Consider the following 144,179-nt stretch of genomic DNA (forward strand, 5'->3'; position numbering starts at 1 on the left):
CCCTTAATTATATTATCCTTAACCTAAATCAGCTATCCTTAGTGTCATCTTTCCTCAAAATTATGAAATTCGTATGCCATTTGATCATATCAAAGGAAATTTTCAAAGTATAAATTCCAACTTTATCCCTTACTCTAGAAACTGGCAAGAAGAAGGGGCAAATATGAAAATCACTTAGGGATAAGTTTCTGTGTGAAGGAGACAATTTCCTTTTCTTCTAAAAATTGGATTTTATGGAATATTCACTTGCTGACATTGTTCAACTGTGGCTTAGGTTTAGGAGAATATGATATGGATTCTCCTTCATCTTCTGATTTAGATGGCATGCTAAATTATGATTAATAATTAGTCAAATTTGCCATTTGGATGTATTCTAAGAGCTGCTGATGGAATTATTTATATATCATTTTATCCTGATTATAGTAGACAATTTGGAAAATATGGTTTAATTTTTTTTACTTAGCATTCCATATTAAATAGAACAAATGTTTAAAAGTTTTCAGATTTGAAAATTCACACACACACACACACACACACACATACACACACACACACACATAATTTAAGTAAAATCAACAAGCACTCTCTAGTCATGTTTTACTGGAATAATTGGACATAAGGTGATGTGTTAAAAAAAAATATCTACTCAATTTAATCTTGAAAGTGCTTCTCAAAATCATTTGTTTAAATAAAATTCTGTTACACTTAAATGTATTTAATTGGTCTTAATGTAGTTCATCATTTATTGAAAATTCCCTGAGCCAAATTGTTCTTACTCTTCCTGTCCCTTGCAATTCTTTTTGTCACAGAATTGAGGGAAACAATTAGCAATCTATAGAGTCATAAACAATGATAACTCAGGGAACAATATTTTACATTCTACTCAGGTGCTCTTTCCCCCAAGTTCCATTAGAATGATGACTTGTACACTTATTCAGTGCTTGGCATCAGAGTTCATTTCAGTATTCTCTCAAATGGTGGTTTGTGTCATTTCCACTTTCTGAAGTTCAGTTTGTTTGTGTCCACAATGCATTCCTGGAGACCACTCCATAAAGGGGTCTATGGAGACACAGGCTACTTCCTCCTCAAGACCAGGGTTATTACTGAAGGTCTTGACCATAAATAAAGTACACAAAAACAAACTGAAGCTATTTCTAGTTAACTTGCCATAAAAATGAAGATTCAACAATGAGATATGTCCATAATTTTAAACAGTAAAAGTTATAATCTATACCTAATAAAATGGATATGGAACTTCCAATTACATTGAGCATAGATTGGACAAATATACTTAGAGCACATAAAAGGAATCAAATTCATAATTACCTAACCATAAATGAATTTAATAGATTCAATCACCTTTACTTTTAATGCATTTTTTAGAATTTTCAATGGTAGAGTAATTTGTTTCTATTGTTCCAGAGCTTTCAAAAAAGTAACCCACGGAATCCCCAATGTGTCTCCTCCTTTTCTTCTTTATAAATTTCCACATATGGTCATTAAAAATCACTTCATGGCATCCACACATCAGAACTAATGGTCTCCAAAGTGTAGGGAGAGGGAGCCTAGAAACCAATCCCAATAATCAAACACAATTCATTTTTTAAAAAGTGAATACAATATGACTAAAGTGAGTTGATTCTATTAATGCCAAGTTGATTTAACATTATAAAACTGATCAGTGTAATTCTCTGTATTAACAGAATATTAATAGTAGAATGTGTACATAAATGTGGTTTATTCATGCATAGAATAATACACTGTATTAAAAATGATTCTAACTGAATGTAATATAATGTCAAAAGTCAATCTCAAAAACTAATGAACACATTTTTTAAAAAATTTAAGTCCCAAAAGAATATGTACACTGTGACTATCTTTATAAAGTTCAATAAAATACAAAACAATAATTGCTTTAGAACAAAAAAATTATAGTAAAATGAAAAACAAGAGAAAAAATCACTTCATGGAATAGAAAGGAGAGTTTAATGGATGACTTTATGGATGGTTATAAGAAAGATGACAGAGACAATGGAGGGGGACATGCCATGAACACATCTTCTCCTTTTAATCTCTCCCAGTACCTCAGTTGACTCAAAGTTGCTCTTATGGCTGTTCTGAGTCAGACCAATGTGTTGATGCAAAAGTCATATCTCCTTCTAATCCATCAACACTACAAATAAGGCTTTCTTTGTTCTGCACAAGATTTGGGTGAATGAAAGCATAAGAAGCAGATTTGATAGCTATTACAATGGTAGATTCTACATCATTTTAATAAGGATAGGTCATGGTAGATGCTATGGTTTGGATGTTGTTTGTCCCTCAGTTTCAAGTATTGGAGGCTAGGTCCTCAGGGTGGTGACAAGAACGGTAGACCATTAAGAGATAGCCTAGTAGGACGTCCTTAAGTCACTAGAGGCAAGCCCTTATAAGGAATTAAAAGACCCCACCCTCTCTGGTTTCCTATTTCAAAATGTGATCTCTTCATCCAGCAAACACTCCCACCATTGACATCCACAAGAGTTGATGCAGCCAAGAGGGTACTTCTGTAGAGCTCCCTTTGCAATACTCAGGACTTTTAGCCTCCAAAATTATGAGTTAAAGAATCCTCTCTTCTTTATAAAGTTAGCCTACCTCAGCTGTTTAATTTCAGTAATAGAAAATGAATTAATATGGTAGATTTAAAAGTCTTTGAATATTTTGCTTCTTCCATTGAGAGGCTCCTTCCCTTTGCCTTGAATCTCAGCCATCTTAATGAATTATTTGATCAGTGAGACTTAAGATTAGGTCATAAGAAATCCTTCAATTTCATCCTGGTCCTTGTAGAATACTCCCACTTGTTACTTAGCTTCCATGCTGTGAAAGAAACCCAAGAAACACTGTGGAGAGGTCTACAGGGAGAGAAACTAAGGCCTCACCTGACAACCCAGCAAAGTTCCCATCCAACAGCTAGTACTCTCTGGCCAGATGTGATTGAACCAACTTGAGTCACACTGGTGAACACAATGTGGAGAAGAGAATAGATAGACCTTACTCAAATTGCAGATTTATGAGCAATTAATAAAAGATTTAAAATGATAATTGTCTATAGTTCTTATGAGGTATAAGAGGTATGAGGTATCCCCCAAAAGCTCCTGTTAATGAATATTCTGAGGTAAATAAATAGATATGGAAACTGTAACCTAGTTGGTTCATCCTACTTTGGATGGACTAAATGAGTGGTAACTGTAGGCAGGTGGGGCATGGTTGAAGGAGGTGGGTCACTGGGAGGCATGCCGTGAAAGGGTGCATCTTGCCTATGAACCCTTCATCCTTCTCTTCTCTCCTCTCCCTCCCTCCCTCCATCTCTCTCTTTTCTGACCCCACCATAACCTCAGCAGATTTCCTCTGTTGGGTCCTTCCCTCGTGAAGTGCTGTCTCACCTTGGGTCCCAAGCAATGAAGTCAGCCATCTATGGACTGAGACCCCTGAAACTATGAGCCCCAAATAAACTTTCTCTCTTCTAAGTTGTTCTTGTCAGGTATTTTGGTCACAGTGATGCAAAAGCTGATAGAAAACAATAGTTTAAAAGATTTGAAGTAAAATTACATAAAATAGACTATTCTTCACCTATTTAGGATATTTCTATATGATGTGAATAGTATGAAAAACTATGGATATATAAAGGATATTGCTAGAGATTTGGTGAAAATTATAATTTGGGGTTAGTCTTATTTACTTAGTTAGCCATGATTTAATATCAACCTCTATAAAAAATATGAAATCCAATTAAATTTAAAGTGAACTGCAAATTTATTTGAGAATATACATGTCAGATAGTAGAAGCTTTAAGGTAAGAAATATTAGATTCATTATTAAACAATTTAACTGGATAGAATACTATGATTACCTTCAATAGATATGAATTGTGTAAATAATGTATAAGATCAACATTGGTCTCCAATTCATCAGAAAGTAAATTATGTTAAAGTGCATGAAAAAACAACATTCAAAACTACCTTGACTTTCTCCTTATTTCCAACAGGTTTAAGGAAGCTTGCAGATTTTGTACATCAATTTCCCGTAAAAGTTATTCTAATGAGAATGTGCAATCTAAAAAAAAAAAAAATTAGTTCAAAAAAGAATATATAATATATATATATATTTGTCAGGAATATACCTATGTATAAATTTCATCTAAATACACTTGGTCATACAATGTAGCCATAATGAAAACTGTAAACCTACTTTTTTTTTCCAAAAAATAGGCAAAACTCCCAAATAATGTCACTTAAACCAATAATTTTAGAGAGAAACCATTATTAGAATAAATAGTTGCTTCTTCAATTTATTTACAAATGTTTTAAGTAGTTGGGTAACACATATTTCACCCTTACTTATGGGTCCTACTGGCAAATATTTTTCAATAAATGACTTATATCAATCCATTCAGTATGGAAGATTTGCATTTGGCACTCCATCTGCTTTGTTAAGGAGGATGATGACAACTATGTTTTATAAAGGCTTCAGTAAATAGACTTTAAAGTTGAAATTGGAATTATTGAACTTCTTTTCATGTGTCAAGAATTTTTAAGGACATAACTCACAGCATCTTTCTAGTGAACCAAAAGTCAATGTATTTTTACAGTACTCAACTTTTCATGGAATGGTTTTCACCTTTTTCACAATAGGTCAAAACAGAAAAAATATTGGAATCCCTTTCATCTACCATCCCATTAACTATAAATATTCTTTGTATGTACACTGTCTGTCACATCTTAAGAATGAAAGTAGAGATGAAGGAAGGGAACCTGGGAGAGAAGGAATAGGGGAAGGGCTCTTTTAGAAATCACTGTTGCTTCATATTAAGAATCAACCTGAGACATTTCTGCTAGTTTCTATGATTTACAGTTGCTGTGCAAAACAGGATGCAAATATACATTTGTGCCTATAGGGTAATATGTCATAGATTTGGAGGAATGTAATTTCAATACGGTGATTCTGGTTTAAAATATGAAGCACCTCTCTTCTCTCACTGCAGCTATTGCAATCTAGGACTACCTCACAGATCTCATAGCATCACTTTTATTAGGGCCACACGTAACAGTCAGGCCAAAAATCTCAATCTTACAAAGTCCTGCAGCTGAAGAGACAACAGAAAAAGGAATCTCCTTTGCCATTCTGTTATGATGACTAACACATCACTGGGAAGAGTTTAGCTTTAACTTACAAAACTTCAAAAATTTAGGTTATATGGCACTCAGTCTGTTCTCTGTATTATGTATTATCAGAACAGCTGATATTAGAAGAAGTTATAGTAAGGATCATAATAACTACTACTAAGTGACCATAGGTTCAGATACTTGTTAAAATCTTTATGTGCATTATTATTGTGCTGAATTTACTATAAAAGCCCACTGTGATAGTATTGTTATTCCTATTTTGCAAATAAGGAAATAGAGGTTAATGTTTTCATAAGGAATGGATCTAGGATTTCAACTCTAGAAAATCAGTCTCCTAAATCCCTTCTTTCCACAACCCTCACCCTTATATGGAGAGCAACTGCCTTCACTGAAAAGCTATGGGTAGCCATCACCATAAAAGTAGTTGGTGTATAATATCATGAGTTCCCAAATTTATTTCAAAAGACCTACCATCTAAATTTTCCTATGGAAATCCAACTTCTATAACTCCCTTCTTTATCCAAGTCAACTTGATGAGTTTTATAATTGATATAAGATCATTAAAGATACCCCAATTTGAGAACTTTAAGAGAGCTCCAAGATTCTGGAGCTCAGATCTTGGAACAGGATTCATTCCACACTTACTGAATATCAAGCACATGGTTTGATATTGAAGATGTATCAATCACGACACGTAAATAACCTTGATCTTGACTATCCCACAGTGATATCTCTATTTGCTGTTGTTCAAGGAAACAAAATGCAATAATGTTATTGGAATGAGAAGAATGTATTGAAGGGAACAAATGACACCAATCATTTGGAGACTTCAAATTGTTAGGTCTGAAAATTGTTGAATTGCTAACTATTTATTAAGCACTAAATTATCTTGGGTCAGACAAAACTACAGATCTCTCCTGGGACCCCTTAGGCTCCCTCTTTTGAACTAAATGTCAAAATATGATTCTGTTATGCATTCCCAAACAGAAATTGAAGCTCACTGATGCACTTTAAATTCCATCAAAGGATTAAAAAGGAGAAGAAATGTAAGAGAAGCTTAGGATATGGTTGGGCACCCTTAGAAACAGTTAATACATTTTTAATTCTGCTTCCAAATACTCTAGATATTGAAGAACAAGGAGAAATTAAGGTGAGGCATAGTGAAGCATTCTTTGCCAGGAGAAGTAGTTCAGTCTGTGACCTATGACATTACTTATCTAATATTTTTTTGATACCTTTCTCTGTTGTACTTCCACATAACTGTAAATGCATCATTCTGTTTATTCCTCCTGCTCTGTGCCTCCATTCACATGCTTCCTTCAAGTTAGGGAAATCGACTATCTCTAGAGTAAAAATATTACTGACAACTACAAAGTGAAGACAGCTCTAATGGGAAATACCTTGGCACTATCGCAGGCGCTGCCAGCACGGCTGTTTCTGGCTATCAGTTAGGAACCAGCAGATGTTAAATTGACATATGTTAGGAAATAGCTTTCTGAGACTCATGTTTCAAAACGTATAAAAGAAAAACAGATGACATTACTTTTTTGGGCTTAAACCAGATAACTAGAAAATCACACCAGATGTGCTAAGATGTTTCTCTTTAAAGCCGTGTTCTGTTTCCTGAGAGAGAATATATAAAAGCAGAAGTCAGAGATGTGCTCCTCAAAGTACACATTGGTCTTCTCTACATAAATTTTAAATTTCTATAGTGACTGATATATTTGGACCAAAACCTATGGAGCAAAAACAGTGGATTCAATATTTTTATAATTATTAGAGATTTTATAAACTGATACTAAGTTCCCCATAAGAATTGGTTAGTGGAAGATCTAAATAGAATACCCTGGGGAAACACATCATAGTGAAGCCAGAAAATGGAGAACAATTGAATTAATTAACTCAAAAATTGAAAAGTTAGTATCACTTGTCTGACAAGTCTATCATAAATGATTTCATTTTCACATAGGTAAGATATTAACACATACCAAAAAATGTTATATATACACCATATTTAGGAAGTTGGCATTGTCACTATACAAATTACAAATTGACAAGGATATTGGTTGCTTTGTCAGCTAGTGTTCATTCTTCTCCTTCAGATGACAGCAACTGTAATATGTGACAGCAAGGAACTATACCTTTTCCACACACCATGCAGCAGTTCTCTGTGACTGGATTGGTCTCCAAAGGAGAGCATATGACAGATTCTAGGCCATGCTTACAATTAATGCAGTGTTGGGTACATGACCCATATTCCTTCACTTTGGGTAGGATCATTGAGAAAAACAAGGTTTATTATCCTGTTGGAGTTAAATGCTGTTGGGATATAATCACTGAACCCTCAGCAAACATTTTGTCACCACAAAGGATGGATATATTCAAGAATTAAATCAGCCCAGAAGAAAAAAAGAGGGATAAGGTAGAGAAAAGGATAGAGAGAAACAGAGGCAAAGAGACAAAGACAGAAACCAAGTTTGGATGACAATTTTTAGCCTGTAGATCTGATCTATTTGTGAACTTCTAAATTAGTTAAGCTCTAATTCTTTTCTTTGTTTAAGCACGGTTTCAGCTGAGTTTCATTGGATTGCAATCAATAGTACATGATGATTACATGAGAAATCACTTTAAGGAAGATTCCATTGGAGAAGTAGCCCTGGGCAGGATCTTAAAAGAAGCTAGAGAGGAATAAGCACAGATGGAGAGAGAGGCATCACTGATGATCTGTCTGCATGAGTAGGGTACCGGGATCTATGTGAAAGGGTGGCCACAGTCACCGAAGTTCAGGAGGCATAAAAGACTCCACATGGGGTCTCAGGTCTCAGCCACTGCATCTAGACTGCAGTCAGTCCTGATGACCACAGAGTATTCCGTGGGATGGGAGGTACTTTCAGGGAGAATGGATGTGCTTTTGTGGAGACATGCATTCAGTCTGGAGTCTGCACAAATAGACTCTGTGCATAAAGGAAATGGAGACCAAAGAGAAGCACTAACCTTCAAAGATAAGAACCCCAGACCCACAGTCTGAAACTCCAGGTCCATACAGTATGAGAACTTCATATCTTTCCTATTGATATCATGCTTGCTCAAGGAGAACTGCAGAAGACTAGATTGCCTAGCAAAGGCTACCATTGAGCATAGTGCTTTCTAACATTTTCATGCTCAGCATGAAAGACCTGTTGTCAGAACACATATGCAGAGAAAAAAAATCAAAAGTTCATACATAAGTGCTTACCTTTTATATTATTTTATTTATTATTATTATTTCCCTTTATTATTTTAGTTACCATTATTTACTTTTATGTTTGAGTTAATGACCCACTTTCTAGCCAGCAGTTTGAAAATCACTGACCTGACAGTGTATTGGGAAGCACTAGCAGGCACAACTGTAAGTGACACACTAGTGTAACAACCATTGCAGGTGACCATGGTAACACTTGCTCCCATTGAAAAACCATAGCATTGCTTTACTGTTTATTTTTCCTTTTTTTTTCCATAGGTCAAGTAGTCATATGTTCTGCATTTCAAAAATACAAAAGGGCACACAATGAAAACTCTTATTTCAATTCCTGCTTCTTGGTCATGCTATTTCCTTCTTCATGGGCAAATCAAAGTTACTTGTTTCTTCTATTTTCTTCCAAATATAGTTTATGCCAATACAAGTACACACACACACACATACACACACACACACACACACACACACACACACACACACACACATTCTTTATTCCCTTCTCTTACAAAAATAGCATTACTATAACACTGTTCTGATGCAGCAGTTCTTGTTATTCCTAAGCGTATCTTAGGGATTATTCCACCAATACAAATAAAGAAAACACCTTCATTCTGTTTATGATTGCACAGTATTCCACTGTACATAGTGCCATTATTTATTTAAAGAGACATCTGCTGGCAAAACATTTGAGTTGTTTATGTTTATGAACATCCCCTGAGATGTTTAAGAAAACACTTAATGTGTCTATTAGTACAGCCTTTTTAAATATTAATTTTACCTTAACTAGGAGTTACAACTTTCTCACCAAGAATGATTAGGTTCAGGACCACAACTGTTTCATTGTATTTTCATTTATTAACCTTACCCCCTTCCTAAATTCCACACTGGCCTTTGCCAATTAGATCAATGCTTTTGAGCTCTTCTACAATTGCTTTAGAATGTGACTAATTATAAGATTTTCTAACAATGGGTTCAGGATCACTGTTCAACTTTGCCATACCTAGAATCTTCTGATGTCCTCTCATTCTCTGGAGATCTGCAAGTCACAGTCCTCTGTGCTGGCCCTACCACTTTACATGGTTCTTCCCTGCTCAGTAATTCCGGTTTTCAAGAAAATATGTCAGTCATAAGTTCTGAAGTATTTTCCTTTTTGTAATAAGTCAGGCTTTTTTTATGACCCAGAACTTTTAAAAAAGAGATCATTGACTAAGAAGAAAAAAGGGAAAAGTATGATTAAATGATATTCATTTTCATTAAACCTTTCATTTGGGCACTAGGTACCCAACTTCCCAAATGTTATAGCTTGGTACGAAGTGTCCCCTGAAAGCTCATATGTAAGACAATGCAAGAATTTTAGAGGTGACATGATTTCATAAAAAGAGGCACAGCCTAATCAGTGAGTTAATCTACTGATATGGATTAACTGGGTGGTAGCTATAGGCAAGTAGGGTATGACTGGAGGTAAGGTATGACTGAGGAAGTATGTCACTTGAAGCATGTCTTTAGAGTTTATATTTTGTCCTTGGTGAACAGAGCTCTCTCTCTCTAGCTGCTTCCTGGCTATCATGGATTGAGCAGCTTTCCTCCACCACACCCTTCTACCATGATGTTCTGCCATACTTTAGGCCTACAGCTATGGAGTTAGCCAACCATGGACTGAATCTATGAAGTCATGAGCCTAAAATAAACTTTTCCTCTTCTAAGTTGTTGTCAGATCTTTGGTCACAGTGATAATAATGATATTTTAAAAATGACTAAAACACTGAGGCATACACATACACCAAAATAAATTTTTTTAAATAAACAACTAGTATATCCTTTACAGGTAACTGATCTTCAAAAGGCCATAACTTTGGGCCACCAGCCAGAAGGTTCATGACTCATTCTTTCAGCCTTAAAATTAAATACACTTTCTCCCAAATCTCTCTTGTTACATTGTCCATCTTGACTCCAATGACAATGTTGGCCACCAGCAGCCTTGCCCCAATTGGGTCCATGACTGGTATTGGTCACACAGTGTTCCATAATTAGACATCTCCTTTCTTAGCTCCTCTGATCATTGGGTTCAGCAAGTCCTTGGTTTATATTTCAGGACACAACAAAGACCTTGGTCTATTGTGCCATGTTTTGCAAAAGAAAGAATAGCTTATATAAGAGAGCTACTGACTTTGAGTTCTTCTCCATATTCCCTCAGCTCTGTGGTTTATCATTATGATGTTGCAACTAAAGACTGTACATGGGAATTAAACAAATATTTTTCTATTTTAGCTTACTATTCATGAAGCAATGTGAGCTAAGAGCTCAAAATATGCTTTCTCCATTTTTCTCATTCATTCTTAGCTAATTTTTCCCATCAATGTTGCTGATAGCAATGTGAGAAAATCCCCTTACTTACTTTTAAAGCTTTATTTGCTTGTTTATTTGTGGATTGTTTTGGCTAAAGTGTGAATTTGCATCACTTCTAATGGTAGAGTTACTTTTCAAGATTTCACCTATTACTTACTTGAGACTATAAAGGGTTCAGGAGCAGAGCTGAAATTAATAAATATTGTACCAATGCTTAGATCTGCCAGGCAAACTACCATATATAACTCTTATGTGATACCTAGTAGGTCAACCCCCAGACCTCAAATGACAGCTATATGACGTTTTCCAAATGCCCTTAGTGCCAAGGAAAAGTCTCAGTGTGTTAGATATATAGCCATTGAGTCCCTTTTGTACTCAGGATGTCTTCACATTAATAAAGCAAACCAACAGCAAGTATTTCAACATTCACTGACCATACTTTGAAGTTTGAAAGGGGAAATTATTTTAAAAAAATAATTCTAGTGGCATTCAAAATGGCCTGGAACTATAGAATTTGGGGAAACTTTTTTAAGTTATAAATATACCTCATTTATCTTTATGACATTTATAGGATATTTTATTAGATATCATTTCATTTTTGTTAATTCTCAGCTCTATCAAATGGTAATGCAGTAAAAGTTGCAAGACCATATTTATTGTCAGAGACATGCAACCTTTTTTGATGACAGTGTTTTCTAAAAGCTAAACTGAACTCTTGATGAGAGACTTTCATTCTGACAATACTATGAACTGATATATTGTTACATTTCTAGTCCCTCTTTATTTGTAATATCCAATCAAGAAAAAACAAATCATGACATTAAATCTTGAAGGCAATAATAAGCCAGGGTTTTTTCATAAATTCCATGATTAGATGGCTGATTGTATATGAGTAGACTCCATCATGAACAGAAGGAATCAGAGATGAGTAACAGCTCTAATTTTGTTTCAGCCGCAGAGGTTCTCCTTTTCCAGGAATAATTGGTACCAGAAGAACTATTTGCAAAGAATCTACACTTGAAACTGTGGTGCAGGCAAGTTTTTGTGTGCATCAGAATCTGTTTCATTTCTTTTCCTGAACATAGAACAAAACAGCATTTCACAACTCTCCTTGTACTTAGGTTGGGGGCCAGGTGATTCATTCAGGCCATCAGTATGTAAGAGGAATGGAAAGGGCCTCTGCCACAGCCATATGTTGACACAGCAGAACCTCAAGTAGAGTCTGTCTGGATCCCCAAGTTGATCACCAGATAGCAGCAGAATTCTTCTTGCACTGGAGTTTGTTATGAACAGGAAATGAACTTTGTTGTGTTAAGTCATAGACGCTTTAGGATTAGTTTGTAGTTTGTAGATTAGTTTGTAGTCAGGATTAGTTTGTAGCAGCAGAATAGCCTAACCTTTCTGAACACAGTCCAAAAGCAAATTTTCAGTAAAAGGAGTGGAAAAAATTATTTGATTAGGACTTTATCTTAAAAATAAAACAAATTGTAAAAGTGTTTTCTCTTTTATTTAATAAGATGTAAGTTATAATGTTATTACAATTGTATTTATGCTTACAACAGAAAAATGAATCAAATGTTAGAGGTTGTGGCTCAGTGGTAGAGTGCTTACCTAATATGCATGAGGCACTGGGTTCAATCCCCTGCACCACATAAAAATAAACAAATAAAATAAGTTATTGTGTTCATCTATAGCGAAAATTTAAAAAAAAAATGTTAGGCTTTTGGAATGGCACATTTTTTATTTTTTAAATTTCTTTTATTTCTTATGATTTTTTTAAATTTATTATGATATTTTATTTTTGGTATTGGGGATTGAACCCAGAGGCATTTTGCCACTGAGTGACATCCCCACACCCCCATCCCTTTTTATTTTTTATTTTGAGTCAGGGTCTTGTTAAGTTGCTTAGGGCCTCATTAAGCTATGAGGCTGGCCTCAAACTTGTGATATTCCTGCCTCACCCTCACAAGTTTCTGGGATTACAGGTGTCTGCCACCATGCCTAACTTGTTTATTTTATTTTATTTTATTTTTATTAGGGACTTTAATAAGCCTAATAGCCTTCACAAGGTTACTCCAAAGAGAGTATGTCTCTTAATCAATCTTTTCGAATTACTAAATTAAAATATAATACACATTCATTTAGGATTTCTCTTTGGTAAAATTATGAAATGTAACCATTAGCCATTCAGAGAACATCTTTCAAAGTTAAAACAGATCATGCAGAAAATTCTTTTGGAAGTCTTAGATAAATTAATGTATAAGAAAATCATATTTTATATACTTCTTGGAAAGAATAGATACTATTATTTTTATCAAACTTCAGGGGTTTCAAAAAAAAAAATCCCAATTCTGGATTTTTGTGAAAAACAAATTGGAATATATTCCAGGCAGTTCAGATGAAATCAGTGAAAAACAACTTCTTGTTTAGCTAAAAATAAGTCCAGAAAGGAGGCTCTGACAGGTTAGATGCCATCCCAAGATTGACAGGGAATAAATTGTTCTCATCAAGATGCTTTAATACAGAAAGAGATAGAGACTAAAATCAAAGGGATGGAAACATTTTGAAAATTTTAAAACACAAAAGTTATCATATGTAACTGATAGCATTGTCATAGAGCAATATTATAAATCTAAGTATCTAAAATAATAGAGTATATTGCATATAAAGTAAAAAAAAAATATCCTTGGTTTACCAAGAGGTTTTTTTTTTTTACGTTGTAGATGGACCCAATGCCTTTATTTATTTTTATTTTATTTTATTTTATTTTATAGTTGTAGATGGACAGCATGACTTTATTTTGTTTGCTTATTTTTATGTGGTGCTAAGGATCAAACCCAGGGCCTCACATGTGCTAGGCAAGCACTCTACCACTGAGCTACACACAACCCCAGCCCTACCAAGAGATTTTGATGGGATCTTTTGGAAACTAAAACTTCAACAAATATTCCTTAAGAACCAGAAAAATTCTACAATTTTTATTACTTAATTTCCCCAAAAGTAAAATTGTTCTTTTAACACTTGTATATTCTTAAATAAATTCTCTGATGACCATGAAGATTTGATCCCTCCTTAGGTATATGTAAATTTTTTCTTGTGCACTTCTCATACTAGAAACAAACAAACAAACAAACAAACAAGGGTCCCAAAGCTTTTTAGCATCAAGATAATGCTTTATAAGATATCAGAATATTTTAATTTCTTGACTGAGAGCCAGAAATGGTTAACCACCAAAATATAAATAAAATGTTTCCCCAGTCCAAATATTGGGAAAGGTCTTCTCTTTTCCAATTCAGATACATTAATGATTTTTACCAGGGATTTATTGCATGGATTTCATGCAAATGTTGACTTAGATAATTTGACCCATTAAACCCAATGTTGATATCAGAATAAAATTTGGGAAGTTTATATATCTTGCAAACATGATATAGATATTAATAGGAGAGTTATTAATATAATTAATTTTTATAATTAATTTTTGTTTAATTTATTGATGTGTGTTATATTCATATATATAACTCAGAAACCTTAGGAGGTGTGCAAAACATAAATTATATCCACTATATACATTCCTCAGCTGCCCAGGGCCCACTCTGCTCTATGTAATGATGCTTCTTAAATTCTTATGAGTCATTTTAGTGTTACTCTATATGCATATGAGTTGATGCAAATATAGACCAGTGATGGTTTTCAGTTCTCAGTTTACTTGTCTCTTCTGCAGCTGTGAATGTGGATCTCTATGCTCTGCATGTGAAAAGTCCCTTGGTGCTTCCTGGTTTTTCCTCCCTCTCTACCACTCGTCTTCCTTCTCTCTTGTAAGAGGTCTTCCCTTGTGTCCCTTACAAGCAGATTATTCCATTTCCACATGTTCTGTTCTTCCGAAGTAATCTATTCTCATTCAGCAAAAATAAAGGTATTGCCATCAAAGTAATTTGTGGGCTAAGTCTTGGCAGAATAAGGAGGAGTTAGTTAGAAAAGAAAGAAAGTAAAGGATTTCTAGACGGGTAACAGTTATATAAAGACACGAATAGATGAAAGAGGGGAAAAGATGTTTTGGTTTAGCTTTTTTGCTGCTGTGACCAAAAGACCTGACAAGAAAAATACAGAGTTTATTTTGGGGCTCATGGCTTCAGAGGTCTCATTCCATAGATGCCAACTGCATTCCTCAGGGTCCCAGGTAATACAGAACATCATGGCAGAAAAGTGTGGCACAGAAAGTCACTCAATACATGGCACCAGGAGACAGAGAAAGAGATTTTCCTCACCACAGACAAAATACATAACCCAAAGGTAAGCAAGCCCTCAATGACTCAGCTCCACCAGCCACATCCTACCTGCCTACAGTTAAACCCCATCAGTGGATTAATGTACTGAGTAGGTTAATGATCTCAAAATCCAATCTATTCACCTTCAATATTTCTTGCATTTTCTCAGACATGACCTTTTGGGTGATACCTCATATCTACCATAACACAAGACTTTACAAACTAAGTCACTAGCTCATCTAACTTAACAATATTTGTAGCATTAAATGAAAGAATGAGTAATAGCCAAGAAAAAAGTAATTATTCTGCTAAATCAGCCATGAAAATTATAGAAACTGAATGAAATGAAATGAAAACTACAAGGACTAAGTCTATGAGCAATGCGAAATGTGAATGAGAGTAAAAATGATCCTTGCTCTACTTACTAGTAAAATGGTTCTTGATCTACTGGAATCGCCAACATGATACTCTGCTTAGGTCACCTCTGTGTGGGAAGGTTGTCACAGAGCTTTACAGACTGACAATTTGTGGACCTGTCTCCCATGCTCTACCACACTTCACAACAGTACTTGAATGGACACTTTCAAATGGGTGGAAGATCTTCATTTCCATGTTTACTGTTTCTTAAACCTCTCAACCCTAAGGACATATCAAATACCAGTTGCTTTCTAATGTAACCCCTTACTGACAGGTTGAGTAGTATGAAAGGCATTAGCTTTTTTTGGATACAACGTTTATGGTAAACATTTTAGTAGTTTTAGACTTATCTTCTCAGATGAAAGAATAGTTTCACAAATTTGTAAATTCATGTTCAAAAACTGGAATGAAAAATAAGGCATGTTTAGCCTATTTTAGCTAAAGAACATCCCTTCCTCTATGAGGAGAGTGTTTTGACGGGGTCACAAGATTTTTACCCTTAACAGAAAATGTTCTGTTGTTTAACCTTCACATTCTTCTAAATTGATTGTTTTGTGCTCGTGAGACTCCTCTAGCTGTATCTACAATGGACTAAGAACCTGGGGAACAGCTTCTACATGAAGAACCAGAATGGTGGCCCTTGCTCTGTCACTTCATTTCTCTGTAGCCCATTGTCCTCATCTGTTTGTGCTAGCCACAGAACTTGTAAGAGAATCATACAAAATAAAACTGATTTTAAGGCATAGAATGCCATCAAACAGTTGCAGGGATCTGCTCAACTTGCATGTATCTTCTATTTGATGCTATACTGTGGGAACATGGCAGACCAACAGTGATGGAGCCTTTCACTCTCCTTCGTTCCCTGATTGGTGTGATGATGAGCAGTAGCCAGGGCCTCCAGTGTTCTGCCCAAAGGTGAGAACATTCATTGACTGTCCTGAGACCCTAACTGAGATCTCTTTTGTGGCAATCAGGAAGTAGATGATAGGAGTTTTGCCCATAGTTTTAAATCTAAGTCTCTGGGGGTTGGGGGGGGGGCAGTTGGGGGGAAGCCCTACATTTTAAAAAAAAGGTATATCTAACCCTTTTTAGTCGTTCCCCAAGGCAAAACGGTGACCTCAATAAGAAATGCAATTATGGCTTCATTGCAGGAGATTTACAGATATTACTCACGTACCTTCACTAGAGACATGTAGCTCTTTCGGAAAAGGGCATAGTGACCCTGTCATCCATTGCTGGAGAGCAATGGTCATGACCTAATGATCCCACGTTCCCATGAGAAAAAAAAATCATTGGTTAGAAATGCCAGAGGTCTCCAGGTCATTTGGAAATTTTCAGGAATGTCTTCTCATCACAAGAAGTAGTACAATATGGTATGATTGAAAAAGAACTGAGCCCCAGTAAGAAGAGAATCATAGTCTGGCTATTACTTTGCGCTGCGTGACCTTGACAAGTTCAAACCTCTGCTGTACTGTTCCCTCACCAGCAATGCTCATCTGTATGGTCTCTAAGATCCCTTATAAATCCAATACACTGACTTTCTAATTACAGCTGTCTTTAAGTACATGAATCTGGATGTAACTTATTAGAGAAGAGAATAAAATAGAGTTTGAATCTCTCAGTCTGTTTCAGTAACTTTTTAAAAACTAAACTTTTTAATCAGAGGGAAAATCTTTAGTGGAGCTAATAAAGGCCTGGCAATGACTTTCTTTTTTTCATGCAAATGTGGAAGGACGCTATCTGCATGTAGGCTAATTTTGTCCATCACTGAACCAGAACAGATGCAATGAACTGTACCTGAATGTCTACCTCAGTGCAAAGAGCATTGATGAGAGTTGAGATGAGAGGAGATAGGGTCTCTATATCAAATAAATGATCTGTTTGCATCTAAAGCCACAATGTTTATTCAAATTCCATTTTTTGAAGGGTTAGTTTAAAAGTAATGCAGCAATTTGGGGATTTCTAGTAAGGAGAACGAAAGGAATGAGCCAAGAATTCTAAGTTCAGTTCAGAAATGAAATATCTGAGCAACCCCATGTTAATAAATACAGGCTTAATGTACAACTTCCCTGACAGCTCTATGTCTCTTGGTTTATTCATAAATTTTAAAAAGCAATTGAATGCAGCATCAGGATTTGTTCTTGCATTTGTTAAGGTGATGGAATAAGGATTTAAGTACAGGGGCATCATCTCACAGAAAGTTTGAATTTATTTATTTTTAAGTCTTAATTTTCTCTATATGAAGGCAATCAGTAAATTTAGATAAACACAAAAATAAAAATAAGAAAATAAATCTATAAACCCAGAAATCTGCTCATATTTCATGTTTTCTTTTTTTATATTCTTTTTTATGTATTTATGGGGATGCTCATTTTTTTTAAACAAAAATGGAACCATAGCACACATACTATTTTTTATCCTGCTTTTCTCACCAACGCTGTATATTGAACATTCTCACACATCCCTGAATTTTCAAGTCTAAACAGTCAGTTTCAAAGTGCCACTCTTAGGAGACCTAGGGCTTTCTCTGAGATGCCTGAGGGGTTTCTAGGATTTGGAATGTGGTTGAGGAAACTGAGTTCTATCCCTCCACCTCTACTTAATCAACAGGACCTTTAAAAATTATACCTTACATATTTAAAGAGTTCTTCTGACTGCTAAAAAAAATAACAACCATTGCTCTATATCATGTTTAACATTTATTATTTTTAGCCCCTAAATATGTATCACTTTCCAATGAATAGATCTCTTTTGGTATAGCAGGTAAGACTCAGGCTTCCTGGGTTTAAATCCCAACCCTATAATGGAACAACTGTGTGACAATGGTAGTTTTAGGATATACTCGTACCCTCATGAAGCAGTGGAGTCCATTTTACTCCCCTGAGATATTAGCCAGCTTTATTGATTTGTTTCTAATGAAGAGACTGCTTCAGAGGTAACTTGGCAAGACTCACAAGTAGGTCAGAGCTTGTAACTGAAGCAAGGATCTTGGCAAGGTACTACTTCTCTTTGTCTCACTTTTCTTATGTATGAGATGAGAAAAATAATAACATCAGCTTCATAGGGCCTTTTATGATTTCAGAGTTAATATTCACAAGAGCCTTATCATAGGCTGCTTATAAGTACCATATAATTATCAACTACTATTATTAAGTTGCTTATCCCTTTTTAGATATTTCTGCCTGTGTATGGTAAACATTGACATATGGTTAAATCTCTGCAGGCAATATCATTACTTTCTTAAAAATTTGTAGGCATAGAATTGCTGGATAGAGGTATAATGATTCATTTAGAAAAAAGTTATTGTTAAACTCAGTTCTCACTTTGTAGTGAGAAATTCTGTTCTATGTAATTGTAAAAGACACATAACATCATTGAGTCTTACTTACAGGGTGAATATTCATATTATCTCTAAGTCAGTTTTCATATTTTTATAAAAAAATAAAAGTAAAGAACAATAAACCAAAATATACTTGAGTTAGCAAGAACTTTTATAAACCTCTATGTCTTTCACTATAAGAGTAAGAAGACAGAATTGTTGATTAACCTACATAAATTTTTCCCATAATTATGGGAATGGATATGAGTACAACATGAAAGGAGGTTGTAATAATACATATACATACATATTATATAAATCAAGAGCTCAAATTAATTAGAATGCCTTCAATTGCAATGACAGATAAGTCAACCAAGAATAACTTGCAAAAAAAAATTATTGACTTACATATCTATTCATGTTAGCTTCAGGAAAGGCTAGATCCAATACTTATCTTACATCCATCTATGCTAATTTCAGTTTCAAGCTGTCTTCAGGTCAAGGCTCCTGAAATTTCCAGGACTACTAGTTTTATGATGTTATAGAGTTCTTACTTGTAACTGCATCCTCTGACTCTGAGGATTACAGAAAAGGAATCTATTAAAAGACAACTTTGTAGGTTACAGAATTGTTTATAAAGGCTGTGGAATCTTGCCTACAGCCAAACTTCGAACAAGAATGTTCCAAAGAAACTATAAACAGAACTGCTGCAGCCACCACCATCAACACAACTTTGTTTGCACTGCTGCCAAGAGCTCAAATGCTACTTCTACCAAGGCCACTGGAGGGCCAGGAACTCAACCATTCAAAGGACTGTTCAAAGGACTGCCAGCCCCCAAAGCTGCACATCTCAGTCACTACCCTCACCAAATAATGCCCCCAGAGCTTCCTTCCTTGACTTGTCAGCTTCCTAGACAAATGTAACATGACTGAGTAATGGTGAAGTTATCTATCTCACATGTGCCTTCTTCTGCCAAAGAGCCTGAGAAAGCAGATTTTCTGTGTTCTACCTTGGTGAGGCAGATCTTGCAGAAGGAAATTCTCTAAATGTTAAGAATTTTTCTCAAAGGCATTGGGCCAGAAAACATGATGAATGTCTGCAAGAATAGCTCCAGGGACAAGAGCGTCTTTCTACGTGTTATATCCAAATTCCTGAATCTAACTGTCATGATGCTGGCTGAGATCAGGAATTGTGGCTTGAGTAGGCAGTCTCAAATGAACCATGAGAACTGATAAGGAGAAATGGATACTAAGAAGCAAAATCATCCAGTGTTCACCACAGACTGTATTCTGGTCCTTATAGGGCTACACCAAACCTCTCAAACAGTTATCACTGCCCGCTCCTCCCTGGTGACAACTGATCTACAAGTCATAACTAATGCAGGCTACAAACCACAGGCCATGTTACAACCCAGCCCACACCAAGAACCTGATGAGCCAGGAACCACAGCATTATGCAAAGCTACCTATTCTATCTTCTTGATTTGGGGAACAAAAGACACAGAGGTGGGAAGACAGAAGTGAGTTCCTTTGGAGAAATAATTTTGGGAGCAAAGGAGAATTGAGGAGAAAGAAAGAAAAGGAGTTTGTTTCTTATAGGCAGAGCAACTTTTCCTTTTATACGTAGTGAAATTCTATCCCATCTACTCTCTGGTTCTACCCTAGATTTACCCATTGTGTATCCTAATAGTTTGGATAATTTAAAAATGTTTAATTTCAGAAAAAGTTGTCATATGTTATTTTATAATATTAGTTTGTTTTTCCTTTGAAAATCTGTAGTTTTAATTTTTCCTTTAATCTGAAAGTTGTTTGATAAAGTGTAATTACTTAAGATGTATATATTGAAGGGCTTTAAAATTGTTATTATTTATAGATTTAGAACCTTATGCTGTAAAAGTGCTATTTGTATTATTTCTAATATTTGGACTTTATTGAGATTTGTTTGTGGGTGCATATGTGTGTGTCAGTGTATGTATGTATCCTAAGGTATGGTCAATTTTCATGAATATTCCATGAATATCAAAAGACAAGATATAGTCCATATTAGATATGGACTTAGATATCTCTAAGCTCTGCTTTACTGGTTGCAATTTGAGTCCTTCTATATACTTACTATATTTTGTTCATTTGATCTGTATTGGACTGAGAGGAAAGTAAAGGATTTTATTTTTAATATGTTTCCAGTTATTTCTTTTTGCATTTCCTATTGTTTTTATATTTCATAATTAAAATCAGGTCAAGACAAACATTGAGGGATAAAACTGAGGGAGACAAAAATCACAAAAAAGGCTGTAGGAGCTGTAAGTAGAGAATTAGAAAAGATCACCCCTGTTTTGCTTAAAAATAGAGAGGAAAGATAAAGCTACATCAGGGATGAAGTTCTACTTAAAAACTTCAGATCTTTTGTTGCATTGATAAACCAAGTTACTCCTCCACCCAGGGCTCCTCAGGTTATTGCCTAGGCACTAATGGCATAAATGCAGAACCAATATCCCCATTATTCAAACCGAGAATGGTTTTTTGCTCCAGTCTTGGTTCCTTTCCAGTCAGGATATTCATCAGTATGAACCAACAACAAAGTAGAGGGAGGTCTTTCTTTCTAAAATCCTTCTAGCAAACATCTATTACATACTGTGAGCTTTTAAAAAATGGTGTAAAGGGCCATGTGAGAAATGAAACTAACTTGGCAAACAGTCAAAATAAAAAATTGCCATGAGTTGATGACATTTCATAATTTTAAACTTGGCCTAATAGAAAAATAATTGAGATTTATCAGTACCTCTATATGAAAGATTAAGAAAGGAAAAAAATGTATAGACATCAGTGTCTGAACAGTTCTGAGCTGCTAATACAATTCCTCTGGTACTGTTAATATTATATTTGGATCTTTCACTTAGATATGGATTTGGTCTTCACAAAATGGTTCTAGAACATTATTCACTCTAGAAAGAAATATTTCCTTGCCTGATACTGATCAATACTGTAGAGTTATTAGGATAAATATGCATCAAATATTAAAAATCAATTAAATCACAGAAAACATGATGTATAGTTCAAAAGGATTGCATGACATGTTGGCTCAGAATAAATTTCTGCTTTTGTTACTTTATGAATAAGTCTTTTATAGTTAATTTGACTTGACAACTCAACATTTTTGCACATGTCTATTACCTTTCATAATATAAATAGAAATTTCTTTCAATTTTTTTCTCCACATGGCAACAAATTGAAAATGTTGTGTTTGTCAGAATCTAGATGTGGCATATATTGAACAGTACATATACAGGTGGCCCTCAAGAACTTAAAAACGGGGGAAATAGCTTTATTACACGTCTATTCTTAAATGAGCACAATTGCCAAATTCTCCTGCATATAAGACACTTTCCTAAGGCTTCAGAACCATAATGTAAATGTGTTATTTTCATGTACCTATCAGATCAGCCAAGAAACACAGAAAAGGAAAGTCATAGAAGATAGTTTGGTATTCTTAGCACACACAAAGGAAAGATGTAGAGGATAATGTTGGCAGTATCCATCTCAGCAGGTTTTGGATGAGAAGGAATCGTAGAATCATATGGATTCTATGATATTTTGAGTACTCTGGTCCCTATGGCAAGACTATGTTCATAGTGATATGGACATATCAACTTGAGAATAACAAACATTCATCTAACTCCCCTTAAAATTTTTATGTTCATATATGTTTTAATCAGATGCACCTTGATTACAGGCAGAGAACAAGATCTTCATTCTTGATTATGGGTCTTCAACTTTCCGTGATAATTATTTTTCATTTTAAGTTAATAAATTCAGATTCCAGTATCTCCTACTGTCTTCCGGGCAGTTGAAGTTTAATCAGTGTCACAGAATTCACACAAAAGGACAATTATTAGTGGCCTATCCCTAAGCCAATTTGCAAATATCAGTCTATCTATGGACTTCCATACTGGGATTAGAGACCATGGTATCATGGCCACGATATTAGAAATAACAAAATTTCTGTGAACTAAATGAGAATTCACAGTTTACTAAAAATGAAAGAATCAAGGAACAGCTGCCATATGAGACATTATCTCTTTTGATAGGAGACATTCCTCTCTGTGTGTTCTCAATTTTATGGTTCGCAAATGGTATGTGTGTATGAGAGAGAAAGAGAAAGAGAAAAAGAACGAGAGAGAGAGAGAGAGAGAGAGAGACTGACTATGGATTTTTTTGATGGCACACCTAGAAATCCAAATTAATATTAGTTCAAACATGTCACTACGGTAGCTGATATGATTGACATTGATAATGCACGTAGGAAAGAAGGAACAGTAACAGCCATTTATTATAATTATTGAGTGCTATGTACTGTACATAATTATATTGCTATTCTTGGATACAATAGGCAATGCAGTAGTTTTATTTACAACAAGATCACCATAAACACAAAAGTAACACATTGTGCTCTGACTTCACAACTGCAATGCTATCAGGTAATACGAATTTTCGGCTTCATTATAATTTTAAGGTCATATATGTGGAATAAAGTTCACCAGAATATCATTGTGTGGCATTTAACTGTACTTAATCATGTGGTTTTCAAAATTTTTCCCCATTTTATTAAGTTGTTGAATGTATAAGTGTATTATTTTATAGTGATTTTTTTATTACCCTTTTCATTTCTGCACAATCTGAAAGTGATGTTTCTTCTCAAATTCCTGATATTGGGTAATTACAGTCCCCTCTATTTTTCTTTGTCAGTCTTGCTAAAAGTTCATCAGTTTTAATTTCCTGGTTCTGGGGATTAAACCCAGGGCCTCACACATGGTATACCTCACACTGAGCTATACCCTCTACCCAAAGTTCATCAATTTTATTAATCTTTTCAAAATAGTTTTTATTTTAATTGATTTCATTATTCTTATGCATTTCACCTCATCATTTTCTGGTTTTAAATTTGCTATTTTCTCATGCTTGCCTTCAATTATTTTGTTTTTGTCTCTGTGTTAGAAACTTAATTTTTTTCTCAAAACTTTTCCTATGTAAGTATTTATTACTATAAATTTCTCACTAAGCACTACTTTAGCTATGACCCATAGATTTTGATACATTGTATTTTCATTTTTATTTAGTTCAATATTTTCTGCTCCTCTTGAGAATTATTTTTTGACAGATTATTTAGAAGTTTCTTCTAATTTCAACTGGTAGAAGATTTTCCTGATATTTTTCTTGTACTGATTTTGAGTTTAATTCCATTAAAGGCAGAGAATATATTTTACAGAATTTCAATTTCTTAACATTTGTTGAAGTTATTGTATGACCAGTCTCTCCTGGTAAATGTGCTCTTCAAAACAATGAATATTTTGCTGTTATTGGGTGGAATATGTCATAAATGTCAACCAGATTCAGTTTGTTGATAGGATTCAGATTTTCTCTGTCAATTTTCTGACAATGAGGTCTGTTCTACTGAGAGGGAAGTTTGGAAGTCCCCTCTCCTATCTTTAGTAACAGAACTTCAAAATCATAGCTGGGCGTTCTGATGCTTTGTTAGAGGTCATGTTCCTTAGCGTCTTTAAAGCTGAGTAAGATTTTGTGATTAAGTTCTGGCAATGAGATGTGAGCTGAAAGGATGCATGTCATTTCCTAGTCATGCCAAAAAAGATTAAAACCATTTAACTCTTACCCTTTCCTGCTCATGCTGGAGAATGAGAAAAGTCACAGCAGAAACATCTTCATCTCCCAGATGAAAACCATGTTGAAGATGGCAGAATAGGCCAGCTCTGCCCACCTCTGAACCATTATGTGACAGAGAAAATGTTTATCTAGTTTTAAGCCACTCAATTTTGAGGAGTTTTGTCTGTTATTTAATTTATACACTACCAGATATCAAAATTAGAAGTATATTAGATTTACCTATTTGATAATGAATTGAAAAAAAATCAAAACTTTCAGTGAAAAAAAGGAAGTTGCTGAATGATTTATATGGAATGCTACCATGTATTTAAGTCTGATAATGTGAAAAATAAAATTACATGTTGTTGATGTATAAACAATAGAGTTATAAAAAATAAATGACAGAGAGGCTGGGGTTGTAGCTCAGTGGAAGCAAATATTACAAATTTTATATTTTAACAAAACTGGTGGTAAACATGTATAATCATGATAAATTTCTTCAAATCTTTATAAACACTTGAAATATTTGAATTTAAAAATTAAAAATAAAAGTCATGATAGTGGAAGTGATATTTGCCTTGAAGGATATATAGGATTTATGCAGTCATGCTTTGTGAAACTTTATTAATTTCCCACTACTGCTTTAAAAAAAAAATCACAATTTACACTGGGTGTGGTGACACACACCTGTAATCCCAGTGGCTTGGGAAGTTGAGACAGGAGGTTCATGGGTTCAGAACCAGCCTTAGCAACCATGAGGTGCTAAGCAACTCAGTGAGAACTCTATCTCTAAATTAAATACAAAATAGGGCTGGGGATATGGCTCATTGATTGAGTGTCCCTGAGTTCAATCCCCACCACTCCCCTCCCCAAAAAAATTATCACAACTTAATAGTTCAAAACAATATAAAATTATTATTTATAATTTCAGCGTCCAGAAATCCAAAATAGATGTCACTGAGCTAAAATCAAGATGTCAGCAGGGCTGTGGTCCTTCCTATAGATTCTAGGAAAGAATCTACTCCAGCTCATGGTTCCCTTAGATCTTCAAATCTAGCCGTGGCTGTTATATCTTTATTATGATGTCATATGTCTGGTTTTGAGTCATCTGTTTCTTTCTTTCCATTCAAGTGTTGTATGATTATACTGAGACCACCTTGATAATCCAGGATAGCCTCTTTTCCTTCACTCAGCTGATTAGTGACTTAAATTTCATCTGCAACCTTAATTCTCTCTTGTTTTGTAGTAAAATATGTTACAGGTTTTGGGGATCAGGATATAAACATCTTTGGAGAGTCATTATTCTGCCTACCACAGGACCCACTGGCTCTTGGTTTACAAGCAATAGAAATTGTCTCTAGATTTGGTTTTTATTAGAGGAAAAAAAATTACAGAAAACCTAAGTAGTTTTATATTCAAAAAGAATGTGAGATCTGGGTATCTAAAAGTAGGCGATAATTGGCAATCTCTTAATAAGCACTACTATCTTGATGAATCAGCTCCAACAACTTTTTGTTATTATGCTACTGAAAATTCAACCAGGGAAAGATAAAATATGACTGACTTTTCTTGAGTAACGCAGTCACTTCTTAACCAGAGGTAGGATAAGCACCTTAGAAGAACTCACCAATGAGATAAGGTGCTTTTTTGTAATGGGATAAGGTTCTTTCTCAATGAAAATTCAAAGTATCATATCATAAGAAAAGAACATATGTAATAGGCAGGCAAAGCCAAAGATTTTCACTGTACTAGAAAATCACAATTTGTCTGATAAGAACAGTGTCACTTAGCTTGTACTGGAATCCTCATAAATTGTTGTTTTAGTCAGTTTTGCATTGCCAAGAACAAAATACCTGGCGAAAACAACTTAAAGGAAGTAAAGTTTATTTGAAGCTCACAGTTTCGGTGTTCAGTCTATAGTGGACCAAGTCCATTGCTCTGGTGAGGCTGAGCATCATGGTTGAAGGGCCCAGCAGAAGGTGAGGGTCTGGGGAAGTTGCTCAACTCTTGCTGTGGTCAAGAAGCTGAGAAAGGGGAAAAGGTCAACGGGGAAAATGAACCCTTTGAGGACATGCCCCCAGTGACACACTTCCTGGAGCCATATCCCGCCTCCCCACAGTTAGCACCCAGTCAGTCCATTCAAACTAAGATGGACTGATTAGGTCACAGCTCTCACAGTCCAATCACTTCACCTTGGAACATTAGTACAGGAGTTTTAGGGGAACATATCATATCCAAATCATAACAATTGTATAATTTGTGAACAAGCTTAGTTTTGCTGGCATGAACATGTAAATAACCTTCACAGGATAACCACAGGAAAGTAGGCATTGCTGTGTAGAGCTCTCCCTGAATGCCCAAGGGAAAGATTTTGCCCAAAGTCACAAGGAAATGGACAAACATCAAATGTTTCAGGATAGAGGAAAAATACAGTTGGAATGGTTGTTCAGTAAACTCAGGTAAATGGCTTTATTAACAAATGGACAAAGAAGGAGTCATATTCTCTAGTAACTAAGAATAAATCTTGCCCAGCTATCTCCGCTTTCTCTTATATTAGATACTGAACTTCTGGTTAGTGACAGACTAGTCTGCTTTCCTAGAGATCAATAATTTCTTCGATCTTTGGAAAAGGAAGTAAGATTTAAGACTTTCTGTGATGACATGTCTGTGTCAGCCCTCCACACAATCAGCATAAGCTCACATAATAACCACAGAAACAAGCACACGCACAAGTCTCACTCTACTCTCTTCATTTTTGTCTGTCAGACCCCATCATTTTTTCTCATTGTTCTTTCTTATCCACTAGGCATTTCCCAAATTATTCAATGAAGGAATTATACATTCATCCTAGCCACATTCTTAATTAGTATGTTCCACATAAAATTGCTAGGTGATATTCAAAGAAAGTAACCCAAAAAAATCACACGTTCGAAGGGTGATCTTTGGTCTTCACAAACACAAATGACTAAAGTAAGTCTTTTGAAGGTCATAAATATTTACAACTTACATATGCACCAGACAGATAAAAAGAATTCCTGGTCAGAACTACTCCTCAGCAGGAATCCTGGAAGCAATGTGAAACCCAAGCTGTGAATCTGAAAAGGAATGTAAAGTATTAAAATGTACTATCAATGTACCATCACCATTGCCTAGAAATATTTTCCCCTTGCTTCTGAAACATCATCCATTTTTATCTGGATTATAACAGCTCCTCTTCTGTCTCCCTTGCTTTGCTGGCCAGTGGAATAGATGAGTCATTTCACCATCTGGGCTAAAGGAAAGGGAGATGTATGGCTGAATAAAGCTGAATATTATCTGCATAATGACGGCCCTGTAGTCCAAAATATCTCTCTTTTTCAGTGTCCTCATCTACACTTAGTCTCTCTCCAAAACAAAATTAGGGGGTGTTCTACAAAAGCAATTTCTGGCTACTTATTCCCAAGTCTAAGTCAACATTTTCAAACTTTTGGCAATAGCAACTCCTGGTGATACTGACTTTTCAAAGGTTTGGTAATGTCTAAAAAGGTTGGATTAAAATAATTTAGCAAAATATATATCACCATATGTTTTTTTAAGTGCCATTCAAAATCCTAAATAAAACCAATCCCTGAAGACAACTCAATACTTGAAAAAGTAAAACTTGTTGGTAGAATTAGTGTTGCTCAAATGCTGTAAGTTTTCAAAATATTTGTGCCTATACATACACACGTAAATTCTGATAAATTTTAGGAAATCATGAAGTTAGACATTTATCTAAAATATATAAAAATATATACTGTATGTAGAATAAATATAAGCTTCTAGGAATATGAGACCTCTATTTAAAATGTTACAGTATAGATAATTCTTGCTTGGCCAAGATTAGAGTTGTTTTATAAAGAATTAATGAAAAGCTGGGAATTGTGACACATGCCTGTAATCCCAGTGGTTCAGGAGGCTGAGGCAGGAGATGGCAAGTTCAAAGCCAGGCTCAGTAAAAGTGAGGTGCCAAGCAACTAAGTGAAATCCTGTCTCTAAATAAAATACAAAATAGGGATGGGGATGTGGCTCAGTGGTTGAGTGCCCCTTTGTTCAATCTTCAGTACCAAAAAAAAATGAGAGCTGTGATTCATTCTTTTATATTGTTGTTCTTTGTGTGTATGTGTGTGTGTGTATGTGTGTGTGTGTGTATGTGTGTGTGTGTATATGTGTGTGTGTATGTATATATATATATATATATATATATATATATATATATATATATATATGCTACATACATATCTAATGCTCTATTTTCAATTTTTAAAGTATCCTTAAGTTATTTGAAGAAATAAGCCTACTAATAAAATAATAGCCTTAGTGTTACATGCTAAGAGTGACATTGACAAGCATTGTTAAGGAAGGTAACAAAGGCTACAATGAGTCTAGCATCAAGTTATGATATAATAAGAAATAAATATTTTTGGTTTTTATGTCCACTTCATATCACAGAGTTCCTAAAACCCTTATACTTTTCTAAGCAATAGGGCTGTTTTACTATTTGGTCTTTTACCATGATTCCTGACCTAAAGCTCTTAAATCCCTTAGAACCTCATGAGTGACAGGAGCATCTTTTGTTCTAATGAGGTATTTTCTGATGAGCTCCTGCATAGCTTTAGTATAGGGGCTAATAACCAGAAATAACAAACTATGATTAGTAGTTTGGAACTTTCAGCCTCACCCCATTCTCCACTAAGAGGAGAGGTGCTATATATTGAGTTAAGGATTGATCATTTCTATGTGATGAAGCCTCCATAACAATCCCTAAAGTACAAAGTTAAAAAGCTTCTAATTCATAAAAACATCCATATGCTGGGAAAGTGGTGAATGTCAACTTTACAGGAATTCAACCTCTTGCATTCAGGAATCTACTGAACCTTTCACATGTACCTCTCTCTCTGGCTGTTCATCTGTATCCTTTATCATATCTCTCATAATAAACCAGTTTCCCTGAGTTCTGTGAGCAATCATAGAAAATTCTCAAACCTAAAAAAAAAAAAGAAAAAAAGAGAGAGGTTTGTGAGAACCCTTATATGCAACCAAGCAGGACAGAAATGTGGGTAATGTGGGGACTTACTAATTGTGATTGACATTTAAAGTTGGAAGTACTCTTGTAGGGCTGTGAGATCTGACACTAACTCCAAGTAGATAGTATCAGACTTGAACTGCATGGTAAGAAACCCCGCTTGTGTTGGAGAATTCATCAATGTAGGAAAAACCCATACACATTTTGTTGGAAGTATTGTGTGTAGTGAAAGAAATAATTTGTTTTCCAATTCAATTTCCTATGCAAGTTATATAAAGTTTAGTTGAGAGAACTGATAATGTTCAGTACCAAAAACATAAGTACACATAGCGCCTCCGAATTTTAGAGATGAAAGGGATCTTATAAAGTAGACCAAATATTTCATTTTGTAAAGAGAGTAATATGGTAACTTCTGAAGTATGGAATTAGTGGAAGAATCATATTGCAACTGAAAAGTCAGATCTGTGTTCTTTTTCCAATATCATTCTACATTTCCATGGCAGCTGACTCTTAATTTTGGAAATGAAATCATCATCATCATTAATCAGTGATCATTGTCACTAATTACTGAATGCTCACTATGTTCTGGTTACTGATCTAACCACTAATTATTTCATTATTCTTCACAGTAACTCTTGAGTAGGGGATGTTATGAACCTTGTTTTCCAGGTATAGAAAACAAGAATCAGGTCACCCAGTTAGTAAGAAACAAATATGGGATCCAGACAAAACATTTAACTACTGTGCTTTAGTCTGAATAATGAGAGCCATCAGATATGGAACTCATGGGTGGATGTTGTAAGAAGGAAGATTGCATCTTATCTGAGGAGTAAATTTCTGACATTCCATTTTTAACAATTCACAGAGTTGAAGTGAGACCTTATTTCAATGAGCTTCACAAATATTGCTAAATATTGAATGGATCTTGGGAAAGAATCTGCACACTGAGTAAGAAGATAAACATCAATATCAACTCTTCCTTCTGATTCTTCAGATTTTTAATCTTTTGGATAATCAGTAGACAAAGTCTTGTGTATCTCACAGTCTATTTGTCTCTACATTTTTTCAATTACTACAATTAGAGTATATATTTTAAAAGTACTAAACATTCACATTTTAAAAAGTCATGTTAAATGTTTGTTCTTACATTGGCTAGGTGTTTTGCTGGTACACCTGCTATTTCTTTTGGTTACCTGGAATCTGAACTTATTTTATTTTATTTTGAGGAATTTCCTATCTTACAAATCTTAGGCAGAGGCCGAGCTGCCCATTATAGTAGCAGAAAATGTCAGCTACCTAATTCCTACTCTTTACTGGCACATGACTTAGGCTCTGGTAATCAGATACCCCTTCCAGGGACTCTGGCTCAGGCCCTGGTGAGATAAAGAAACATGGTCAGGGAAGGATTTACTTTGACAGCAGCAGCAGCCAACTCTGAGTGGTCAAGTTGCCAAGAGCACCACCCTATATTGGAGCAGTTTGTGTCAGCTGGTGCTCAGTGAAATGACGGCAGTGTCCTTGCTAGCCTGGTTATGTGGCATGCCTCAGGCTAGGATTTCAATAGCCAGCCTCCCCTTGCACCTGCTAGTTTCCCAAGTCTGCTTTTCTAGTCTTCTGGGAGCTACCTACTATCTTTTTAATTCTTTTCTTTTCTTCTTTAATCAGCCAGTTTTGGTTAATTACAATCCTAACCATTGATAAGGAAACAGGATTAGTTACTTACAGTTTGACGTCATCCTCTTACAAGTATGAGATTCATTAGAAGTTAAATGAATCTCTGTTTACAATGCTCGGTTCTAGCAGTCTTGAAGAAGTACCTGGGCATGTAACCTAGGGAATGTCTGCTAAGTTTGAATAATCTATTTGTCAGAGAGTGTTCAAAACAGCATGTTATTGCCTCTTCTTCCTGGACCTATAGTAAAATAGTATTTTAAATGTAAAAGTATAAGTCCTCAATGACAAAGGCAAGGGAATATATCAGCATCTGAGAGATTTCAGCAAATTTTTAAAGAACAGTTCTGAGGAGTGTAACTAATGATAGAAAAAACTAAAAATTCAAGGATTCTCAGGAAGAGTTACAGCTAAAGTGAAAAACTAGTGAATTTAAACTTATCCTATACATATGTAGGATTTTAGAATGGTAGGTATTAGTACAAAAGACAAAAAAGATACAAAAGTACAAAAGACAAAAGATAAAGAACTGAAAACAGAAGATATCTTTGTATTAGAATAGGACAATATATACATTGAATCATATAATTTTAAATTTTCAAATAGCAAATTAAAACAAGTAAAAAGGTGAAGTTTAATATATTTTATCTAACATATTAACATTTTAATCAATATAAAATTTGTTAGTGAGCTTTTTATATAGTGTGTGTTTGTATGTGTGTGCGCATGCGTGCGTGCACTAATCTTTAAAATTTGGGTTGGATTTCATATTCCCGTGCATCTTGAAATGTGCCACATTTTAAGTGCTTAGTAGTCACACATGGCTGCTAGCTACTATATTGGCCAACAGAACTCTATATGATATTCTGTGCAGAAAAAAAATTTAAAAACTCAGGTGTCTGTTCTCCCTTATAGAAAAGTTAAAAATGTTTTGTTTATATATATGTGTATATATATATATGTAATCTTAATGGCCCTGCAACAAAATTACGAATTTCCAACATTCACTGTTTCCCCAGAAGAGTTAGCTGTCCTTAAATTGAAACTGTTAATCAACAAACTCAGTCACAGAACTCCCAATTAGTTATTTTCAAATTAGAACACAAGCCCTAAGTATTGCAAATATAGCAGAGAAATATTTCAATAAGAAGGAGAACTATTAAAGTTGAAAATACTGTGACACTGAAGAAAATAGAGTTCAAAGAACAGAAGGGAACTTTAAACAACAACAACAAAACCCTTATTTGGTATCTTTGGAGGTATTCAAACAATATTCTGTCCATAAAATGAGTATAAAATGAAAAGGAAGAAATCATAGAGATTAAAAGTATGATGGTTGAAAAAAAATAATTCAATAGAAGGAAATAAAGTTCAAACACTCTCCTGGAAATTTAGACAAAAAAAAAAAAAAGAAAGAAAGAAAGGGTGATAGAAAAATATTGAATAATATCTAGAGAATAAAGAAAAAGAGAAGGGAGAATCAATGTAATGATATAGAAAAATTTCCCTGGGAACAAAATTCTAAGTCTTTATAAAGAAAGATTTACCCAATGCCTAGCACACAAATAAAACTGACACATGAAGAAGAAATTGTTGTAAAGTTTTCAAGCACAAACTAGAGAAAGTGCTAAAAGTCTGGGGGGAAGAGAGTAGTGTTACCTGCTCTATCATTTAGAATCTGTTGTAGAGATTCACTGTAGCAAATTTAAGCATCAAAGAGATTTCTATCTGTTATCCAATGGCTCTCACTACTGGTGGGTAGGCTGACAAAATAGGCTCTAATTTGAGCTTCCAATAATTACCTGCATATCACACTGCAAAACTGGGCCACAGAAAGAACATTTGCCCTCACCCTGATCAGGAAAATACCACCTAGATCTGCTTGACATTTCAGGGAAACCATCGCTGCAGTTCCCAGCTTCCCAGCACCATACCATGTCCAGCATAAACTACACAAAAAAAATGGATAACCCATTCCCTAGCTCCACACTGCCACAGAACTCAAGACCACACAATGAAATCTCTGTCACAAAGAGAATTGTTACCAATGAGAATGGGTAATTTTGACTTACAACATCCCTTTTCCCTTCTAAATTTCATGTGAGTGTATCAATTAGCAGAACCTAACCTGGTAGCTCCAGTAACAAAGGTATCTAGGAATCAGAGTTCTTAGCTTTCTAGTACCTCCAGCATAGGAAATTGTGTTAGAAAGTTATGAAGGCCAAAGAAGCCAATCCATAGTCCCTATTTTAAAATGATCTTTCTATTCTTAAACTTTTACACAACAGTTTCCACGTAATGGCTTAAACTCTACAAAAGGAGAGAAAGTCTTTGCAGTTACTGCTCCCATGTCTCAACACAGAATTGATGTAGTGAAGTTGTGGCCTTTCAAAGACTAGCTTGCATTAGAATCACCTGGGGAGCAGGTGAGTTCATTAAACAGGTAACTGGGCCCTACTTTGTTTCTGATTTAAATGGAATGAAACACAGCCCCAAATTTGTATTTATAACAATTCCTAGGTTGTGCAGATGCTATTTGTTCATGGCAACAGTTTCAAAACCACAGCTTAAATCTATAGAATAATTATGTTACTAGCTGTAATTGGTATTTATAACCTCTTTTTCTGACAATTTCACCTTCCTGTCTGTCACTCAAACAGCATTCAGCTTTTAGCTCTTTGGTGGGGATTATCAAAAAAACTGGGAACATTGAGTTGTAGATGGCTGCACCTCTCCAACATAGGGTCATTGAATTACAGCAGAAAGCAGAACCTCTCTCCAAAACTCCCTCTCTCCCACCAGTAGGTGAATATTATCTATTCATGAAATATACTTCTATTGGGTTAAACCATAACAGTTTAGACCTCATCTGTTATATGAATTGATGTTGCTTAATGAAAACAAGAGTTCTTATAATAAAATATTGAAAATATGTGGCACCGGCTTAAGAGTTGCTTAGTGGATAGTGAAGCTAAGTGCTAAAATGATAGAAATACATGCTATGCAGTCTCACAGCATTTGGTTAAAAAATAGCTATCACTGTGGCAATTTGGGAAGCGCAGGTATAGTGCCTGTTGAGTTTATAATTCAAAGGAAAAAGATTTTATAATAGAATATTACAGTTCCTGACTGGTTAGCAAAGTATAAGATGAAAGAGAGAAATACAGGCAAGAAATGGCTGTCTGAAAATAGAAATGAAAAAAAGTTCAGAAATTTGGAGCTGCAAATGACTAGGAATATGGACTTACACTAGACCCTAAATTCTTGAGATAAAACACTGAGAAAGGTTTTGATCAACAAAGGCCAATTAAGATTAATCTTTTCCTTAAACATTTTTTAAAAGTTAAAAAACAAACAAACAAAAAAGACTAAACTTTATGGAAAAAAAAAATTCAGTTTAAGAACCTGGCTTTCCTATTCAAGCCCAAAGGCCTAAAGGTAGTCACCATTAAATTGAAACACAGAGGATGAAGGTGAGGAAGGAAAGATTCAAACCAGATTTGAAATTAAATCTGGGAAAGAACTCTGAATATGGATAATTATTCAGAAAACTTCCTGGAAGGAAAATATTTTCAGAAGTTTATTAAAATTTGAATTTGGATTTATTAAAAGATTTGCAAAGGAACCATGAGTCTAGACTAAAAATGTGTTTCCTGTTAAAAGCTTTAAAAACAATTATCTGGTAGACTTTTGGTTACAACTGCTACTGATTGACTTCTTTCAGACTATCCTTCCCACCAAAGGCAATGACAAAAACCAGGAAAATATATAAAACAAATATTTGAAGGCACTGAAAAGATAGCCATGCAGGTAAAACTTGAGAGCCTATGATCCTTGAGAAGGGAAACACACGAGGTGAGCTTCCAAATCATCCAGAGTTTACCAAATTGTGGTGTCAAGGAAGAGTTTGAGCAGAAAGAGGCATACAGAAAGCACCTTATTACACAGAGGAGACAAGCCAGAGAACAAAAGTGCCAAAATAGCTGAATTCATGGAGAAAAATTCCCAAGAGGAGAGAACTACAAAGAAAGAAACTCAAAACCTTTATAGAAATTCCCCTCAAATTGTTGACGGACTCCAAAATGATTCATATGAAGAGTAAAATTTTCAGAAATTCAGCAGAAAACAAAAGAAATTGGAATAAAGCAAATCAAAATGCTACAAAGTTTGCAATTCTTAGAGAAATTCAGTCATTTTTCTTTGAAAAAACACTCCCCAGATTGCAGAAAACTTTTGATTAATTTTCAGAGTTCTGGAAAAGTTGATTTTGACAATTTCGCTAGCATTCTCGTGACTTTTATGGAAAACATATGCACACTTTCAGATGTCCTTATTGCCTCCATTTTTGCTGACATCAACACAGGTCCTCTGTCCATAGCCATTGCATTTTATGTGCATCAGAACTAGCTGGAAGGCTTGTTAAAAATACAGCTGTGCCCTACACTTAAAGTTTCTGATTCAGGTCAAAATATTTGCATTTTTAAAAAGTTCCCAGGTAATACTGATGCTGTTGGTTTGAGAATTACTCTTTAAGAATTACTGCATTCTGTTTGCTTTGGTAACACAAATACCAAAATTGGATCAATACAGAGATTAGCATAGCCCTTGCACAAAGATAACATGCAAGTTTGTGAAGCATTCCAAGAAGGAAATTGAAGAAGACCTTAGAAGATGGAAAAACCTCCCATGTTCTTTGCTGGGCAGAATTAATATTGTCAAAATGGGCATATTATCAAAAGCATTAAGCAGATTCAATGTGATCTCCATCAAATACACATCAAAATGACATTCTTCATAGAATTAGAAAAAAACAACCCTGAAATACATTGGAAGAATTAAAGACCAAAAATAGCCAAACAATCTTGACCAAGAAAAATAATGCCAAGACATCAAAATACCTGATATCTCAAATTATACTACAAAACTACAGTCGAAAAAAAAAAAAAAAAACCACAAAAAAAAACCTGTGGTATTACAAGTGGAATAGAATACAAGATACAGAGACAAATCCACACAGATACAATCATCTGATACTTAACAAAGGTGCCAGAAATATATGTGGGAGAATAGATAACCTTTTAAACAAATAGATACTAGGAAAACTGGATATAGATAAGAAGAAGAATGAAACTAGATCTCTATCACTCACCCTGAACAAAAGTCAAATCAAAGTAAATCAAAGACTTAGGAATTAGGCCAGAAACTTTGAAACTGCTAGCAAAACTGCTAGGATTAACATTCTATCACACTGGCACAGGTACCAACTTCTTTAATAAGACCCTTAAAACTCTAGAAATAAAACTAAGAATTTGTAAGTGGGATGGCATCTAATTAAAAAGCCTCTGCACAGAAAAGAAAATGATTAAGAGCATGAAGAGAGTGTGTACAGAATGGGAGAAAATCTTTGCCAGTTACTCCTCTGATAGGGTATTAAAAATCTAGAAAACATAAAATCCAAAAAGTTTAACACCAAAAAACAAATCAAGAAATGGACAAAAGAACAAAATAAATATTTCTCAAAAGAAGAAATACAAATAGCCAACAAATATATGAAAAAAAATGTTCAAGGAAATGCAAACCAAAAACTACATTGAGATTTCATCTCACTCAAATCAGAAGATAATTATAAAAAATACCAATAATAATAAATGTTGGTGAGGATATGGGGAAAAGGTGTACTCATACATTGTTTGTGGGACTATGAATTGGTGCAACCATTCTGGAAAACAGTAGGAAATTCTTTTTAAAAAATAAAATAAATAAGCTAGAATAGGAACCAATATGTGATCCAGCTATCTCTGTCCTCCATGTAATCAGTGGCATTTATTAAAAAGAACTAAAATCAGCATATATAAGTGATACAGTCACATCAATTTTTATAGTAGTGCAACTGCAATAGCCAACTTATGGAACCAGTCCAGGTGCTCATCAATAGATACATGGATTTTTAAAATGTGGTGTATATACACAATGGAGTATTAACCATAAATAATGAAATTATGGCATTTGTTGATAAATGAATTGAACTAGATAACATCCTGCTAAGTGAACTAAGCCAAACTCAGAAAATCAATGGTTGAATGTTTTCTCTTAACCTATGCAGAAGCTAGAACAAAGTAAGAGGAAGAAAGGAAGGGGGTCAGATATTATTAGAGGAAAGACAAGTGAAGTAGGAGATTGACGGGGAGGGAGGAGGGACAGGAAAGGGAGGAAATGAGGAATAAATTAGACAAAATATGCTATGTGCATGAATAACCATACCAGTGAATTCTACCTTCATGTATATCTCTAAAGTGCCAATTATAAATAAATAAATAAAAGAAAGAAAGAAAGACCAGTAGAGAGAGGGGGAATAGAGAGAGGAAGGCAATGCAGGAAAGAAGAGGCACCCCAGACTGAAAAGAAGCAAATTAAATTCCATGCATGTGTGATTATGTCAAAATAAGTCCAACTATTATGTATAACTATAATTCACTAATAAAAGGATTTTAAAAAAACACCCCCAAAATTGCATTATATACCATGTGGTTAGTTCAACTCTTTGGCTTAGGGAGTGCTTCCCAACTCTAGAATCAATAATACATTGTATCTATATATGCATACACTAAAACAGTTACATAAGCTAATATGTATTTAGTACTTCATTCTATGCATCATATACTTTATGTTGATTAGGTTATTTAATCTATACAACCCATTTAATCTACATAACCCATACATAGGTATTATTAGTTTCTCATAAAGAGGAATTCAAGGCTAAAGAGGTAAGTAGGTTGCCCAGAGGCAGGAATTAGTATGAGAATATCTCTTTGTTTCTAGAGTTCATTTCTCAGAGTAACATAGATCACTATGATACTTTGGGTGACTGTACTTGCAACATGCATGCAAGATTAAAAACAATGAGTCACACAGTGAGCAAGTGATTGCTATTTTGGTTCTATTTTTCTTTCCTTTGATGGTTATGATAAAAAATGTTTTTGTGCTGTCTTTAATATTTATCTAATGCTTGATAATCTATCTTTTCAACAAAGGATGTGTTTTTTAGTCTCAGAGCCTTTAGTGGGCAATAGTTTCTAACCAGATGCCCCCTCCCACAACAGGATCTAGCTAAATTGCTGAAGACTGGCCTGAAATTTGCTATCCTCCTGCCTCAGCCTGCGAAGTCACTGCGATTATAAGCATGTGCCACGGCTTCTGGCTCTAACTAAAACATTATTTCATGGGTGCCTTTACAGTTACTTTCAATTTAGGATAAGTGATACTAAGTTGCTAATTTACAGCACTTTCATCAAGTTTTCTTCTTAAAGATAATGAAGAAAAATACATTAATTCAAAGAAAATAATGCTGAGTCATATGCACAAATATGATATGAAAAAGATTGAAATTTGAAAAACACTACCCCCAAAAGCAGGTTAGTACTTTCTATAAGACTAAAGGAAACTGGAAGAATGTAATTAAAATATGAATTCTCTTTCAAGGAGGGAGGGACTTGGATAGAGTACAATTCTTAACAGCAGCATGTGTAAAGGTAAGAGTAATATCAAATTGGAAATGGTTTCTTGGTGAGATATACACCATGAAGGATGGCTGGGAATTAGATTTGGTTTCCCAAAGTGTCTAGCAAATCCTCATAGCCTGTTTCTACGATAAATTTCGGATAATTTGTTTTCATCAATAGCGGGGGCGGGGGGGGGGGACTCAGTTCAACTGGCGGATTTTACAGTTACCAAAGGACAGCCAAAGAAATAGGGGCTCTTAATTCGTGGGGGAGGGGACACGATAAATATATCCTGGGCACTAGGCTATGGGGATGGGGCGGGGTGGTGGAGTGGCCTGGGGACTTGAGAGAGGAAAGCAGGACTGTAATCGGAGAAGCGGACATGTTTCGGGATGAAAGAGGAGGAGATGTGCGGAACGAAAAAACAATTTTGCATTGCTGACATAATTAAACTGTTACCCGCGTTTAAATTAAGCAAGATGTCCGGGGACTACAGCTGTTGTATTAATTCTGTTTGCATGTGATGGGAGCTGTTACTTCCCGGCTTGACAACCCGTTAGCCTCAAGACTTAAACTGCAAGGCTTCGGTCAGGCCAAGGCTATACAGAGGAAAGGCAGGCCTTCCTTATTCCCTGGCCCCGGCTCCAGCAGAATCAGAAACGTCTGACTGCGGGGTAGGAGGGTAGACCGAAATCACTACACAGTGCGTACCATCAGGCTAGACAAATACGCCCTTCCTCCTGTGATTTTTTTTTTTTTTTCCATTTTTCCCCACTGATTCGTGAATCGCAAATGATTGCATTTTATGCTAGGAAATCCTAACCTTGTTAGGTTTCCAGTCGAATTGAGACCGATTTTAAGGCCTCCATCTTGGTAGCTGCTGTTAGAATTTCTGAAAAAGTCTAACTGCGCCAGTCCTTCCCTTGATTCTCCCCACCCGCATCCCTCTCCCTGAGACCCCGCCCTTTTCTCCCAGCCCAAACCACAAAAGGCTGTGCCGTCTCGGCCCCAACACGCTGCCCCGCCCCCTCCCCCAAACGTCGCAGTGCTGCAGGGAGAGGGGGTGGGCCCGGACGGGGGTGGGGTGGGGTGTGGAGTCAGGCTTCGTCTTTCCGCTCTTCGCCCAATGGGTACAGTTCCTCCGAGAGATGGGGGAGTGGGGCGTGGAGACAGTCCAAGTATTTTTCCCTTTTTCTGCCACGTCCCAACCATTGACGTGAGCCCACTCCTCAGGTTCCCATTGGGTGTGTGTATTTTTCCCGCAGAGGGACGTTGAGCCTATTGGTCAGCGCGGTTCCGGGGGCGGGGCTTGCCTGCTCTCCTCCTCCGCCGCCTCGGACGCGGCGAAAGGGGCGGGACTCGCCGCCACCGCCTCTGCTTCCGCCGCCGCCGCCGCCGCCGCCGCCAGCCGCTGCGCGTTCGGCGGGGGAGGAGTCGGAGGCGGAGAAGAAGGCGGTGGTGGCGGGTGGAGGATCGAGCGCTGTTCTCGCTCCGGAGCCGCTGCACATTTCGGTGAGGGGATTTTTTTTTTTTTTTTAATCTGGCTTGTTCTGATGTCGGGAGTGTGGGGGTCGGGGCGAGGAAATTGCTGCCTTCAGCTCCTCGATTTCTTCTTCTCTTCTGGAGAAGGAGCGGGGCCTGTCCCTGGCCCGCTGCGCCGGCCATGGTGGGTGGGGTTGATGGCTGTGAGAGGCCTCCTTCGCCTCCTGGGCCCTGTCCAGCCCGGACCTGCGGCTGCGCTCCTATCTGGGGCCGCCGTGTCTGCTGCCTCCCCCGAAGGATGGCATCGATCGGTGTCGGGGGTCTCCGCCCGCTGCCTTTTCCTGCCACCTCTTCTGCTGTCCTTGGTGCCTCGGCCAAGGACCCTGCTGCCGCTCTCCCCACACTCGCAACTGCCCTAGAGTGTGCCTCCCACCAACAACTCACACCCGCCTTCTCTGCCCATTTCCAGTCACCCCGCATAGAGCTGATCTGTGTTGCGCCACAGGCCTGCAGCCCCCCTTCTCGGAGAAACCTCCCGTTGCGGCCGCTCTGTTGGGTATATTTGCATTTTTCTTGATTGTCACGGAGGCCTGGGCCCGCAGACAACCTGTTCAAACCCTAGAGATCGTTCTCTCGATATTAGCACCATTCCATCAATGCTTCTCCCCGTTAGGATGTCAGATCAGAGCATGCCTCTGGCAGATGCACCTCCAATTTTGGCCTCCCTAAGATTACTGCTGGTAAATCATTTTGCGCACATTCAAAATGGTGAGTTTAAAGCCATACAACAAGTTGAAGGAAAGGAGAGGAGGTAAACGGTTTCTTTTTTTTTTGCAGGAAGGTAGAATAATCGGGATTTCACTCCTCGAGTATTAAAAAATAATTTACCATCCGCATAGATAGTGCTTTCAGTCTGCTGGTTCTGTGAAGTGTACGTGTTTTTTTTTTTTTTTTTTTTTTAAAGGTTAAAATACTTTGTTGTTTTTATCATGAAATATTTGGTCACATTTCTTTTAAAATGGCAGTCACCTTTGCTGAAGACTACAGATCTTTTGGAGACCATGTAAATAAACCTGGAAATAACAGAAATAAACGTTTAAACTATTTTTTCAATTTTGTAATTGTCTTCTGGATTCATGTCATTTGTATATGAAATAACTAATTTTTTTATTTAATTAATAAATACAGACATGCATGTTTGATGTAAAATTTAAATAAACGAGTATTAGGTAAAATGTGAATATTTCTTTTTATTTTTCCAGCCCTACTGCAGTATCTGGAGTTAACAATTTAGTGTTCACCTTTCAAAGTCTTTTTACAAATGTCCTTTTAAACACACATAAAAATGCAAACTTTATTTGGGGGGTGGGCATATACTGAGCACTTTGGTATATCATTTGCTTTTTCACTTAATTGTACATCTTGCACATCATTTCCTTGGTATATGTAGGTTTCCCAAATACTTTTTAAAGGCTATATGGTATTTCACAGTTTGAATGGCCTACAATTTAACCATTCCCTTATTGAAAGAGGTTTAAATTAGTTGCAGTTCTTTTTTGCCCACACAAATCATGCTTTATAATAAAGAGAGCTTTCTAATGTATTAACTGATGTCTAATTATCAAGTCCTTCATTTAAACAATTTAAACACTGGGAGAATGTAAGATTTAAAAAGTGCAATTCCCATTTCTCTTTCTAGTTTTACCTGCATCTTAAGAATCATCCACTGTTGGTCTGGAGTTGTAACTCAATGGTAGAGCACTTGCCTAGCATGTTTGAGGAACTGGGTTTGATCCTCAGCACCACATAAAAATAAATAAATAAAGGAATCGTGTCCATCTACAACTAATATATATATATATATATATATATATATATATATATATATATATTTTTTTTTTTTTTTTTTTTTTTAAGAATCATTCACTGTTAACAATTCAGTAAACCTTATGTATTATTATTTTTTCCTGAGGATGGATTTCTAGAATAGAATGAAAGGGTATGCATACTTAAAATTTTGATAACTGTTTCTCCCTCAGTATTCTTTGTGAAAATGTTATTGATTATTTCTTAGGTATTTCTTCTTCTATAAGAATTTTGTACTCAATTTGTTATTTAATTTTTAAAACTCTTAGTTAAATGAGATTATATTGAAATTTTAGGTTAATATAAAGGGAGCTAATATAGTATTTAAACACATACACATATTGAAATGTGGTCTTGTCATTTTAGTCACATCTTGCTTTATAGTTTCAGGGAAAGTTTAATATTCCCCCCCCCCTTCATCTCCCATGTTTATGACATTCTTTCTCAGTATTCCTAGGTGCTTTATGGTTTGATTGCTATGGGAAATGAAAACTTACAGTAACATGCCCTCACCTCCCCCCAAAGTAAAGCTTTTGAATTTTGTTTATCATGTATCTAATCATTATTGTATTGATACTTATTTAAAAATATTCATAGTATTGTGGTTTCCTTTTTAGTTTTTATAATATTTTTCTCATTGCTTTGGCACTGTATCTAATGTTGAACAATAGCTCTAAGAGCTAAAAACTATTGTTTTTGTCTTTAAGGGAAATGCTTCTGATGTTTTTGCATTGAATATGAATGTTTGCTGAAGCTTTCTGATTAATAGCCAAAATTAAGTTTAAAAATTTCCTTCTATTCTTGGCTTTCCAAGATATTATCATTGTTTTAATTTTTTTTGACATTTTTTAAAACTATAAGTGTGTATTAAATTTCCTTAGATTTTATTTGACATATTTTAAAGTGGTTTATATGGGCATTACCCATATTCCCTGGTTAATAGTTTAAAAATCAACTTTATTGAGGATACCTTATACACAATAATCTGTACTTATTTAAAATTTAGTTAATTTTGTTCTGAGAAATGTGAATACCTGTTACCACCATCACAATTAAGAGTCAAATATTTGCATACTGCAAAGAACATTTTCATCTCCCAAAAAGTTCCCTCCTGGGCTTTTGCAATTAATCATGCTTTTACCCTCAGCCCTAGGAAACTACTCATCTTTATCTCACTATATAGTAGTTTCATTTTTTTCCCTAGAATTTCATATAAATGAATTTATGTGATATATACTCTATTGCATCTGTTTTATTTTATTTTTTTTCCAGCATGATGTTTTTAAGGATCATCCTTTTTGTGTATTTAACTGGTTCATTTCTTTATTCCTAAATAGTCCTTGATATTGTTTTACCTCAGTTTGTGGCCATTTCACCTATTTATGAACATTGGGATTGTCTCCAGTTTGGGCTGTTATTAATAAAGCTGCATTTATTCATTCTGAGTTCTTGTGTGAATATATATTTTTATTTTTCTTGGTAAATACTAAGAAATGAAATTTGTGGAATTGTATGGTAAGTTAATATTTAATTAGTTAAAAAAACTGCCAAACTGTTTTTCAAAGTGGTTGTCCCATTTTACATGTCCATCAACAATGTATGACAGTTCCAGTTGCTTCACATCCCCATCAACACTTGGTTATTTCTGTCTTTTAAATTTCAGCCCTTCTAGTGGGTATGTAACAGTATCATGTACTACAGATATTATCTCCTTGATCTGGTGCCTGTAATTTTGCCAAGTGCTACATTGTCATAGTGGTTTTACTTTATAGTAAATCTTAAAGTCAGGAAAAGTGAAGACTTCTTGAGCTTTTTTCTTTCTAAAAATCATTTTGGTTAGTTTAGTTCTTTTAGTTTTCCATAAAACTTTTTGAGGCATCTTCTAAGGGGATTTTAATTTGGATTATATTTAATGCATAGATTGTTTAGGAACAATTGAGGCTTCCAATTCATGAACATAGTTTGTTTCCATTCATTTAGATAATTTTTAAATTTCTTTCATAAACATTTTATAGTTTCAACATTCAGGTACTGTTGTTCATTGTGTTAAATTGTATCTAAGTATTTCATACTTTGGTTGCTATTATAGATGATAAATTTCAGTTTCCATTTATTCATTGATGATGCATATAAATACAGTTGGTTTTTCCATGTTGACCTTGAATTCTGAAAACTTGCTGAGTTCATTTATTCTACTTTGTATTTTGGGAGGGGGGTGGATATCTAGTTAACTTTTTTTGGTAGATGCTTTGAAAAAAATTTTAGACATGTTATTTGCAAATATTTGTGGAACAGTGTTATCCTTTTTTAATTTGTATATTATCCCCCTGTCCTTTTTGTCCTTATTGCACTGGTAGAACTTCTAGTAAGGTGTTGAATAGGAGTGGTGAGAGTGGATAATTTTTGTCTTGCTCCTGATTTTAAGAGGAAATCTTTCAGTCTTTCATTAAGTATGATAGAGAGGTGCTACAGATTGAATATTTGTGTCCCCCTCAAACTTTGTATTTTAAAACATAATCCCCAGTGTGAGTATTTGGGAGGGGTGGGATCTTGTGGGAGGGGGTGTAATTGGATTATGAAGGTTAATGAATGAATTAGTGTTCCCTGCTTTTTTGGAGACTGGGTCTGTATGTTACTCTGACTCATCTTCAACTTGTGATCCTCCTGCCTCATCTTCCCAGTATCTGGGAAGATTAGCTAGCTTCTTTTTAAAAGAAGATCACGAAAGCTTCCCTTGTCTAGCCACCATTGCACCATGTGAAGACACAGTGAAAAGACTGCAGTCTATGAATCAGCAATCAACCCCTCACCAGATTGAATCTGATGGCAACTTGATATTAGACTTTCCAGCCTCCAAAACTGAACAATACATTTCTGCCATATATAAACCACCTAGTCTATCCTAGTTATTTTTATAGCAGCTTTGAATGGTGTAAAGGAAATGGCCTTTTATCATTTTGAGAACAGTCACATTCTGTTCTTAGATTGCTGAGATTTTCTGTCATGGGTAGATGTTGGTTTGTTCAAATGATTTTACTATATTTACTGAGATAATATGACTTTTTAAAATCTGTTAATATGACAACTTACATTATTTTCAAATGTTCATTTAACCTTGCATTTGTACCTTATACTTGGTGATGCTATTTTCATTTTCAGAAATTGGTGGTTTGTATTTGCTAATATTTTGTTGAGATGATTTTTTTTTTTCCTTCTTACTTTTCTGCTTCAGCGTCTATGAAGGATACCTTTTCATGTGATTATTTGTATCAGGGTAATACTAGCCTCATAAACTGGGGAAGTGTTTCTTCCTCTTACATTTCCTGAAAAAAATTTTTGTAGGATTAGTATTATTTGTTTTATAAAAGTTAACTACAGTTGCAAGATAACTTTCTGGGCCTAGAGTTTTCTTTGTTAGAAGTTTTAAGGGGCAAAATCAATTAATAGGTATAGGGTTATTCGAGTTATCCATTACTTCTTAAAAGCTTTTAGTCTTTGAGAGTCATTTCACCATTCTGAGCTTTTGAAGTTTTTGTCTTTTGAGAAATTTATTTCAAGTCATGCATGATGGTGTATGCCTGTAATCCCAGCAGCTTGAGAGGCTCTTGAGTTCAAAGCCAGCCTCAGCAATTTAGGCCCTAAGCAATTCAGTCAGACCCTGTCTGTAAATAAAAATATAAAAAAGGGATGGGGATGTGGCCAGCATGTAAGACAAGCAATCTACCACTGTGCTACAACCCCAACACCTATGTTAATATCTTAAGATATGCCCTTAGGTTATTGATTTGTCACCTGTTCCTTCTAAGTAATGCATTAGATGCTCATACAAATTTACTGTGTTGATATTTACTAAGTTCTTAATATGACTTCCACTTTGATCTGTGAAGCTTTTGAAGTTTGTTTTTCTTACTAATTTCTATGTTTGTTCTTGTTGTAGACTGACAACATACTTTATATGATTTCTTTTAAATGTTTTGATGTTTGTTTTATATCCAGAATTTGGTCAGCCTTAATCACTTTTCTATGTACACTTTAAAATAATATATATTTTGCTATTTTGGTTGGAGTATATTCTCTTAGGTATTAGGTCAAGTTGATTGATGGTGTTTGTTAGGACTAATACTTCCTACTGAGTTTTTGTTTACTTGTTTTTTGACCATTGATATCAGAATTGAAGTCTCCAAGTAAATGAAGGATTTGTCTTTTTCTCCTTTTTGTTCTGTCAGTTCTTGCTTTATGTATTTTGAGCTTTTGGTTTTGGAATATATAAATTGGGATTTTTCTGTCTTCTAGGTGAATTGATAAACTTTTGTTCTATAATGCCCTCCTTTTAATCTCTGATAATATTTCTCATCCTGAATATACTTTATCTAATATCAATATAGTCTCTCTCTCTCTTCTGGTTAGTGTTTGCATGATATATCTTATATATCTTTCCCTTTCCTTTCTTCTTCTTCTTTTTTTTTTTTTTTTTTTGGTACCGGGTATTGAACTCAGGGACCCTCTACCACTGAGCCACATCCATCTATGACTTTTTATTTTAAATTGGGTTTGCTTTGGATAACCTATTTTTTCAAGTCATTCTAACTCTAACCCTTAATTAAGATTCAATGTACATTTGATGTAATTATTGTTTTTCTATTTATCTGCTTTCTTTTTTTAAAATGGTAGTCTCACTGTGTTTTCCAGGCTTAGCTCAAGTGATTCTCCTACCCCAGCCTCTGAGTAGCTGGGACTCCAGACATGTCCCACTATTCCCAGCTTAAAACTTTTTTTTTCCCCAATGCTGGGGATCAACATGCTAGGCAAGTCCTGTACTACTGAGCTACTTACTGCAGCCCTCTGATCCTGTTTTTTTTTTTTTTTTTCTTTTAAGTTTATTTTATCTTTACTAGTGCCTTACCTTTTATACTATTTTGCTTTTTAAAAATGTACTTTTCTCTATGATTTACGTTATAGATCTTAAATCATAGACTATGTTCAAGCAATATTATGCTACTGTTTGTTTAGTGTAAGCTCTGTCATAGTATCTTTCCAGTTTGTCCTCACTGTCTTTTGTGCCACTTTGTTCAATTTTTGACTTTTACATATACTATATACCCATAGTATCTTTATATAGTTGTCATCCTTCAGGATGAATTCTAGGACTTCCTCTTGGATACCAGTATCCATGGATGTTCAAGTTCCTCATGTTACATAAAATGGCATAGCATTTATATATAACCTATGAGCGTCCTCTTGTGTATTTTAATCATCTTTAAACTGTATTCGTGCTATGTAAATATTTGCACTGTATTTAGGAAATAATGACAAGGAAAAGTCTTCTCATGTCAAGTACAGATGCAAGGGTTTTTGTTTGTTTCCTCCAAATATTTTTGATCTGAGGTTGGTTGAATCCATGGATGTGGGACCCATGGCAATAGGACAGCTGTATGGTAGTTTTTTAGGTGTGCACCATCCAAGGATGGTAGTCACCAGCCAGTGTAGCTACTTAAATTTGAATTTAAAGTTGGTAATATAAATTTAATTTAAATTCATTCCTTCTGTTTTACTAGCCAGTTTTCTTTTTTATTGATTTTTTTAAAAATAAATGATAGCAGAATGCATTACAATTCTTATTACACATATACAGCACAACTTTTCATATCTCTGGTTGTATATAAAGTATGTTGACACCAATTTCTGTCTTCATAACATGTACTTTGGATAATGATGTCCATCACATTCTGCCATCCTTGCTACTCCCCTGCCTTCTCCTTTTTCCTCCCACCCTTCCACCCCATCTAGAATTCATCTATTCCTCCCATGCTCCCCGTCCCTACCCCACTATGAGACTACCCAGTTTTCAAGTACATGTTGCTTCTACTTAAAGAACTTCCTCAAACCAGTTCTTTTTTCTTGCAATTCAGATCTTCTGGTAACAAAGTGTCTCAGGTTGCTGCAGCAATATTTGTTTTACCTTTTGAAAGATGTTTTATTAGAAATAACATTTTTTAACTCTCAGAAATATTTATTTCTTTATTTATATATTATCTTTTATTGATTTTATTTTTTTAAAATACACAACAGCAGTGGAATGCATTACAATTCTTATTTATTTATTTGTTTGTTTGTTTTTGCATTGCAATTCTTAATACACCTTAGAAGTAACATTCTTTGTTCACAGTGTTTTTCTTACATCCAGAATGCCATTTTATGACTTTTAGCTTGCATAGTTTCTGACAAGAAGTTCCCTGTAATTCTTCTTTGTTACTTTTTTCCTGACCATTTATATCAAAGATGTTTTATCTTTGGGATTTTTATAGTTGGTTCACTGTGATGTTTCTTGTTGTGTGTGTGTTATGTTTATCCTGTTTTAGGGAAAGGAGTTTCTTGGATTTATGATTTTTAAAATCATATATGGAAATTTCTGAGCACTGCCCCCCCCCCAACTTTCTTTATCCCAGGACTTGAACCCAGGAGTGCTGGACCTGCCCAATTGAGCCAATCATCATGTCCTTTTTGTCCTTGTTTCCTTCTGTTTCAGGTTACTTGACAGTATTACTACCTCAAATCTATAATCATAATAAACATGATTTTGTTATTTATATGACATTTTCTTATTGTTGGCTGGGGATAGCACTCTAGCTTTCTATATTCTAGTAAGATGTGGCAGCCCTACAAATGGTATATTTTGAATATATTTCTATAAATATTTATGGTGATATTTAATAATGACTTTGTATCTTGACGTTATAGCTGGCTGTCTTCATTTATTCCTGCAGCTATAACAAAATACCAGAGACTGGGTGATTTCTAAAGAAAATCAATTTTATTCTTATCAAAGAAAATCAAATTTATTCTGAATCCTAGAAACCCAAATCAAGGTGCTGGTAGATACAGTATCCAGTGAGAACTTTCATCTGCTTCTATGGTGGTACCTTTTGGGTTCATACAGGGCAGAAAGTGGGAGAACAAAAGGGGTCTACCTGCTTCCCTTCAGCATGTTTCACCCACTAATGACTTCTCAGAAGACCTCACTTCACATCACTTCACATTAATTTTATTCATCAGTTTTGGAAGGGGGCCCTGGTGTTCAAACCATAGCACTAGCTATATGCCAAATTCTTTTGTGTGTTTCACATTTTCTATTTATGTTTCTTTTTGACTTTTTAAAATTGACGTTTTTAGGGCTGGGGTTATAGCTCAGTGGTAGAGAGCTTGCCTAGCTCGGGTAAGGCCCTGGGTTTGATCCTCAGCACCACATAAAAAATAAATAAAGTTATAAAAAATATATGTTTAAAAAATTGACTTTTTAAATATTCTCTCCTAATAATTTTTGTGTGTGCCCCTCCCCTTTCCTTCTACTACTCCTCCAACCAGAACAGTGGATACTACTAAGTAGAAGTGATGATTGGGCATTTAGAAAATATAGAATAATATTTACATTTTACCATTTGATATAACTATGTAGCTTTTTAAAAATATTTTTTTAGTTGTAAATGTACACAATACCTTTGTTTTATTTTTACTTTTTTTTTTTGTGGTGCCGAGGATTGAACCCAGTGTCTTACTCATGCCAGGCAATGCACTACCACTGAGCCACAACTCCAGCCCCATAATTTTGTAGCTTTTTGATTGACATATTTTATAAGGCTTGGGACATTCTAATTTTTAGTTCTTCCTCTTCATTAAAGTTAAATTTTGTTGAGTGCTTTTTCTATTTCTACAGAGATATGGCAGTGTAATTCTTCACATGTAATGAGTTCATTTTGAAGTAGACTCAATTTGTACCTTTTAAAAACATCACGATATTTGATTTGCAGGTATCTTGTTCATACTTTTTTGGATTTTTATTGGTGGAGTCATCCTGTGATTTTTCAATTTTGTAACGTCATTTTACAAAGATTTTATTGTGCTCATGAAGTGAGTTATGTTAGTTACTGATATGAGTTTTTATATTCCCCAGAGAAGTTTGTATAGCATTGGGCTTACTTCTTCCTTAACTGGTTTATAGAAATTTCTAGTAAGACCTGGGCCTAGTTTTCAACTTTTGGAAGATTTTACCTTTTTTTATTTTTATTTTTATTTTTATTTTGAGACAGGATCTGCAGAATCTGTCTTAATTTGCTGAATCTTGCCTCAAACTTGTGATCCACCTGATCCAGTCTCCTAAGTCTGTAACATTACAGGTGTGTGCCACTATGCCTGGCTTTGAATTTCTTTCTTTCTTTCTTTCTTTCTTTTTTTTAAAAATATTTTTCCAGTTGCCAGTGGGCCTTTATTTATTTATTTATATGTGGTGCTGAGAATTGAATCCAGTTCCTCATGCATTCCAGGCAAGCACTCTACCACTGAACTACCCCATGGCTTTGAATTTCTTTAATGATGAAGAATCATAATTCGTTTATATTTATTTTTCAATCAACTTTGGCAATTTAGTTTTCTTGGACATTGTGCATTTCATTCAAATTTTCACGTATTGTTTATGTTTTTGTCTTTCAACTTCTTCCTCTGGAATTCTGTTCATATAATCATTCCTATATTAATTATTTGGACTTCCTCCTCATCTTCCTACCCACTCTTTAGAAAGCTTTGTCTTTTCCATAGCTTCTTTTAAGGTCTTCTTTGTTGGTGAATGCACTCTTTTTCTCCTGTGGTTTTCATTGCACATGACTAAGAGAATCTTTTATTTATCTTCTTGAGATTCTTTGAGCTTTGTGAATCTAAGAATTCACTTTTATTGCTGACTATTGATATTCATCTTTCTTCTTTGACTATTAATCTTTTGACTATTGATATTCATCTGTTCTCTCTTCTCTGTGTTGGAATGCTGCTTAGAATTATTTTCCACATTTTTTATTTTATCCTCCATGGCTCTTTTATATTTCTATTTTATTCATTCTCTGTATTACATCCTTGGCATTTTCTTAATATCCCTCTTCTATTATGCTGATTATTTTTTCACTTAGGTCTGATCTCTTCTTTTACTCATGTATTGTGTTTTAGTTTTAATTGCATATTTTATTGTTAGAAGTTCTAATGGTTCTGTTTCTAATTTTCCTAGTCATCTTTAAAAGTTTCTTTTTCTTTTCTTTCTTTCTTTCTTTTTTTGGTACTAGGAATTTCCCTCGGGGCCACTCAACCACTGAGCCACATCCCCAGCCCTATTGTGTATTTTATTTAGAGTTGGGTCTCACTGAGTTGCTTATTGCCTCACTAAGTTGCTGAGGCTGGATTTGAACTCAACAATCCTTGTGTCTCAGCCTCTCAAGCCGCTGGTATTACAGGTGTGCACCAACCTGCCCAGCTAATAGTTTCTTCTTTTTTTTAGTCTTCCTTTTAATGTCTTTTTTGTTTTTTACATATTAATTTTAATACCTGATAATCTTAATATCTAAAGTTGTTGTAGACATTTTCCTGTTGTATCTTGTTTTGTCAACTCTTGCCAGCTTTCAGTTCAAACAGAATTCTCATCTGTTTCACATACTTTTCATAATTCTCATGTACTTTTAATTGTAAGCTCACATCCTTTAAATATTTATATAAAATTCACCCTGGGTTGAGACAGTGTACACAATATTCTTTGCTTGTGGTTTATAAGCAACTTATGCAGGTAGTATGGTTTGCAGCCACAGATCTAGGTGCGGTACAGTGTGTGGCTTTGAATTGTTAGGCAAGCAGTACTCTTCTTCCCTACCATCTGCCCCAAACCCAAAGCTAAGACATTTTCATGTGCTTTGATTTGGGAGGTATTTGTTGTTGTTTGTTTTGCTTTTGCTTTTGGCTACTTTACTGTTGAAAATGGAAATTGAGAAATTGAAACCTCATGAGATGTTGTACTCTATTTATTAGGAGTATGACCAGATGTCCTGGTATGCTCAGGATAATTCTACTTCATGCCTTTGATTTTTGCATAATTATTAATTGCATCTCCCTGAACTCTTAAAACTTACTTTTGACAACCTAACTTTAAAGTGGCTATAAAAGCTTGATACTAATAACGACATTATTGGTCCATTCATCAAGTGACATAATGATTCTTATTCTACCTTATTCTTTTTGAACGTGATCTTGGCTCTCATTTAACTTTTAGAATCATCTTGTCAATTTCTACCAAAAATAAATAAATAAATAAAAGCATGCTGGGATCTTATTAAAATTACATTAAACATGTTGATTACTTTGGGAGAATTGGCATTCATAAAATTGAGTTTTTAAGGCAATGAGCATCATATTTCTCTCCATTTAGTATGTCTTTTTAAATTTCTCTCAGTAGTTTTCTGTATCTTTTATTGGGTTTACTTGGGGATTTGATTTTTTTAATTACTATTGTAAAGTATATACTTTTAAAATGAAATTTGTAATAAATTTAGTTGTGTAGCTATGTGTTAGAATATGTTAATGCATTTTTATATTTGTATCTGTCAATCAGCTAAAACATTTATCATTGTGGAAGTTCGTATGTAATCAGTCTCTTCCAATTTTATTGTATACAATTATTGTTATCTATGAATTAGATTTCTTTTTTCCTTTCCAATCCTTAAAATTGTGTTCCTTTTTTCTTTTAATTTTATTGCACTGATAAGAAACCTCAACTATTAGATTTTTGAATACATTAATTTAGCAGAGATGGCATAGAGGTCTCAACTGAAATTATGCAAGCTAGAAGACAGTGGAATTATTTTTTTTAAATTTCAGAATGAAAAAAGAAGAAAAGAAAATATAAATCTAGATTTCTATTCCTTTGGGAAATATCCTTTAAAACTAAAAGTAGTAGTTTTAGACAAGCAGAAGCAGAGAGGGAAGTTGTAATCAGCAGACCTATAATATCTCAAATATTAAAGGATATTATTTGGGCTGAAGATACATTGGAAGGTCGAGACATGGAAATGGAACAAGAAGTGGATATCTTCAGGAAGGAATATTAAAAATTATTTGTGTTTGAAAAATACATGGTAATTTTTGGTGCTTATTCCCATTGAACTACATAAAACTGACAACACAAGACATTGGGGAGTAAATGGAGTTCAACTGTTGTGAGGTTTAAGAAGTAGTTTGGAATAGACAGTAGGAAAATAGCTCATACTTTCATGTAAGAACAAGCAGAAATGGACTTGCCCTAATATAAACCAAAACTGAACTACTGTAATATTAAGGTGATTTGGTTGCAATATAATTGCCTGCCAAATGAAAAGGAAGATAAGTTATCCAAAACTTCTAGGAAATAGCACTCAGCATGTAGTAAGAATGCATTTTGTAATTTCTAGGGAAGATTTAATGAATACCAAAGAAGGTAATAAAGAAGGAATTAAAAGAACAGATAAAATGATTGAGAATTAAAACAAAGTGGTACACTTCGGTTAAACTACATTGTTAAGTATGTAAATGGATTAAACATTGTTATAAGTAATGGATTTTAAGTGTAAAAGCACAAATAAGATGGAAATAAAAAGATGAAATAAGTATTCTTGGCAAATACTAAAAGCTGATATGGATATAATAACATCAAAATAAGTTTGAGGAAAGAAGTATTGTGGTAGATTAGGAGGAAAATAATAATTTGTACATAATAAATGGGTACATTCATCCAGAGATGATGATCCTAAATGTGTGTTCACCTAATATCACAGCTTCCAAATATAAAAGGCAGAAGTTAATACAGCTTCAAGGATAGATAGCTTTATATTTATAGTGGAACATTTTAAGTATATACCTAAAGTAACTGAAAACATTTAGATAAAGATATTGGTAAGGGAATAAAAAAGTTGACAGAATTAATCAACTTGACCTTATTAATATTTATACAACATCATATCTAACAATTGAAGGCTACATTATTTTTAAGTGCACATGGGATGTTTGCCAAAATATTCTGAGCAGTAAAGAACTCATTTTCAAAGGATTGAAATTATATAGTTCCTGGTTTATGATCACTCTAGAGTTAAATTACAATTCAGTAAAAAAATAACTAGAATGGTTCCAAATATTTGTAAATTAAGACGCTTCTCCACTGGTTCATGAATTAATAAATCAGTTACCATGGAAATTAGAAAACATCTTAATTTGATAATAAAAATATTACCTATCAAAATTTATGGAATATAGCTAAAGCAATACTTAGAGGTGAATTTACAACTCTTTGCATTAATTAACGAAGATGAAAGGTTGGAAGTGAATAGTCTAAGCCCTTAACTCAAAAGGGCAACAAATCAAACCCCAATAAAGTAAAGCCAGCATGGTGGTGCACACCTGTAATCCCAGCAGCTCAGGAGGCTGAGTAAGGAGGATCACAAGTTGAAAGCCAGCCTCAGCAAAAAGTGAGGTAGTAAGCAACTAGTGAGACCCTGTCTCTAAATAAAATACAAAATAGGTCCGGGGATGTGGCTAAGTGGTCCAGTGCCCTGAGTTCAATTCCCAGAAAAAATAGAAATAAGTAGTATAAAAATAAAAATCAGTGAAGCAAAATTTTTAGTCTGTTGAGAAGATTTTTGTAAAATGAAAACGTGTAATGAACTGATGAAGAAAGAAAAAAGGGGGATAAAATATAAATTATCAAGACCAGTTATGAAAAAAATATTATTACAGATCCTGTTAATATTAAATTGTTAGTAAAACAAAAAATTATACAAATACTTTTTGACCACTTCAGGGTCGTCATTCCTAAAAACCATAATTTATCCAAAATGACCTGTGAAACAATAGAAAATCTGAGTTATTAATGCTCCAGTCCTGAGCATTAAAGTCAGTAAACATTCTGTCAAAAACAAACAACAACTGGGGATGTAGCTCAGTTGGTAGAATGCTTGCCTCCCATGCACAAAGGCTCTGGGTTTGATCCCCAGCACCACAAAACAAACAAAAAATTGAACCCATGAAACCTTTTCCAAAAAGAAAACCCAGACCCAGATGCTTCACTGGCAAATTTATTTAAATAAATTTTATTTATTTAAGTAAGATATATACCAGATTTACACAGACTCTTCCGGAGAATTAGAGGGAAAAAAAGAGGAAACATTTCTTGAATTTTTTTTTATGATTTTAGCATAATCTTGATACAAAATCTGACCTCAGCTTGATAAGAAGACAATTATAGGCCAATATTTTCCAAAAAAATAATGTAGGTATACATAAAAAGGATAATATATTATGACGGACATGGATTTGTTGGTATAGATCCTGTCTATAAGGTAGACAGGAATACAAAATTGGTTTAATATTTTTAAATCAAAGTAAACCATCACTTTAACAGAATAATGAAGGAAATCCATAGGGTCATCTCTATAAATAAAATCATTTGACAAAATTCAACATGTGCTTGTTAAACACCATCTTCAAACTAGCAATAGAAGGAAACATCCTTAATTTGGTAAAGTGTATCAATAACAACAAAAAAACTATAATATCATGCTGAATGAGAAACTGTTGATTCATATACAGTATCTCCTGTATTCAACATTGCATTGGAATTCTAACCAGTTTCCTTAGGCAAACAAAATAGATACAAAAACTAGAAAGGAAAAAGTAAAACCCAATGCATTTGCCAGCAAACAAAAAAGTGATTGTAGCAGGGGTATTAGATTGGAATTTGTGTACTAGTAATCAAAGAGTGTGAAGTAAACATTTTAAAGTACCTGTATAATAGCATTAAAATATATAGGAAAACTAAGACTTTATCTAGTAAAACTTGATGAGACTTATGTACTAAAAAATATAAAAACATGGTATTTTAAAATGCTTAAAAAATATTCCATTTCTTTATAATCAGAGCCTTAGTATTGTTACAAATGTCAAACCCCCACTTGATCTATAGATACAATGCATTCAGCAATTAAAATTCTATAATTTGGTCAAGTGAATTTTGAAATTTATGTGAAAAGCTATCTTAGGTATCAAGAATTGCTATGAAGTTATAGTAGGACAGTTTTGTATTAGAATAAACAGTCGAAAGATCAGTGGAAGAAAATGAGCATCTAGAAATAGAACTTCACATATAATTTCTGTCTTTATAACAAAAGCTCTACTGAGGTTAATAGAGAAAGCAATTATTTTTAATAAGTTGTGACTAGGTCAACTCAATACCCATGGGGTCAGGGGAACCTTGACCATTGACAAATCTATGTTCAAAGGTTAATTTGAGTTGGATCACAGATCTAAATTTAAAAGGTGAAAATATTAGGCTTCTAGAAGAAAACCTAGGAGAAAATCTTCACAACCTTGGGATGAGCAAATAAAATAAAATATATAAGGTAGACAAGATAAAGTTATGAATTTCTATTCTTCAAGACATCATTAAGAAGGGAGAAAGGCAAGCCACAGACTCCAAGAATGTATTCACAACAAATAAAACTGGTCTAGGACTTGGACTGAAAAATGATAAATAACAAAGAAATCTAAAAGAAAAAGGTGGACAACCCAATATTTTAAAATATGCAACAAGATGAGCAGGTCTTAACAAAAGGAGACATCCAAAAGGGAAATTTCACTTTGGGGCAATACTGCAAAATAAATACAAAATAAAGTACAAAAATAAAAACAAAATTTAAATTCTGAATTTACAGAGTACCAATATCAAATTTACCTAGCTATGAAAAAATTGATCCTTGGATATTGATGGTGGGAATATAAATTGCTTTAGCCACTTTAGAAAACTGGCAGTATCTGTTAAAGCAAAACATTATTTTTACACTGTCTAATTCCAGGTCATATGTGCCTTAAAACAATGAAACACATGTTCAAGGGTGTTTGTAACAACCTGAATGAATCCCCAAAATGTATTGAGTGAAAGTAGATAGGCACAAAAGAGTTCATACAATATTATTCCACTCATGAAATTTAAGACAAGAGAAACTAATCTGGGCTATTGAAACTCAGGAAATTGGTTTTCTCTTAGTTGGGAGAAAGTAAGGACTGGGAAGGGGTAAAAGAGAAACTTCCAAACTAATGGTAATGCTCTACATCTTGATCTAGCTTGTAATTGTTCATATTTATATACCTATAAGGAAGTTTGTTAGGCTGTGCATTTAAGTTTTGTTCTTTTTAGACATAGATAATTCTTCAGATTACTGCAGAGAAAAGGAAAATACAAGTTATTATTATAAAAATTTCCAAATTTGTCATAAAGTGAAATTTATTACACTTCGGTATGCACAATAATGTTTGAGTTTCTTATTTTCCTATATATCCCCTTATTTCTGTTCTTTTCCTGTACCATTAACATAGAAATTATTCTCTGCTGCTGCTTTATTCTGATGTGCTTTCTGACTTGTGCATTTGAAAGGAGGGTAGAATGAGTTTTTGCCTGGCATGTTGGACACTGGATTTGATCTCTAGCACCACAAAAACAAAACAAAACTTATGTACCCCATTTTAATGAGCAATCTTCCTAACTAAATGACAGGTGAAGTTGAGGAGAATTTTATTTTATTTTTCTCCGTAGTACTGGAGATTTAATCACTAAACTATATTTCTAGCCATTTTTATTTTGAGACAGAATCCTGCTAAGTTGCCTATCTGGCATTGAACTTGTGATCCTACTACCTCAACCTCCCAAATCACTGGGATTACAGGAGTATGCCACCGTGCCCAGTTCATTTTGGTTTTTAATGGGCTGATTTTATTCTTTCATGGCAATTTGTCATGGCAGTCACCCTTTATCTCGGCTCCCTTAACCAGTTATAGTCCTAGGATCAGCTGAACAATTTTTCATTTGTGTATGTGTATCAGTTATCATATGTGCTTGTGAGTAGAAGATGTGAAAACTCTATAGATAGGTTGAAAAGAGTATGCAAGTGTAAAAAACTTTGTTATTCAAAACACATATCTACTAATTTCTTGAAATATTTGCCTTAGCAGCTAAAAATAAAGATGAACTAATGTTAGTAAACTACATGGTACTTAATTCCAGCATATACGAAACAGCTTCCTAACAATATTTGTCATCATTTGTCATCAACTCATTTTGTCATAAAGTTCATATTTCTGAATTTTTACCTCCAGTGTGCTAAAAAGTGTAAATTATCAAAATTTTGTGTGTCTAAGGAATTACTTTACTAAAAGGAACTGCAGGCTAAATAAATTATAGAAGTTTATTTTAGGAAAAACTTTAAGAACATTTTAGAGGTGTATGTATAAAGTTAAATACAGGAGTATGTAAAATAAATATTCTAATGGGATTCAAAAGAGTAGTCAGGACTTTCCCTTTAAGTAAGAGTCATATTTCTCAAACACCCTTTCTTTTTCTAGAAAAGACACTTTAAAAGTGACTTATTTCTCTGGGCACCATTGCGCATGCCTGTAATCCCAGCAATTTGGGAGGCTGAGGCAGGAGGAGTTTAAAACCAGTCTCAGCAGATTAGCGAGGAATTTAGCAACTCAGTGAGATCCTGTCTCTAAATAAAATATAAAAAGGGGCTGGGGATATGGCTCAGTGGTTAAGCACTCTGGGTTCAATCCCTGGTACCAAAATAAATAAATAAATTTTGAGTTATTTCTTAGCTCCCCATAGATGGCTCACAAGCTACCAGTTAAAACTTCTGGAAGTTCGACTGATTCTCATTTACTCCCCCAACCCCTCTCTGCCTAAAACTTTATTTAGATCAGTTGTTGAAGTAAGTGCTTCTGATCCAGTATGTATTTAATGAGTGCAGGTTCTTGAGCAGCAGTTCCAACATTGCCAACAGAAGACAAGTATAAATCATTTTGATATTGCCAACTTCCAACACTTTTCACGTTGATAATAAGTAGATCTTCTAAAGTGAGAAAATACACTCTCATGAGATGATATTAGAAAACTTTTTTCTAGTAATAGATGGAAAAGTTGGGCTGGGAAAATAAGAAAATCCAGGGGGCTGGAGCTATGGCTCAGGGGTGGAGCGCTTGCCCAGTATTTGGGAGGCACTGGGTTTGATTCTCAGTACAGCATATAAATAAATAAAGGTCCACTGACAACTAAACAATATTAAAAAAAAAAAGAAAGTAAGAAAATCCAATATTTAAGCACATGTTTTTATTTTATTTGTGTTTGTTATCCATTGTAGGATAACAATATCCTTCAGTAAACATAGTAGTTCAGACATTTATCACACAGTTTCTATGGGGCAGAAAATCAGGAGCAGCCTCGCTGGGTGGTTTTGGCACAAGGTCTCATGAAGATGTACTCAAAATGTAAGCTGAAACTGCAGGTATCTGAAGGCTTGACTAAAACTAAAGGATCTGCTTCCAAACTGGCAGAAGACCACAGTGCTTTGTGGCTATTGGCAAAAACTCTTTGATATTTCAACATGTGGATCTTTGCATGAGACTATTTGAGTGTTCTCATGATATGGCCCCTGGCTTCTCCCAGAGATTAAGCTGAGAGACAGCAAGGAGGAAGCTATCATGCCCTTTATGCCTATTCCTGTATATCACAGTCTTATTTACCAGATTGTCACCGAAAGAAAGAAATCGTGAGAGAATCCCCTAATACTAAGAGCAGCTATGAACTTACTCAGGTATCATTGTTGGAGTTTGAATCCAGTATGCTCAAACACATATCATATTTCATTATATTATCACATTTTCATCAGAGAAAAAAACACAAAATTGTCTGGTTCATTCATTCAGCTACTGTTTTAACGTATACTACGTTAGACAATGTAATAGACTAGTACATTCAAATAAAATAAGGCCCTTTTCTGAAAGTTTACTGGTTTATTATATGGAGTTAAGAGTGGGGAGTATTCTATTCCTGTACTTCTCTTTATGTTCCTTCAAATGTTGTCTATATGGCCTGTTTATGGAGCTGTTGGCATAACATATCCTAATTAAAATGCTAAAAATGATGACTTCTAGGTTAGTAACTGGAAGATCTAGAATTGTTTCCTTAATTCACTCCTTTAATTCTTAGCAACACATTTATATATTTTTTTTTAAAGTAAGAAGTACATTAAAAACCCAAACCATTTGAAATGAATAAATGTCATATGTAGAGAAGAGTCATATGTTATTTATTAGGTGAATAATACCTAGAACAAGAGACTAATTCAGTAGAGACTAATTCTGTAGAAATATCTACAGAAAACTAAGAGTAAATGTTCCTATTTTACTTTATATACAGACTTGGAACAGATAAACTAATCATTTTAATCCTGATCCATAACTATGATCTTTATTTTGTTCATTTCCCTTTTCTCCCTTTTCTGTTTTTTTTCTTTAATACTTCAGAGATAGAAGCTAGAACACTATTATAACACATGATTACAGTGGCCTCAGATAAAATAGAGATAACTGATATCTATATAGATAGTCTAGTCTATGTATTATTCACGAAACAAGAACCATTATTGAAAATAATCAAGAAGAAGAACATTAAAAGAAACAAAAAATATCACTATTACTAATGGAAGACTAGAAAAGTATATGAAATATCCCAGTCCAAAGAGTAAAATTATGAAAATTTTAGAGACAAAGAATTAATCCATGTGGGCCAAATACAGAGATAATAGGAAGAAAGAAAGGCAAAACCTTGTCTGTGTGACACTGATAAGACGTGTTGAAACTGAAAAGGCGCAGCCTTTACTATATAGGAGAAATTTTTAAATGGCCTGCTCCTAAATAAATCCTTATGAAATTGCAGATACTAATTATTAAAACAAGATTTTAAATATTCCACAGAAAAAAATTTAGTTTACCTCTAGAAAAAGAAGAAGTAAATTTGCCAAAGGCTTTCTTAATAGTAACAAGGAATACTAGAAAACAGTGTGTTTCATAGTCTAGAAAAAATGATTTGATCTTGAACTACACTTAATTATGAGAGAAAGAGAAAAAATATTTTCAGACATGTAAGGACTCAAGAGTTTAGCTCCTCCCTATACTTCCCCCAAAAATTTTTAGATGATTTTCTAGGAAAGAAAAATAAAAGAAAAATATGGAAATCAAAGCAGGAGACTAAACTCAGTAGTGCAATCAAAATTACCACAAAAGTAGTTGGTAATAGGCCTTGATAACAAATAGATCAGGATGTTGGAGGGTTAAGAAACAGTATTTTCCATGATTCCTATACTCTTTCCAATTCCTTCCTCTTATTCTCTTAACAGCTTTCCATTCAGGCTTTTGAACATAATATTCTGTCAAAGGTGCCCTTAGCAAGATCTGTGGTATCTTCTGTGCTGATGGTCAAATATAGGTACTCACTGTACTTTACCTTTTGGCCCAGTGCATTGGTTATTCTTCCTGAAACGCTTTCTTCTCTTGACATATACTCCTGATTTTTTCTTTTCTCTTGCTGGCCTCTCTGTTGTTTTTTCTGGTACTTTTCCCCCTGACTTCTTAAAGTTGAATTGTTGCAAGACTCAGTCCTTACACTTCTTTATTTCTCTATGTATGCTTAATTACCTCGTCTGAGCTCATGCCTTTTTAAGTATTATCTATGCACTAACAACTACCAGATTATACTAACAGCTCAGATTTCTTTAGTCAACTCTGACTCCTGTATAATGTTTCCACTTGAATACCTAATAGCTAAAACTTAATACCCAAAATTAAAGGCAAGATATTTTCTCCAAACCTACTGCTTTAACAATTTTCCCCTCTCTTTTTTCCAGTTGCTCAGATGGTAAATCTAATAGTCATCTTTGACTCCTTTCCTTCCTTCATATCCTTTATGAGTAAATATTGTTAGCTCTGTTTTCATAAAATATCCAAAACCTATTTTTCACCACCTCTGTTTTTTACCCTGATCTGAACCACTATGATCTCTTGCCAGTATTATGTTGTGAGCTTTGTAGTCAGGCTCCCTGCATTTGGCCTTGTTCTTCTTTAGGCTATTAAACATATTCAGCAAAGTAGGTGGAGGGGTCCTACTAAGCCAAAAGTCAGATAATGTCTCTTCTCTACTCAGAGTTGTCAGTGGTTTTCCATCTTGAAATAAAATCTGCATTTCTTGCATTATCCTATAAAAGCCTGTGTAATATGTTCTCCTTCATTCCTCTCTCCTTGTCTCTATTATTTTCTAACTTTATTAATTTCTTGCTCATTCTCTCTGATACTGATTATTACTTGATTATTTCTGGAAGCTTTCACTTCACAAGTTCTCTGTATTAAGTCTAGAATCCTCTTTCCCTAGATTTACACATTTCCCTTCTTTACTCCAGATGTTTGTATCAGGGATCCCTTTTCAGTGAAGTTGTTCACCCTCAACAACTGGTTATTCTCTGCCTTTTTTTTTTTTTTTGCCCATAATATGTATTATTTAATTATTTTGTTTAGTGTCCATGCCTCATATGGTAATCTTAGAAAAGAAGAACTATTAATCCAATATGTAGTCCTTGTATCTGCAGCTCTGAAAATAGTGTTTGAAACATGGTAGAATAAGCCCTTATTCTAAGGAAAAGATTTTGGGTAAAATATTTGTCATATATACTGATATCCATAGTCAGTCTTTTAAGATTGCCATGTACTCCACTGTGATCTGTGAATATTCAAGTTATTTAAGGATTATTTTTCTTATTAAAACAATGTTAATTAGCACCTAGTTTTTGTCAGTATGCTAAGATTGTTTTTTATTTAAGATTGTATTTTATTCTCTATCTATTGCTTATGATCTGACTTGGTCCAGATACATTAGAGGATCACAAACTGTTGATGAACTTGTGATTCATATGAGTGAATGTGGGTGTGTACCTTATGTATGCTAATATGTAACTGTTAGTGGTCAGATAGATAACACACACAATTAAACTCATTTGCTGAGCTGTCATCTTTTGGACTAATGGTAGGCAAATGCAGTGGCTCAAGTGTTTAAATAACTAAGGTTTCTTTAAATAAAAAAAATTGAGCCTTTATTAAGTTTAAAATAAAAGCCACAAGTTGCAACTTCTCAAGGAGTAAATAGATGGTTTCATTTCAAAACAGAAGAAAGTTTTTTTGTGTTAAATGGTACATTGTAGTTTCTTGTGACTTAGACTAGACTTATTTGGGTTTACTTCATCAATTGAGTGTTGTGAAGAATAAATACATCATTATTTACACATATTATTATTAGCCATTAAACATTTTAAAAATTGAGTTTGCATTCTTACATTTAAGAATTTTAACAATTTTAGGGGTAAAGGGAGAATAGTACTTGATGAAGAAGCAGTGATAGCATTATAGTAGACTCACAAATAGTTTGGTTAGTCATGTATCTCAGCCAGCATTTTTTCCAATGTATTTGCTTATACTTATAAATTATATGTGTATTGTCAGTGGCAATAATAAGGATGATATATACCAAGGGCAAGATTTTTCAAGAGCAGATATAAATCTGAATTTCATATAGCTTGTTTTGATAGTTTTGAGGGTGTTTGATTTGTCAGATCAGGTTATGTTTTTTCTGAATTATGAAGCTAACAGAAAATTAACTAGGAGGAGAAGTATCAATCTTCCCATTTTTATTTTGTGCTTTCATAACTAATATTTGTTCAATCCATTGTTTCTTTGTAGGAATCTTTTGCAGCTTATCCACTGTGTGAATAAAACTAAATCACATCCATAATTCTACTAATTGGGCACACAGTAACTGCCATATATGTCACAGTACACTGAAAAAGAGCCATCAGGTAAGGAGGATGTAGTTCTTCTACATTAAAGACTTCTTGTTTTTCTCTTCTGTATACTTCTCTCTGTATACCTTTTGTATAATATGTGACATGTCATCATCTGATATATGGTTTAAAGGCTAGTTTTAACTAAACTATAAAGGCTAGTTTTGATTCATGTATTGTATATTTGTAAAGCTTAATTTCTAACTTTTGATATAAAATAAGTGGGAATTCTGATATTCTTTTCCATACCTCTTGGCTTCTGTTGTGCCTTCCACTGTAGACTATTCGTTTGGTTGTTAATGATATTGGTTCTTAGACTTTTGGACAAATGGCCTAAACACTTTATTTTAACTTTAGTTTTTCTATTTTCAAAATAGAATACAGAATCCACCTAAAGGTTGTTTAAGGATTAAATAAGATAGCGAAACACTTGATATTGTGCTATATACACATGTTTTTCTTTGATGCTCAGAAGTTATTATTTTAATATAGGAAAACAAAAGTACGAAACTGTTCCATTTTTGACTATTCGGTACACATTCTGCTCCTGCCTACTATATGTATATTATATGATTGACTAAACAAACTTAGACTTTATATATATGTGTATAAATATAATATGCTATTTAGTAAAAGATGCTACTGTTTACTATTATGTATCATTCAGTCATCAAAAATTAACATCCACATTTAAATGTTGGTGGCTTTTTTTTTTTTTACCATAATGTATACCATTCACACATAGATTTGATAGATAAGGTTGCATCTGTTTAACTTGGTCTGTGACTGTTTTCTTATGGAGAATTTTATTGACCCTAGGCTTTGGGACATATTTTATTGTGATTTGCATGGAACACATACCATTTTAAGAAGTTACCTATCACCTTTGATAGGAATGTATTTATTCCTGAAAGGAATTGAAACCATCATATTGTGTTCTAGAAATTCATTATATTCATATTGAGCACTTATATGAAAGGTACTTTATTTAGGTTATTTGGAAGATCACTCTCCAATCCAGAGAGAGCTTTGGTGGTATAATAATTTGGTATGTAAAAATATTTTCTGGTAGATTTCATTATAAAAATGTAAAATACCAGCCAGGCATGGTGTCACATGCCTGTAATCCCAGCAACTAGAGAGGCTAAGGCAGAAGAATCACAAGTTCAAGGCCAGCTGCAGCAAATGAATGAGCCCCTAAGCAACTTAGCAAGACCATGTCTCAAAGTAAAAACTAAATAGGTCTGGGGTAGTTCAGTGCTTAAAGCGTACCTGAATTCAATCCCCAGTACTGGGGGAAAAAAATCCAAAATACCTTTGATACCTTAGAAGAACCAAATTTTGAAAGGAAGAGGCAACTAAGTTGTGTTATGAAGTATTTCATGTTGTCTTATTTAGTGTGTGAAAAAAAGGTTTTAAGATACTAATAAGGTGCACTTGATATTCAGTAGCATATGATTTAGTAAATGATAATATAAATGTTAGTTCCTCTCTAACTAGTTATCATTGATGTCCTTCTTTTGTTGTTGATGTTTTCTTCAGCAATGGATCAAGACTCCAACAAGGCTGGTTGGCCCAAACCAGCAGGAGGCTATCAGACAATTACAGGCAGGAGATATGGAAGAAGACATGCCTATGTCAGTTTTAAACCATGTATGACCAGACATGAAAGAAGCTTAGGTCGGGCTGGTGATGACTATGAAGTGTTGGAACTAGATGATGTTCCAAAGGAAAATTCCTCAGGTATGTAACATGTTGTTCTAGGGTTATTAATAAATACATAGGAATTGGTCTTATAATATTTCAGATTTTGAGTGGGTTTTATTTATGTGTATGAATGTAAATATAGTACAATTTCCCATCAAGAAATTCTATATTGAAATTTTTATTAAATTTACTATTTGGGGTGGGGGGAGGGTACCAGGGATTGAGCTCAGGGGCACTTGAACACTGAGCCACATCCCCAGCCCTATTTTATATTTTATTTAGAGCCAGGGTCTCACTGAGGTGCTCAGCACCTCGCCATTGCTGAGGGTGCTTTAAACTTGTGATCCTCCTGTCTCAGCCTCCCTAGCTGCTGGGATTACAGGCATGCACCACTATGCCTGGCTAAATTTAATAATATATACATTTAAACACAGAAGGAAATAGAATATGAAGAAACATTAAAATAGAACAATATTGTTATGGAAGTGATTACATTATTACATCCTTTTTGCAAAAAACTATTCTTTTCAGCAGCAACAATAAAACTCTTTTTAAGGTAAACTGAGTATATTTTTCCCTGCATACTACATTTAAATACCTCTTCTTTTAGATTTTACCCTCTAAATAATTTAACTCAACTAGTTTATTTTTTAATCACTTTATAAAATACAAAAGTCAAGTAATGCTTAGTTATTCTAATAAAATTTCTTAATTACACAGGGATTTGAAATGTATTTTTCAGATATTGATATATTGTACCTATACATTTTTTTCCTGTCAAGAAACTTTGGTTTTTTAGTACCAGGGATCGAACTCAGGGGCACTCAATCACTGAACCACATACTCAGCCCTTTTTTGTGTTTTATTTAGAGACAGGGTCTCACTGAGTTGCTTAGTGTCTTGCTAAGTTGCTGAGGCTGGCTTTGAACTCATGGTCTTTGTGCCTCAGCTTCCCTAGCTGCTGGGATACAGGCGTGCACCACCGCGCCCAGCTCCTGTCAAAAAACTTTTAATCAAACAAAAATCTCATAAGAAAATACAAGAGCATAATGAGAAAGTGTAAATATTAAGAAAGAAACACAGCAATATATAAGAGGCATATCTAACACTGGTTTTTGAGAGGTGAAAAAAAAGTTCAGGGGTAGAGGGGAGGCTAGTTCAGTGTACATTTTGGAACCATGTACCCTGCTAATAGGAATGCAAAATGGAAAATAGTATGGAGATTTATTAAAAATAGGCTGAGTGTGGTGGTAGATGCCTATAATCCCAGTGACTTTGGAGGCTGGGCAGGATCCTAAGTTTGAGGCCATCCTCAGCAACTTAGTGAGATTCTGTCTCAAAATGAAAAGAAAGGGCTGGGAATGTAGCTCAGTAGTAGAGTGCCCTGGGGTTCAATTCCTAGCATGCGCACACAGACACACAGACACCCCCTACACACACACACACACACACACACACACACACACTTTGTATGATTTAATAAGTTCCATTTCTAAGGATATACCGAAAAGAACTGACAGTAGGGTCTCAAAGTGAAATTTTGTACGGCCATTCTCTTAGCATTATTATTTACAACAGCCAAGTGTTCATCAACAGATAAATGGATAAATAAAATATGCCTCATACATACAATGGAACATTATTCAGCCTTAAAAAGGAAGAAAATTCTGACATATGCTACAATATGGATGAACTTTGATGATACTGTGCTAAATGAAATAAGCCAGACACAAAAAGACAAATGCTACATGATTCCACTTAAGTGGTCAGAAAGTAGAATGCTGATTGCCAGGTCAAAAGGGAAATAACTGTTTAACAGATAGGGTATTAGTTTGGAAAGTTGAAGAAAGTTCTAGAAATGGATGATAGTGGCAGCTATACAACAACATGAATGTGCTTAATATCAGTGAACTTAAAAATGGTTGAGGTGGTAAATTTTATGTTATGTATATTTATCATAATAAAACAAAACCAAAAATCATATTGGTCCTTAAGGAGGATACAATCTAATAGGCAAAACAGACAAATAATCATTAAGCAAAAATAAAGATAAAATACCTGACCCACTTAGTGAGGGTAATTATACATTTTTAACTGAATTCACCATCATTTTATCTCAAGCAATAATTCTAGAATATTTTTACTGTCATTTATATCTAAGAATTTAGATTAGTAGTTAAGGTCATTCTAATAAAGAAGCTTGTGATAAGATTAAACTTCATTTATTTTATAATTTATAAATTTTTGTTCCAACAAATCTCAGTGTCTTTATTATTAAATTAATGATGAAAGATAGTCATGCTTAAAGTAATTTATGGTATAGATTTTATTTGATTCATGTTTTAGACTTTTGACAATCTATGGCAAAGAGAGTCAACATACTGAATTTTTGTTGTTTTTTTTCAGTCATAGCTATAATACATCTAAAATGAACTCATTATAAATGTCTTACAACAATTCATTTTGGAGATAGAAATCATGTGTCTAGAAACAGACACAGTCTTTTGAATTAACATCAAAACACAATGGTGTCTCACTTCTCTTAGATTCTATTGCTGTTGATGTCTGTCATAAGTACTTAAGAAAGTTTTTCTTTTTTCTTTTTTTCCACCTGTATTGTAATAAAAGTAGGTAAATTTTGAGATTACAGCAAGGGCACATTAATTACTCCATTACTCCACTTATACTTCCCATTGTTTATTCTCTCATAAGCTTCTCCTTTATGTGGCTTGCAGAAGGTTTTAGGTATTACTTAGGCAAAAAACCATCTGCAAAAGAAATATGAGGGAGAATATATTGAGAATCTACACAAGGGCATAAATGAACTCATAGGGTAACCATTCTGCCTTGCCAATTAAGTTAGGAAGCAATAAAATCAATTGCCACATCACTCATTTTCAAATAGGTAATAATTGGTATAATTTCCACATAAATGATAGTTATTCCATAAAATTTATCTAAATTAATCTTTTCAAAATGTCTTCTTTTGTTCTCTATGAAGGTTCCAGTGCATTGGATCAAGCTCATTCTTTACCCAATGAACCCATATTTGAAAAAAGTGAAACAGAAATTCCCACTTGTGGTACAGCATTGGATCAAACCATTGAGAGCAGTCCACCCGCTGCTGCTGTGCACCAGAGTGAGGAAGGCAGGGAGATCTTAGGAAGCAGTGAGAATGTTCCTAATCACTCTGAGGGAGAGTACACTCCAGGAGCTTGTAATGCCTCAAGTGTCCAAAATGGAATTGCGTTGGTTCATACTGACTCTTACGATCCAGAAGGCAAACACGGAGAGGATAATGACCATCTTCAACTTTCTGTACAAGTTGTGGAAGGTGATAAATATCAGGATGCATTAGGCAATACAGTAATTGAGTTGGAAAATGGAGAGGCAGAGGCATACAATGGTCTTTCACCAGTTCCCTCTCTTAACTGTGAAATAAGAGATGAGTTTGAAGTGTTAGATTCAGCACCTTTAGTGAAAAATTCCACTGGTGATACTGAGTTTGTCCATCAGAACGGCCAGGAATTAAAGAGGTCCTCTTCTGAAGATGAAGTTGTTAGAAAGAAACAAGATAATACTGACCAGGAAAGACAAACAGAAAATTCAACTGAAGATGCCACCTGTATTCCTGAGCGTATTTGTAGTGAACAAAATGGCAGTGATAGGGACAAAAACCGTGGAAGTTCTCCTGAACAGGTAGTGAGGCCAAAAGTTAGAAAAGTGATAAGTGCAAGTCAGGTGGACCAAGAAGTGGGTTTTAATAGGCATGAGGCTAAACAAAGAAGTGTTCAGAGATGGAGGGAGGCTTTGGAAGTTGAGGAGAGTGGCTCAGATGACCCCTTAATAAAATGTGAAGAATATGATGGAGAACATGACTGTATGTTCTTGGATCCACCCTACTCAAGAGTTACACAAAGGGAAACAGAACATCACCATGTAACACCTGAAAGTGGAGCCACAGCCGGAAGGCAAGAAGTTCGGGATAACAGCTTTTGGAATGGCTGTGGAGATTATTACCAACTCTATGACAAAGATGAAGATAGGTAAGTCCTCAGGAAGTACTTGGTCAGATTATGTTGAATAAAGTGGTTTATTTCTAGTGTGAGGCTTGATGGGCTCTTGGGTATGATCAGGAACTTAGATATTTTGACTTATAAATATTCTTAGTGAGCATTAATCGTTAGAATTTTTCATAGGTACTTTGTTTTAGACATTATAACAATCTATAGAAATTAGAAATTCAGATAATGATTATTAGTTATTAAGAGTAAAGATGCTAATTATTTCAATTCATAGTATTTCAATGAATGAAATGCAAAGTACCTGTTTGTTATATTAAAAAATTCTACATAAAGCCAGTTTGGGGTTTAAAAAGTGATTAAAATCACAGGAATTATTGACTAGTAATATTGCATTAAGGTTGCAAGTAGTTGTTAATGTCATCTATTTCCCTTTTTATTGATTCTTCCTGTTGCTCTTCCTTTCATTAGGTTTACGTTTATTTATTTATATTTGTTAGCATTTAAAAATTATCATCAACCACTACGTTTGTAAGTACTGCTGTGTCCCCCAATAGTAACTGAGGAACTGAAGCACAAAGAATTAACTAACTTCTAAGGTTACAAAGTGACTGAATGATAAAGCTGGAATTTGAGTTCCTATTCTTAACTCCAGAGGCTATGTTCTTCACTGTACTATGCTATTTTCAAGAGAATGTGTAACTTTTCTTATCCTCAGCATTCTGACTCCTTTTACATACACAATTCCTTTTTTTTCCCCTCCTAAACAATAGGACATCAGAACAAAATGGAGAATTTGTTTGTAAAACTGGTGAATTTTCACCTCCTCAGAGTCCAAACTTTCATGCATCCTTTTAAGCTGTTACAACCCTGACAGTGCAATTGTAAGATTTTTATTAACTAGTAAAATAATCATCTTTTTTTAACTAGATGGTAGCATAAAGGAAAAAATTTATCATTTCAAATATGAATGAACTTTACTTCATGTCATAAAATAGTGAACATTTGATTGTTAAGTATGAATTAAGTATAATATAGTATGTTCAACTTATTTTAGAAAACAACTAAAATATAATTTCTATTGCTATCATGAAGCTTATAAGCTTTAAGGGATAGCAGAAAATTTTAGTGTACTGTTTTTTAAGCTAAGAGTAAATTTAGTTAAGAAGTTTTGCTTGACTTCTGTTTTTTCAGTTTGATTCTACAGCTTTTTATTCAAAATCCACAAAATTATGAAAACAGAAATTGGCTACAAAAACTTGACCCAATGTTAACCTTCTTGATAGCTGATCTGAATCTGATCTAAAATGAGGCCCTTTTTCCAAGTATTCGTGCATTTTAATACAGAAACATGAATCTGCTCAGTTATTAGTTGTTGGCCTGAATGCCTTGGGTGTTGTTAAGTAGTATTTCTAAACCTGGTGTGTATTGGGGGTGGGGGGCAGGGTATATCTAAATTCCTCAACATAGTCAACCCTAAGATTTTTGGATTGGATTGTGAACCTCTCTTGTATCTCTAGGTTACTATGAAAGAAAAGGTCTTTGATAATCTATCTTTTGGAAAACATAAGGATGTTGCATTTTTTTCTTAGTTATATTTTTGATTCTTAGAAGAAAATTGCTTAACTTGACTATGCCTTCACCATTGTGAGAACACTAATCAAAAATGGAAACCCCATAGTTTTGCTTGTTTTTTTATGGTCAGGTTGAATATCATATGATGAAGTTAATGAAATATCATGTTTGTCAGCCCTCAGAAAAAGGGTAGTTTCTTTAGCTTCTGGGTTTGGGTTTTTTTTGTTTTGGTTCAAGGGTTTGAACCTCCCCCCAGCTATGGAAATGTTACTTTGCCTAGAAGGACTCTGGACTTTAAATGGTTATATGGTATTTTCTTAGTATATTTATTTGTAATTTTTTTCCTGAAGTGATTGGTTAGCATTATTAATGATGACTGGTTTTCTTTGTTTGTTTGTTTGTTTGCAGGGGAGGGTAGTTACTGGGGATTAAACTCAGGGACACTCAACCAGTGAACCAGATACCAGCCCTATTTTGTATTTTATTTGGAGACAGGGTCTCATTTAGTTGCTCACTTTTGCTGAGGCTAGCTTTGAATTTGCCATCCTCCTGCCTCAGCCTCCTGAGCCACTGGGATTACAGACATGTGTCACCGAATTCAGTGTGTATGTGTGTGTTTTTTTTGTTGTTGTTTTGTTTTTGTTATTTTCCTAAGAAATAGAATATACAGATAGGATAAACACTTATAGTTAATAGAAACATTAGTAACATTGACTTACGGAACTTGTATTAGGGTGTGTCATAACAATGGAACTGATTTTGTAGCATTATTTAAGACACATTGAAATGCTAGAAACAACTTGGGTGTTTTTGTTTTTTAAGAATCACAGAAATAAGTTTTGAAGCATAGTGCTTCTACTTTCCATTCCACTTATATTTGCATACATAAGTTTTAATATATATTTTAGGACCTTATTTCAGTAGTCAGAATAGTGTCAAGGAGTAATTTTATTTCTATGCTTCTTCATTCTGTTTTTCTATACTAACTCCCTTCCAAATATTATAGATGCCTGAATGCCTTTTAATGTGATGCCTCTGAAGGTTAAAATTGAATAGCCATACCATTCTATTTAGTTTCATTTTGCCCCTTGTTCATCTACCTGATGTTTTACTGTTGCCCTGTGCAGCGATGATATTAGCAGATTGGAGAAATAGGGAAATGATGGCTCGACTTTTCTCAGTTTTTTGAGAAGCAAAGTATGAAGAGCTGATTCTCAATTTGCGCCTGTGAGCTTTTGTTTTGTTTTGTTTTGTTTGAGTTGATTTCTCTGCTGTGTAATACTAAAGGTGATATACTTGAAACATTTTTTTTGGGGGGGGGGTCATGGTTATATTATAAAAGTGATAAATCATGCAGGGATAGTGGCAGAAGACAGTAATCCCAGTGACTCCAGAGGCTGAGACTCAGTGGTAGAGCACTTGCCTGACATGTGTGAGGCCTTGGGTTTGATCCTCAGCACTGCATATAAATAAGTTAGTAAGTAAGTAAGTAGATGTCAGCCTCTTAAAAAAGACTAGGGATTAAAACTCAGTGGTGAAGAACATCTCTGGGTTCAAACCCAGTTCAAAATAAAATTTAAAAAAAAAAATAGAAAGGCAACAAATAAAACACCAAGGAACATAACTAAAATTTATTGTGACATTTTTTAGATATCAGAACTTGGGCTACTTTTTTAAAAATACGGATTTTGTTTTATATGTGGAAAAATATTTTTAAAAATGCATGATCGCCTTCTTCTCTGAAAAATTCTGAGGGATCACTTAATCACATCTGAAATGTTACACTCTGTGGGGATAAGCATTGCAGCTGGTAGCATTGCTCTAGGCTCCTTGACAGAAATGGAGCACCACCTTATTAAATTAGAACTGCAAAGGGAATTTTAATTTTAATAGACAGCATATAATTACAAGACTTGGAAATAGACCAAAGAGTTAAGGTTAGCACCTTACCCTTTTGAAATATACCCTGAGAACTTTAGTAACTGAGAATAAGATGTTGAGTTTAAAAAAAAAAAAAAAAAAAAAACTTTCAGCAATACTAGTACCTGTTAACCTTGGGCCTGTTTTGAAGAGAGGCATGCCATCTGCTGACCATTCCTTATAGCACTCGAGGGTTTTTTTTTTAGGGTTTTTCTGTTCCTAGGACTTAACTTTCCTTTGAAAATGTTAAAAAATAATAAAAATAATTAAGGGAAATGTCAGGACAACTATTTTATTGATATTATTGGGAGAATTTGTCATTTAGTTGATTTCAGCTTGATATATTGATTTCAATAAGGTTTATTGAAATTTTCTTAAGTAGATGTCAGTTTATTTCATGTGCTCTATAAATGTATGATAATAGTGATCCCTGTACACATGGTATTCAGCAGCCTTATGAAGAAGACAAAATTGTTGTCTTCTTGTTATGAAGAAACTCATTGTTGAGGCTATTAAGCTTTTCTGTATTCTATATAAGTTAGTTGAGAGTCATGAAGAAAGAGGTCCCTAGACAACCACAGCAACAAATAAAACATCTATAAACAGCCTAAACAAAGATCTTTAAGCACATGCTCCAACATTTTAGCAAACTTTTAATCTTGTTTTCAAGTTCACAGAAATTTAGTAGGGAATTATAGATAAATGAATGTGTTCCTCAGGCATGCTCGGAAGTTAGTGTGTTACAACATCCTGGTATAAAGGGAAAAGAAAGTAATAAAAGATAGGCACAATTCAAAAAAGCACAGACATCTGGGTCTTGTTAACTAAGTTTAAGTAGCCTTATATATTTGAATATACTCCATTTGTATCTGCATATTGTATCACAGTTCAATGTTAGTAGTGGTGAAATGTCCCAGAATGAAAATTATGTCAAATAAAAAAATTTTCAAAAATTTCACTTTCCCTAGGTTCCTCTGTAGAATTTCATAAAAATGAGGTAAATGGCAGAAAAGACAAACCTATCATTTCCTTGGGGAATTAGGGAATGAAAGATTACTTGTGTTGGTTTTACTTAGAAATCTTATTTCTGCCTGGAATTTATATCTAAAGTATTTTTGTTCGTCTGTAAATCACATATAATTTTACTTCTATATGAAAAATTTCCTTTGCTTCACAACTGAATGGATAAAGTGGTAACATTTGAGTAAGTTGTCTACTTTTGAATGTCACTTTAAATGCTTCTTGGGAATGATACCAATGAAAGACCATATGGAGATCAAAGAGGTACTTTCTTTGCTTTTTACTTTGAGAATTTTAAAATGCTTAACTTACCTGCTTTTAAAATCCTATTTATTCTGTTGCTTTCTGGCAGTGAAAATATTTTTAAATCTTTTTGGTTTTCATTCCATATACTCCTGTCAATCTTAGTGGATAACTTTGTTTCCTGGCTTTCCTAGATAGGTTGAAATAAATGTGTACTTTGTCTCCTTTGTATTAGAATGTTATTTTTAATTTCTTCTTCAATAGAGAAGTAGTTTTTCTAATTCTGTGCTGATAATTACTTTGTGCCGATAGTTACTTCTGGCACCTTACTTATTTATTGTCCTTGCCCCTAGATTGTATCTTTCTTCCTCTCAAGCTTGAATTTTTTCTAAATCCTGGGCAAAACCTTCACTTTATCTTGCTCAGTTAACACTTGTCCTGTTTGTTTTCTCTTTCACTGCTAAATTTTTAGTATTAATATTCCACATATAGTAACTGCCTTAAAATCCAATTTCCAGTATTAGTTCTATATTCTCTAATGTTAAGAGTGACCTCCTAATTTCCACATCTGTTCATTTTTTCTCAGAATTCATTTTCCTTGACTTGTACTCTTCAGGCTATTTATTCATCCTTCCCTACAGTTTCTCTTCCATTGAGCTTGGTTGGTTTCTTCTTTGCTAACTCTTTTCTGGATATCAGAGGTCTGCCTTTTTCTTAAAGAGTATTTATATAGTAAATATTTTAGGCTTTGTGGGCCAAAGGCAAAAATCAAGAATATTATGTATATAACCATGTAAAGTATAAAATAAACAAACTCATTTTCTAGGTCTTGAGAAGGCAGGCAGGTGACCTAACTTGATTCTCGGTCAGAGTGTAACCTCTGGTATAAAGGAAGACAAAAGTTTAGTGGGTCACCAGGAAGCTGATAATTGTTATTAAATATAGACAAACTGGAGGTTGTAGAGTAGGTTTTCTTCGGTTAAAAAGGAAAATAGTAGTGTGCTGGTAGGAAATCCACTGAAATGTCTAAAGAGATAGATTATTTTATAAAAGAAATAATGGTTGTCTTTTTTTAAATGTTTGCTGTTTCCAAAAGTTGTACTTTTTGTCTGCAGTATTCATCTAAATATGACTATAGGCCTGAAAAGCGAATATTAATATCCCTATTTCATAGATGAGGAAATGTGACCTCACTGAAGTTTATTGCCCAAGCTTGCATCACTAGTAAGTAACTGAGACAGGATTGAGAGTTGAGAGTCATGAAGAAAGAGGTCAAATCTGATTTCAAACCTTGTTCTTAGCAATATAGGGTTCCACCACCAGTGTTAAGGAAAAGGCAGTAGTGACTGGAAATTTCACCTGATGTTAAATAGTGCTTTGTTTCTTAAGTTCTTAAGTAAAGAAATTGCCCACAGTAGGATTTTTGTTTAATTTTTTTTAATATTAGAAAATCTGTATTATAATTGAATAGTCTCCTTTTACTAATGCTCTGAAGCAGTTTAGAATTTTAGAGTTACAAATTGGTAATAGACATTAAGTTTGAAATTTTCAGAGAAAATAACATTGATAATGAAATAGTAATAGAAATTGTTCATATACTAATATTCCTCATCAGAAATGTAAAGTAACTTTTAGAACATACTTGAAAGTGTTAATTGTTGGCTCTTTTCAAATAGCTAATTGTGAACTAAAATTTCTCTATTTAAAATCATGTGGTTGCACAGTCTTTAGTACCCTCCAAGAGTTTTTAAGCATTTTATTATTCAGGCTCCTTGGACACTACTGGTAAATTATTAAAGAACCTAGGACTTTGCACTTATAGAAAAGGGAAATTCCTTAGACCAATTAAATTTAGTAGATTTTATTTGAGCAAAACAAAAACAATTCATAATTGGGCAGCTCCCAATTCAACACATATCAGCAATGTGATCAGGCAGCATTTGTAGAAAGATGGAGATGAGAAATGGAAAACAATTTAATTGACTACAGCTTAGTTTATTGGTTGGTCACTTGGTTACATCTTAGTTAATTGGCTGCAGGACTTCCTACAGCCAAGCAAAGCTTACTTCATATGATTAAATTCTGTTGGTTTGCTTTGATGAACCCAGCTCAGATTACCAGGTCCATGAACTCCCACAAATTTTATTTAACACTTATGAAAAATAAATGATATATTAAAGAAGCAACTGAACTATAATGAGTTGGACTGAAAAAGCAATAATTCTAGTCCATGAAATAATTGGAAAACAGAATCTGCAATTTTACATAGAAGGATCTTGAAAGAAATGAGATGATCTAGTTCTAAGTGAGGAAAATAGGGTGAAGTTGTTGTAAAGGGTCTTGATGGTGAGAAAAATTGTTTTGGCAAAATTTTATGATTTGGGACTAAGGTTTGGAATAGAGCGTTTGTCTAAGGGAAGAGTTGGATGTAAGAATGTTCTTGAATCATAGTGTAATGATTCATAATGGTTCTCAAAGAAGTTTAATGTTTTTATTATGTATGCCAGTATTTCAAAAGTGGGTGCCATAGGATTGGGGATATAGCTCAGTTGGTAGAATGCTTGCCTTGCATGCACTAGGCCCTGGGTTCAATCAAGCATCATGAAAAAATAAATTAATTAATTAAATAAGTGGGTGAAGGACATCAAGTGTACATAGAAGTATTTTTATTTTTATCATTGTTTATTTATTTGAGAATTTTTAAAAATTTAGCTGGCACATTAAACCTGGGATTTATTGATGGCTTCTTATTTTCCAGGCCCTGTTAAAGTGATTGATAAATTATACTTATCCCTCACATGAACTCACCAAGTTACTAGATACTGCATTATATGTACATGATAGTGAGGATATAATTGTGGGGAGCCACAATGAATGACCACACCCTTCCAGTCCTGATGCCTCAGATTCTGACCAACCACTGCATTCACTATGGCTTGGGCGGGGTCTAGCTCCAATGATAAGGAGTCTTCTTTGTGGGATGTGCCCCTAGCGTTGACTTACACTCACCTGTTCCTTGTAATCCTGCCCCTTCTGCCCGTTTTTGGATAGAACTTTCTACGAACAAGAGTTCCCCCAATAAAAGCTCACTTCCGAATGTATTGCCTCTCTTGTCAGCCTCTTGTGACTTTCTCTTGCTCTCCCTTTTGGGGAGCCTGAGGCTGAGAGCGGGGAAGCCATCTTGAAGCTTGTGTAAAGGTAAATTGTGTCTGTGTTTTATTTGGTGTCCCTGCAAATTCACACAAGTGATCTTAAGTTCAGCTGCCCACTCTGTTTGAGGGCAGCATATAATGGTACAGAAAAGTTTTCAGTGCTAGTAAGTGGTAGGTTCAAGTTCAGAAAAGCTAACTGCAGAACCTGTATTCTCACCTTGTTCCTTAGGACACAGTGTTTCTTTGTTTTGTTTTGTTTTTTATGAAATTTATTTTTTAGTTTTAAGTGGATACAATATCTTTATTTTACATTTATATAGTGCTGAGGATCAAACTCAGTACTTTGTACTTGCTAGGCGAGCACTCTACCACTGAGCCACAACCCCAGCCCAGGACACAGTGTTTTTATGCAACTGTAGCAAAATCCTGAAGATGATCAGTACATGGCTTAAGTTTTTGAAATACTGCTTAAAGAAATAAAGAGTTATTAAAGGTTTTTGGAGTGTTATACTATATATGTACCATTTAATGTAAGTTGAAAAGAAATTATATTATTACTCAGGATGGATTTTTTTTTTTTTTAAGTGAGTTGAAGGAATAGGATTAAATTCAGGAAGATCAATTAAGAGTTGACTAGAGAGGTCTAGGTTTGGATAAAAGCACTGAACCAGAGGACTTTTTTTTTTTTTTCTTTTTTAAGTAGAAATGGGGGAGATACATAAGAGTGTTTGTGCAAAAAGAATGAAAAGTAAGAAAGTACTTAAACATGAAAGATTAGGGAAGAATCAACGATAAGTGGTTTTTTAAATGAGAGCATGGTAATGCCATTAGCAAATAGGAAATTGAGGAAAGAGACTCATTTAGAAATGAATTTCATAATAAAAATATAACTTTTGAAAGGAGGGTGAGAAATCTAAAAAATGATCAATGAGCAGTTAACAATAATAAAAAGTTAGAGCTGGGGCTGTACATTCAGATGTCGTCTCCTTAGAGGTGAGGGTTATGTGTAATGAGTAATAATAACATAGACACAGGATCTGCAAGCTTTTTAAAAAAGGATCAGATAGTCAATATTTTAGGCTTTGCTGACCAAGAGGCAGAACCAAGATAAACGTGTAAAACTATTTTTAGTTCACAATTTAAATAGATAGTAGGGCTAGGTTTGACCCAAAGTTTGTAGTTTGCTAATCTTTGACATAGATTTCTTAAAATATATTGACTTTTGAACCCAGGGGCATTTAACCACTGAGCCACATCCCCACCCCTTTTTTATTTTTTATTTTGAAACAGGGTCTTGCTAGGTTGCTGAGGCTGGCTTTGAACTTGCCATCCTCCTGCCTCAGCCTCCCAAGCAACTGGGATTACAGGCATGTGCCGTAGTGTCCGGCTGCCATTCCTTTTGTATTGCCATTTAGAGCTATTCCATAATTTATTTCATTAATCTGGGAATGTACAGAAGTTTTATTTGTTGTTTCTGGACAGGCTGTATTCTTGAGTTAAATATTTTAAATGTGGTCTTTTATATAAGTATGTTGGAAATTGCCACTTTACATAGAAATCTTATGTTGTTAAAAATACATCAAAATTGAAGTTAGTAATTTAGGAAACTTCGTAATCAAGGAAACTATATCTTGTTTTAGATATTGATGCTTATATAAGTCTAGAAATGGTTTACTTGATCTTAGATTATTCTTTGGGTCACAGAACATTTCACAGAACACAAATTACTTTGGCTCGAACCCAACTGAACATCTTTAGTTGCTGTACCTAGCTATATTGCATTCCTTCTCTAGGATATTTGTACCCTGCTACCCATTGTTGACTCAAAATTGAAAGTTGGTTATTTTTATTTTTTAATTTTTTGCTTCTAATAAACCTCTTGGAGCTTAGATTAGTGCTGCTTTGCTGTTTATTAATAGCATCTTGATCTCTTGATTCATCTTTCTATAAAAGGAGGAACTCACTAGATATTTTTAGCATTATATCATGTAATTTCCTACCAATTATCACTTCCTTCCAAAATATGAACTAAGATAAAATCCCCAGTTACTGCCAAAAGAGAAACAAGCAAGCAGCCCCCTCCCCCAAAAAAGTAAAATAAAACCAGATTAGCCAAATGAAATTTTCTGAGTTTTATGAAGTTCATTATTAATCCTCTTTATTTTACCTTTTGTCTAAATATTCTGTTGAACTAAAATTCATTTTTTGTTCAGTGCTCCTTCTTAGGAATTTGAATATCCTTTTAAAAGTGTTTTGTTCTGAGTGCGGTGGCACAAGCCTTTTAATCCCAGTGGCTCCACAGGCAGGAGGATTGCAAGTTCAAAACCATCCTCAGCAATTTAGTGAGGCACTAAGCAACTGAATGAGACCCTGTCTCTAAATAAAATATAAAATAGGGTAGGAGATGTGGCTCAGTGGTCAAGTGCCCCTGGGTTCAATCCCTGGTACCAAAAATTTAAAAAAATTAAAATTGTGGTTTTTTTTAATGGTAGTAATTGAAATTTATACACAGAATGTAAGTCATTATATGTCAGTATGTAATTAGAAAGTTGTTTCAGTCAGGTCAGGTGAGCAAAAAATTTATTATTTAATCCAGATAGCATTTGTGATTACCAAATTTTATTTAAAATATTATTTAGAAATACGTCAAAACTATTGAAAGCCTATACGTAAGCACAATGGAGTTATATGCGTTAGTAAAAGAAAAAAAATAATGTGACACATCTGCAATTTGCCATATGCCCTGCTCATTTGAAAGAATTAATTCTGCTGAATCTATTTATTTCTGAATTTTTAAAAAATGTTTTAAAAATTGAATTAACACCTAAGCATGTGTGACATCAGCTGTCCCCTCTATACTGTGCTGTCTGGTTAATATTTCAAATGATAAAACTAACTGAACATGTAATGATGGTATATTTTATTTCTGTTTTGATTTGCAGTTCAGAATGTAGTGATGGGGAATGGTCTGCTTCTTTGCCTCATCGATTTTCTGGTACAGAAAAAGATCAGTCCTCAAGTGATGAAAGCTGGGAGACTCTGCCAGGAAAAGATGAGAATGAACCCGAGCTGCAGAGTGATAGCAGTGGCCCTGAAGAAGAAAACCAAGAATTATCTCTTCAGGAAGGGTATGTTAAAACAGTGAGATTTACCTTCTTATTTGTTTTTTGATGTGTATTGTATAGTAATGGTATATATCACATTTAAATGTTGGGTATGCCTCTGAATACCTTTTTAGAACCCATTCAGAACCAACAGGCTCTACTGATTTTTTTTCATGATGCTTTTAAAAGGGACAATTAAGAATACTAGTCAGTATCTTCTACAGAGATATAATGTATGCTGTCACTTTGCTTTTTAAGGAAAATTTGTACATTTAAAAGGTCCATTTAAGCTGCATGAGGTGGCACATGCCTGTGATCCCAGCAACTCAGGAGGGCAAGGCAGGAGGTTCATGAGTTCAAGACCAGCCCCAGCAACTTATCAACACCCTAAGCAACTTTGTGAGACCCTATCTCGAAAAATAAAAGGGGCTGGGGATGTAGCTTAGTGGTAAAGTGCCCCTGGGTTCAATCCCCAGTACCTAGTACAAGAAAAACAGATAAATAAGATAAAAGGTCGATTTAGTTGAGTTAGGAATGAATAAATTACAGTTGCCATTACTATACATATGAAGCATTGGCTATGGAGAATGGGCAACCTCAAGAGGGAAATCAGTGATTGTTTCACAGAAATGGAAACAGCTGCAAAAACTAAAGGTCTAATATTCTTGTCTAATTGCATTGGACGATATCATCGAAACATCAGTGAATGATGATAAACATCTTAGACTTTTCCTAACTCTAATGGGAATGCTCCTAGTCTAAGTGTTGTTCAATTTACACTGTGAAAGGCCAGATAATATTTTTTACTTCATATGCCAGTTTCTGTTGCAGCTTCTCAGACTTCTGTTGTATAAAAGTAGCTATAGGCAATATGCAAATGAATAGTTGTAACTGTGGTTCCAGCAACAGTTTATTTACAAAAATGGTGTGAAGTTGTAAATAACCTGTGGCCCATGGTGTACCATTACTTATTCTAGTATTTCCCCAGTAAGAATGATCTTGGCTTTTAGGTTGATTTCTTTCTTCAACACAAGAGCATGTATGTGCCTACACTCACAGGTTCTTTTTTAAATCACTAAAGAAATATGTACCTTTTATTATTATATGGGTTTTTGTTGACTTTTTTTTATTAAAGTCCTTTTAGCATCAATGGAAATGATCATAATGATTTTCCACTTTTGACCTGATGATCTTGAAGAATTTTTCTCATTAGATTTTCTAATATTCAACTACCCATGCTCTTTGAATAAACCAAACATGATCACATAGACATAGTTTAATGTTGGATTCTGTTGCTGTTATTTTGCTTAGTACTTTTGAGATCCTTAAGTAGGCATTGTTGGGCTGGGGATGTGGCTCAAGCGGTAGCGCACTTGCCTGGCATGTGTGCAGCCCAGGTTCAATCCTCAGCACCACATACAAACAAAGATGTTGTGTCCGCCGAGAACTAAAAAAAAAATAAATATTAAAAACCAATCTCTCTCTCTCTCTTTAAAAAAAAAAAAAAAAAGTAGGCATTGTTTCCACAATTTGGTTTCAATATCAGTTTGGTATTTGCTTTGCTAAATAAAACATGTACTTTTTTATTATCTGCATCAGTTGTTTAAATAGCTTAATTATTCTTTTAAAGGTTGTTAATATTTGCTTGTGAAATGATCTAAGTTTAGTGTAGGGGAATATCTTTTTGGATAATTTTAGTTTTTTCCCATGATAACTGGTTGGTTTTTAATATTTATTATCTCATTGTCTCTATTTTGGCAAGTTGTTTTCTAAGAAAAAAAGTACTCTTTCATCCTGTACTAGTATTAAAATTTGTGCTTCTCAAACTATATAAATTTCCTGCTTGATATTAATGCTCTAAGAAAATCTAGGTAGGATAGACAGATAATAAATAAGATATAAATACAATAAGTTACAAACTGTGATATTACTACAATGGAAATAAAACAGCAATGTGCTAAAAGATAACTAATAGGGTTACTCTTTTGAAAACAAAAGGTTAGACACTAAGCAAGTCAGTATGGAGTTTCCTCAAAAGACTAGGAATATCTGATATATCACTATATGATCCAGTAATACCACTCCTTGGTATTTGTCCTAAAGAATTAAAATTAGCATACTGTAGTAATAAATATGCATACTTATGTTTATAGCAGCTCAATTCACAATAGCCAAATTATGAACCAACCTAAGTATCTGTCAGTGAATGAATGGATACAGAAAATGTGGTATATGGGCACAATGGAGTTTTATTCAGCCATAAAGAAAAATTAATGAAATTATGTCATTTACAGGAAAATGGATTGAACTTTAAAGCATTATTTTAAGCAAAATAGGTCAAACTCAGAAAGTCAAAGATCCTATGTATTATCTCTTATGTGGAAGCTAAAGATAAAAAAAGAGGAAAAGAGTGGTGGTAGGTTCTCCTGCAAATAGAAGGGAGATGAGTAGAGAAAGGGGATTAGAAGGAGGGGAAAAAGGGAGGAAATGATGCTGACCAAATTATATTGTGTGCATGTATTAATATGTAAAAATAAATCTATTATGTGTAATTATAACACATCAATAAAAATATGAAAAAATTTAAAAATTTTTAAAAGAAAGTAAAAGGTTAGAAAATGATATTTCAGGGACTGGGGATATAGCTTAGTTGGTAGAGTGCTTTTCTCGCATGCACAAGGCCCTGGGTTCAATCCCAAGCATCACAAACACACACACACACACAAAAAAAAAAAAAAAAGAAAGAAAGAAAAGAAAAGAAAAAAGAGAAAAAAGAAAGAAAATGATATTTCAGGCAAATACTAACAACAACAACAAAAAAAAATCCTGAAAAAGTTGCATAACATTTACAAAGTAGACTTAAAGACAAACATTATTAGAGAGAAATAAAGTCATAACTGAAGGTAATAAACCCAACTTACCAGGAAAATAAATGTACCAATTCTAAACTTGAATGCACCTAATGACATGGAGTCAAATTATACAAATCAAAATTTGACCAAACTATATGCATTTACCATCTTACTAGGAAATTTTTACATACCTATCTCAATTGCTAATAATTCATGGATATTAAAAGGTCTATCTTCAGCAGACTTGTGTACTTTAAGCATGATTTAATGACGATTGCATTCTCAGAAATACACAAAGAACAATTATAAAAACCAGATATGTACCATTCTACTAAGTACAAGTTAACACTTTCCAAAGAATCAAATATGCAAACTGTATTCTTTGACTACAATTAACTTAGAAGAAAAAACAAAAGCATAAGTTTTTTTAAAAAAAAATACTTATACATATGGTTATTCTTTCTTTAAATAGCCAGTAGAACAAAGAAGAAAGTATAATAGAAATTTAAAATTGTTTACAACTCAATGATAATAAACATACCATCAGTCAAAACTTGTAGAATACAGTGAAAATTATATTCAAAGAAAACTTTATGATCATAAATGCTGTGTTAGAAAAGAAGAAAAAGTGGCTGGGCATGGTAGTATATACCTGTAATCCTAGCAACTCTGGAAGCTAAGGTAGGAGGATTTCAAGTTTAAAGCCAGCCTCAGCAATTGAGTGACACCCTAAGCAACTTAGCAATACCCTGTCTCAAAAGAAAAAGAAAAAGGTTTGGGGATGTAGTTCAGTGATTATGTGCCCGTGGGTTCAATCCCTGGTACTAAAAAATAAGAAAAGAAGAAAAGCTAACAATGAAGGAGCTGTGCATTTAACTTAAAATAGAAAAGGAATATTAGAATAAAGAAAATAATAGGAGTTAAGAATTAGTATTAATAAAACTATGAGCAAACATCGATGAAGTAGAAAAAAAGTTGAAGATCAAAGAAGTCATAAGTTTAACAAAAGTAGACAAAGATTGGATAGAACTGAAAGTAGTATTGTAAAATTTTGTGTGGTGAATTTGAAGACTTTCAAAATATTGACAAGTTACTAGAAAAACAACTTACCAAACTTAAGAGGAAAACGGAGGTCTAAATAATCTTAAAACTATTAAAAATATGGAATCAATTGTTTAAAATGTTCTCATATCATATTAAAAATATGGAATCAATTGTTTAAAATGTTCTCATATCAGATCATAGCTGATCTGAATGATTTTAGAGCTGAATTCTCTTTAAAGATGGTTTCCAGGGTCAAATCACTTCATTCTTATGTAAATTATTTCCAGAGAATAAAAAAAGAACTACATCTTCAAAATAATTCTATGAAAGTCCAGTGTAACCCTAATTTAAAAAGTGTATGTGAAAAAAATTAAGCTTATTTTATTTATTAAAATAGATTGAAAACCTTAAAAATTATTGGGAATTTGAATGTTTAATTTTTTTTTAAAGAAAGATAAATTACCAATCTGAGTTTATTCCAGAAATGTGAAGGTAGAGTCACATAGAAGATCTGTAATTATTATTCATCACATTAACAAAATACAGGAGAAAATCCATATTATATAGTCTAGAGATGCAATGAAAAAAAATTACTTAGTACTGTATGATGGAAACTCAAATTAAGATTGGAATGGTATTTCCTTGACCAAGGAATGGTATTTCTTTGCTATTATTGTATTACAGCAATAATAGCAAAATCTGTAGAAATTATTTTCAACAAGAAAATATTAAAATTTTTCCTTCCTTAAATCTAAATTAGTAGTTAAGAAAAGTTTGCTCATTAGCATTGTTTTTATAACCTTCCTAGTGGAGGTCTTACCATGGTACACTGGGAAAATAATAAAAGGCAAGATATAAAAGGAAGAAAATAAATTGCTGTAAATATATTTGAAGTTTTTGAAAAATTTAAAATTATAGTCTTTCATTCCCTTGGGATATTTGTTTCTGCCACTAACTCTACAAAATTGAAAATACTTTTGACTCTACTCTTCAGAATCCTATTTGTCTGTTTTAATTTATAAAGAATTGATATTTATTTATTGGCTTATAGTTTTGGAGGCTGGGAAGTCCAAGAGCCTGGCATTGGCATCTAATGAAGCTGTCTTCCTACATTATAGCAGGGCAGAGGACATCACATGGTGAGACAGAGCAAGCATGCCAGCTGGTTACAATCACCTATGCTATCGTGGTGTTCCACCCTCTTAACCTCATCTAAATCTAATTGCCCCTCAAAGACCCCAAAGTAGCATATGAATTTGGGGGTTAAATTCCCACTATGTGAACTTTAAAATTAAAACCATGGCTGGACCCATTGCTTCCTCCCTGCAGGTACTGTTTTTCTTCTCCCAGCTGTTCCTTACCTTGCAGCCTGAACTGTTTCCCCACCCCAACAGAACCACTTTCTCCTTGGAAATCCTGCCCCTCTCTCTCTCTGCTCCCTCAGTCCTTCTAATCCTCTTTGAGGCTGTGCAGAGAGCATAGTGGGATCTGAGAGCATATGAAGTAGGAACATGAATGATATTTTTTTCTTGAGGTGGCCTTTCTTTTTAATTAAATTTATTTTTAGCATACATAAAATTGAGCATATTAAGGGGTACCATGTGTTACTTCAAATACATGTATACACTGTGTAATGGTTGAAAAAAATTAAACATAGCTACCTCCTGAAACATTTTTCATTTCTTTATGGTGAAAGCATTCAAAATTCTTTTTTACCAGATGTTTGAAATATACATCATTTAAATGTTATAGTCTCCTTACTATGTAGTAACATACCAGAACTTCTTATTATCTAACCTCACCCTAGCACCCATAGATTAAATTATCACCTTCTCTCCTGCATCAATTCTTTTCTTTTATTTCCTTTTTTAAATCAAGCCAATTGTAGTCTCAGCATAGTACCAGTCTTCTTACCTAGTAAATTTTGTGTTAAATGGTAGGAATTGGTTTGTAACATGTTGATAGCATATATCTTATCCCAATAATTTTCTTTTTTTATAACTGTTAGAATGAATCATTAAGTCAGGCATGGTGGCACATGCCTATAATCCCAGTGACACAGAAAACTGAGACAGGACATAGCTCAGTGGTAATGTGCCCCTAGGTTAAGTCCCCAGTACCCCCCACGCACAAAATGTGAATCAGACCAAATGTTTAAACAAATTATGTAGATGAGAATTGTTTATGCAATAGGAGTATTAATGACATGTTACAAATTATTTAGATTCACAATGATTTCTTATTTTAATTTTGTTCTTTGAGTTTAAAAAACCCACAAGTTAATACTTACTTATTACACTTAATTATTTTCACCCACATGTTAATTTTGTTTTATGTTACATATCTGAAGCACAGAATAACTGAGTCATTGTGATATGTCTTTAATAGAAAAAGAAATGTATTTTTTGTTGGAGTACATTAGAAATAACAGAAAAATTTCCAAGGACTTTTCCAAATTTAATAATTGAATTTTTTTAAAAAGCTGTTTTCAAGAATTTATTATTATATTCACAACGTCGGATAAAGAGTACCCATTATTGTGAAGCATGTGTTAGAGGGTGAGGCTACATGATGAGTCACAACACTATGCCCTTTAGAGCTCCCAGTCTAGTGGAGGAGACAGATGAGTCACCAGATGAGCTATAATATGGTGTGATCAGTGCTGCCATCAAGATGTGAATCAAGATCCGTTAGAAATTTTGAGTTTAACCTTGTATCTCTATTCCATTTTGGGATTAATTTTTCATTGGGTCTAATTATGCTACACAAAAGGAAAACATCCACTTTATATATTAAATATTAAAATTTAAAGGAAATAAGCATATTTGTTGTGCTCATTTCACTGGTTTTATTAGACTGGCCATATTAGGTGCCAAGTCTCAAGCCTGTTTTATTAAATTTTCAGTTTAGTATTAGAAATTACTTTTAAAAATTTCATTGGTGTGGGTACATAAAGAGCTTCCACTTCTGTGTATTTAAAATACATTGATTCTTACATGTAGATATTGTCTGAGTCTCTTTAAACATAATAGTCTCTAGTATCTACTCAGGAATTGCTCTTAGTACCCTCTGCCTATATCAGAATTTATGAATGCTCAAGTCCCTTCTATAAAATGGTGTAGTTATTTGCATATAATCTATACACATTCTCCCATATATTTTATTTTTCCAATTTTGCAGGGTTTGGGATTTAACCCAAGACCTCGTACATGCTAAGCAAGCATTCTACTACTGACCCTACCCATCCCATATACTTTAAATTATCTAGATAACTTACAACATCTAATACAATGTCAATGCTATGTAAATGATGGTTGTAATTTATTAAATAAGGAATAATGACAAGGGGAAAGTCTGTATATACTTAGTATAGTCACTTTTTTTTTCTGAGTATTTTTAGTCTAGGTTGGTTAAACCCTTCAATGTAGAACCTAAGGATACAGAGGGCCAAGTGTATACATCATTTTTACTCCTCTAAGTTAAGCTTGCAGCAAATATTAATAGAACTCTAATGAGTTTCTCTTGAATCTGAAATATATGAATTGTATATTTTACAAAATACATTTATCAAAAATGTATATGGTTGAATAATCACATCTGTTAAGACCAAAACTAAAATTCAACTTTGCCAAGAATTTGCTCTAATATTAACCTCCTTTTACATTCTAAAAGGCATACCAATTCTAAAAGTACCTTCTGTTCAGTTATTTGCAGTCTGAAAAATTGATAATTTAGGAAGACCAGATTTTCAAAATTAGTCTTTTACACTGCTGTAATGCCAAATTACAGTTTTGCTCATATTTTTCCTATTTAGATTTGCTCTTAGAGAGTGAACAGCGTTATTTGAGCAATCTGTGACTACATCTAGATTTAATTAATTTATTTATTTTTATTTAATTTTTTTTTTTTTTTCGTTTTAGGTGGACACAATATCTTTATTTTATTTTTATGTGGTGCTGAGGATTGAACCCAGTGCCTCATGTGCATGCTAGGGCACTTTACCACTGAGCCACAACCCCAGCCCCTAGATTTTATTTTATTTTACTTTAAATATTTATTTTTTAGTTGTAGTTGGACACAATGCCTTTATTTCACTTGTTTATTTTTGTATGTGGTGCCAAGGATCGAACCCAGGGTCTTGCACGTGTGATACGAGCGCTCTACCGCTGAGCCACAACCTCAGCCCCTAGATTTTATTTTTTAACAGTAATTTTTGAGTAACTGTTTAATAAACTAGTTTTTATATTACCAAGATAAATGTAGGTCCAAAAGTCTTCTTCCAGTTGATATATATTTTGCATCCAGAATATATTCATTAGGGGTACATTCATGATGGGGTACATTCAATGTCAAATGCATAATTCTGATGGACTGATTATATCTATCAAGAAATGACTAATGTCTGAAGTGGAGCAAAGAGAAAATTAGAAGATAATAATAAATTAGTACATTTTCAGAATTCTGACTTGTTCATATAATAGGGCTTTGACCAAAGGGAAAAAGGGACTCTTGTGGTTGAAGTTAAGAAAACCTTCAAGATTTGAACATTTGTTAAATTTTAGACATCTTTTAGTTTTAGCTATATTTCAAATTGATATACAAACAACTCCTTATTGATTGGTCAGATGACCCCACATAACTGCTCATTTCACTCTTGTAGTTTATAGTAATTGAAAAGATGATTCTGAAATATGATTAGTAAGAGTGAATACAGCTTTACCTTTTAGTGTTTTAGAAATATTTAATGAATTGCTAATAATTTATTGCCAAGTAGTTCTTTCTGGTTTAACTTCTTTTGCTAAACAGATAAAATAAAATTACATTTTAAGAATACAGATTCTGCGAGGTGTGTTAGTGTACGCCTATAATCCCAGGGGCTTGAGGCTGAGACAAAAGGATCCCCAGTTAAAAGCCAGCCTCAGAAAAAGCAAGGTGCTAAGCAACTCAGTGAGACCCTGTCTCTAAATAAAAAAATACAAAATAGAGTTGGAGATGTGGCTTAGTACTCGAGTACCCCCTGAGTTCAATCCCTGGTAACTACCCCCACTGCCCCCCCCCCCAGAAAAAAAGAATACAGAGTCTAATATACTTGCTAAAAAGTGAATTTGTGTAGTGTGAGGAAAATAAAACAACAACAACGGGGGGGAAAAAAACAACAACAGTATAACCAATTTCCTTTGTGAATTTCCAAAGATATTCTATTTATATAAAAGCATATGTGTATTTCTTTATTTTTTTACACAACTGGTAGCACATTGTATCTGTGAACACTTTCCTTTTGTTTTTGTTTTGTTCGTAGATCTATTTTTAATTGTTCTGTATTCATACATAAGGATTTCTTTCATTCTTTTAAAAAACCTGCGTAGTATGGTATACTAATTTTCATTGGTAAACACTTAAATTTTTTCGGTTTGGGCTTTAATAGGTAATACTACAAAGAAAACATTGTACATACTTTTTGAGAAGTATCTAAAAGCAGACTCTTAATTTATAGCTATTGACATTTCTTTACAAAGGATGTTATATCAGTTACTTTTTTACCAACAGTGTATTATCAATTTTTTTTTTACATTTACCAATCATTGAAAAGTGTATTTTACTGTTTAGTTTACATTATGCATGAGGTAAAGCATCTCTTCATATATTTAATAGCTATTTAAATTTCCTTTTCTGGCAAATAATTATATCCTTTGCTCCCTTCTGTTGCTATGTGTTGATCTTTTCCTTAGTGGTTTGCTTTTACATCTCTCTCTATATATACATTTTTTTATATTTTCTTTAATATGTATATTGTGAATTTTAGCAATCTCTTTACGGCTTCAAGATTTTTCATTGTGCTTAGGAGCTTAGGATGACATGAGATTTGTAAAAATTTTTCCCATGATTTTTCCTTGTTCTTTTATATATTTTTGATAATGGTAGTGAAATATATATGCACATGGATTTCAAAACAGAAAGGTTTGTGGTTTTTTTTTTTTTTTTTTTTTTTTTGGTACCCAAGATTAAACTCAGGGCTGCTTAACCACTGAGCCACATCCCCAGCCTGTTTTATATTAGAGACAGGGTCTTGCTGAGTTGCTTAGAGCCTTGCTAAGTTGCTGAACTTGCAATCCTCCTGCCGCATCCTCCCAAGCTGCTAGGATTATAGGCATACACCACCATACCTGGCAAGAAAGCAATTTATTTAAGGATAGTTACTTGGGGATTAAACCTCTCTGCCTCCAGGTGAGCATCCAGTTTTCCCAATATCATCTTTAGCTAGTCCTTTTCCTTCTGTTTTAAAGTGCTCCCTTTACCTCCTATTTTCTTGGTCTGTACCATTGATTTGTCTGTCCCTGTTTCTGTGAACTTATATTCTACTGAAAATAAACAAATAAGAAAATACTAGGTAAAAATAAATTCTACAATTTAAATCAGCAGAATGCTATGGTAGCTAGTAACTGGAGAGCTACTTAAATACAGTGTTAAGATATGTCTGAGGAGGTGGCATGCAATGTGACATTAATATCAAGAAGGGAATAACAATGTGAAAATCTGGCAAAAAAAAACATTTCAGGTAGAAGAAATATCCCTAAGATAGAAGTGATCTCCATGTGCTCCAAGAATAAACAAAAGGATTAGGAACATAATAGACAGGGACAAGTGTGGGCAGAAATGATGGTAGAGAAGTGGGTTGCAAAGAAAGCATGAATTACGTAGGCACTTGTAGGCCAGGTTGAGGAATGTAGATTTTAACTGTGAAGGGAAACCACTCAAAAACAATGTTTAAAAATTCAAGTAGTCTAATATGGATTTCTCGTATTTTTCTCCTGCAAAAAAAGAAGAAATGTAGGAGCACAGCACAGACAGTTCATAAACCAAAGAAACATGTTTTTGTGTAATTAGGAACTTTCTATACACATATGACTCTGTAACAAATTTGTTACCTTTTAAAATAATTTTGTTGTTAAGGAAAATAGTTTTTTAGAATCATAGAAGTACCAAAAGCTTAGTACTTCAAGAACAGTGTTCAGTTGCAGTAAATAGAATTCTTTAAAGTAAAGAATGTTAATGCCAGGCATGGTGGTGCATGTGTAATCTCAGTATATCAGGAGGCTGAGGCAGGGGAATCGCAGGTTCGAAGCTAGCCTCCATAACCTTAGTAAGGCTATGAGCAATCTGCTGAGACCCTGTCTCAAAATAAAAAATATAAAGGGCTGGGGATATGGCTCAGTAGTTAAATGCCTTTGGATTCAATCCCTGGTACGAAAACAAAACAAGATGTTAATGATATATTTTAAATAATATTTTTTCTTCCTTTAAAATGTTTGTGTTAGGGAACAGACATCTTTGGAAGAGGGAGAAATTCCTTGGTTACAGTACAATGAAGTCAATGAAAGCAGCAGTGATGAGGGCAATGAGCCTGCCAATGAATTTGCACAACCAGAAGCTTTCATGTTAGATGGGAACAACAACCTTGAGGACGACTCCAGTGTGAGTGAAGACTTAGATGTGGACTGGAGGTATGTAGCTCAGTGTGATGAGCATGTGTCATTGCTCAGGGTACAATTCATTCAGGATTCTGAATTGTAAGAATTGAATTTCTGAGGTAAAGGGTATTCTGATTTTCCCATCTACTAATTGTTTCCTCCTTCAAAGCTCATTTCAGATGACACTTTGGACATGGACTCTCCTGTTTCTTCCAGCTGGAGACCTCTTCCTTCTTGGATCTATAGCTCTCATGAAGTTCACCTTCTAACCTAGTTATTTTTACACTTCTCAGGGATTTGAACTTTAGGTTTTTTTGATTTACTACACGTGGGCTGTAGCACTTAGCATAATCATCCTTTTTTTTTTTTTGGGGGGGGTGTACCGAGGATTGAACTCAGGAACTCAGGGGGCACTCAACCACTGAGCCACATCCCTAACCCTATTTTGTATTTTACTTAGAGACAGGATCTCACTGAGTTGCTTAGTGCCTTGCTTTTGCTGAAGCTGGCATCCTCTTGCCTCAGCCTCCTGAGCCACTGGGATTACAGGCATTCGCCATCACACCCAGCAGTATAATCTTCTTTTAAAAAAATTGGTTCTGAATGAATACTACTTGAAGAAATTAAAACCTGTGATTCAATCATAGGAATCTTAGGAATATTGTTATCATTCTCTGTCCTTACTTTTCCTTGTCTGTATGTAGAATATGGAAGATTATTTTATTTCATTTCATTTTATTTTGGCACCAGAGCTTGAACCCAGAGGGCTTAATCACTTAAACCACGTACCCTGTCCTTTTTATTTTTATTTTTAGACAGGGTCTCACTAAGCTAGCTACTTTTTTCTATTTCTTCAGACAAGAAACTCACCATCTCCTTGAGATCCTTTATCCTTTCCTGTTACTCCCTAGGAGGGGAAAAGTCATGTATGTAAAACAAACTTTTGTCAATAATTTTGTGGATGTAGAAGTGGGGTTTTATCAAAGGCATGTAATTTAAAATTTTATGCCTTTGTTCTCAAATGCATTTTCTGATTTGCCAAACATAAAGGAGAATCAGTTGATCCTGGTCTCAGTCTTGCTGGCCTCGAGGCTTCTTCCTTCTTTTCCTTCTTTTCTTTTTTCTCCCTGTTAACTACCTCCTGAGCTCCTTAATTTTGAAATCTTCTCTCTGTTACGCTGAGTAATTCCTCAGAGTGATCAGAATAAAGATTAAAGAATTGTCATTTAGTATCATCTGTACATCTTTGGAAGCAGTTGTAGTTTCACATGAGGGCATTTTTTCTCTTGCATGTTTTCAGGACTAAAAATATTTTTTACAGCTCCATTATGTAGCTGGCTCCAGCCTATAGGTATGCTAAGATTTAGTGGAGTATTTATCCTTTGAAATAGTGCAGGGAACTATTAAACATGTTCTGTATTTCTGGTTATTCTTTTAGGACAGATAAATAGAATTGACATTACTAAAGTATGTTGTGTTTTTCAAGATTTGGTACATACTTCCAGATATCTTTGAAAAAAGGTTAATTCACATAGCAATTCAAAAGAATTATGTCTTTAATGAATATAATTTTAACTTCAATTTGAAAACTTTTACTTTGGGTTCTAATTCATTGATGATCTTTCTGGATGTATATGTTGTGTTTCAGAGACGTTACTGATGGTTCCAAAATTTGCAGAGCTTCAAAGTAGGATTTTAATGTGGAAAGTATTTTATCATTGATTTTAAAACAAAATTTTTGAACTTTGCTATTTTGAATTTAAATATGTTAACATCTGATTATTTGCATGTGTGGCACTACATTAATTTATGTGGCAGTGACTAAGGTTGATAAGGTGAAACTAGAGTTCCATTTTCATATTAAAATAGCATGTCATTTTAACAACTGAAATGAAAAGCCATGGCAAATATTAGCAATTCTTGTCTCTAAAGTCAAACTCTGGTACTACTTAGAAAAAAATGCAAAACCTTTGTTTCCTTATTTTAAGTAGAAAAAAAATAATAAGAGAAGTCCACTACCTTGTGTTAATTTATTTTGACTGAAATTGTAAGTATTTTAAAATACCTTGAGTATCTCAGGTTGGTGTGGTAGGAAATGACATGGAGAAAACATGGTTAGAGATTTAGACAAATCCTACCTATTACCATTTATTTGTTCCTTGATAACTCCTTAACCTCTGTCTTCCTGTAAGAAGTTAAGATTATAATGATTAAGCTAATAAAGTGTGTGAAGTTAATTTTGTAAGTAATAGAAATTTTTGAAATAATTTCAGACTTATAGAAAAGTATCAAAAAGATCCTCTTTATTTTATAGATGAAGAAACAGACACAATTAAATAATTCAAGTTAATTGTGAATCAGTTAAATCTCTGACTGACTCCAGGGCTCTTTGCTTTATATCTCACTGATAGATGAAGGAATTCTAGCATCACAAGGGTGTGTGGATTCAGAATTCTTAGTATTAATTCTGATTCTAAAATGTGTGATGGTATGAGAATGTTTCTTTGCACCATGTTGATTCCTAAGTACTGTTAAGCTATGCTATGTTCTTTATGAGAATCACTTCTGTGTCTCTTTGCAATTTATTTGTAATTTTAATAATGACACACGGGTTGACATCAACACTATTTTTGAGCTACTTTGTGTGACTATGGATGTTTCTGACTATCATGTTGAAGTTTGGATAGGATGTGGAATTCAACAAAAGCTTGTCTTTAGATAAAATAAGTTGTTTTAGAGATCCTGGGCTTATAAGACGGTAGGAGTACATCCACACAAAGTGCCCCCTAAACAACTAAAAGTGTCAGTTGTTCCAGAGGAGCTCAGAATTAGGTAGAGATTCAGAAATTACCTACAGAGAGGACAATTGAATAAATGTAATGGAATGTAGCCTCCAAGGGAGCAAGATTAAAGAGAGAAGGGTACCAAGGAAATACTTATTTCCAAATTTTGAAATACTTAGCATTTCCATGAAAAGAGAAAAAGGAGGAATATGTTTATGTCTAGGGATTAGAAGAAAGAGATTAATACTGGAATGGAATGTATTTTTCTTCAGGGGCTTATAGTTCCTTAAAAAAAAAAAATGAAGTTAGGAGCAAATTTGTTTTCAAGCATAATAATGAAAGAGGCCTAATTCTTATCAGAGTTCAAAAAGAAACATTAATTAGAAAAGTCTGAGAAAATAAAATATTTTTAACCCAAAGTAATTAAGCAATACAAAGTGAGAGAAGAAAAAGAGGCCTTGACTAATGACACAATTAAAATAAATGTAACAATTTTCTTTCTCATTCTCACCTACACTCAGATTGGAAACACAGAAAAGGAAGTGTAGGAAATATTTGGATGGGGAGAAAAGCACGCGTTTAAGCAGTCCTCAGAGTTAGCCTTGAAACACGAAAAGAAAAATTTCCTATAGACTTTGTGCAGTGAGTGTGGAGGCTGTTAGGTAAGAGAGTGACATCTTATGCTTAGCACTTAACTTTTATGCTGGGTCCTTCCTGCTCCATATCCCACAAGATTAACATTAAAATAATTTAAGAATTTCTGCTTGCAAGAAATGCTAATATAATTATAGCCTCAGCATAAAATTTTACTAAATCATAGTTACGGGTTTTGTGTTTTTTCCCTCCAGCTTATTTGATGGCTTTGCGGATGGACTAGGAGTGGCTGAAGCTATTTCTTATGTGGATCCTCAGTTCCTCACCTATATGGCACTGGAAGAACGCTTAGCCCAGGCTATGGAGGTATTTTAGTAATTCTGATACCTATGTTGATGGGACAGAAAATGATAAAAGTCAAGGCTTCAGGGTTTTTGTTTGTTTGTTTATTTGTTTGTTTGTTTCAACTACTCTTAAGAAAAGGTGAAACCGGGTGCTCAGATGCCATGGCATGTGGCTGTAATCATAGCTGCTCAGGAGGCTGAGGCAGGAGGATCTGAGTTCAAACCTCTGGCACATTGAATAATTATTAGTGTTTCTCTACTTTAGAATCACTTTAGAATTAGTGATTTCAAGAAAGACTTCTTAGAATGAAATCCACTAGAGCAATGGAGATTCCTAAATGTGAAAATACTGGGGGCTTTTGACTTTATAAAAATATATTTTAAAAATAAGTTTTTCTGGTTTAGTCAAATAATGAAAAAAGGCAAGAGAAATTTTGGCAGCAAATATGCTATACCTGTGAAAGTTGTGTGCGTGTGTGTGTGTGTATGAGTGGAAGAAAATTTCCAAACTTTATTATGCAGCAACACAGTAGTCAGAAGTCATGAAAACAAAAGAAAGGAAGTGATTTGTAAGATATCCTTGGAGGTCTTCCATTTCAGTTCACTAATATGTCTTTGCATGTGTATACATGTATAAAATAGTCACACTTATACCAACATAATTAAAGAAAGAATTGTATTTTCTAAATGTAAGCAAAACATTTTCTATTCTGCAGTAAAAACTGAGAAATATTGCAATTTGAGGTACACAGGTAGAAAATCAAGTGAAATTTATATACACCCATTGGCAACAATTTGGTATTCAGTAATTGTTATAGAATGGATGAGAAAACTATTCACCTTTTTTGGGGGAAGGGGAGGTGCTGGACCACTGGACCACCACTGAACCACATTCCCAGCCTTATTTTGTATTTTATTTAGAGACAGATCTCAGTGAGTTGCTTAGCGCTTTGCTTTTGCTGAGGCTGGCTTTGAACTTGCAATCCTTCTGTCTCAATCTCCTGAGCTGCTGGGATTACAGGCGTGCACCACCACACCCCAACTCTGCTAAAAAATTTTAATGTTAAAAATTTATTTGTGCCAGTTGCTGTGCCACACACCCATAATCCAACCACTCTGGAGCCTGAGGTTTCAGGAGGGCAGCGAGTTTGAGACCAGTCTCAGCAATTTAGCAAGGCTCTGTCTCAATATAAAAAGGACTGTAGGTCAGTGTTAAAGTGTCTCTAGGTTCAATCCCCAATACTGGAAATAAAAGTTATTTAAATTGAGTTACAGGGGCTAGGGTTGTGGCTCAGTGGTAGAGTGCTTGCCTGGCACGTATGAGGTACTGGGTTCAATTCTCACCACCACATAAAAATAAATAAATAAAATACAGGTGTTGTGTTCATCTATAAATGTGTGTGTGTGTGTGTGTGTGTGTGTGTGTGTGTGTGTATATATATATATAAAATAAATAAATAAATTGAGTTGCAAACAGTAGCATCCAGGTAATCAAAGATAAATAGAAATTTTGATAAACAATTCTTTAAACATCAAATTTTATTGGAAATGAATCTCTTAATGAGATGGATGTTTTCTTCTTTTCCCATATTTGAGCATAAATTGTATTTGTTTTTCATCTTTATGAATATAGGCTTAAGAAACCTTGTCACATACATAAATTGATAAGGAAGAAATTTATCATAGAATTGTCACTTGGTTCTTCTATTTGCCAAAAATCATTAACCTCCTTTAATTTTTTAAAAGCAAAAAATTGAAAGGCACCTAAAAAGATTTATTATTAAGTTGTTAAAGTTTATTTTGACCCTGGTACTTCAGATTGCAACCCTGAATGAGTAATAGGTATGCTTTTTATAAAGTGGAAGAAAGAGCCAGATATGATGGTGCAAGCCTATGATCTCAGCAATTTAGTAGGCCAAATTATAATGATTACAAGTTTGAGGCCAACCTCTGCAACTTGCCGAGACCCTGTCTAAAAATAAAACAGAAAGAGTTGGGGGTGTAGCTCAGTGTGTATAATATCCTTGGGTTCAATTCCCCGTACTGCAAAAAAAAAAGAAAATTAAAATAAAGTGGGAGAAAGGTTAGTATAAATGGAATACAGAAACAGAAAACCAACATTATACTTTAGGTACATTATTAGGTAGATCATTTTGAGGAAAGATTACTTGAGAAGTTAATTGAAGGGCTGGGATTATGACTCAGTGGTAGAGCACTTACTTCATATGTGTGAAGCTCTGGGTTCGATTCTCAGCACTGCATATAAAAGAATAAAATAAAGGTTTTAGAAAAGAGTCCTAGCATTAAAACTTAAAAAATAAGAAGTTAACTTAAAATTGTCCACACTTATGAACCCCTTGGAAAGTCTTAATATACTCAGAAGGGCACTCTATAGACACATAAAGAGTAGGAATATAACATGTGGAGGTTAAGAGCATGACCTTTTGACTTAGTGGGCTCTATGACCTGGGCAATGCACCTATTAACCTCTGAACTTAAAGAATCTCATCTGTAAAACAGGAATAATAAAGTCTACCTCATAGGTTACTTTGAGACTGTTATTTAGCAAAAATACTAGTATAATGGTAAGCTGTCAGGAAGTGGTTATATTCTTAGGCATCTTCAAGTCATCAGTCAACCAAGTTTTAATTATCTAACAAATCTTGAATCAGTTATGTTCTTTCAAATTTGTCATTAAATCATTTGTTATAAATCTTCATATTTAAAAATTAAATTGTTTTATTCCTTTGAAATTAAATTTTGTGATTGAAGGAATATGCTACTTTAAACTTTAGATATGTTGCAATTTAGGGTTTTTTGGTGTAACTTTTGAAAATATACTGTACTGCCTAATGAATTAGATTTTTGAATTTTTGTGAAACTTTATAACAGTGGCTATACAATGGTCTCTTTTGCTCTTAATGCTTATAAATGATCCCAGACCATCTTATAAATATATGTCATACCAAGGCAGTAAATAAATTTTACATATGAAATACCAGGTGTTTATTAGCACTGCAAATAGGCAGAGATTTATCAGAAAGGAATATTGAACCAGTTGAAACAAGTGTGTATCGAAGTATAGTTAGCCTGGAATAACCTCCTGAAATGGAAGTTATTATAAATACTGTCTCTTCTTAGTGTTTATTTGTAGCACAGAGGAGTTCTTTCAAACAGAGTCTATTTTGAGAAGTCCATAGGGAACTGGAAGACATTCCTGGTTACGGTTATGTGAGAAAGGAAGAAGCAGATAACAAGGGCTTACCTTTCATTTCCTATCTCCTGATAGGAAAATTTGATACACAGAATTATTAATTATATCAGGATATTAGAGCTGAATGTGATAGTGCACACCTGTAATCCCAGCAACTGGGGGAGAGTGAGACAGGAGGATTGCAAGTTCTAGGACAGCTTCAGCAACCTAGCACCCTTCAATCCTCAGCAAGGAAAAAAAAAAAAAAAGAAGTAACAAGGAATTGGCTAATAAGAAATAAAGATAATTATTTTTAAAAACATAGGAAAAGTACATAAAAGGAGTAGCTGCCACCTGTCCAGCTAAGATAGAACACCCAAGGAAAAGTTCCCCTTCCACCCCAGAGCTGAGATCCCAGTCTTGATGGAAATGGCACAGCTGGGCTCATTGGATGGCAGAGCAGTCACTGTGGTGCCGTGCTGGCAGAGCTTTCTGGAAAACTATCCTCTGGAACTTGCTGGAAGTCATCCCTCTGGGGTGCCAGGGAAAGCTATTCATAGGAAGGTGTCCAATTGTAAAACACTGTGCTGCAGAACTGTCCAAGGTTGATGCTAGGGGAAATTGCTGGTCAAATGAATTAAAGAGCTGGCCACTGGAGAAGCTGCATACCCTGAGGGAATCAGTGCTAGAGAAAACCATGACTGCCACAGAAACCTGTCAAGCAAGCACACCAGGCTCAAAAGCAAAGTCCTGTTTCTCCTGAACTGTAGTTTCAGCATTCTTTGTGAACAAAGCTTAGCATCACACCATCTGTTAGAAAGGAAAATATTGAAATGGCCCAGATCCATTTTTACAAAGCTGACAAAAATTGTGAATTTGAATTTGAGGAACAATAATTCAGTAAATGTAACAGTCCATTATTTTAACTATTTGGTTTCCATGTATATTTTTCTTTTTTATTATTATTAGTATTTTTTTAAAGAGAGAGTGAGAGAGGGAGAGAGAGAGAGAGAATTTTAATATTTATTTTTTAGTTATCGGCGGACACAACATCTTTGTTTTGTATGTGGTGCTGAGGATCGAACCCGGGCCGCACGCATGCCAGGCGAGTGCACTACTGCTTGAGTCACATCCCCAGCCCCATGTATATTTTTCTACTCACATTTGAGCTCTCATCCAACAATACAGCTATGTTGTTACCTAACAAGGTATAATAATTCTTCCAAATAAAGTTTTTACCCTTTTCCCAAAATGAGCCAGATGCACAGTCTCAAAATCATCAAAACTATTAGTTGTGTTAATCTCACCACAAATTAAATCACACTGAATATTCTCTTATGTAAAGACTAAATTGCAAAGTTATTTTCTAACAACTGCTATATGAAGTAGAAATGGGAAGAGAGAAAAAGAAAATGGCTACCACATATGCATCCAAAAAACAAATCAATAGAAAACATGTAAAGCTACTAGTGTCTTTCTCTGTATTTGGTCATGAGGTCATTAATTGGTATTTATGGCTTCCTTCTTCAATAATCCATTTTATATTTTACATGCCTTCACCAAGTCCTCAGCTAATTAGAAATGATTTACTTGGTAGAATGACCCTAATCTACATTTTTAAAGTGTTTTAGAACCCAAATTGTCTTTCCCTTTTCTAGTTGCTGTAGTTTTTTTATTAACTCTATCAGTGGGCATGGAAGAACTAAGAGATGTACACTCCAAATGAGATTATCAGAGTTTTCACACCAGTGATCAGAATGACAGCCATTCAAGATCATCACTTTCATCTGAGTTCAACCAGATTTCCTCATTTCAAGATTCAGAATCCCATTTTGTTTGAATGTCTGTCAGTTTGTTTTTGCAGTGCTGGGTATTGAACGCAAGGCCCTTACACATGCCAGGCAAGCACTGTACCATCAAGCTACTTCTCCAGCCCCAGAATCCCATTCTTTTTTTTTTTTTTTTTTGGTACCAGGGATTGAACTCAAGGGTACTTGACCACTGAGCCACATCCCCAGCCCCATTTTGTACTTTTTAAATTTAGAGACAAGGTCTCACTGAATTGCTTAGTGCCTTGCAGTTGCTGAGACTGGCTTTGAACTTGTGGTCCTTCTGTCTCAGCCTCCCAAGCCTCTGGGATTACAGGCGTTTGCCACCATGTCCACCCCTCACCCAGAGTCCCATTCTTTAACCAGTCAATGATACAAGTTTTGAGGAATTTGACAGTACAGAATTTTGCTCTCATTTTAAGTTAACTATCTGCACAAATAGTTTGCCTTTGATTTTTGAAAAGTAAGAGCTTCTTCTTAAGGCTGTCATGGAACCTCTGGTTCCTATAGTGTCTTAAGCTACGAGTTAACAGACCTGAGTTTGTGATTTTCTCTATAAATGCACAGGCTCTCAAAGCAATCCATCCCCACATCAGAATTTTTATTGAGCTCATTACTGCCATAAGGTCAGGTGTAGCATTTACTGGGCTCCAAAGACACTGGCTTCAGTTAACACTTCATCACAGTGAACCACAATGATAGCTTGATTAATTGTGATGGCACTACAGAGCTTAGGTTAATAGCATCCCATTCCCCTTGAAGTAAAGTCAGCACTGGAGTCAACCCCAGACCAGCAGCCCAAGCAAAACAATCCAAAAATCTTATTCTTGGATGTATGTGTCCTCGACCACTCCCAATAATACCAAAATCTGTGTCATTGTGATATCAGTCACAGAGAGAAAATAATAGTTTGAACAGGGAAAGTTTAAAATAAATTATTATCGCCTCCAACAGGAGATTATGGACCACCTTATTATTAAGATTAGAATAAAGTAGTGAACTCTAAAGAATATAGAAATATGGGCTGAGGTGGTTGGTGGATCAGCGGTAGAGCCCTTGCCTAGCATGAGCGAGGTACTGGGTTCAATCTTCAGGACCACATAAAAATAAATAAATAAAATAAAGGTATTGTGTCCAACTACAACTAAAGAAAAAATATATTTTTAAAAAAGAATATAGAAATAGCAGACTTAAGGAATAACTTTCAAGCTAAGATGGAGTATTCTTCGTCTCCATCCCAAAGCTGAGATCCGGACATTGCCGGGGAGGACATGACCGCAGTGGAACTTTGCTGGGTTTCTGCCCTCTGGGATTCCTGAGAAGCTATTCACAGGGCAGTGATTCACTGGAAACACTTTCTACAAAACCACCTAGGATGAATGCCAGGAAGTTGATGCCACTTTATACTGCAGTAGCTAGGCACTAAAGGAACCTGGTGCACTGTGCACAGGGAAGCCTCTCACACTGGGATTCTGCCCAACAGGCTCAAGGGAACCACAGTGCAAAAGTCATTTCCTTTTGTGATCCCCCTAGCACTCTCCACAGACGAAACTTAAGATCATGCTAGCTGACAAAGGGAAAATACTTGAAAGGTCCAGATTTATTTTCATAGAGCAGGGGTAGGGGGGTGAATTTGGAGCTGTGCGACAGTAATCCAGATACTGGCACACGTTTTTTCTTTCTGCACTGCCTCTGCAAATCCAGAGTAAAATTTGGTGTTCGGTATTATTAATTATGTTCATAAACTTATGATGAACCTTTTTGCTTTTTCCTTTTGTAATTCTGATTTTGATTTAGGCTTGGCCCTATCCTCTATTTTAAGTCTATACAATATCTATAGAAATATCTATGCTAAATCCTTAGGCATATATAAAAGATCATGTTTACCAACTAAAAGACTACAGTGTTATCAGACATAATTCTTTTTCTACATAGAAAAAACAGCTTTTTTTTTTTTTTTTTTTTTGGTGGTACCAGGGATTGAATTCATGGGCACTCAACCACTGAGCCACATCCCCAGCCCTATTTTGTAGTTTATTTAGAGACAGAGTCTCACTGAGTTGCTTAGAACCTCGCAGTTGCTGGGGCTGGCTTTTCAAGACTGAATAATATTCCACTGAATATACATATATCACATTTTGTGTATCCATTAACCAATCAATAGACAGTTAGGTTGCTCCTCTTACCTTTTGATCTTCTGAGTAGTGCTGCAGTGAACATAGTTGTAAAAATATTCATTTCAGTCTCTGCTTTCAGTTATTTTGGGTATATACCCAGAAGTGGAATTGCTGGATTAAACTAGACTAATGCTAAGGTCTTTTATGATTCTGAAGCCTTATGATGCTGTAATTAGGATACAATACAAACAAGTAATTATTTAACTGTATAATATTAATTATTTGAATATGGTAGCAATTCAGAAGGAAGATACCAGTATGGTTTGGGATCACTGACATAGACTTCCTAAAAGAGACAGGACTTTACCCAGTCCTTGAGGAACTGATGGGACTTAAACCTGGTACAGAAAGTGCCAGGCACAGGAAGCTGCATGTGCACTAAGAACTTGTATTTGTACAAGTGGTAGGTAAGATATAAAGGTCTTAACTGCCGTTCTGGTCTAATGGAACTCAAAAGAATGAGAATAACTTATGATAGATGGTCATATGATCTATTGTTCTGTTCATCCTTCCTAATACTTTATCTTTCATGAAATGAACCTTTTTTAAGTGTTTACTTTCTTCATATTGTTCATCCTACACAGGAAGCCGTAAGTTGGAAGACATAACCACTCCTCTGAAAATATAATTTTAATGGGCAATTAATTAGATGATTATTGAGACAAATTATATTTTTACTCATGAGAAGTAGAGCTTTGCATATGTGTGCATGTGTGTGTGTGTGAGAAAATGTTTTGGTTTAATAGCGATGATGGTAGTTTCTTTGGAAAGAGGCGAAGGACTGAACAAAGGAAACAGAAAAAGAATATGGTAAATATAATTTTGTAAAATACCTTAACAATAGTTTTCTAATACTGTTTTAAAGTATTTTCTAACAGAACTGTAACTTTTCTTTTTCAGACTGCACTGGCACATTTAGAGTCTCTGGCAGTGGATGTTGAGGTTGCCAATCCACCAGCCAGTAAGGAAAGCATTGATGGTCTTCCAGAAACCCTTGTTCTTGAAGATCACACTGGTAAGGGCAAAGTTGATCTCAAGTATTGAATGACACATGCTGCATATTTAAGTATATTTTCAGTGCACTAGAAGATGAAATACTTGACTATTAGAATCCATCATCTGATTTTCTGTTGAAACCAGATGCTGACAAACTTTCACCTAGTAGAATATTTTTAATTATAACATGACGGACTGAGACAAATGTTCCCCAGTCAAATTTTCTACAAAAACGATGTTTATTAAATGCCAAATTGTCGTGTATTATGCAGAAACACGTTTGCCAATTAATCGATCCAAGTCTACTTCTTTTGTATCATCTGTGAGTCAATATGTTGATTTATATTTTTATTAAAATTGAACTTTATGTGATTGATAGAACTAAATTGTTTACTGTTTTCAGCTATTGGTCAGGAACAATGCTGTCCAATCTGTTGCAGTGAGTATATTAAGGATGATATAGCAACAGAGTTGCCCTGTCACCATTTCTTTCACAAGCCTTGTGTCTCAATTTGGCTACAGAAGGTGAGTTTTAAATCTGCTTTTTAAAAATTAATATTTAATAGTGTCTCCTACGCATTAATGATGATAATAGTCTCTTTAAGCCTGTTTTATTTAGCTATGAAATAAATATTTATTTATTTTGAAATATATCTGGGTGCAGTGGCACATACTTCTAATCCTCTCAACTCAAGAGGCTTAGGCAAGAAGTTTGCAAGTTCAAGGCCAGCCTCAGCAACTTAGTGAGGCCTCAAGCAACTTAATAAGACCTTGTCTCTAAATTAAAAATAAAAAGGGCTGAGGATGTGGCTCATTGGTTAAGTGCCCCTAGGTTCAATCTCTGGTACAAAAATAAAAGCAAGACAGTATTTCAGAGTTAAAGAGTGGTTGTCTTTAATGATTACAGATTAGGAATAATAAAGAACTATTTTGCTTTAATAACATCTTAAAAATAGCATTGAAAAATAGCAAGAAAACACAGTAACAATATATTTTTAATTACAATCCTGAATTTGATATTTCAAAAAGTATCTCAAGCAAGGAAGTCTGTGACACCACTCAAGGTGTAGTGCAACAATAAACAAGTATCCTGCTAATGTGGATTGGTGTTTCCAAAAATAATGTGAGAGTTTTGTTTGTTTGTTTGTTTGTTTTGGTACCAGGGATTGAACTCAGAGGCACTCAACCACTGAGCCACATCCCCAGCCCTATTTTGTATCTTATTTAGAAACAGGGTCTCACTGAGTTGCTTAGCACTTCACTTTTGCTGAGGCTGGCTTTGAACTCTCGATCCTCTTGCCTCAGCCTCCCAACCCTCTGGGGCTACAGGCATGGGCCACCGTACCCATCTATGTTAGAGAATTTTAATAACCTACCAAGTACCTCCTATTCTGTTTTTTATACACTGTCCTTCAATACTTATCTAATAATTTTTAAATGTATTGAAACTACTTAAAAAATAAGAGTTTTACTTAAATCTTCTGTCATCTCTGTTTTATATGAAGGATATTTACCATCTCAATAGAAATTCCCAAATTACCTTTCCTAGTTCGTTTACTTATGGTTTTAACTCCTTCTCTTTTTGACAACCACTTTTTTCTTTTCTGTTCCATTTTTTTCCTCCCCTCTCCTTCCTGCCTTCTTTCTTCTTTCCTTTCTCTTTCTTTGCTGTCTTCCCTGCCCCCTGCACCCATATGACCACTTCATTTTCTCAAAACTAAAATCCAACATAGAAATGTTCATTATTCCTTTATGAATCAAACATATCTTTTTTTTTTTTTTTTTTGTATCAGGGATTGAACTCAGGGGCACTCAGTCACTGAGCCACATTCCCAGACCTATTTTGTATTTTATTTAGAGATAGGGTTTCACTGAGTTGCTTAGCACCTCACTTTTGCTGAGGCTGGCTTTGAACTCCCAATTCTCCTGTTCTAGCCTTCCGAGCTACTAGGATTACAGGGGTGTGCCACCATGCCTGGCTCACATGCATTATTTAATTATTGCCATTAGCTCCTGTTCTATGTCTATAAGCATACCAAATTTGTATTATTTAGTTTTGTATTTTTTATAAAATGTTGTTTGCACATTTTTCTATTTGCTACAATCTCTTATGTTCTCCTGCCCAGTTCTACCTTTCTTCCTCTCTACTGCTCCTGCTCGCCAAATAACTGGTGTTCCCATCCATTGATGTATATATCCACACTTTTTCCAAGTTGCTTAAACCCTTTCACTAATATTTGTAGTACTGATGTCTTTTTTAATTTTTTTATTATTTTTAATAGTACATGCTATATTTTCTGTTTATTTTTTTGCATATTGTTCAGCATTTTTTTTTTCTATTTGACTTCTCAGATAGTTTTATCCATTTGCTTCTTATCCCCAAAAGAATTCACTTTAGGTTACTAATTGTGATTACGTTAAATTTATGGGTGATTTTAGAGAATTGCTCTAGAATGCTTTTAGAGTTAGGTTGATGGAACACAAACATGTTTATGAGCTATAATGCTCATTTGAGTTAAGGTCAAAGTTATATAATTGATTACTGCCAGATTTTTTTTTCTAATTTCTTAACATTTGTTAAATGGTAATTATGATGATATATATATATATATATATATATCACATAATATGAGAACTAAATGAGATAATCCATAGTGCCTGGAATGTGGTGAATGCCCAGTAAATGTTAAAAAAAAAAAATCTTATCAGATCAAAGCTGTAATTAAAAATTAGAGATGGCTTTGCTAACAAAAGCACAAATATAAACTTAATTTATGATACAACTTAAAAAACAGCACTTTACCAACATGATTGCTATTTGGTAAGTATTGCCTGTGTGGTGATCAAGAGTGTTTCAACTCTCATAAAATTTCCTGCCTTCAGAATTGAGGCATGATCTTGGATTCAGAATTATTTGTAAAATATTGTTTTCTTTGATCTCTTCCCTCCCTGAGAATGTAATATGGGAACTAGAATGCTAAGTGATTTTTCTTAACCAGTTTATTTGGCATTATGTTGATACAGCCTAGATGACTGAACTAACACAATATATCCACTTTTCTAGGGCTTTTATAATGGTTGAAGTAAATAATTCATAGCGAATTGATATAGTGCCTGGAAAAATAGCAGTAAAGTTAGTAGTAATTAAAACCAGAATTAAATAGAAAAGAACTACTAAAATGGAATGCCTGTGGTGGTAGTGATAGTAGTAGATGTTATTAAAATTAGTGGGAGGGGCTGAGGTTGTGGCTTAGTGGTAGAGCATTTGCCTCGCATGTGTGAGGCAATAAGTTTGATTCTCAACACCACATGTAAACAAATAAAGGTTCATCAATAACTAATAAAATATTTCTTAAAAAATTAGTGGGAAAGAACAAAATGGAGAGCCATTAAGTGTTGAGTATGCCTTTATATCTGTGAGGTCCATTCTCTCATTCATTTCCACCCCCACATAGTAGATCTTCAGCCCATGTTGGCTTAACTACTATGGTAATTACCTACTTTGTGTCCATATCTCCTTTCAACATATTACTAGCTCTGATCATATTGATTCCCTACCCAAAAAAGAGTAGGGGAAGATGTTGGGTTTGATTTTTGGTCATCTGTAGAATAGTTTGTTTTGGCTTTCAAGGTCTTTTATGACCTCACCCCCAACCTCTGTCTTATATTTACTTATTTGCATATTTCCTTATGTTTCTGTGCATTTATTTTTGAAGCCTGTTGTGATCATCCATCTATACCATCTAATAGATGATCTAAGTAGATACAGCTGAAATGCCACCTTTTCTATTTTTAACATAACCTTTCTTTAAATTCCCATGATAGATTCAGAGACTTGAGAAGGATCAGTGTTCCGTGTGCCTGCTGTGATTCAGGCACTGCTAGATGATTCACCTATATTGTCACATTTAATCCTCATAACTACCCGAGGACATACTGGTATCCATGTTCCCATTTTCAGTGATCATTATTTATTCAATGTTACACAATTGGTATGTGGTTGACCTCATCTGCAGTCTTGTGTCTGACTCTAAAATGTTGCTAATAGGGCCCAATCTGTTTGATAAGTAAATGTTCACAGAATTGAATTCGTAAATTGTAAATATACCTGGAACTGTTCTTAATTTTGCCATAACCCAAGATAATGTCCTGTTGAGTCTCTGTCCTGTAAGGAGACTGCTTAATGAAAAGCCTTTCCCAGTTCCCTCCAGAAAGAAGGTTCCTAAGATACAGTTTTCTGTCACCTTCAACAGCATGATATCTTCATCCTTCCTTCTGTCTAGATTTCTTTGGGAAAAATACCAGATTGGCAAGGAATGATCTGTCATCTAATGACTTATCTCTAGTATGAAGACATCTTCCTTCCTTCCCTCATTCCCAGGTCTGCCAGTTGAATTACTTTGTCATTTAAAAGGCATCTAATGCCAGGTATAGTGGCATACTCTGTAATCCCAGTGACTCAAGAGGTTGAGGCAGAAGGATTGCAAGTTCAAGGGCAGCCTCAGCAACTTGGCAAGGCCCTAAGGTTTTTAAGTGAGACCCTGTCTCAAAAGATTAAAAGGTCTGGGAATGTGGCTTAATGGTAAAACACCTCTGGGTTCAATTCCCAGTACCAAAAAAAAAAAAAAAAAGAGGAAGAAGAAGAAGGCATTTAACTCCAGTTCTTCTCAGAAAGGTATTAACATGCCTTCTAAGAAAGGTCTGAGGTCCATCTTTATATATAGCTACATATATAAAGATATTATATATAAACTCTCTATATATGAAAAGTCTGGAGTAATAAATTGGATAAGTATGTGTATGGTTTCTTTAATATTTGCATAATAGATGAAATAATAATAATTTAGTTCAGGTCATTATTGAGTTAAATGCTGACTTCCATGAGGAAATGCTCTATGATCCTTTGCTCACTTTTTACCACTGGCTTCAGTGCCAAGCATGGAGACTCTTAATTAAAACGTACTAAATAAGAGGTGAATTTCTCTTTACTGGGGATTGAACCCAGGGCATTGAGCATGCTAGGCAAGTGCTCTACCACAGAGCTACATTCTCAACCCTTGGTGAACTCTCTGAAAAGTACAGACATAATCATAAGACATTTCTCCCCCAAAGAAATTACAGTCTGATAGGGTGCAGAAGAAATAACATTAAAAATTTATCCTTTTGTATTGTGTGGTTTTTAAGTTTATTTGGTTTTATTTTTCAGATACTTGATTTGTTATTAGGATAATGAAACTATCTTTTTTTCTATTTAGATACCTATGTGGCAGTTAAGATGTTTTTAGTGGTTGTTAACTTGTTTTTTTCCCTCCAGTCGGGAACATGCCCTGTATGCCGCCGTCATTTCCCACCTGCAGTTATCGAAGCATCTGCAGCTGCTTCCTCTGAGCCTGATCCTGATGCCCCACCTTCAAATGACAGTACTGCAGAGGCCCCCTAAACCTTATCGGTTGAAATGAGATCAGTCTATCAAAGTTAATCTGCAAATTCCTTCTAAATCTGATGTGCAAATAATTATATATAAATATATTGAAAATGCTATATATAGTATATGCCATAGTTTAGAAAGAGGATATTAACCTTTCTAAACTGAATTTAGGTTTGCAGAAAGTACTAAACATTTCAAGCTGAATGTTAAAGCAGTGCATCCATTTTCTTTAGTTGAATATGTTGGTATTAATTGTAAAGTCAGACTTATCAGTTAACTCCGAAAGAAATAGTCATCTATGTGGCACACATTATTGATTTTGTCGAAAATTCTGCCACTAAGAGATTATAGCTAAGCTCTCCTATTTGCATCAAATGTGAAGACTGTGATCACAGCAGTAGTAAAATTTGGTTTCATTGGAAATAAATTGAATTCTAAAGCATGCTTTTTCATTGGTCCCTTTGCTTTTGCTCCATCAAAACCTCTTGGTTCATAATACTGGAAAGCTTTTAAGAAAGGTGTCTACTTTTTCATCTTTGCTTACAATTAGGACTTTTCAGAATGCCAAACAAAAGCCAAAATTTTGATCAGAACATCACAGAATTTTAAAATCTTAGATGTATACCCCATGAAATGGTTCGGTAGTAAAATAAATTATTTAATAAATAGTAGATGTACCTAAAGGTTGGTAATGCATATGAAGAATCTGGTGTGCTCTTTGCTTGGTACAGTGAGGTAAATTAGAAGACTATATGCAACCCTTTTTAAGCTGATAGCCAACCTTTTGCTGTTGGTTAAAATTATACCTGAAGGTCCAAAATATTATTGGCACATTTGTTTAATAAACATTGGATATGGTTAAGGTAATTTTGGTTCTGAAATATTTTGGAAGGTCTGAAAATCAGACAGGATCATCTTTGTAATTATATAACCCTAACCAAAATGACACAGCTTCTCCTTTAGGTGATCGCATGCATTAGGCAAGTTTGTACAAACATAAGCCTTATATTTAACTTAAAGATGTGACTTAATATCAACACCAGAGAACGATGGCTTTTAGAATATCACATTTGAGCAAGTAAAATAGCAAAGCACATAGTTAGTGTACATCCATCCAGGTGGTCCATCGATAATTTAATTTGAAGAATATTTATGTGGCTTCCCAATTACATTTTGTGTAATTTCTCTTGAGTATTTATATTTTGTCTCTTTTTGACATTCTTTAAATGAATTTTCACTGTTGGCACATTTGAGGCTTAAATATAAGGAACATAACACTTGCATTCTAATTTTTGCATATATTGTAAATGTGTCTGGTATTTACAGCAAAATACAGTGTATCCTTTTATGGGTAAAACAAAAGTGAACATTGCATGCATGTAATGTGGTGAATTTGTAATTTAGGGGTTCTTTGGGGCTTCTGTGACTTTGGAAATGCTTACATTCAGGCCTTAATGTTGCATTAGCTAGCATGTTTTCCTGCAGATGTATATAGTCACTGTTGTATAAACTAATCTTTGCTTGTTTTCTACTCTGTGATCTTTCCATACCATATTTCATTGATGATCAGTTAGTGTCAAGGAGTCAAATCAGATTACAATTAATTCTCATGTGTATATTGTGGAAATTCGTGACTAATGTGATTTTTTTGTTTGTCTGTTTCTTTTCAAGTAGTGTTGATCAGTTGTGACACTTACTGGTTAAACTTACATTGTTACAGATCTATCTGTAATAAGCCATCCATTATATTTAGGCAGTATTAAGGGACCTTGGTTTTCTTCTCCTACATAGCAGCTGTCCCAAAGAAAATATTTCTTCTCTGCCTGTTAAGATTTAGCTAGTATCTGCCAGTTGTTAAGAGGTTTTGGTTCCAAACTCAACCACCAATGTTGAGAGCTGACTTTAGATAGCTGTTGTACTTTTTGCTTTCCATCTGTTACTGTCCTTCATTGTTGGCTCCCTACTATCTATAACAGCTGCTATGAGGGGAAAAAGTTAGTTTAAATTTTTTTAAAAAGAAAGTTGAAGTTTTAGGATTTTCATGATAACAAGCCAGTATAAGCTGAGGCTGACAAGTTCAGACCCCAAAATATTATTTGATCTTATCTTGGATCCTTTTGAAAAAGTTAAGAATATATGAAGGTAAATTAGAAAGAAGTATGAATATTATTAATAAAATATTGTTTATCTTATTTCTCTATTTTATGTTGTGACTTGACCTAATAATTTTATTTTTTGAACATTTTCTTATTTCTTATAATATGAATGCTGATATTTAAAGTTAGATTTATGTGGTTTTCTTTTGTGTTTCTTAATTGTTTATCTCTGAGCTAACTAACTCTTAAGGTTATTTGTGATCTGGATTTATATATATGCTGTTAAATATATATGAACTGTTTAAATGGAATGCAAGTTTTTCAAAAGCCCAGGTCTAAATGTAATGATTGGTTTATTGTTCTACAACCCCAGCCCATCATCTTCCGTGTAAATCATAAACAATAAACAGGATATACTTGGTGGTCATTTCTAATATTTAATTGTGTAATCGTGTCACTTCTATAACATAACCCCTGAAGGGATTAATAGCAAGAACACAACTAATAAGGAAGTCTAGAGTAGCTCCCATCACAGGATTTTTTAATCCTTAATCTATAATCTGAGAAGGACTGCCGAGAATTTACTGAAGTAGTAGGTGGACTAATGTTGCCCAGGAGACTCTGAAGGTAGTCGCCCTCTCCTCCCTAATGTTCTGGGCAGTTCTGTAGGTTCCAGCAGAGCCTGGTTTCACATCAACTCAGGACTGCCAAAACTCTCAAAGTTCAGGATGGGAGTCCACCTTGTTTATTATCTTTCTCCAAATCTAGCTTGTCGTTTACAGAGGTTTAGAGACTTCATGCATTTCAGCAGGGTCAGTTTGAGTGCTGATTATGTCCACCTTATTAGACAAAAACTAATAGTTTTGTTTAGAAAGTTTACTGATTTTCCCCTGGCAGAATAAATGGGCTAGGAAAATATTATCCAGAGCTAGAAAAGGCAATGGTACCTCTCTGCTATTGTGCCACAGTCCTCTGGTGATTATAATGTCTATCCAGCCACTATAGGACTTGGCACCTACAAGGGATGGGTTTCATTGTTAGAAGAGTGTCACCAAGCTGAGCACGGTGTCACACACCTATAATGCCAGCGGCTTGGGAGGCTTAGGTAGGAGGATCACGAGTTCAAAGCCACCCTCAGCCACTTAGCAAAGCCCTAAGCAACTCAGTGTCTCAAAATAAAATAAATTTAGCCAGGCCCAGTGGTGCATGCCTATAATCCTAGTGGCTCAGGAGGCTGAGGCAGGAGAGTTCAAAGCCAGCTTCAGCAAAAGAGAAGTGCTAAGCAACTCACTGAGGCCCTGTCTCTAAATAAAATACAAAATAGGGCTGGTTTGGTGGTTGAGTGTCCCTGAGTTCAATCCCTGGTACAAAAAAATAAATAAAATTTTTAAATGGGCTACGGATGTGACTTAGTGGTTATGCACCCCTGTGTATCAAAAAGAAGAGGAGTTTCACCCAGATTTCTCATGTAAATAGCATACTTATTAAATTAGAAAAGCTGTGTCTCTTGTGTGATCACTTCTTCATATCCTCCCTCAAGCCTCACACTTTTCTGGAATCTTACATGATACCTATTCCAGACCAGCATGGTGTTGGCTCTTTTGATCCCTCTCTTAAAATATGTTGCTCAGAACTAAACACAATTCTGTAACTCCACTAGAACAGGGTTCAGGGCCATTATTCCCAACTTCAAAATGATTCTCTGTGGCTGTCATGTTGTTGTTATTAGGCAAGCATATCACATGGTTGTCTCTTGCTAAAAAACTTCAAAGGCATTGCTAGTAAACCAATGCCCTCTCCTAATCTTTACTGACATAATTTTTTTCTTATCCTAATTGAAGGATGACATTCATCCTTACTAAATTAACTTGTAAAGGTCCTTGTGGGGGCTGGGGATGTGGCTCAAGCGGTAGCGTGCTCGCCTGGCATGCGTGCGGCCCGGGTTCGATTCTCAGCACCACATACAAACAAAGATGCTGTGTCCGCCGATAACTAAAAAATAAATATTAAAAAAAAAATTCTCTCTCTCTCCCTCTCTCACTCTCTCTTTAAAAAAAAAAAAAAAAAAGTCCTTGTGAATTCTGATTCTTTCTTTTAGTCTTGTGTCAGTTCCAATTTTGACAAAAGATGCTTTAAATACTTAGTGGCTTTGTCCAGATTATGTATAATTATTGAGTCAAACAGGGTAGAATACAAACCCTCTTCAGAATGCCACTGTAGACTGTCTCTAGATGATCTATTAATACTTCTGGTACAGTTGTTAAAGCAAATACCAATCACTTCATGCACCCTATTTTTTCTTTTCTAAGGACATCATAAAAATTTTATCATGTTTTAGCAGTCACATGCACTGTCTTTGGAAATAGCCTAAATCTGTTGGTATATTAAGTTAAGGAGGGAAATGTAGTCTGCCGGAAATGCCTCATCCTTAGGAAACTACACTACCTCCTTTTCCAACCGTTTACATGACCTTTGTTTAATAATCTGCCTTAGAACTTGGTAAGTGATCAAAGTCAAGCTCATCTAATAGATTTTTGGATCCTCATCCCTCCCTCCCAAAATTGTATTTGAAATATGAACTTGATAAGTCACATAATTATTCTATATCTATTTTTTGCTATAAAATAATGAATATAAATTACAGATTAAGTTCTACTATTTGAGAAAATGTTTTCTCTTGGGGAAATATACTTGTTTTTTATCATTGTTTTAACATCGCCTTTTGGAAATGAGTGAACATTTCAGATGTAAATCCTTAAAAGCATCTTAATTACCTCAGGTGTTCTGAAATTTTGATAGGGAAACTTTATTAAAGTAAACCAAATACAGTTTAATTTTCTTAATATTGATTTTATTAAAAAGCTATATATACTAGCCAGGTGTGGTGGCACAGACCTATAATCCCAGTAGCTTGGGAGGCTGAGACAGGAGGATCTCGAGTTTAAAGCCAGCCTCAGCAATAGCGAGGCACCCAGAAACTCAGGGAGACCCTGTCTCTAATACAATACAAAATAAGGCTGGAGATGTGGCTCAGTGGTTGACTGCCTCTGAGTTCAATCCCTGGTACCCCATCCCCCTAACCCCACCCCACCCCCCTAACCCCACCCCCAGAAAAAAAAAAAAAAAGGCTGTATACTTAGGTAACACACTTACTGATAGGAAAGAATGTAGCAATTTGCACCATCCTTTTTTTTTTTTTGTCCTGGGAATTGTGCCCAGGGCACTTTACCACTAAGCTAAGTCCCCAGATCTTCTTTCATTTTTTTTTTTTTTTTTTTTTTTTGAGACTGTATCTTGCTAAGGTGCTGAGGCTGGCCTTGAACTTGTGATCCTTCTACCTCAGTCCTTCAGCTTCCTGGGATTATAGGCATGTGCCACCATGCCCGGCTTCCATCTTATATTCTTAGCTTATTATCAATATACATTTTTTGTAGTGAAAATTGGCAGTGAGAGATCTTTATCTTTTTAGAATGATATGACCTCATATTTATTGTCAAAGAAATTTTGCTGACCACTATGATTCTTTTTTATTATTATTATAGTGGCACTTTTCTTTAAGGTTAATTTTTAAGATACATTTATACAAAATATGAGTAGTTCCTGTTTATAAAGTATTTATTAAACTTTGTGTTAAGCTCTCTGCCTTAGCTAATGTTTATAATAATCCATAGAGTTGGTTGTATTGTCCCAACTTCTCACACACACACACACACACACACACACACAAAGAGAGAGAGTGAGTTCCACAGATGATGGAAGACCCCTGTGGAAGAGCCTAAGGGTTCTTCCTACTTCGTACCACCTTTCTAAGTAGGAGCAGCCTCTCTGGTCAGTATTATTATTTAAGTTAGTTGTTTGAAATGCAGTCTGAGCTTTTTAAATGGGAAAAATCAAGATCTATTCAAAATTCTGGAAAATACTTTGTTTTGCTCTTCTGTATTCTAGTCAGCCTTCCATATCCTTGTATCTATGGGTTCTAAATTCATAGAGTCAGCCAACTGCAGATGAAAAATATTCTTTAAGGTGTCTAGTAAACATGTAAAGGTATTCTTTTCACCATTCCCTAAACAATACAGTATAACAATAATTTACATAGCATTTACAGTATATTAGTCTAGAGATGATTTAAAGTAGGGTACATGGGAGAATGTATGTTAGTTATATGCAAGTACTTCTGTGTGTTATACAAGAGACTTGAACATCTGCAGATTTTGCCATGCACAGAGGTCCTGGAACCAATCTCCTGTTATAGTGTTCTAAACATTTTTGTCTAGAACAAAATGATGACCAAAAATTCTACCATAGTTCTGATTAGTGAAATTTCTTAGTTATTGGTAAGATAAGAATTTCCTACCTTTGCCTGATAATTTGGGATTCTTAAATTACTCAGCAGACTGTGTCTGACCCAAGAGTTGTGTTACAGCATCCTGTTGCCTGTGCAGCCAACAAGACCCAATTAATACAGACATAGTAAACCTACCCCTGAGTTATTGCATCACTGGAAACCTGACAGAGGCTTTCCTTTTAATTTCAATCCTTAAATGCCATTTTGAATTATTTTCAGCCATTTAAGCTATGCCCTAGTTCTACTTGTCTAGCCCTATTTTCTTGTTATCCCAGGTTTTACAGAAAATCCTTGTAAGGGGCTTCACTCTGAACCAACCTACTGGCTTGCCATTGGCCTCAACAAATAATTCTTCCCCTGACCTGAGCCAGGCAGCCCCCATCACTGGTATTGCAGTATCCTGGGGTTGGTGCCATATCAAAATGCCTGAGTTTTTATTTTAGTTTAAATTCACATTTAAAGATGGGGATGAGGAGCTTACAAGGTCAAACTTGTTAAAAGGAAGCTCCAACCTCAACTGGGTGATAAGACTATTCACAAGTGAACACCTAATTATGTAACAGGGGTCGCTTTACCTTCTGAATATGGTCCTTATTGTTCTGAGGTTTATTTAAAAACATTTTTTTTCTTTTCTCTCTTGTCCCTTCTCCCCTCTCTAACAAGATTAGGGAGACAGTGTTACCTATTCTTCCCCTAGTTAATTGCCCTTGAACATACCCACTACAGGAAGGAGATGCCTACTGAGGATCTGGGAAGTAAATATCTCCCAAATTAAGAAGTGAATCCTAACACACCAGCAAGGATCCTGCCAGGGCACCCCCTATTAGAGTGTACCTGAAATGTAACCCTTGAATAGAGTTCCTTTAAAACCCCTCTGTTCATGAGATCCAGATAGTCACAGCCTTTGGGATTGGAGTCCCCTGTGTTTCTCCTTTGCTAGCAAAGCAAAAAACCTTATTTTATCTTTTTCTCAAAACTCTGTCCTCATTTTTAAATTGGCATTGATTGGCATTGGGAACTGAGACCAAACTTTCAGTTGTAATTACAACCTACATCTAAATGAGTTAATAGCATCTCAAAATTTTTTTAAATTTAAAAATAATGAGCTCCTGAAAATAATGCATTAGAACATGTCAAATGGGCATCCTCCCTGAATTGCCTAAAAATTCTCTTGACCTATCCCAACAAATTAACTATTGACATAACCTGAGCTGCTGTCCACTTAATGCTTATCAAGTGCCTATTTTGACAAACCTGTGAACAAGGTAGGCAAAATCCCTGGTCTCCAGAAGTGTCCACTGTTGGAGAAGACTGTTCCGTGCCTTCACCCTCATCCCCCATATACCTGGACTCATTCTGTAGGAAGGAGTTCAACTTAGCCTGGGGACTGACTGGTCTTAGAGGCTCTTCTGTGGTTGCCTAAGCTAGAAACAACCAAAGCAAGGAAAAAGGGTAAGTGCCGAGCTCCCCACGGTGACTCCAGCTAACAGCAACCACCATCAAGCCCAAAGATCTATAGCTATATTGCTGTAAACGTAAGTTGAAAATCTCTTAGGTTGTATGCCCTCTGGCCCCAGCAAACTACAGATGAAAATTTTCAAACAAATAAATTGATTTTCTTGAGATGGTACCAAGCAGAATGGAGAAAAGTAAAACTTAACAGTGTTTCACTTTATCTCCTATGCTTTATTTTTATTACCTTTCCCTTTTCCCTGTGCTCAAAGACCTTCATACATAAACATCCACTGTGTTTTTACCCAGAAAACGGAATATGAAGGCAATTCCGAAGCATTGCTTTCCTGCTGGAAAAATATACCTCTGGTGCAAACTAAATTTTGGTAACCATGCTGTAGACCAGGGCTAACATAATAAACCCTGTAAACTCTCTACTTGGGGCTTGACAAAGAGTAAGCACCACCATAAAACTGTTATACTTGCTCCTATGTGAATCTCACAGCAGCTGAATGAGCCACAAGGCACTAAGGAGACTAAATGGGCCACTGAAGACGTCTTATGAAGACGGCCCATGTCTGACCCAGCCAGCAGTGTCATGGTATACAAACATGCCAAATCTGGGCCTGCCAGAGCTCACTTGGAGAAGGAGGCACAAGCCTGTGGGGTCTTCTTTCTCTACCTCCTATTGCTGTACAGTGCATTTTTCCTTCTCTCCTCCAAAAAAAAAAAAAAAAAAAAATGTGGGGAGGAGTGTTTGGAGAATCCTCTAAAGATTATTTAATCCATATTTAGGAAGAAGACTAGAAAGTTGCATTGAATGGGTTCATCACAATGAGAACATGACCGTGGTTAAAAACAGCAAAGGGTCTTTTTACCGTTTCGCCAGCTAACAAGTTTCCTAGATTCTGGTAGAATATGAGCAACACAAGACATTGTTTCTCATGGCTTAGTTGGCAGCCTGAGCTTCATAACTATAGGTTCCTTTCATTCCCCCTGTCCCTCAGGAAGATGCAAAGGTTGGCACAGGTTGATGTTGAATACACAGGGAGTAAGTACCAAAGCCAAGAAAATGGGAGCTTAGGAAATCCCTCTCTCATAGGGAGCTGCTGGCAAACCTGCCTTGAGGGGCAAGACATTATTTTCATTGTTTTGAGAAGTTAACAAATCCATTCTCTGACCTGGGACAATATATCTGCCTTCTAAGACACTTTGCTATACAAACATCATTGAAAAGACAATAGGGAAGAGCTGCCCACACTTCTGGCCCAGAAGACATATAGAAACAATAAATGCATAAATAATTGTCTCCCAACACTCACAGCCCCTGCTAACAGGATGGCAACATGCAGGCCCAAGAACCCATTTTCCCCAGCCACAGCGGATTGGACTGGCCTCCTATCTGACAGGAGCCCCCCATCCATTCAGAGGTTGATCATGATGCTAAGACAAAGTAGGCCAGCTGGGCATGGTGGTGCACACCAGTAATCCCAATGGCTCAGGAGACTGAGGCAGGAGGACCACGAGTTCAAAGACAGCCTCAGCAAAAGCAGGGCATTAAGCAACTCAGACCCTGTCTCTAAATAAAATACAAAATAGCACTGGGGATGTGGCTCAGTGGTCAAGTGTCCCTGAGTTTAATCCCTAGTACAAAAAAAAAGTGTTATCTACAACACCAGCAACACCATCCACATTCGTAAATAAGCACCACAACAAATGTGGTCAAAGGCAGCCTGTTGTATTTGTACAGATTGGTAAGGCCCAGGTGGAAAGCAAGGGGTAAATGTCAAGTCCCTACTGTGTTTTCCCATTCGGTGGGCCTTGCTGTGCCCTAGTCAGTCGCTGTCCCAGGTGGCTAATCCTTTGGTGAGTGAAAACCCAGGGCCTTAGCATCTCCAGTAACAAACACCACAGGAGGCAGAGTCAACAGAGCCAAAACAACTTGGCAGAAGATGCTCCCCTGTCCCTGAACTGCTTTGCACTTAGAATCAATGAAAAATTAAGGGCATAAATCACCGCTATATTAGCTCACATAGGGAAGAGACAATGCTTTGCCAAGATCATGGTCACAAAGCACTGCATCAAGGACTACAGACAAACATTGCCACAGTGCCCAAAGCTGTGCTGCTGCTATGGGCCTGTTGTCACCCACTTAGACATCGGCTAAGTTAGGCAGACACCGAGGCCTTCACTTCATAGATTGTGTTTACCCTCAAACCTGTTCCACCCATAGGTACTCATCTGCCAGAAAAGTAGGAAAACAATGACTTAAATAAGTAGATGAAAAATTTCTTGTTTTAGTGAGTCCCTGTTTTTCTAATTCCATCTGGGGACAATTTTAAGTTAGGAAGCTGGGGGTAGGGAAACAGGGATATTTGTTAGAGCCTGCTATGCAGCTGGTCCTTTACTAAAATAGAAGTACAGGATGAAATTTCTAGGTCTTTAAAGATGACAACACTTATTAATAATCCCTAGGAGTGGTGATGGCTTCGTGGTCCTGAAGTAGGAAACCTGCTGGGTTTTAAAAAAAGACAGTACAGGGAGCATTTTGTCTTGTAAATTGAGTTCTCTGGTGACCTGTTAATGTCAGAGATAATCTCTACAAAAGTGAAGATAAGCTTCATTGCACCCAAGGAAATACAAATTTAGGGCTTCTTGAGTCTGGGAAGAGACACTGTTTACACACTCCCAAGTTACAAGGGAAGGTGCTAAACCCACTCCTGGCAGTTATTCCCCGAGGTGGAGGCACTAGCAGATTCTCATTCCTCTGCCTCTTCCCTCCCCCAGCCCCTTCTTCTTCATTTACTTCTGTCCTTTTCCAGTGAGATTGATCATTTAAATCCTACCTGCTTCCTGTACTCTCAAGTCTTGGAAAGCTTACTTAACCTCTGCATGCCTGTTGCCTCACCTAATAAATAAACAGATAGTATGTATCCTGTAGGGTTATGAGGATAGAGTGAGTTAATATGTGTAAAGGACTTAGAATCTGGCACTAGTGGGTTTCGAGTGGGAACACTTCTTCGCCATTCCTCTTGTTTCCTTCCTTGTTGTGGGAACTCCACTGCTGGAACCCTCCTGGCCTGGGCCCATCCCCTCACCTGCTGGGAAATGGCTTAGTTTGGTTAGCACTGGAGTGAACAAACTGGCATGCTTGACTCAGCTCCTTTGCTTCCTCTCTTGGGGAGTAGTTGCCTCTGCTTTACAGAATGGGCAGGCTATCTAAATCCATGTTCACGATTAAGAACAGCAACATTGCCCTTAGTCTTGCCCCAGCCCTGGCCACAGAGCCCCTGCACCATTGAGTTCCTGATATCTGACTGAATATCAGAGTGGGCCCCAAACCCATGATCTCTCACCTTTAACACTTGCAAGTGGGCTCAACAAGATGCCCCAAAGGGGTCCCAAACTCATATATATGGGGTTATTCTAGGGCCCTGTAGCCAGGTTCTGGTTCCAGGAAGACAGCCAGCAGAGTACATCTTTCCTGCTGACTGGTGGCATATTTCTTTTGCAAGACATGCTGATTTGGATTGACTCTCACTCTTATTAGACACAAAGCAAATCCAGAACTTGACTTGAACTCTGTTTAGGCCTGTATCACCAAAGTGCCACCTCAAGTGTATGGCACTTGAGAGGTGGGGCAGGGGTCCTGTGCAACCCCTAATGAAGAGTTTCTCCAGTGCATGTGCCTGTCTTCTCTGAGGTCTCTGGAAGCCATAGCTCCAGCACCCGAAGGCCCTATCTGTCTGTACCCTCTCCTGCTTCCAGTCATTGGGACTCACACCTTCACAGGTTGGTCTGAAAGCTAAACTTGATAAGCAATCAGAGTTTCTGATGCAAAAGCACCTCTCTCTCCCTCAATCCAGCACTACTCACTACTGACCGATAGGGAAGACAGGGGTGCAGCCTAGGAGTGCAGTGAGTATTGTCCAAGGAATTCAAGGGAAGGTATGGTTGGAAGATAGGGTGTTCTGTTTCAGAAACTTGCAAATAACACATCTAGAGAATGAATTATCATCCATGTTTTCCTACATACTCCAGACAAGACTTGAATACATTGTCATCATCAGTGAAGCCCAGCAATCAGCTCTGATAGAATCAGTGGAGACTGGTATTCACAAGCAGCACTCGGGTGATATAGTCTCAGGAGTAATGATGTTACCAGCATTAGTAAATAGAATTAGGCAACTGCAGAGGCAAAAAGATATGTGTTGTTCCAATACGGTTTCTGAAAAATCCATGCATCATGAGTAATTACAATGTTGATACCTATCTTTTCCTCGCTATGGGGAATATGAAATTTGCTGGGGATGGTGTGTAGGACAATAAGGAACATAAACAAATAGTTCCTGGACAGGAAGAAGTAGTGTCTGAATAGGATGAAAAGTCCTCACATGCATTGATTAGATCAAAAACAGGGGACTGGGGATATGGCTCAGTTGGTAGATGTTTGCCTCGCAAGCACAAGGGTTCTATCCCCAGCACCACAAAAAAAAAGAAAGAAAGAAAGAAAGAAAGAAAAAACAAACATGTAAGGACTTTGTCCTTACTCATTGTTTTTTCTAAATTTTCATTGATAAATCACAATATCTCACACAGGCCCATGAGTTCTATAACAGTTTTGAACTACAATTGCTTCTGTAGTTAACACCCAACAAAATGTTTTTCCCAGGATCCTGCACACCCTAGAGAGTTCTGGAGATAAGCAGGGGCCCACAGAAATAAGCCATCTCCCCATCTCAGCAGTAACACAGGCACTGTTTTGGCCATGGTCTGGGACTTTGTCTTATTCTTCAGTTTGGAATGTATGGCACAGGATAGACAGGTGCTATTTAATCAGTTCCCTCAGTCTTCGTAGTAAACACTCAATAAATATTATATATTGTCTTTTCCAAACTTTTAGAATATATTTTTATTTTTCCCTTTCTGTGTTTTTTTTTTCATTCCCCAAATCCTCCTTTCCTTTAACTTTGTAAGTTCTGTGAGCCACAAAAGAGTCCTGTTTATATTTTTATGATTCCAGAGACCTAGACAATCTCCATAGCGTATGTGTGTACACACATGCACTCGAATGCACTGCACGCGCGCGCGCACACACACACACACACACACACACACACACAGCTTTCCTTCTTAACATCCTTCAGTAGTTGGACTGATTGAAAATTCTATTGCTTCCCAAGCAACTTCCCTGAGGCTGATACATTACTGGCCAGTGGGGAGCCAAGCTCCAAGTCTTAGTTCTTAGGTCCCAGTGAAAGAAAATTTAAAGTCAGAAAAAAAAAAAAAGCCTAGAGAATTTCATTATAAGTGAAAGTACAGTAAGGACCAAGAAGAACACTCTCAAGAGTGGGTCCTCTCTGAGCAGAAAACAACATATGGAACATAAGGTGACATCCAAGTGTATTACTACTTGATGTTACCATGTGCCCTGTGTTTCCCCTTCTGCTGTCTTCACCGATCAGATGTTTATCTTCTCCTTCATGACAGGCAGGGAAGTTTTTGACCCCAGTTGGTCCTTTCTGCAAATGTCATGGTGATTCCCATTCAGGGAGGCTTCACCTACAAGTCAATTCTCTGTTAATGCGGGTGCTGGGGTCAATGACCAGACAAATTTCATCTTACTGTGCCTGCACTACTAATGAAACTGTACTACTAATGAAATATACTGAGAAAACTATGACAATAGGTCTGAACCTTACAAAGACCTCTGTAGACCCTGTCAGTAGTTAGCCCATTGATCTTTCCTTCTCGAGATATTTCCAATTGATTCCCTTTGTTTCACCTTGTTTATTCTCAGGGCTAGTCCACCTGTTGTTCTACAAGTTACTTGATTGCTCATTAAAGGTAAGTTCACAGAAACCCTGTGACCCTGTTCCTTTATTGGTTCACATTTTATTTCTCATTACAAACTACTACTAATATGTAGACTGATCCTGGACCCTGACTTAAAAGGAGAGGGCTCATGAGTTTTTCCCTTCAGGAGTAAAGGGAATCTGCCTTAGGACTTGATTGAGAAGGCCAAAGGGTTATAGGAAGGAAGTATTCAACAGAGCAAGCTGGAAGCAAGTTAAATGGTCAACGGTAGGACAGGGATAAAGTAAATGAAACCAACCAATAGAACAATATGGAACACTCTGGAGTCATGTTAGAGAGACAGAAAGAGAAATTGAGTGGGGCTTATGCAAAATGAAACAGGGAGGAAAGTAGAGGAGGTAAGTTGTAAAAGCATATTCTGTGGTCATAACTGTGTGACCAAAATGGGCGTATCAGAGATGAGCTAATATGTTAGAGGCCAGGGGTTATAATATTTGCTGTTGCTTTTCTCAACAACACCTTTTCCTCTTTCCACAGGAGGCACAGCCATACCTTTCCAGGATCTTGGCTTCACCCTGCCTGCATCACACTAAATAGTCCTGACTTGCCATGAACCTTTCTTTTCACCCTTGTTTGTTGTCTCTCAGGGTATACCTTGGGAATGAGGTCAAGGGATCTGCATTATAAACAGGTTCCTGGGAGAGTCTTTATGCACACAACATTTTGGAGAAATATTGCTGAGTTTTTGTACCAAACTCATTAAGAAAACTGAAACAGTGGGGGGGGGGGTAGTGGTGCACACCTGTAATCCCAGCAGCTCAGGAGGCTGAGGCAGGAGGATCATGAGTTCAAAGCCAGACTCAGCAATTTAGCAAGGCCCTAAATAACTCAGTGTGACCTTGTCTTTAAATAAAATATATTTTAAAAAAAAGGGGGCTGGGGACATGGCTCAGTGGTTGAGTGCCCCTGAGTTCAATCCATAGTACCAAAAAAAAAAAAAAAAAAAGGAAGAAAGAAAAAAAGAAAGAAAGAAAGAAAGAGAGGGAGAGAAAGAAAGAGAGAGAGAGAAAGGAAGAAAGAAAAGAAAACTGAAACAGGCTCCCTTGGAAACTAAGGGCAACTTCCTGGTAACTGGTTTTCTGCATTCCCTGTTTCCTCATACCAAGTGTATCAGACTCCTCAGTCTCTGGTTCTCAGAACTGCCAGGGTGGAGGCAGCCCCTCAGACTCTGTGTGCATCTAGCTAAATCCACATGGGTATACCCCCCTGGCTTGGTTCTCACTCTGCTTTTTCTTATAAAAGCTTTCTATGTCTCCAAGTCCCCCAATGGTGTCTTGAGACAGAAAATTCTCCTCTAGTTCCCTCAAAGCTGACTTTGAATAAACCTATTTTCCTGCAGACCTGACTCAGGAGTTTTTAGCATAGCAGCCATTTCCTCCAGTAACAAAACCACACCAGGATTTCTCTGATATTTATTATATCTTGAAGCAAAATTAATCTACTGAAAGTATGACTTGTGTGTGTTTGTGTTTTAAAGACTTAGTGAATATAGTTTTATTTATCCTCAAATATAATTTTGTCCAGAAATTTTCACTTATAATTTGCTAATAGTTTCTGTTTGGAGAATTACCTGAGAGCCAGCTGTCCCGTTAGGGGATTCCCATTGTGTTTCCCTCCACTTGGAGGGATGGTTGACCATTTGGCACATATGAAACAGAAATCACAGGACCCCGAGAGGCCCTGATACTGGGTAAAGGGTTTTGGTTTTCTTTAATTCTCTATTATTGCAATGCCTAGAAATACCTATTTATGATCTCAGACTAAGGGTGAGACCCTCAAGTTGCCCAAACTGTCCTGGGCCCCAGAGCTCACAGGACAGCAAAGGTCCCACAGAGCCTCACCACACTCACAGCTGAAGGGGCCCTTCCCACAAGCACAGGACACGCCCCCCTCCCCTCTTATTTCACTCAAGGCAGAAACTAAGAGCTCATGGTCTCCCAATATCAATTGCATTTTGCCTTATTTAAAGATATCTAAGAGACAAGAATTTCTCTAATCTTTCCAAGAAACATGGAAGCAAACAAATTTGTTTTCTAATATAGTTCTTTTCTTCCCAAGGATTCAAAGACAGCATGAACCTCTTTCTTATTGCTCTTTCTTGGGAGGATCCTTACCTGCTGGGTGGTCTCTAATGCTAGGTAGGTGGCCGGGCTAGAGCAAGGGAAGGACAGTAAAGGGTGATAACTTACAGGGCAGAAAGCTGAGGTGTGCTTTAAAGAAAGTCCACAGGTCACAAGACTGGGCAGAATAAGAGAAAGTTATCAAAGCAGGCAAGAACAAAGAAATTGTTCAACAAGCTCTAATATCTGCCTGGCTGGGGAGGAAGGGAGCCAGCCATCATCCATCGCCATCGCCAGAGACATTCAAAGTCAAATTGATAGGAAGGTGGGTTTTATTCAAAGCCAGCTTTGGGGGAGGTTGGAAAAAACTTCATTGTTTTAAAAAAATTCCAGCTTCAAAAGCTCTGGGAGGAAGAGAACTTTTAGAGGGGGCAGGGATTCAGTAGGGAAAAACATGAAATTCCACAGATTTTAAACAGGTTTTCACTTCCAGGAATTTAATGGGTTTTAACTACTTCCAAGTCCAGGGTGCCTTCCTTATCAGGTTAAAGGGAACTAGGAATTCCTGGACCAGCATCTTCATCTTCCATTTCCCAAGGGGGAGGGCTTCCAAGTTCAGTGTTTAAAAAAAAACCAAAAAACTCTGGAAGGCCCATGACTAACCTCCCGGAAAGTCTGTCCTGAACTTCTGTATTTTCCATCTTTCTAACAATCTCCTACCTGCTACCACGTGCTACTTGCTTGAAATCCTTCCTGCAGAGTCGCAGGTGATAGGGGATAGAAATGTGAGTGGTGAGACCATGAGGTGAAGAAAATAATTCTATAAACTGGGCCCCACTGTGCTGACCCCCACATGCTTTCACTTTTAAAAAGCAATTTACCTGCAGCCTCACCTGGCTTGAGTCCACAGGATATGTTATATTTTTCAGGAAACCACCTGTTATCTACAGGAGAAATTCAGACCCAAAATAACTCTCATGAGGAACACAAATTATCCTGAAGTGCAGAGACTTTGTGACCCTTTCACAGACAAGATCCTGGAACTCAGGGAGATCAGAATAATTCTTCCTAACCATAAAATCTATAAGAACACGTTCCAATGAGAACCAGTCAGCATGAGCAAAGTGACCTAAAGTTGTCAGGGCAGTGGAGACTTGAAAGTCTGAGGTCATCCTGCTGCCAATCAGAAGTCAAGAGGGAGAACTGGGTGGGACTCTCTGGACACTTTCCTAGGACCCCAATAAGACAGTGTAGGAGAGGCACGCAGGCCCTCTTCTGAGAGGACCCACTGTCTCCCTTGAGAATGTCTCCTTTTCCCCTCTCCTATCCCTTCAATAAACTCATGTCTGTTACTCTGAGTTGACATGTCTGAAGTCTTTGACTTGATTGCAAGAATTGGGGTTTGAAAGGGGGAGGGTATCTGCACTGCCTCAGTGTCTCAGAAGGCCTCAGCCCTGTAGCACAGGGACTGGAGGTTGCAGATCCCCACAGGTGCTCTGGCTCAGCAGGTTATCAAAGCAGACAAGAACTGAAAAAACTGTTCCACAAGCTCTAATACCTGCCTGGCTGGGGAGGAAGGAAGCTGAGCCATTCAAAGTCTAATTGGTAGGAAGGTGGGTTTTATTCAAAGCCAGCTTTGGGGGAGATTGGAAAAAACTTCATTGTTTTAAAAATTCCAGCTCTCCCTCTGCAACAGCTGTCTGAGGAGGAACATCCCATCCTATGAGGTTGTCAGGAGGTCCAAGTGCCCACTGTGCCAAGGTTCTGCTGAAGCACAACCCCCAACACACTCATACAAACTTCTGTCACCTCCTAGGCCTGTACATAAACATACTGAGCTTTTTTTTTTTTTTTTAACTCATGTTTTCCTTGGTAATCATTGGAAATTTCTGCCCAGGATAAAACAATCGTCCAGATTCTCACAGAATTCATGAATAATATTTAAATCTACTTTCCAAAACAGCAGGAGTTCCATTTAAATGCTGCACTAAATGCAAGCCCCAAATTTATTTTCAAGCCTTTAAAAATAAATGAGGAAACCTCCCGGGAGATTATCTATTATGCCACAGAAGAGAAGTATCTTTGAGGGTGAAGTTGCTCAAGCAGCTGAGAAGGCCAGACCCATGGGTCCAGAGGTCCTGAAGCCCCTTGAAAGGACGTGTGCAGTTACCTCCTAGGGGTGCAGTTGGCAGTGAGGACTCAAGAAGTTGTGCCAAGGCCAGGCCAATAGTGGGCATTCCTCAGACCTATTATCTTTACCTATTGAGGGCGAAAAGCTTCCACTAGGATGGGCCCTGTTCCTTTAAAGACATACAAATCCCTTCATCATTGCCCTCAGCACAGGAATGTCAGAGAGGACAAGTCCATTGACCTAGAAATTCCCCAAATTTCCTTCCCTCTTTTTCTGTCTTTTCAACTGAAATCAAGGTTAGTTTTCAGCACCAAATATATATATATTTAAATTTACTTTAAAAATCTAAGACTAGCTCCTCTTCCTAAACAATCCATTATTAAAGCCATTGGATAGGGGAGAGTAAGGAAGCTTTGGGCACCAGGAGGAGAGGAGTCACAATGGACCAAAGCTGGTGTCAGCATCAGGGCAGGGTGAGGAGGCATCCCCTCAGAGGGCCAGCTCAGCATAGTGTGTTCAACTCTTACAGAGTAGGTTGGGGTCCCCAACAAGTGTGGACTATGTCCACACAGAGAAGAGCCCACCACAGGAGTGCGTCCATGCAGGAGGGAGCAGAGAACTAGAGCCTGAGCCAGGTGAGTGTGTGATAGTGACCCAAGTGGAAGCTGGTACAATGGGGGAGATTTGAAAAAATAAATAAAATGTAGTAATGACATGGAATGATTTTTCACTCTTAGTGCCAGGAATTACAAATGTGGAGAGGGAGAAAATTGGGATGAGTTGGTGTTGGGTTGGAACTTAATCAGTGTGAGTTCATGGTTTTCAGTACCTATCCACTGAGATGTTAGCAGTTAGCACTGATGATCCTAAAACCAGATCTTGGTCAACAAAAATCATCTACTAACAGGAACCAGGGTTTATAGGAGAAATGGATGAGTCCAGTGCTGAGACAAGAAAAGTAAAAGTAAGCCTAAGACTGTTATGCTTCAATTCGGGACCCCCAAAAGACCACCAGAGACCAAGAATGATGTATGCAGCAAAGAGGTGTTTATTGGGAGCTAGCTCTGTGACGAGTTGACATACAGCAACTGGTGACGCTGAGAGGCCTGAGCCCAGGGTTTGCAGCGTTTTTATACATTCTTTGGAGAAGGCAGGGACTTCACATACATCATAGCATCTCTTAGCAAATCATCACACACCGCGGGAAAATCAAAAACAACTCTAAAACATGATTAGCGTATCAAGTGGCGGGAAAGAATCTGGAAAGGATTATTGGTTAGTTCAAGGGGTTGATGCACTTAAAATTGATTGATTTAAACCGTGAGGATGTCGCAAGGGGGGTACGTGCCAACTGCAGGGCTTATTGGTCACCACACCTCGGTGTGGAATTTCAGCTATGTAGATGTCTTGGCCTATCTTAGGTGAGCACCATCTGGGGCTTTTAGAACTGTTTCCACAGAGCTTTTCTGTGGTATATTCCTGATTTTAGGACTGCAGTAGGTCAGAGGTTAAGTTTTAGAGCAAAATGAGGTCCCAAGTAGAATGAGGTTGCTTAGGTCTTTCATCTTGAGCTAGAAAAGGGAGTGGCCAGATAATTATAGAGTCCCGTCATGAAGACTCAGATGCTGGCTGGAGGAGACTCCCGCTGGCCAAACTGGGGATGGTCTATAAATTACACTGAATTACAATAATGAAAGATTATAACCCACTAAACAAAATAGGAAACCATGAATTCACTCAGAAAGAAATAAATGAGTAGATGGATTGATAAGTGGGATGTTTACACAATTTCAAAGGACTACTCCAACAGCACTTATTAATTATAGAGGCATAAATGTAATTTCACCCAGCAGAACTCACCTAACTAAAACGGTCAAAGTCAACAGACATCATCAGCAAGGACACAAATTGAAACCATCTGCTGCCTCATGGAAGCCATCTAGAACTTTGTGTTTTGTTTTGCTTCTTGTGGTAGTGGTGGGGGGGGGGGGGGCACTTGACCATGGAGTGACATCCCCAGACTTTTTTTGTATTTTATTTAGAGACAGGGTCTCACTGCATGGCTTAACACCTCACTTTTGCTGAGGCTAACTTTGAACTCACAATCCTCCTGCCTCAGCCTCCCGAGCTGCTGGGATTATAGGTGAGTGCTACCTATAATCACCTATAATAAGCAGGCACGCCTGCTACTTTGTAGTATTTCTGCTGAAGATGTATAACCTCAATCCACCTGTGGAGAAACATCAGAAAACCCAAGCTGAGGAACTTTCTGCATGGTATCTGGCCGGTAATAGTCAATGATTCAAGGTCAGAAAAGTCAAAGAAAAACTGAAACAGTTCCAGACTAAAAAGGACCTCAGAGACATGACAAATGCAATGCAAGATTCAGAGCCTTTGGCTACTAAAGCTGTGGTGGGAATGATTGACCAATTGAAAGCTGAAGCTGAGGATTAAAGGGGTAGCAATTTAATCAATTAATTGTCTAATTTTGATAATTGTATTGTGGTTCTGTACTTGTAGGAAATGAATATTAAAATATTTAGGGGTGATAAGAATCAGTGGGTAAGTTACAAATGGATCCAGAAAAAAAAAAAAAAAAGAGTTATTTGTAACACATTTGTAACTTTTCTGTAACTATGTGATTGTTTCCAGTCCAAAAAAAAAAAAAAAGTAAAGTACATTTTATCTATTAATTATCATCTTACATTTAGTCATTTTGAACTGGTCCATATTGAAAACTCAGAGGGTTAATGTTACATGCCAGCATATTCTTGACTAATGTAAAATTAGATTGATAACCAGGGAAAGAACATAATAAACATGCTTTCTTGTAATAATCATGTTTTTCCAAGAGCATTAGCTAAAATGTCATGTTTATGCTACTGGAAAAGCAAAACCTAGTCAGGTGCTGAGGCACACCTGTAATCCTAGCAACCCTGGAGGTTGTGGCAGGAAGATCAAGCAAGTTGGAGACCAGCATCAGCAACTTCATGTCTCAAAATTAAAAACAAAACAAAACAAAAAAAACAGACTTGGGATGTAACTCAGAGGTGAAGTGCCCTGAGTTAAATACCCATTAAATACCCAATAATTCTCTCATTTTCTCTCTCTCTCTCTCTCTCTCTCTCTCTCTCTCTCTCTCTCACCTCTCTCTCTCACACACACACACACACACACACACACACACACACACACAAGCAAAACTTGCCTCAAAGAAGAATCTGAGGGATACATTTTCATCAGAATGTCTAACAGGTACTTCTCTTGCCTTCCTTAAGTCTATGTACCTCTTCTAACTAGCTTTGAATCTCTCTTCTGATTATCCCCAAATCCTGAAATTGGCAAATAAAAAGGTGGCTTTGAATGAAGAGCCATTGATGTCCTCACCTGCTGGCACTGAATACATACCAAGGCTCCATGTTCTCTTGAAGGGAGAAACTTTATAAACTTTATATGTTCAGACACAGTGAGTTAAGGTGTCATGAATTTGCTTAATACATTTGCTGCCTCAGCATTCATTTTTAGGTCTGACATAAGTTATTTGAAACCCGGTGGTACTCTGCCACCTTTGGCCTAGTTAACATTCCTCTCCATGTGGAGGTGTAGCCCAGGTGCTTCCCATCTCACTGACCCAAAGCCCAGCACACCCCACAGGTGCTGACCATGATGAACTTAAAGGTCAACACCAGAGTCATATAGATGAGTGTTCTTGATGCACGTGTTTTCTTTAATTTAACCAATCCACAAACACCAGCTCCATCCTAAGGCATAAAGCCCCCTGAGCTTAAATACGAGGTCCTACTATCCTCCCGAGCTGCTCACTGTCTCTGGACTTCCTGTCAACCCTCGTGGAAGGGTGAGTGATAAAATTCTTTTTTGTCATTTTACATATTTTGTTGTGCTGCCACCTCTGTGTGTCACCTGGCTGAGATGGAACCTCATCCTCCCCGGAGCTCCCCTGAAGGGTGGGTATTTGGATAGGAAAAAACTGAACATAGATCACACAAGAAGCATAGGCATGTCTGCCAGCATAAACCAGCTTCCTGGGGCTGGGGCGAAGCTAGGGGCCAGAGCATTTGCCTAGCATGCACGAGGCGCTGGGTTTAATCCTCAGCACTGGCAACGTACACACAGAAAATTCCCTGTGAGAGGGACATGTGGTCCCAGGCCAAACGGGAGGCGGTAAGCTGTCTGCCCGCCTAAAGAAAGGTTGGTGTAAGGCACGCTGCGGACATCCAGGACCTCCTCTAGAGCCCCATCAGGGCAGGGCAAGCATTAATAGGCACTCTCCAGAGAGAGATCTTAAGACCAAAACTAGAGGAAAATCGCCCCATACCGGTGGATGCAGTGTTGCAGAACATGATGGTGGTAGTCGTGGGGAACGCCGAGGAAAAGGGTGGAAACCAAGGCGTCATTGCTCTGTTGAAATAATCTGAGTTAATCCATGCTCTCCAGTGGTAGGTGCTCATCCAGAGGCATCAAATTGTGGTGGGAAAAACACTAATTTTGGAAATGGTCCACGGTTCAAGTTCTCGGTTTGTTTATTTTTTAGTTTGCCTGGTTTTTGAGTCTTTTCCTGATTACCTGCACTTGGCATGCTGCTTCATATTTCTTCAGCAGCTGTAGGCACTGAAGGTTGCCTCCAATATCCGGTCACCCTCTTATTAAACCTCAGTTTATTCAGGTGGCACCACAGTTAGTCTTCCTGCCTCTGGGCTAGCTACGTCAAGAAGCCAGCACCTTTCTTGTGAAAGCCACTGAGTCATATTGCCATTGATTTGTGAAACAGTGGTAACTGGTACTTCCTCCCCATTAGCGGGAGGTTACTCATGGCAACGTCCAGGCCTGATGAAAGCTTAGGTCAACGACACGACATGAAGCACTTCTACATGGAAGAAGAGCAAATTCAAAACAATTTGCTTTCTCTTTTACCTCCCTCATCCAATTTAGCCTTGCTGTCCCACTCCTGGCTTTCTCTGGCTTCGTGTTTGATTGAGCATGGGGACCAAAGTCATCACCCTCAGGTGTGGCTGCTAATAACTGCAGGTGTTCCCAGAGCAAAGTGGACTCCATGTGCTGTAGTGTCCAGGGGTGTAGGAGTTACCTTTTGTGGTGAGGGATGGGGGGAAGCCAGAAATCCTTTGAAGGCTCTGGGAGTGCCCTGGACAACCCAATTGACTTACCAGCCTCCCTGCAAATGCAGGGTACCAGGGAAGGTGGGCGACAGAGGCTCCTAGACAGCCTCATGAGGCCTGAGCTTCCACTGAGTTTTCCCAATTTGCCAGTTAGGGTCAAAGATGTGAGATTTTTTTTTTTCTTCTAAGGAGAATTGAGTCTTGGAAATAAACTCAGCTGGGGCAGGAGATATGGCTCAGTGATAGAGTGTTTGCCTAGCATGTATGAAGGCCTCGGTTTGGATCCCCCAGCACTTTGTGTGAGCCCGCATGCACGAACCTCAGCTGTCATCGGTATTCTGTATCTTCAACTGTCTGGCAAAATTATCGTTTTGATTAACGAGCCAATTATTGCCGAGGTCCAGCCCTGGCGGCAGGGAGTAAGGTTTCAGGGGTCCTGAAGGAGGAGTAGCATCCGCAAAAGAAGAGTCGGAATGACAGGTTGCAATTGGGAGCAGCCTCCAGAAGAAATCTCTGCTGCCTCTGGAGGGATCTTTATTTTTATACTTTTTTTTTTTACACGTGTTTTTTTTTTTTTTTTTTTTCAGGTAGTTAATGGATAGCTTCAAAGCCCGAAACTTTTGATTTACATAATTTTCAAGAATTACAATCTTTTCTGACATACATTGATTACCTAAGATATTGAGTACATTGTTCAAAATATTTTGCTGTAACCTTAGCTATCATGATTTAAGCTTTTACGTTTTCACCTCAATCACTAGGTGCTAGGCGACGCAACTGGACTACGTGACTCCTGACCTATTATTCACTTCTAACTTTAAAGCATACCTATAATTATTTCATTAACCTTTAACTTTAAAGCATATTTATGATTATTGGTAAGCTTTCTTCTAAAATCCCAGTAAAGCACATTTAAAGTAGTGAAAGTCTATTATTTAAAAGCCTACTACTCTGAAGTGCTTCTAAAATATATCTGTTAATCTTACATTATTCTATTTTTAATTTCCAAGAGGATTTCCTTTTTCCATATGACCTATTCAACTGCTTTCTTAAAGAACTTCCTTGATCCTTGGTCAAGACACACCAATTCTTATGTCTTTGTAATCTTTAACTAAAGGGCAGGCTTTATACCTCAACCCATTTGTCATTTATATTAACTATGTGTTTTCCATTTCCATCATAAATTTCTGTGTAAGGCAAAGGAGGGCCTATTGATTGGGGGGAATGTATTTTTATTAGCCTCTTGTCCTCGAGGGGGATACCATAAGCCACATATGGTGGTCCTTGAACTGTTGGCACAACAATTGTTTTTCTGTAGCTAGACTATCGTACAGGTTGTGGCTTTAGGATGGGGTGGGGGGGGACTAGTGTAAATTGTTAACCATGGCATAAATATTTCTTGTTCAGGCTTGAGGAATAACACCATTGTTTGTATCCTGAGTGACACTGAAATGCACCTCATGGTATGTCTCAATTGTATCTCATTCTAGGAATTTTCCTGCAACCTCAGGCAATATGTACTTGTGTTATTAATTGACGTATGTCCTATGCATAACATGAGCATCATAAACAAAACACTTAACATTCCTAATGGTTCGGTTTCCAGATGGTGCGGCCTTGCCTCAGCATCCCCAACGCTATGACCCTGTCAGAGGGTGAAGGAACCCCTTCACCCAATTATCTAAAGTCCAGACTGGCACTATGTATAATATAAGTCTCAAAATTTTATGAAAATATAGGTGGTATGCTGGTTATTGACATGTTTTGGTTAAGTGAGAATAGTGATATTTAAACTTATATTCATGAGCCATTTGGGGGCAGGATCCATCACAATTCTAATTTCAGGTTTATTTTTCTGAGGGTGGATCTCACATTTAATATATGAAGCTTCTTTGGATGATCATATTCTTGGTGCCTCACCACCCAGAGAATAGAGGTTCATACTTTTTCCCCCTCTCGCTCCCAAGGATAGTACATCACTTTGCTGAATAGTCTCTAGTGGGTTCCACTGGGGTCATGTGACCCCACAGAAGTGCCTGTCATTCTCATCAATCAGTTCTTGAAATTGGGCAGACTATGGCAGCTGCCCCCTCATAATCATCGTGAAATGTATTCTTCAAGAGATACTTAGCAGAAACTCAAAGCAAAATACATTTAATCAGTTAAAATTATTTTGTTCTCATTGATAGAAAACTAAGCTCAAGTGGATGATAGCAGGGAATTGATTAACTCAGATGAAAAGTCTGGGGCACGCTGGCATCAGGTATGGCTGGATTCAGGGCTTAATGGTATCTCTAGAATTCAGTTTCTCTTCGAATTTTTGGCTGTCTTCTTTCTCGGGCTCCTTCAGATGGTTCTTGGCAGCTACCTGTTCTCAAGGTTGCAAAGCATCAATATTCTCACAATATTCCATATTCTCACACTGTCCTAGGTTTGAGACAAGAATATTTTCGATAGTCTCGCCCAAATTCCAGACATTCTGACCATTTCGGTTACATCTGTTACTCTCCCAGTCACTGTGTCCAAAAGGAGATGTTGCTGTACTTGAGTGATTACATACTGAGCCTGCGTTTAAGCCCAGTCACCACTGAAGCCTTCCACGGACTCCTGTATGCTGATACCATGGAAGGGGTGAATCCCAGTGAAAACGGGCTACTATACAAAATAGGGTGCTAGGAAGACAAATAATAAAATATCCACCCTTACATAGTAGTCACAAGAACCTGTAAATCTCTTCTGACACGATCTATTTTCACCATGGTGAAATTTTTGAAAATATTATGTCCACCACCACCAGGGATTGAAACCAAGGATGCTTAACCACTGACCCATGCCCCCGGGCCCACTTTTGTATTTTTGTATTGTATTTAAAGACAGAGTCTTGCTGAGTTGCTCAGGGCTTCGCTAAGTTGCTGAAGCTGGCTTTGAATTTGCGATCCTCCTGCCTTAGCCTCCCAACCCACTGAAATTACAGCTGTGCACCACTGTGGCCAGCTGAAAATCTGATTTCAATAGGCTCAGTTCAACAATAGAAAACAATACTTCCCTATCGTCTGTTGCTCAATGTTTATGTTCAGTTTTAGCCTAGACATTAACATATACTTGAACTGGTAAACTATGTTCTTTGTTTTCTCCATACATTCAATAATTCTGTCATGTATCTTAGCTGATAGGAAGTCTGAGCTCATCGGTAGTCCAACAAATTTAATCTCTCAGAACTCCTCAAAATTCCAAAAATCTCTGTGGCCAAGAAAGCAACTAAGCAAATCACTTTAAATTTCCATGTCCTAGCCTCCAGTACTCTTTGAATCAGTTCAATCTGTATAAACCCATACCAAGGGATGGATAGGCTCTGTGCTATGAGTGCTAAATTAAAAAAAAAAAAAAAAAAAAAAAAAAAAAAAGTAAACAACTTCCTAAAATCCTTGGCCTTACCCCACCCTGTGGAGATTGAACCCAGGCCCTTGTGCATGCAAGGCAAACACTCTACCAACTGAGCTATATCCCTAGCCCCCTACCCACTATTGAATATTGTCATCAAAGATCCATGAGTTAGGGCTGAGGTTGTGACTCAGTGGGAGAGCACTTGCCTAGCATGTGAAAGGCACTGGGTTTGATCCTCAACACCATATAAAAAAATGAAGGTATTGTGTCCATCTACTACTAAAAAAAATATTAAGACAATAAAACAACAATAACAACAACAAAAAAACACCCAGGAGTTCAGGCAAATCCTGTGCATAGCTGACCCCAGGTTTTCCTATCTAGAGCCTTTCCCATTTCTGAACAAGAATGGAGACTCGGTTCCTTGAAAGTAGAGCACAAAACATTCCCCTTTTTCCTTTCTTGTATTTGCTATTATATGAATATCATATTTTGTTCTCTCTAGAGCTTATTTAGTTTTTAGTATTAAAGTTATGGCCATAGCAAAGTCAAGGCTTGGAATAGCTCTGTAAGAGGCCAAGTTACTGCTGTTTCAAAAAACCTTCATTCTCTGCCTGTAATACATGTCATTTTCCGGCTTCCTATCTCCAATATTTGCAATGATTTTCGTCACAATTAATATAGGACAGTAGTTACTTAGTGATGCTTCAAGTCCTTAGAAATAGATTCAGCTGAGTGCCCAATATTTCTCTAATGATTCACAATTGAATATGCGTCATTAAGTCTTCTCTACAGCACTTTGCCTTTACTGAAATAAGCTCAAGCCATCTTTAGTTTTTCTCAAAACCAGTTTCAAGGGACATCGGGGAGATACATTTCGGTTAGAGCAGATGTGTTACCTGCTAACGGTTCAACACTGATTATAAGTAACATTCGGTCTTCCCCCAGTCTAATCAGTATTCCATTTTCATTCCCTATGGAACATTTGACCCAGGTAAAATTGTAAATCAATGTGAGTGCTGGAAACAACTTTAGGAACTATGCAAAATACTTTGTGATTCGAGGTTTGAACTCTTGAGAATTTTAGAGATTATGGTCATACATTTGTTCAAACATGCACATTAAAACATACACAGAACTCCTTGGACTCCAGAAAAATTATTCCATTTTCTTGAGCTTGGAGGACAAAGTGACTTTCTCAAGACCATTGTACAAGTTGATAAAGTTAGGGCTGAAGCCTGAAGTACTGGCACAGTTCATTGCCAAAGACCTTGCTACTATTGCTTATTTATATGGGGTGAAGAGTGGGGAAGTGTTTTGTTTTTTTGATTTTTGTTTTTTTTTTTTTTTTTTTTTTTTTAAAAAGAGAGCCAAATAGTCACAAAATTATTCTTGATTAAAATACTCTTCATTATTGTCAATTCCCACCAATTAATACATTTGTTTAGATTCCAGGATTATTGGTTGGTTGGAATATCCAAGAATGAACTGTGATACCATGAAAACTGATTACCAGGTAAAAATATCAACCTTTTTGAAAGATGTGGGATTTCATGAGCCTGATGTGATATTAGAGAATTGCTCAAAATTACACTTGCTGAGACTTTGAAAAACGAGGGAGTGCCGGAGTCAGACCAATTAATGGTGGAGAGGAAAGAAGGGCATGAAAGTTGATAAGCGAGGAACCTCAAAAGAACACTTGGATGTGAAGAGGTTTAAAAGAATTCCTTGAGAAGGCCAATGAAGTCCTGACACATTCTTGTTAAATGATCCTCTTTGTGTTCACGTGAAAATCGAGCATCAAGGGGGAAATATGGCTTTTGCTGAAGTATGATTCTTTTGGAAAGATACACCAAGCTCTGCATGGTTTTTAATTTCACTAAATCCCATCAAATCTATTTTTGTTTTCATCGTTTCTGATATTTTTGTTCTGCTTTTAAGTGGATTCACTTGAAGCAGGTTTTCTTTTACCCATTACCCTTAGATAATGAACATGTCCCATTTTTATTCCAACCTTCAAAAGCAGGCACTTGTTTTACGTGTTGATCTTTAATTATGTCTTTCTGATTTCAAATCACAAAGTTCCTTGAGGATTGTCATTTCACACATCCCCTCCAGGACTTCAGTCAGGTTCATAGACATGTCAATGGTGACCCCTGGGGAAAAGAATTGTGCTACAAATTGAGTAAATTTTGATTAACCGGGAAGAACTTTTCTGAAACTCCATCTGTGGCGTAACTCAATACTATTTTGAAAAATGAGAATGTCATTGAAACCAAAGGGCATGGGCATGAAATAGATGAATTCTGGGTTATTTATTGAATACCTCTCACAGATAGAATTTTATAAAGTCTTATGTGGTTTGAATAATTTGTGACTATGCATACTTCTGTTCCTAGACATTTTAATCATTAATGATTCTGCAGCATAAAACATCATCCAAGATGTTTTTATACTGTTTGGTAATCTAAGAATAGATTATCAAATTAACCTTTATAACTAGATTGTTGGTTTGTCCAGCAGAAAGGAGTCATTGTTCATGGGAACTGGAGAATAATGAGCAATTTCTCACTGGGACTTTACAGGGGCAATCAGGCTCAGAAACTGGTGTTTAGGCATCTCTCCTGCTCACTTAACCTTTGAAAATCTATTATTTTTGTCCCAGCATTTTAAGGCTGAGTGCCAGTTGTAACATAGGCCTGTTGGTAGGGTGACTACACAACTTATCCAAATTGGGGCAGTTTTGAGATGAGTTTTTCTAATATACACTAACAATAGCTGTAAATAAGGATTATTCCATTAACCAAGGATATTTGCCCATTGTACTTAGATGCTCTCCTGTTCTGCAGTTGGGGATCCTCACCCCCATTACTTTCACATACATAACCCCCAGTGCACACTGGATCCCCTCCACCTGAGACCTGGTGGGCCCTACCATAGTGGTGCACACTGCCCCAGAGGGTAGCTTGCCCAGCCGCCCAGGGCACATAGGAGGAAGTGTGCTATGTTGTTAGAGGGCCAGACAGGGTCCCACTCTCTGGACACTCATCTGTACTCTGTCTCCGAGACATCAAGGCTGAATGGCATTCATAGGATGAATGTGGCTTAAATCTCATCTAACCACAGAATGCTAGGAGCTGTGAATGTGTGACACACAGACAGATGATAAAATGAGGAGCTGAAATGCAGTTGCCTTTGTGAGTTCTGCCCTTTCGTTAATGGTAAAACCATGCCATTAATGTTGACAAGTGGTGAAACTCTTTGAGCCCACTTTCTCCATATATAAAATGATAATAACCTCTATCTGATGGGGTCGTTATTAAAGTCAAAGACTGATTATTGTCCTCCACATCCAATCTCCCCTTCTTCCTTTAAGTAATATATTTTGCCAAGTTTTAATTGACAGAGTCCCTAAACTCGCCATGACATTTACCAGCTTCTTTAATTAGCTTCATTGAAGGTGGTGCACATGACTTCCCTGTCTTCAAAGCGTCAGGCCCCCCACTCCCTCCCTCTTTCTCCCTTTCTACCAGCTAGAAAATGGCAAGATGCACTTCTGTACTAACGTTTGAGAGAAAAAACAGCGTTCATCTTATTTAAGCCACAGTACTTGGGGACCTCATAATCACAACCATAAATCATACAAGCAGCCGTAGTGGATCTGAAAACCCAGTGGATGTAGAGTCAGAAGGTACATGTTGTAGCCCTTCTCTGTTGGCTACATGTCCACGAGCGACTCTGAACTTCACTTTTCTCATCTGGAAGTATAAGTAGGAATAATAGTTGAGAGGCAGGCCACCGTTAAGTACTCTACTGTTCTCTCTGAATCCGGATTCATTCCTTGGGCAAATGTTTAGGGGACCAGGCACTATGCAAGGTGTGGGGTTACCTAGCATTCCAAGATTATCAAAGTGTTAAACCCTCATGCAGAGTAAATAAACATCATGTAATTGCTGAGATTACAGTGAAAATAAGAGTAGATGATGCTTTGGGAATTCTCTGTCTTATAATGGAGTGGGGGTCCATTATTAGACAAGGTCAGAAAAGGATTCTAACACTTCTGTTGAGACTGAATTACAAAAGGAGCCAATTTGCAAAATCTGAGGGGAAATGGAGGAAACGTCTAGGACAAACTGTTTTCTTTCATGTGAAAACAAGATTTAATAAAGCCTTCAAGTAGAAGGACTATTAGGGAAGAGAAAGGGGGCGGGTGGAAAGGGGAAGGCATGAGAGGGTGGTAGGGAGTTTGGATGCCATCAAAGTATGATCTGTCCTGTGTCAAACACATTAATGTGTATAATGAGTTAGTAATAAACATTAACTGTCAAAACCAATGAACATCAATATTATACACTAAGTGACTAATATGACAAATATAATCAAATTGTCGAACTTCCTGTTTATGCTTGCATAATAAATCAATGTACTTAATTGCTGCATATTTGAAAATAAAAGTAGCAAAAATTCTTAAGAGGAATTCTTTCAAGGAACAGAAAGATGATGGCTGGTGAGAGATCAGAGGCAGGAGGGGCCAGAGAGTTTGTCCATGTAGTTCATGGAATTGATGCAAAGTCCAAGAAGTCACTAGTGGGCTTTAAACAGGGATGATATAGAGAGCACCTGATATAATCTTCCATATATATATAATATATATGCAAATGTCATACCTAATGGCAGGCAGTACGCATGGAAACATGACCTGTTTTATGAGTCAGAGCAATGTAAAATAGTAAGAAAGTTCTAGCTACCAGTTGTCTGAGAACATGAGAAGATACTACTAAGATCTATGTTTAAATCCAAAGCAGACAACTATTACTAAGTCCTTTATTCTTAAAGAGATTAGTAGCTTGAAGTTTGTCAGACACACCTGGCTTTGAATCGCTGCTGCTCCTCCACACTAGTTAGAGGTGCTGAGTTGGGAACTTCTGGACTCCCCCAGTGTGGCCTGTTTAAAATTCTCTTATACTTCCTCCCAAGCCCACCTTCCCCAGAGTCCATGCAGACTGCTCCCTTCTCTGAATTCCTGGTGTACCCACACTCTGCCGTGTCCCCCCATTTTTATTTTATTTTGATATTCTATATGCCTATGACTTTTCCCTTTTAAGAGCTTCTTGAGAGAAGGGACCATTTGCTATGCTTCACCTGTTTTCCAAAGCCCTTTCATCTGTAGAAGGTGTTGAACAAGTGTGTTTTTGCCGAGTCGAATACGAGCAAAAATGAGTAGGAGCATTGAACTGAGCACCCTGATTCCCTTGATCCTCCTCATTTACTGTCACACTTCCATACACAGTAGAATCCTTTGTTCGTCTTTGATCCTTTGTTCCTCCTTCCTGCTCTGTACCCCAGGAGGCTACATCAGTTAGCCATGAGAATTTCCTTGCTGGTTCCCAACACCCTACCCACACCATAACAGTCCATTTATAAAACTCTGCTCAAGTTATCCAGTTTGGCTCTGCTATCCCCACCCTCCACCCTGGGACATGGATACATTCCAAATATGCCATGCTAGGCAGTATACTACATCAGTTAGATCTAAATGTATCCTAGTCTAGATTAGGACTTGGACTCTTTGTTCTAGGAGAATAGATTCCACTATTCCTTTGGTAAACTTTTCATTGTTATTATAATTTGGTGACTAAATTCAGATTAAGCTGTTCATTGTCTTGAACTAAGCAAATTGTTCAAGTTGTTCATAGAGAATTGCAAAACTTAAAACTTGGCATACAGGAACCATTGGTGACAGTTAAATGTTTTTTAACAAGAGTGAAGTAAAATGTCACTTCAAGGAAGAAACTAAAAATACTTTTAAAGGTGTATATTGTGCGTGAAGTTTTTTTTTTTTTTTTTTCTCTCCCTACTGTGTTGCCAGGCTGTAGGTGTTAAAAACTCTTCAGAAGATTTGGTCTGTCATGTTTAGATGGTGGGTGGCAATAGAAATTTCTAGGTGGGGGAAAATTCAAAGTCACTCCATTGTCTCTTAAATATAAATTATAGAATGTTGGATCTAAAAGAAACCAATTTTTGGGGGGGGAAGGACCAGGGATTGAATGGGGGGCGGGGCGCACTTGACCACTGAGCTTCAACCATAGCCCTATTTTGTATTTGAGACAGGATTTCGCAGAGTTGCTTAGCGCCTTGCTGGCCATTGCTGAGGCTGGCTATGAACTATCAATTCTCCTGTCTGTCTCCCAAGCTGCTAGGATTACAGGTGTGTGCCACCACACTACCTAAAAAATACCAATTTTTGACTGACATAGGTGGGGTCAACTGGCAGCTTCCAAGATAGGATGGGTTACCTTTAGTCTAATATCCTAAGCCATCACTCGGGGTACCACTTTGATCCCTTGTAACAGACACTTATAAAGATAGGATATTCTTAAGTACAATGTTAGAAATGACCAAAGTAGTTCACTGTACTGGGATTTCTATAGAAAAAAGTCACAAAATAGTTTTCATTAGCAACATTGATCTGTCCAAAAAAGAGAATGTTTTTATTAATAAAGATCAACGAGAAAGCAAAAAGAGAAGATAAACGGACTTCTGACCAATTGCCCTGGGAAGTTCTACTCTACAGATACCAGTTTAGTACATCACCTATTTTTGGTTCACTGATTTTGACAACTTTGAACCCCTGGGCTCCTCCTGAGCACTTAGTTGCTCTGTTGTGAGCAGCCCTTGCCCACTGCGTTAGTCTAACAACCACTCTTTCCTATGACCCTCCCAGCTTCTGAGGATGTGGTGTTCAGTGTCCCAGGGCTTAGTTTGAGGCTGAACTAAAAGACCCCTTTCCAAGGCAAGCACAGTTCAGACTATAAGCTCTTGGGTGCGCCTTGCTCTGAGGAACAGGTCTTGTGGTCAGCTACATGGAGCTTCATTCACTCCATATTCAAAGTCTCTGCAGAGCAGGCGAGAAGCAACCACAGGTGGTTCGTGCATCTCCCTTTCCCTTCTCTGTGTTTTTGTGTGGTTTTTGTTTTTGTTTTTCCTTTTGGTACTAGGGATTGAACCCACTTTACCACTGAGCTACATCCCAGCCCTTTTTATCTTTCATTTTGAGACTGGGTCTTGCCAAGTTGTTTAGTGCTTGGCTAAGTTACTGAGGACAGCCCTGAACTTAAAATCCTCCCCTCTCGGCCTCCCTAGCTGCTGGGGTTACAGGTATGTGCCTCCATGCCCGGTTCCCCTTCCCAGCTTTAAAGCCAACTATTTTACTGATTTATTCAACCCACATTCTAGGCATTGTGGATCCATCCTTGAACCAGTCAATCAAGTTGCCTTCCCTCTAATTTTAAAGTGGGGAGTTGGATAACACATGAATGAACGAAACAACTACAAAAATCCAGCCATGGGCTGGGGCTCAGCAGTAGCACACTTGCCTGACATGTGTGAGGCACTGGGTTCAAGTCTCAGCACTGCATATAAATAAATAAAAATAAAGGTCTATCAACAACTAAAAAAAATCCAGCCACCTTCCTATTCTGTGGTTTTAAAGAAAAACAGTGAAAGTTGTTTTTTATTTTAATGAAAATTTAAATCCACATCCTGAACTACCACCACTACTACAATCCCTGCTAGATACAGATGCACACTGTCCTAGAGACAGGAAGCCATACATGAGAAAGGAGGTCATAGCTGATATTTTTGGGGGACTAATTCATATAAATTGAGCATTTGACCTGTAGTGAGGACTTTTGTCCTCTTGAGACTGTAGGAATTGCATAGTTTCTAGAGATTCCTGGAAAAAACTGTTTACATTTGCCCTATAACATAGTTGAGTATGAAACACTTTAGTGGTCATAGACTTCTTTTTTTTGGTGGGAGCATGGTGGTGTACCAGGGATTGAACTTGAGGGCACTCGACCACAGCCACATCCTCAGCCCTATTTTTATTTAGAGACAAGGTCTCAGTGAGTTGCTTAGCACCTTGTTTTTGCTGAGGCTGGCTTTGAACTTGCAATCCTCCTGCCTCAGCCTCCTGAGCCACTAGGATTACAGGTGTGTGCCATGGTGTCCAGGTATTGTCTTTGCTTTTAAATAAAGCTTATTTTTGAGCAGTTTTCTGGAGGGTCTCAGAACACATCTTTGAAAGATATTCTGGTTTAAAGTAAAGACCACAGAAATCAAAACTCAAGTTTTAGGGAAACAGATACCTGAAGACAAAGTTATTATTACCATTGTTATAATTGTTGAAATCTGGGGTAGAATTTAGATGTCTTAGAATTCTACATTTATAAGTAGTTCCTAATGTTACACATTTGAATCACATGCAGTGTATGAAAGAATATATTGAGGGTCCCCCACCTTGGATATTCTAATTCTGATCTGGGGCCCAGAAATCTTTACAGAAACTTCTGAAGTGATTCTAATTTGCAGACTGATTCAGAAACTCCTTATCTGGACTAACTTCATTTTCCAACACAGAAAGAATATGAGGTTTCCTATGCAATATCAATGTCAGGGAGTTCCTAAGGCCACACATCATACTAGCGGGCATCTCTAGGTACACCTTGCATCCTGTTAATATGAAGCTAAAATTTGTCCCTTTGCATGTCTCTGTATCTGTTTCTAGGAACAACACATCAGTTTTCTTTTTTTCCTTCAGTCATTTCTTTTTGCAGGTAAAGGAGAAGAAAGGCTCATTGGATCTTTTTCTACTGACAGTGTTTCTAGACACCAACCAGAATGAAGAGTATCAGAAATATTGTCTCCTAGAGGCTGTGTTGTATAACTTAGAAGTT

General features: G+C 36.0%; 1 protein-coding gene and 1 non-coding gene across 2 annotated transcripts; both read left to right on the plus strand.

Annotated features, from left to right (window-relative positions):
• The first annotated feature begins 35,668 nt into the window (after positions 1-35,668).
• On the plus strand, positions 35,669-35,770 carry LOC143400546 (U6 spliceosomal RNA). The gene has a single exon (XR_013091466.1). It is a non-coding gene; the product is annotated as a U6 spliceosomal RNA (small nuclear RNA).
• Positions 35,771-40,018: 4,248 nt separating this feature from the next.
• Positions 40,019-111,491, plus strand: Pja2 (praja ring finger ubiquitin ligase 2). The gene is made up of 10 exons (XM_076856935.2): positions 40,019-40,131; positions 63,409-63,524; positions 65,052-65,252; positions 68,218-69,262; positions 80,091-80,276; positions 91,465-91,650; positions 95,249-95,360; positions 103,438-103,552; positions 103,937-104,058; positions 108,848-111,491. Exons 2-10 carry the CDS (start codon positions 63,494-63,496, stop codon positions 108,971-108,973), a joined length of 2,124 nt encoding a protein of 707 aa, XP_076713050.1. The 5' UTR covers positions 40,019-40,131; positions 63,409-63,493; the 3' UTR covers positions 108,974-111,491.
• The last annotated feature ends 32,688 nt before the right edge of the window (positions 111,492-144,179 follow it).

Source organism: Callospermophilus lateralis, chromosome 5, assembly GCF_048772815.1.
Source record: "Callospermophilus lateralis isolate mCalLat2 chromosome 5, mCalLat2.hap1, whole genome shotgun sequence".
Lineage (NCBI taxonomy): Eukaryota > Metazoa > Chordata > Mammalia > Rodentia > Sciuridae > Callospermophilus > Callospermophilus lateralis.

Bases quoted from the DNA above. Each gene is read 5' to 3' on its own strand.
- Pja2 (XM_076856935.2), top strand. From the start codon at position 63,494: ATGTCACAGTACACTGAAAAAGAGCCATCAG. The intron at 80,277-91,464 runs GTATGTTAAAAC...TGTTTGTGTTAG, and splicing joins GAATTATCTCTTCAGGAAGG to GGAACAGACATCTTTGGAAG. The intron at 91,651-95,248 runs GTATGTAGCTCA...TTTTCCCTCCAG, and splicing joins GACTTAGATGTGGACTGGAG to CTTATTTGATGGCTTTGCGG.